This window comes from Pogona vitticeps, chromosome 12 (assembly GCF_051106095.1).
Source record: "Pogona vitticeps strain Pit_001003342236 chromosome 12, PviZW2.1, whole genome shotgun sequence".
Lineage (NCBI taxonomy): Eukaryota > Metazoa > Chordata > Lepidosauria > Squamata > Agamidae > Pogona > Pogona vitticeps.
Window position 1 is genome coordinate 8,302,497 of NC_135794.1, and position 115,208 is coordinate 8,417,704.

The 115,208-nt window shown below is 47.3% G+C and overlaps 3 protein-coding genes and 1 long non-coding RNA gene across 5 annotated transcripts; 2 read left to right on the forward strand and 2 right to left on the reverse strand.

Annotated features, from left to right (window-relative positions):
• The first annotated feature begins 11,370 nt into the window (after nt 1-11,370).
• On the forward strand, nt 11,371-33,486 carry LOXL1 (lysyl oxidase like 1). Its single transcript, XM_020815122.3, has 7 exons — nt 11,371-13,012; nt 22,164-22,272; nt 23,123-23,260; nt 23,747-23,903; nt 25,478-25,573; nt 27,157-27,272; nt 33,286-33,486. The coding sequence occupies exons 1-7, from the start codon at nt 11,812-11,814 to the stop codon at nt 33,290-33,292; spliced, it is 1,824 nt and encodes a 607-aa protein (XP_020670781.3). The 5' UTR covers nt 11,371-11,811; the 3' UTR covers nt 33,293-33,486.
• A 15,218-nt stretch (nt 33,487-48,704) lies between these two features.
• On the reverse strand, nt 48,705-52,679 carry LOC144584595 (uncharacterized). Its single transcript, XR_013538957.1, has 2 exons — nt 52,510-52,679; nt 48,705-52,003 (listed from the first exon to the last, which is right to left on the reverse strand). It is a non-coding gene; the product is annotated as an uncharacterized LOC144584595 (long non-coding RNA).
• A 6,551-nt stretch (nt 52,680-59,230) lies between these two features.
• On the reverse strand, nt 59,231-86,669 carry LOC140702440 (maestro heat-like repeat-containing protein family member 2B). The gene is made up of 31 exons (XM_078381047.1): nt 86,648-86,669; nt 86,189-86,325; nt 82,458-82,545; nt 79,665-79,772; nt 79,009-79,107; nt 78,488-78,549; nt 77,568-77,708; nt 76,942-77,034; nt 75,849-75,971; nt 75,205-75,309; nt 74,825-74,963; nt 74,210-74,250; nt 72,931-73,066; nt 71,798-71,844; nt 71,203-71,310; nt 70,666-70,785; nt 70,092-70,217; nt 69,210-69,362; nt 68,430-68,456; nt 67,317-67,445; nt 66,778-66,857; nt 66,245-66,380; nt 65,844-65,939; nt 64,977-65,078; nt 63,789-63,912; nt 62,331-62,440; nt 61,719-61,871; nt 60,928-61,082; nt 60,502-60,664; nt 60,095-60,285; nt 59,231-59,794 (listed from the first exon to the last, which is right to left on the reverse strand). The coding sequence occupies exons 1-31, from the start codon at nt 86,667-86,669 to the stop codon at nt 59,653-59,655; spliced, it is 3,456 nt and encodes a 1,151-aa protein (XP_078237173.1). The 3' UTR covers nt 59,231-59,652.
• A 3,646-nt stretch (nt 86,670-90,315) lies between these two features.
• On the forward strand, nt 90,316-110,664 carry LOC144584597 (methionyl-tRNA formyltransferase, mitochondrial-like). Of its 2 annotated transcripts, XR_013538959.1 has the most exons (13): nt 90,316-90,504; nt 92,014-92,226; nt 94,561-94,683; nt 95,624-95,726; nt 95,970-96,045; nt 97,066-97,157; nt 98,177-98,258; nt 98,788-98,870; nt 99,285-99,515; nt 102,779-102,891; nt 103,114-103,235; nt 105,525-105,665; nt 107,111-110,664. XR_013538959.1 is itself a non-coding variant. In XM_078380968.1 (9 exons), the coding sequence occupies exons 1-9, from the start codon at nt 90,338-90,340 to the stop codon at nt 99,492-99,494; spliced, it is 1,149 nt and encodes a 382-aa protein (XP_078237094.1). In that variant the 5' UTR covers nt 90,316-90,337; the 3' UTR covers nt 99,495-100,132. The 2 variants fall into 2 exon arrangements, 1 of the variants encoding a protein (XP_078237094.1); XM_078380968.1 differs by lacking the exons at nt 102,779-102,891; nt 103,114-103,235; nt 105,525-105,665; nt 107,111-110,664 and having other exon boundaries at nt 99,285-100,132.
• Nucleotides 110,665-115,208: the final 4,544 nt, after the last annotated feature.

Below are 115,208 nucleotides of genomic sequence, written 5' to 3' on the forward strand. Positions count from 1 at the left end.
TTCACCATCTCCTGGCTCTATAACAATACAATTTCCACCTTGCACTCTAATACATACAAAAACCTCATAAGCTTGGGGGTTTCAACCTTTGATCCTCCAGATGTCTGGGGCTTCAACTTCCAGAAACCCCAGCCAACATCGCCAATAGTAAAGCATTTGGGAAACAGAAGTCCAAAGGCTCTTATCCTTTTTACCGCAGGTGTGCAGCTGTGACAGTGTGGCTTAAGTCTAGCCATGGAATGGGTTCATGGCCTAGAAGAGATTCAAACCAGGAATTTCCTGATCCATGTCTAAGCCTTATCTCTACTGTGCTGCACCCACTCCCTTTAAATATATCAGTGAGGGCAGAATACATTTTTCTTCTGATTTGGACAGCAATTTCATCCTGCAATGGGGGATGGGGGTGTCAATTCTGAAAGAGTTCTGCATTGGGGGATTTCCCCCATGCATGCAGAAATCTTCCATTTGTCGGTGTGTGGTCTCCCTTTGCTTCCCAAAGCAATTGGCAGATTTCCACCTGGATTTACTATGAGACAGAATACGACAATAACACCCCATCAAAAAGCTCTTTCTTTGTTCCCACAACTTCTTCTGATAGCTCACAGCATGCCAGCAGACTTTGCTCAAGGGTCTACGAGACATTTGACTTTGTTGCTCGTTTAATATCGAAGTTATCCATCATCACAACTGTGACAATAAAGGGATAACGTGAGAGCTGGTCCTATCACTAGGTCGGCTGCAGCCATCACCTCCAGGGGTGCAACGAGGGAGGCCATGTGCTACTTCCCACCCATCCTTGCAGAGCCCGTGCCTTTCCAGAGAGCTGCACTGCTTCCCGCTGCTCTCCAGAGGCAAATGTCGGCTTCAGCAAACACCACTGCCCTGCTGCCCAAGGAAGAAGGAAGCCACAGCTATGGTGGCAGAGGCAGAGAGAGATATACGTGCCTCGCATTACGATGTTAATTCGTTCCAGCAAAATCACTGTAGAACGAAAACATTGTAAAGCGATTTTTAAAAGCCCATAGAAACTCACCGTCCAGTGAAGATCTTCCATACCACGGCCATTTTCGCTGCCGGTGCAGCGAGGAATCCGCCCCAGAAAACAGCGGGCGGCCATTTTTTTTGCCTGGCGGCCATTTTGAACCCGCCGATCAGCTGTGCGAAAATCGTCGTTTTGCGATGATCGGTTAGCAAAGCAGGGAACCGATCATCGCAAACCGAAAAAAAAACCCATAGGAAACATTGTTTTGCGATCGCTTTTGTGATCGCAAACACTTCGTCGTTATGCGATTTTGACATAAAACAAAGTGCTTGTCTTGCGAGGCACCACTGTATATTTATCCATGGGTGCCACTCTTCTGCCATCTTGATAGGGCGACTCATGTCTCTTTCTACTTTCAACATCTTGCTGGCCTCAAAGAGTCCTCGGACCAGGCACTGTGGGAAGGATCGCTTCGAAAATGACTGGCACCCGCCATTTTCCACAGTGCCTGGCCCAATGCCCCCAAGAAAAAGACTCCTATAAAATTCAGCCTCTGGAGATGTGACTGGGTGGTTTCCTGTCATAACCTTCTTTGCTTCATCACCATCATTATCATTGTCATTGATGATGTTGTCGTCGTCCTCTACTGGGAGACAGCTTGCTTCCCTCCCCGTTGCTGCCACTCCCACCAGAGCATTATCCTCTTCCTTTTCAGGCAGATAGTGGCATCACCACCAGCATACTCACCTCCCCTTGGTAGTGGTACATTTTTGAGCGGGTGGGCACTGCCACAGCCCTTTCCCCTTCTTCCCCTTCTGGCGGCAGGCATTCTGTGGCCGCAGTGCTTGCCGAGCATGGCCTATTGCTCAGACTTTGGGTGAAAAAGCATAAGGGAACGTTGGCACCTACAGAGGAGCAGAGTCCTCGTTTTTGCGTAATGTGTGACGGAAGGGCTTGAAAAAGTTCCTTTCTCCCATATTTTCTTTCTCCTGTTTTGGATTATACCTGCCAGAATCCCTGAGCCAGAGGGCCACCAGGAATGGTTTGAGCTGGTAACTGACCACCATGAGAAGGAGAAATTAGGGACAGAGAAAGAACACAAAACCAGTGTACATTTACTGGGTACAGAACCCTGTAATTGCAATGAGAGCTACTGGAATCTCAAGGAATCACTGTGCTTGTTTATTTGTTTGTGTGTATGTGTTTAGTCAACCTTTTACCCTGATTCTGGGTGTTTTCCAAAATTCCCTTCCTGCCTGTTTTCACAAGGCATTGGCACAGATGCATATTTTTTTTTACTTATATACCGCCCCATAACGCTACAAGCACTCTCCAGGCAGTTTACAATTTTAATTATACAGTTCTGTCCTTTCTTCCAACCCTTTGCCTGCCCTGTGTTTGAAACACCACAAAGAGTTGCTACTTCAGTTGTCATCTTCCTGGCTGAGATCAACAGAGTTAACCCACTTTCTCCATGTGGACAGCAACATGTCAGAAGAAAAGAGGTTCTTGCACATGTGTAGACACTCCACGCAGGCAAGGACCTGTATTTTCAGTGATTTTTCACTTGCATGGAAAACCTATATGTGCAGGAGTTTTTCCTCTTCATCCTTTTCAGACACATCCCTGTTCAGGAGGAAGTGACAATGGAGTGAAAAGAGTTGCACTTTAAGTGTGTTGATGATGGCTGGCTAGACCATAAGTTTAAGGACCCATCTCTGTGACAGCAGAAGGACCTGTCACCTGGTCTCAGGTCTTGGACCTTAAATATCGGTAACATGAGATTTTCAGACATTGTGGACTACATCTCCCAAACATCTGCAGGAATTTCCCCAGACACACTACTGGCACTTTTAATCCAGAGGTCACAACCCTGAAAGGTGTTCTCAAGTTCTTAAGGTAATGAATTCAGACTCTGCCAGCGATTTTTGTCATGCGAATACAGGAACTTGAGTAGGTGGGGCTAATCAGTATGGGAGCTACAATGGATTATGGGTCTGGTGGATTTTTGGGGGGGGGTTTAGGAGCTTGCTGGTCAGAACATTAAAGAGTGACTCTCAAACCCATACTTTTTGCAGCTTCCACAAAGCTTACTCTTGCCCACCCATTCCCCCTTGCCCACAGGACATACCGTATTTTTCGCACCATAAGACGCACTTTTTCCCCACAAAACAGGGGGGTGGAAAGTCTGTGCGTCTTATGGAGCGAAGAAAACAGATTACATTTTCCTGTTTTCTTCTCCTAAAAAATTGATGCGTCTTAAGGAAAGGTACGTCTTATGGAGCGAAAAATACGGTAAATGGCTGCCGGAGTCTGGATTCATTTGCTGAAGAACCACAAAATACCTGCCAGTTCTTGGATTTCTTGATTAAAGCCCCAAGAAGTCTGGCCAGGATGGGTGGAGTGGGGGGCAGATCCTGCCAATTTGTGGCCTGTAGTCCACACATTTGGAAAATCCCATGCCTAAATTTCAGGATGCGGCTGATGTGGTAACCCTTGTTGCAAGAGGACCAGGCTGGATCCGATCCATAAATCCCACTTTAAACAAATGGTTAAGGCAATTTGAAGGCCAGTTGCTAGAAAGGCCTGAGAGAAAAGTGTATTATTTTCTGGAAAAAACAAAGGTCGTTATCTCAGCCTCCGGACCTTGTTTTGGGGCAACAGTGCCAGGAGTTGGGGGCAGGGGGAGAATAAGGATAGCAAAGAGGAAGCGTGGAAGGGACTGGCTGGAGCCTATGAGTTTATCCAAGATTTTATTTCTGGCGAGGGCTGCCTGTTCATGACATCAGCTCTGGTATTTCCAATCCCTGAGGGAAAAGGGAGGTGTGGGGAACTAGAAAGAGTATGTGCATGTGTGTGTGTGTGTGTGAGAGAGAGAGAGAGAGAGAGAAAGAAAGAGAGAGAGAGAGAGAGAATAAACAGGAAAATAACATGTGATGGTACAGTTTTTTACAAGGTCCTAAAAACTGTACTATTGTTTAAACAAAAGGATTTGACCACCAGCTGCCTTCCTGTGGCAGAACGGGGCCACGAAGAGACGGGTGGCCCAACCAGATTTGCCCGGCAGTGCTTGATTTGGCCTCCAAGCATCTCCCTTTCCTCTTTGCCTGAGCTGGCGCTGTTCCTCCAGCATTTGAGCTGAGAATTGGAAGCAGCAGGGGGAAAATAAATTAAAACACAGCCCGAGTTTAAAGATACAAAATCCTCTTGCAACTTCTCCCCCCCCTTCCTTTCAACAGCCCGACTCCCTACGCCGTAAAAGAACAAAAACTTCCACTAGCTCTTCCATGCAAAATTTTGGGAGAAGAAAATAATTCTTGGCCTTCTCTCGTATACCCTCCAATGGTTTCACAGATGCAGTGACCACACCGGTGGAAGGGTTCAAAAAAAAATGTAACTTCCCATTTTGGTTTTTAATACAGATCATTCTGGCAGCCCCAGGTTGGCCATGACTCTGGTCTACTTGTATAGAACACACAGCTATATATTCCTGTTCTGCATCAACTTCAAAGTCAGGGAGATGATTGCTCATTTAGTTAAGAACACATTTGAAAGAGATAGTCTTCCTACAATGTACTACCATTGTTGGAGGCACTTGCGTGCAACTCATCTTATCCTGAGAAAGATGCATATTGGAAGAGAATGAGAGGGAGGAGGGAGATAGACCTCTGTGAAGATCCCTACACTAGCCTTTACCAGGAGCAGGACTAGAACTATGGTAGGTGAGGAAAGGACACCTATCCTGACTTTCCTTCAGTCTAGACCAGTGGTTCCCAACCTTGAGTCTTCAGATGTTCTTGGACTATAACTCCCAGAAATCCTGGCCAGCATTGCTAGTGTCGAAGGCAACTGGGAGTTTTAGCCCAAGAACATCTGGGGACCCAAGATAAGGAGCCATTGGTATAGAGTGGTATTCTTAGAGATGCTGTTGTGATTTCCGTATTTCACATATTTCTTCCTTGTCCATCTCTGGAGATGATGCAGGGGACGTTTTGCTTTTGAGACATGAAGAAGCAGCCGTGGCTCCAGCATCTTAGCTAGAATTAAGCTTCCTACCACCTTTCTGACCTCAGTGTATCTCTCTGATAAAATTAGCGTTCCCATTGTCTTGTAAAAATAAGTGTACATATGATTTGTTTCTAAAAGGGAAAACATGTTGTCCTAGACATTCTGAATCCACAAGTTCCCATAACAGCTGCTTGGTGTTACTTGCTGGGTTAACATCCGACACTTCTCAAACCTACTGTAGAAGCTACAGTGAGTGGGTCAGTGGGCTGTTGACTGGGCTGTGCCTTAATTTCCCTGCACACAGACAGGGCCAGTAGAAGGCCTGGGACTGCAAAGGAAGACAAAGAGGAGAAAGTAGAAATTGTAAGCTCTCATCCCCACCCTGTGGTGCCACTTCCATTGAGAGAAAATCTGATGAAAAATTGAGATGAAAAACATATAGAAGTATAGAGCTGGATGAGTCCACAAAGATCATCTAGTCTACTGGTTCTCAGTCTTGGATTCTCTAGATGTTTCGGACTCCAGTTCCCAGCTATCCCTGTTAGATATCCTGGCTGGGAGAGTCGGACGGTTTATCTCCAAAACATTTAGAAGACCAATGGCTTAGATCTGGTTCAACTTTCTACTGGAGCAGGAAATTTGTGGTTACAACATTCTTGGTTGTTTATTTCAGGTCCTGCCTTCTAGAACAGGAGATTAAATCTTCCTTGCATTCATTTGCAACAGCCCTTCTTATTTCTGATTATGGCTGTTGTGATATCAGTTAATATTTTTTCCTAGTTCTCCCTAGCCAGCTCCTTTAACTTTTCCTCATTAGCCATGGTCTTCAAGCCAGGTGCCATCTTGGTTGCCCCCAGAAGACCTATTCCTAGTGGTCAATATCCTTTTTAAGCAGCAGTGCCCAGAACAGGGCATATATATTTCTGAGAAGGGGAGTGTTACTTTTTTTTTTTAATGATGGCACCCAGAATACCCCAAAGAGGATCGGAAGTCCAGAAACGTGAGTCTTCCCATCTCTGTCTCCAGCTGGCGCTCTATCACAAGAAAGAAAGAAAAGTGGTATTAGAGATGGTGTCTCTTAGGGTTGTTGTGGGCCAAACGATGACACACTCTTTGAGTGGCCTGTGGCACTTTTTCAAACAGACCTGCTTGAACACACCCATTTTCATTTTAGGAATAGAGATTTCAGGAATAGAGATGGACATGAACCAAACTACGAATGAGGGGCAGGAGAGGGGAAACATGGATCCCATTTCTGAACTTTTTTCTGCGCGGTGCTCCATTTTGAGTAGACAAAAAGAATACTACCCCCATCGCCTTCCTTCATGGTCCTGCTACTGATAGATGTGTGCATGCACAGAGTGTACAGGCCCAGCTCCTGACGAGGAAGCCAGGCTGCTGTTTCTAAAGGTGGCAGTGGAGGAGGACAAAGAGGAGAAGGTAGCAGGACCAGGTAGAGATGCAATGGGGGCAGTGGGTAGGGGGCAGAGGCGTTAGGTTCCCCTCCCCTAAGAACAAACCAGGAAAAATGAACCATGAATTGGTTCATTTTTCTGGGTTTCAGGGGTGGTTGACGGCTCATGGGCAGCCACGATCCGCAAACTACCCCGATTTATCATTTTTCCAGTTCATGCCCATCTCTGCTCAGGAACAGTTTCCAACAAGGAGATATTCCACTCTCATGCAAGCCAGCACATTCCTTTACCCTGAATCCAGCATCGGCACAAAAAGGTCTTTGGCATCATTATTGAGTGATGCCTCAAAAAGGCCAGAGCTTGGAAATGTTAATTTCTGGAGGATTCTGGGAATTGGAGTACCAAAAAAGGTGGGGGTTGGAAGGGGGAAAAATAATTATAACTTCCAGGCTCTAGATGTAGCAAGTATAATGGAAAAAGGCCTGCTTACCCAGAGCACCATAGCCTCAAAAGATGAAACAGAGGGAGAGGTTAAAAGAAAAAAACACAGTCCTAGGAGGACAGACAGAATTCAAACATTCCCTGTAGAAACACTGGGTTCTTGGTGAGTGGAAGAAATTAGCTGATGGAATTGAACTTTTCTGGAAAGATCAAAGATTCAAGACCCCTCTCTCAGGAAAGGGGTGGGCAGGCACGAAATGACGCTCATAGCAATAAAGTTCAGGAACTTTTGGTTCAGCGCCAAAACTCATAGAAGCACAGTCAATAAACAAGCCAGCTATGTCGATTCCTCCAATCCCCTTCAGGCTACTGTAACATTCACTGGGGCTCAACCCGTTCCCCGACCACTGGCTGATCTCCTTCATTTCCTCCCTCCCTAAGGTGCAATCCTCGAATACCATTCCATGAACAAACCACACACCTGGTTGTAATATTTCTTCTCTATATGATCAGGCAAGTTCCAGCCAGAGGCGCTCGTAGACTCATTGAAGAATAGTGTTGAAAGGGGCCTATAAGGCCATTGAGTCCAACCCCCAGCTTAGTGCAAGAATCCACATCAAAGCAGATCTGGCAGAGGACAGTCCCGTTTTCTCTTGAATGCCTCCAGCGTTGGAGTGCTTTCTCCCTCCGGAGATAACTGATTCCATTGTCGTACTGCTCCAACAGTTAACAAGTTTTTCCAGATATTCAGCCTAAATCTGGCTTCCTATAACTTGAGCCCATTATTATGTGTCCTGCACTTTGCAGGGATTGAAAACAGATCCTGCCTCTCCTCTGGATGACTACCTTTCAGGTATCCAGAAAGTGTTATCCTACCTCCCCTCAGTTTTTTTTCTCAAGGCTAAGCATGCCCAGTTCTTTCGGTCTTTCCTCATAAGGCTTGGTTTCCAGCCCCCAATCATCCTTGTTGCCCTCCTCTGAACTTGCTCCGGTTTGTTGACATCCTTCTTAAAGTGTGGCGTCCAGAACTGGACATACGTAATACTAAAGGTGAGGCCTAACCAGTGCTGGATAGAGGGGGGCTAGCACCTCGCAGGATTTGGAGAATGTGCTTCTGTTAATGCATCCTTTAAAAATTGCTCTTTTTTTTGCAGCCATAGGGAAGAATAAGCACTAAGTGCTACTACATGAAAAGCTGGGATAAAATTGAGAATGGAAGAGAGGTTGTTCTACAGCTCCCAGAATCCTCCAGCCATCATAGGTAGTCATGATATTGGTTAGACGTCTCTCGCAATTGTAGTTAAAGATAAAAGCAACACAGAAGCTCTGGAAAAAGTGAGTGACCATGGCGGTTTCGATTTAAGATGGATAAAGATTCTCTGCGGTTGTCCAAAAGTAACCAGTGGAGGAGTGGAAACTGCTTACAACCCTGGTCTAAACTTTAGAGGAACTATCCAAGGTCCTGAACTTGTAAAGTTTGGACTAATACCCAGGCCAGATTCACTGTTCCTGTGACATCAGAGCTGGCACTTTCTCTTTAGTTGAACTCCCACCTCTGGGATCCCCAGGGGAAAACAAGAGTCTCAGGAGGAGCTGAGAGTACATTACTATCAGCAGCAAAAGCAGGAAGGGGGAAAAAATCCATTTTCTCCAACTGCCTGTGTTTATTGTTTAACAACATCCCATGTGTTTCAGAAGATATGGTTTCCTACAGGAGGGGTGGCTGATAAGGACTGTATGTGCTTGCTCAACATTGGGGGGAATGCACAGAATCCTTATCAGTTGGACCAATAGAGGATGCTCGTACTTTCTGAAACGTGTTGGGCATCACTAAACAGAGCAGCTCTAACATTTCAAGAATGCATGTGCATTGTTGTAGGTTTTTTTACACCCCATCTTTCTGTGTGTGTGTGTGTGTGTGTGTGTCTCCTGTTTTCTGCTAATTGGCTTCAGCATCTCCCATCCTTGCTGTGCTTCTGTTTCGCTCTAAAAACGATTTGGAATTATGCTCCGTAATCTATGCCACAATATCAGCCTCGTGGGGACCACCAATAGCTTCATAACATTTAGTTTATTGATCCTTATGCTTGGCATGGTTATGATTCCATGTTGACTCAGAGTCTCCAAGCCTTTGAGATAAAGCCAATGAATTGCAGTAAAAACCCAGTTTTCACTCGGGTGATAAACCTGTATCTGGATTATATATGAGGGTTTATGCATGTGAAGACTCTTCTGTCTCCTTGTGTTCCCATGCAAGTGCCCTCAGATTTTATCCAGATCCGTCAACTGAGTGAGTAGGGCTTTTATGTCCACATAGGCATCTGCACATAGAAATCTAGTATGTCAGGACATAGAAATCTAGCATCTCTTCTCTCTGACATGCTAATTTTCCATGGGGATGAGGTTCACGATAGGTGCCCTCCTCTTCTTCCATCCCAGCCTGAGCCCATTACTGGTCCAAAGTGGCCTAAGTCCCAGCCTGCAGTCCAAAGTGGAGCACACTGGGTCTTCTCTGGGGGCAGTGTACAAGGTATGGCTAGTATGGCTGTTCAACTCAGGTTCACATATACAATCTCAACAGAAGTCAGTGCTTAAATGGGGAAGAAGTGAATAGCAAGCCCAAAGCAAAGCAAAGTGTGCTGCTTATACATTGCCCAATAGTGCTTAAAGCGCTCTCTGGGTGGTTTACAGTTTAATTATGGAAACTACATATTGCCGACCCTCCCACACAGGCAAGCTGGGCGCTCAGTTTACCAACCTCAGAAGGCTGGAAGTTTGATTCAGCCTCGACCAGCTAGCTGAGTCCATCAGGATCGAATCCGGTTGTGAGCAGAGTCTTAATTGCAATTCTGCAATTTAACCACTGCACCACAAGGCAAAGAGGGCCAGGGGCAGCATTGAGCACCAGTGCAATCAAGCTATTAGCATATGTCCACACCTCATGAGGGGACCCATGTGCAAGAACCTACTCTTCCACAGCAAACGGCTTATTCGTCTTCATCCTGCTGGGACCCAGAAGGATTGAACAAGCAAATGAGCAAGCCACTGTGGTGGTAGAAAGCAGGGGTAACAGCTTTTCCCTGCCTGCTCAAAAAGTCCTCCACTCCACAAGCCAGGAGAGATGCTAAGGAAGAGGGACAACAGCAGCTGGTGACACTGCTGGCAAGGAGTAAGCGATAGAGTAGAAAGGGACCCATGGGGGGTGGGGAACACTTGATTTATCAAAGCAACAAACAATACCCAGCCCTGAAGGGAGGAATCCACAATGCGGGGACTTGGGCATGTCATTGAGTGGCCCCCCATCTCTTCCACACACACACACCTCTATTCAGCAGTGGTTAGGCCTCATCTTGAGTACTGTGTCCAGTTCTGGACACTGCACTTCAAGCAGGATGCCAACAAACTGGAGTAAGTTCAGAGGAGGGCAATAAGGATGATTGGGGGACTGGAGACCAAGCCCTGTGAGGAAAGACTGAAAGAATTGGGCATGTTTAGCCTGGAGAAAAGACTGAGGGGAGATCTGATAGCACTTTTCAAAGACTTGAAAGGTCATCATCCAATCATCCCAGAGTGCAGGACACATAGTAATACATACAGAAGAGGGGCATGATCTGTTCTCGATCATCCCAGAGTGCAGGACACATGATAATGGGCTCAAGCTACAAGAAGGTAGATTTCTAAACTGTTAGAGCAGTAAACAGTGGAGCCAATTACCTCGACAGGTGGTGAGTGTTCCAATGCTGGAGGCATTCAAGAGAAAAAAATGAACAACCATCTGTCAGGACTGCTTTGATTTGGATTCCTGCCTTGAGCAGGAAGTTGGACTCAGTGACCTCATAGGCCCTTTCCAACTCCATTGTTCTATGAGTCTATGAACCTGAGTCCATCATTTGAGCCTTGGTCCAAAGTGGATAAGAAGCAAACATACAATGGAATGCATTAACTCTGATGCTCTTCCATTTCTCCACCAACAGCCCAACAACCCCACAGTAGTTGAATGCCGAATCGGAAAGAAACAGAATATTCCATGGATGGAAAAGCTACTCAGTTCTGATTTCTCTGAGTTGTATGAACTGGATGTTTAAACCACTGACCACAAGAGTGTTTCTTTTTTTAAAAAAATAGTACAGTATAAAAACATTGAAAATCGTATGTAAAGTTGCATCGCTTCCTCTTTCGAAATGTTTTAGGACGCTTTGTTAAATTTTAAAATCACGTTTTCAGGCAAAATCCAAAGGAATGATGAGGAGAAGGATGGTAATAGTAGTAGTAGTAATTTAAAAAATGAAAATGAAAGAAGATTTCACTCTGTATCGTTTGATTCAAATAATGTAGTCAAAGAAAGAAAGAAAGAAAGAAAGAAAGAAAGAAAGAAAGAAAGAAAGAAAGAAAGAAAGAAAGAAAGAAAGAAAGAAAGAAAGAAGCAAAGCACACACGGACGAACTGGAGCTGTAAAATGGTTGGCTTTTAGGACCCTGCATACCGAAAGCTCCTGAAGAGCCCTGAAACTTCCCAACATTTTTCAGAGCCTCTTGCTTATTCATTCAGATCAGGAGCAAAGCAAAATCGTCCAGCCAACAGGGAAAGAGCAAGTAGGATAAACTAACATTCCCTGCAACAGGCATAGCAGAAATGTGAAAGGGGGGGGATCAAAAACACAAAGCTAGCCAGGGAAAAACTTTCCAGGTCCTTTGGAGTTCTCCAGAACCAAATTCTTCATTGATTCTTTTCCTTCACCCGCTCAACATGCAACGTGCAAAAGACCTCCGGAGCAACTTCAAAGAAGACAGGAATGGACAGAGTTGAGGTTGATCCACCTAAGGAAGAAGAGAACGCCTGGGAGAAAGGGGAACCAGAATCTGCATCGGTGCTGGTGGTGGTGGTTCTTCTCGAGCCTGTTTTCCTCAATTTTGTCCTCCCCCAAAACACCCCTCGCGGTTCACCCCATTGATCTTGGCAATCATCATGACTGCTCATGGCTTCTTGCTGGACTTGTGGGCTTTGATGGGCTTCGGTGTCTTCCTGCTGGTTCGTGGTCAGCACCCCCAAGGCGGCAACGCCGACAGTGGACGCTGGAGGCAGATGATCCAATGGGAGAACAATGGCCGACTCTACAGCCTCTTGAACTCAGGCTCGGAGTACGTCCCTCCCAGCCAGGTGAGGGCAGACAGCAGCGCCCGGGTCATGCTGGCTGATGCCGCCAGTGCCACCCAACAAGGCCGACGGGTCACAGGGAATACTCGCCGACAAGCCCCCACCTTGCCAGTCAGGGCGGGATCGGATACCGTACGAGGACAGACACGCCACCCCTTTGGCTTTGGACAAGTACCAGATAACTGGAGAGATGGGCCTACGGGAGACAGCAACTCCCAACGTCCCCGGTCACCCACCACGGCCCGTCAACGCCAGCTTGGCTCTGCCTCTTCGGCTTCCTCTTTTTCACACGCCTCTTTTGGACAACTCTATCCACAGGCTTCGCACCCTCAGCCGCCTTTCGTCAATCAGTACGAGACCTACGACGCTCAGGTCCCCCGGGCGTACGACGAAAGCTACACCTATTACCGCACCGCTGGAGGGGGTGCAGTGGCTGCAGCCGCAGCCAGTGCGGGGGTCATATACCCTTTCCAGCCCCGGGTGAGATACGAAGAATATACAGAGGATCAGAGCCCTTACAGAGCTCAAGGATACTACCCTGCCCAGGAGAGACCCTACATCCCGGTGGCTCAACAGCTTCCATCTTCTGATGGCTTAGACCGAAGGTACTCACACAGTCTCTACCACGACACTGGAACTAGCTATGACCAAAGTGTGCAGGACCCATATGCCTCTGCCCCAAACCAACCCTCCGTTGGCCAAGGGGTTCCAGTTGCAGACAACTTGCACATCAATCCTGGATCTCCTACAAATACAGGTGCCAGGTATGGGAACGAACCATGGGCGGGGCAATACCCGCCTTTCGGGGATGTGCCCGCGGAGCCCTACATCCCCCCTCGCAATGTGGAGCCTCAGCCGCCTTTCCGGCCCTTAGACCCCCATGGGGTTCCTCGGCCCGAACCCTACCTTCCCATCCGGAACGAACCTCCCCAAGCGATTCCAGACAGCCAAGGTGTTAACCAAGCCCGGGTGAGCGTGGGCAGCATCTACAGACCCAATCAGAATGGACGGGGTGAGTCACTGACAGGCCCCCTACTAGCTGATGAGAGGGGAGTTAAGGAGGAAAAGGTGCCCTGCATCGTGGGAGGGCTCACAGCAGAGAGGTTGTGCGTGGCTATAGCGCCTACCTCTGGACGTTCTGCTGATCGTAACCTCTCAGCAGTTCTTGCCAAGCTGATTTTAGGGCCTAAGGGCATTGTTTCAGAAAAACTTCTGAAACTGAAATTATATTGGGGGGAAAAGGAACCTACGGGCTAATTTCTCATTTTTGTTGTGTTTGTTCGTATGGCGTATGTTGTCATTGCACATTGAGAAGGCACGGGTCCATCCTTCAAACTGTGGTTTAGAAGATCAGAAAATGAGCTATATGGTCAGTCCCATTTCCCAGTCCCCTCCTCACATCTGGTGTGGGGTTTCCCTTTCAACTTCCTTCTTAGCACTACTCACATTTTACCAAAACATCTGGATTGGGCAACTACGGTCTGTGCCTGCTGTCTAATGTAGAATAAGAGGTCAATAGCCAGGCCAGCATCTGTTCCACAGGCGAATGTGGACTTAGAGGTTCATATTGTCTATCAGAGGTTGCGTGTAAAGATATGAAGACTGGGGTAGCCATCTCAGAACTCATTGTTAAATGCTCCTTGCCATCTTCAGTGCATTGTCCCCATGCAATCTGCAGTAGCTCCATCCTCCACTTTAGACCTTGACTAAGGAAGTGTCCTCCAGATGTTCTGGAGTATATCAGTATGTGGGCAATGGTCAAGAGATTATGGGAGTTGTAGTCTAAAATTTCTAGTTTGCATCTTTGTGCCCAGTCTCTCTCTCTCTGTGTGTGTGTGCATATATGTGTGAGCAGACAGACAGACAGACAGACAGACAGACAGACAGACAGACAGACAGACAGACAGACAGACAGATGCTGTCCTAAGGTTACTGGGGGTACATGAGGTGGAAGTGAATATTTTTGCCTCCAACAAAGGCCGAAACAGAATCTAAACTGAATAGAGACCAGCCACAGCAAAAAATGGGCAACACAGCTTATAGAGGAAGTGGCACAAAGGACCTACCTAGGAAGAAAGATAATATGTGCCACTTGGTAGCTTGCGGAGAGATGGGTAATAACGAAGTCCTTAAACCTGATACAGATGTGTAAAATTAGACATGCTGTAGAAAGAGTGGAGAGGGGAGAATCCATCACACCTCAACGGAACGTGACACATGGAACAGGCCAGAGAGCTAATATAATTTCAAAGCACAAAACGCAGTTCTCTCGTAAAGGCCAAAACTATGTGTATGTTACAGAGTTATAAGACTTTGCTACCTTGTTAAATACTTTCTCTACCCTACAAAATCCTTTTATTTGTATTTTTGGGAGATGCTTAGAATTCCTCGCTAGAGAGCTCTCACCCACTTCCCTGAACAACCGCAAAAAAAATTCCAAGCACCTCAACGAAGCCAAGATCCCAAGATTCCTTGGCAGTTAAAGTGGCTTCAAACCGCTGTAACCGTGTAGTGTAGACCCACTCTGTGTACCGACATTGGCATTTGATGGACTTCCTCCTCCCAGACGCCTGTGCCTCTTGGATTAGATGGTGCCATGGTGAAAAGGCACTCCTTGGGATTACGGGAAATCCCCCTGGTTTCAAAAAAAAATGTCAAAGTCCAGGCTTCTTCTTGAGAGTACATCCAAGCCGAATGAAAAGCCCGTTTTATGAGCTTGACCTCATGTCTTCCTAGGCTGGTCCGAAAGGCTCAGGTTGAGAAGCCAAAGGGATCTACAAGAGTAAATATCTTTTTCAGCTGTTATCAGACATAATGTCAGCTTCTCTAAAAATACAGCCAAACTCCTTCTCAGAATTCAGGAGCATGATTTTTCCCTCCCTGTTTTAGCTCACCTCTGGATAGGGACCGTGGGGTTGAGGAAACCTCATAAAGGGGAATCCCACTATAGACTTTAATCAATTTAGAATATACCGAAACTGCAGACAGAAGCCTCTGAAATGCAAACATTCTTCTGGGTGGCAATCGGGGTAGACAGAAGGCCTTGAAGAAATCTCTTAGTCCTGAAGCTATCTGAAGAAAACGTAGCTTTTAGGGTTGCCTGATTAGGTATCCTTTGATTTGTGTTCCTGCATGAAGCAGGGGGTTGGACTTGATAGCCTTACAGGCCCCTCTCCAACTTCACTCTTCTGCAATTCCCCAGCTGGTACTAAAACTCACCAACTTGGTGTTTGTCTAGTTGAAGTGCACCCACTTGCTGGTTCTCTTTCTCTAGTTGCCACCCTTTGATCCTGGTCCACACCGGACAGCTTGTGTATTGTGTGACTCATGAGTCCCCAAGAGATCTTCCCCTTCCTATTCCTTGGCTGCCCCACCTCTGTGACATCACAAAGGCCTGCCCTCGAGTTCTTGGCTCTGAAATCTTAGGCAATCTGATGCAGCTAAACTGATGACCTTAATAGTCCTGCTGTGATAATAACCATGATTCTGGGCAATAAATACTCCATGGGTGATGGGGATGTTTAGGATCTGCAAGCCCCAGCCCTCGTCTCTCTGCATCTATCAGCAGCTCTATATGGAGATTTGGGACAGGCAATCTGGGTGTGCAGATTTAGAATTTTTATGCACCATATGCGTGTTGCTTAGCTGGATAGTTCAGTAGGGAATTGAACAGCAGTTAGCTATTTGGCTGCAGAACCAGTATGGGTGTTCAATTCCCCACTGTGCCTCCCAGGAGGAGAGCCAGCCTGGGTGGCCTTGGGCAAGCTACACAATCCCAGGATTCCCCCCCCCCCCCAGAAAAAGGTACTGGTAAACCATTTCTTGAGTACTTAGAAAAACCCCAGAAAGGGTTGCCATAAATTGAAATCAACTTGGCAGCACATAATAGAAGCACCCAACGTGGTACAGTGGGTAGAGTGAAGGACCAGGACTCCAGAGACCTGGGTTCAAATTCCTGCTTGGCCATGAAAACCCATGGGGGAGGATGGACCTTATAACCCACTCTTTGAATACCTCACCTTGAAAACCCTATTATATGCAACATGATAGCGCATAACCGTGCATGCATGCATTGCAAAGATCCAGAGTTTAGTGTGTTGCAGGAAAAGCCTGCAACTGTACAACTCATACATGTGAAGGATGTATGTGGACAGCCTCTTCGGTGAGTGGAGAGTGGGATGAGAGGGTGGCATAGTGGCTCAAAAAATCAATCACATTGCCTAGGTATGGATTATTGCTAAAAACAATCATCTGCACAATTCTAATTGGGTATTTTAATGTTTATATCGGCTCTGAAGAAACTCTGATCGACAGGACAAAGTCCCTCCACCCCGCAACTTTCTTGTCCTTCTTCCTTTGCCATTCAATTTCCCTCTTTTATTGTGCTTACCAAGCTGGCTTCAGGAGAGCTGAGCTCTTGCAAAGGCCTCTCAATTGATCCAACAAGCCAGTTCTTGCAAAGTTCACCTTGCTTCTGTAAATTGGGAATAAATCCCCTTTTTAAGGAGGGGATTGCTTAGACAAAACTAATCAGTGTAAAAAACTAAGGGCATGGGTTAGGGTCAAAACCTCATAACTTAAAATGCCGATGAGGCCTATATTGGTAGCTTAATATTTGAAAAGAGAACACCATCTTATAAGCTATGCCTGACCACTGACCAACTGCTTCATTCAGTTTAGGGCTGGCGTTTCCCCCTCCTGCGCTGCCTCCACATGTCTCTGATTAGATTTATTTTCATTTTATTTCCCGTACATGTATGGCAGTCACTTAGCAACAACTAAGATCCGCATATTTGTCTTGGGTTCCCACCGGGTTTTGATTCACCGTGTGGGCGTTGGGAGCAGCGTCTCCCCTCCTCCCCTCCTGCTTTCCATTTCCGAGATTGTATGAATCGCAGACGCTGGGACACTGAAGCAAGAAAATCTGACCTTTCTCTTCCTCTCCCCCTTTCCTCTGCAGCCAATTTCCGTCTGGCACTTCCTTGGATTTCTGCAAAGAGGTTAACACAGGGGTCTTCCTGACCCCATGTGGCCTGCCTCGGAGTGGGGGGGGGGAGTGAAAGAATGCATCTTGGCTGCTTTTCCACCTATGTAATCCATTTCTGGCTTATCGGAAATTCCCCGGGCAGCTCCAATTACTTTACATCCTTCTCCTATAAATGATGTTTGCATAGTGTTGCTAATACAGAAGAGATGCCTCGACCGCTTAAGAAGAAGCTGTGCTCAACATACCCAAATCTAATCAAGATTAAGAATGTAGAAATCCACCTTAGAACGAGGCAAACCCTTGATTTGTTTAGTTCAGCAGTGTCCACGATGACGGACAGGGTCTCTCCCAAGTTTTCAAGTGCGATTCTTTCCTCGCACGAGCTGGTGATCTTGAGGACCAAAGATGGGGCCCTCCATGTGCAAAGAACATGCCCCATGACTAATCGCTGGGTAGCATAAGAAAGGAAAATGATGACAAATCTCGACAGCATCTTAAAAAGCAGAGACATCTCCTTGCCAACAAAAGTATGCATAATCAAAGCTATGGTTTTTCCTGTAGTGATGTATGAAATTGAGAGCTGGACCATAAAGAAAGCCGACCGCCGAAGAATGGATGCTTTTGAATTGTGGTGCTGGAGGAGACTCTTGAGAGTCCCCTGGACTGCAAGGAGATCAAACCTATCCATTCTAAAGGAAATCAACCCTGAGTGCTCACTGGAAGGACAGATCCTGAAGCTGAGGCTCCAATACTTTGGCCATCTCATGAGAAGACTCCCTGGAAAAGACCTTGATGCTTGGAAAGTGTGAAGGCAGGAGGAGAAGGGGACGACAGAGGACGAGATGGATGGACAGTGTCCTTGAAGTGACCAACATGAATTTGACCAAACTCTGGGAGGCAGTGGAAGACAGGAGAGCCTGGGGTGCTCTGGTCCATGGGGTCACGAAGAGTTGGACATGACTAAACGACTAAACAACAACAAGCATAAGAAGTGGTTGGTGCCCCAGTGTCATTTGATTGTCTCTCAGATCTGCTTTGATTTCTAGTCGTGCCTTGAGCAGGGGGTTGGACTCGATGGCCTTATAGGCTCCTTTCAACTCAATGATTCTATGATTTATTCAGGACTGGTGGATACAGAAAGAACTTAGGAGGCTGCCACATACAGAGTCCAAACAACTCCCAGGGTTCTCAACCTTTGGTCCTCCAGATGGGGTGGCCTTCAGCTCCCAGTTCTCCCGGGCAGCATAGCCAAAAGCTGAGGAATCTAAAAGACTTTTGCAGTAGGGTGCAAACCATGATTGCACTGTGCAGGGGGTGGCTTCATTGGGAGCAATCTCCCTTCTGTCCCTACAAGAATCACTCCACCCCGGTTCTAGAGAAGAGCAGAAGCCTGCCACTGGACCAGAAAAGTTCCGCTTGGATTCAGAGCAGGGTCAGGTTAGTTCATTATATCCTGTGTGTCATACGACTGGAAGGAAATAACTCACAACAGAACATTTCACAAATGGTCTGAAATGCAAGTGATTTCTCCATCTACAGTGGTGCCTCGCTTAATGATTGTCCCGCATTACGATGAATCCGCATTATGACGATCTTTTTGCGATCACAATTGCGATCGCAAAATGATGGTCTAAATCAGTGGTTCTTAACGTGGGCGATAATGCCCCCCAGGGGGCGATTTCATTTTTCAGGGGGGCAGTTGAATGAAAAGGGGCAGCGTGGGGGTGCTGGAGCAGAAGGGGGGCGGTAGGGGGGCGCTGGAGCAAGCCAAACCTGTGAAGATGGCTGCAGCCTTTTTACAGTGTGCATGAATATATTCCTCCAATTTTAGTTTAGTTTCAGACTTTTTGTCTTGAAATTTTTAGTTCCTGCATTTGTTTTTATGCCCTTTTTATATTTCTTTTTGCGTCTTAAAATTCACTTGCAACTAAATCATTACATGTTACTTTTTGGGGGGGCATTTCATATTCTTGGAATTTAATTTTGTTTTCAGGGGTCATTGGATTTAAGTGTCTTAAATAAATAAATAAATAAATAAATAAATAAATAAATAAGATATCATCACCGTGGGGAGGGGGGCGATGATAACTTTCTCAATGGCTCAAGGGGGCATTTCTTTCAAAAAGGTTAAGAACCACCGGTCTAAATGGGGGAATTTCGCTTTGTGATGATCGGTTCCATGCTTCGGGAACCAATTCTTCGCAAAACAATGTTTTTCTAACAGCTGATCGCGGTTTAAAAATGTCCGCCGGGTAATTAAAATGGCTCCCCGCTGTGTTTAGGGATGGATTCCTCACTGTACAGGCAGCGAAAATGGCCTCCGTATGGAGGATTTTCGCTGGATGGTGAGTTTTTTACCCCATTGGAACGCATTGAATGGGTTTCAATGCGTTTCAATGGGTTTTTTTATTTCGCTTTACCATGTTTTCGCTTAACAGCGATTTTCCTGGAATGGATTGTCGTCGTTAAGTGAGGCACCACTGTAATTGCACCCACAAGTCACCAATCGGCTCTCACAGATCGGCAAACATTCTCCGAGAGTTCAGACTGAAGTCTTCACTAGTACTCAGCTTGGCCGGAGACTGAACTCAGTCGGGACCTTTGACGTGCAAAGCCTTATTGGTTCAACCAAGGAATTGTAGCCCTGCCCACTCATGGCCCTAGCTGTGTGTCCATTTTAGGTGGAGTCTTGGCCCCCAAAGCAAGCGTGGTGTCATAGATAGCAGTTTCCTGCTCCAAAGATCCATGGAAGGCTACAATGGATGTGGCCAGAAATCTGGTTCCACCAGGAGGGGTCCGAGAGGGGCCCTGGGGCCACAGAGGCTGCATAAACTCCACCCACCTATACAGGGCTGCTGCTGAGTGGTAAGTTCCACTGAGTTCAATGGGAACTATTCCAGGTAAGTATGTACAGAATTTAAGCCTTTGAGGGCTGTTTCAAGACAGGCTTCCGTCACCCAATGAGTCAGAAGGTCTTTTGCGGTTCTACTGCATTTTCCCCTTAATGGATTTCCGGAGGGAAAAACAACAAAAATACAGGAAGACAGGTGAGACCAAAGGATGACGGTTGTATAAAGAGGAGATGAAATTCAGGGAGTCCGAATTTCATTGTGAAACATCAGCATTGGGGTAAGAAGAATCAAGACAGCATGCACTGGAGGAGCCCCTGTGCCAAGATTTGCCGGAAGGGGGTGTGCTTCAAACCCAAGGAAGAGCTATTTATTATTATTTTTTTACTGATCCAATAAAAGGTATCACCTACTCTTGCATTTGCTGGGAAAGGAGGATATTTCGATGACCGAGACATTCGCAGTGTGCTGAAAAGCTCAGTGGTTTAGGCATCTTGGTTCGGAGCAAGAGTTTGGATGTTTGATTCCTCCTTGACGGGGGGGGGGCTGGACCCCGTGATCCATAAGGGTCCCTTCCCGCTCTGCAGTTCTGATATCATCATTATTACTAGGTCTCCCAACGTTTCTTAGAAGCAACTGGGATTTTTATATAATAAATGATGACCAACCCCTTTTGGCCCCTGGTGTATGAAATCACTGCATCAGAAAGACACCCCCCCTTCCTCCTAAATGTCTCGAAAAAATCAACTTCTTGGAGAGTGAGAGATGGACAAAGGGATCTTAGGTTTCACATGCTAATTTTTTTTAAGAAGTTGGTCAATTTAGAAAGAAAGAGAGAGAAAAGGCAGGCAAGCAAGCAAGAAAATGTCCCGCCCCCCCCTGCATCACCCCCTACTCTGAACAAGGGGAGAATCCCTGATGGGATTACATCAGCAGCAATGACCAAGGGAGGAGAGGGGGGTGGTCAGAAAAGAAAAAACAAAGTGGTGATGTGATTCCTCCCAGGAGAACAGCCTGAGAAACAAGGAGGCATTGTTCTCCTCTCTGTCTTGGAAAAACAAACAAAGGGCCAGCGGTGTTCTCACTCAAATTTGCAAGTGGGGATTTCTTTGTGGGGTGGCTTAAGGAGTCGGGGTCGGAGGGATTTTAGCCTTGTGGAGTGTGTGCTTCCTTCTTAATCAGAAAGCCCATGATCCTGGGAAGCATTTTAAATTCAAAGAGAGCACAGGCTCAGGATTGAAGTGACGTTGGATCTGCATGGAGGCCTCCCCGATAACCTAGGACTGGGTCAGAAAGACAGGTCCCCTTTTCAAGTTGTCCTCAGGTGGAAAGATCTCCCTCATTTTTGTGATTTCATTCTCGGACAAGGTGACGAAGGGCAGGACCGGACGGAAGAAAGGATGGCATCACATTGGGCTGGAAAGGGAGCCATCTCCCTTAAAGCGACTCCTCTCTGTCTGTAGAGAAATTGCTCCAGTCCAGGTGCAAAAAAAAAGGTGGCCAGACCCAAAAAAGTCCAGCTTGGAGAAAGAACAGGGTCAGGCTGGTTCATGAGCTCCTGTGCGTTGTGTGTTTGTTGGAAAACAGCTTGTGCTGGACTGTGCCACAAACAGTCCAAAGCCAGAGACATTTCCCCATCTGATCACATCCTGAGTTTTCATATCTTAAGGGACCTCATCGGCGCTGTTATTAATGCAAGGATGTTTCTGTGCTAAACTGTTGTCACCAAAGATGGGCACGAACCAAGGGCTCGATGGTTCGTGCCGGTTCGCTTATTAGCCTCACAGGTGCTCGGCACTTCAAAGCCTTGCCTCCCACAGTAGGTGCCCGCTCAGAGGCAGTGCCTAGAAGTGGGGCAGGCCAAGCCAGTGTGCTGTCTCTGAGCGGGTGCCCACAGGGGGAGGCAAGGAGTTTAGAATGTTAGCTTCAAGACCAATTAACAATAATTAATAATTATTTACAGTTATAACTCTAAGACCCCAAAAGTAGTTTGTGGGCATCCCAATAATTATTTTTAAAAGTAACTCTGAAGGAGGTATAGTTTAATATTAGGAAGACTTTCCTGATAATAACAGCAGTCCAACAGAGGGAAGCCTCATCTCAGAAAGAGGTGGACTCCCCCCTTTTTGGGGGGGGGAGTTTTATAAAAGAGGTCTGATGGCTCTCAGTCAGAGATGTTTGAGTTGTGGATCTCCAGCCTTGGCAGAGTGTTGGACTAGAGGACTCCAGCAGGGATCCTAACAAATCCACCGTTTTATCTTTCTTCCATTCTATGACTCTGCATCTTCCATTGCTGAGCTTTGACCAATGAGTGTGACTCTTTTCAGGCCTTCCAGACCTCGTTCCTGATCCAAACTACGTCCAGGCATCCACTTACGTCCAAAGGGCTCACCTCTACTCCCTCCGTTGTGCTGCTGAAGAGAAATGTCTTGCAAGGTAACATTTCCTTATTTACCTTCCACCACTCAGAGTCCTCCTGTCCATGGAAGTCTCTCTGTTTTTGACCCGACCTCTCCTTAAAGCTACATCTTGTTAGCTTGGCCCTCTTTCTCATTTACCATGTTTAGAACTGTAATTCCACAGGGATCCCTCAAGCCCCCTGTTACAGCAGCTCCACTGGCTGCCGATCTGTTTCCAAGCACAATTCAAAGGGCTAGTTCTAACCTATAAAACCCTAGGCAGTGTGGGTCCAAGCTATCTCAAGAACTGAGTCTCCCTTTATGGACCTTGCTTGGGTGTTAAGATCATCAGGAGAGGCCTTCCTCTCAGTCCTGCAACCTTCACAGGTGTGTTCAGTGGAGACACGGGACAAAGGCGAGGTAAAAGTATTTTAAATAAATACAGTCCGTCCAATGCTTCTCAATGAGAGAGAAAAAAATTCACCAAAAATTAACGACGCCTCAGAACAACACCAAATTAAGTTTGCTTACATTTCACAAGCTGGGCTATCGATGCCAAGCATTTAAAACAGGTTTCAAACAGTTTAAGGCACTTTTAAATGAGTGAAAAGAGACATCGTTATGAGTGAAAAGAGACATCGTTGTGCGAAAATTCCCCATAGGAAACATCGTTGTGTGAGGTGGCATATTTTTCAGAAAAAGCCATCGTTGTGTGAATTCATCGTTGTGTGAGGCACTCGTTGTGTGAGGCATCACTGTAAATGCATTTCTACAGGAGTCAGCTTGGAGGTTGGCCATTCTACTTGGGACGACAGGTTTGTACGTAACACTGGCTCTTTTGAAAGCAACTTTGGCATCTTGGCAACCTGGTCTTCTCTTTTTTCCAGCACTGCCTACACCTCTGAAGCAACAGACTATGATGTCCGGGTACTTTTGCGTTTCCCCCAGCGTGTGAAGAACCAGGGCACCGCGGATTTTCTACCCAACCGGGCACGTCACACCTGGGAGTGGCACAGCTGCCACCAGTGAGTAGGGAGAGAGGTGTACACGGGACCCCCAGGACACCAGGAGTTGGGTCTAGGAAGGCATAAAATTTCGGTCGGGTTCCGTAGTGTGCGTCCCACAGTTTTACACACTCACAAAGAGGCACGTGCAGTACTGGCCTCAGTGTTTGGGAGGGCGCTTCTCCTTGTATCTGTCATGTCTTCTTCATTCAGGGACAGAAGAATTGGTGTGTGTGGCACAGTGGTTAGCGTGTTGGTTAAGGACTTCAGAGATCCCGGTTCTAGTTTCCACTCAGCCGCGAAACTTCTGCGCATTTCAAAGCAGGGCTCTGAAAAGTTCCATTTTTGAAAAATTGCTTCTGATAGAATCCCCCCCAACCAGTGGCCGCACTGGGAGGCAATTTGTAGTAAAAAAAAACAAACAAACAAAACCCCAAGCTTTCCCAAGTTCTTTTCCTAATGCAGGCCTGGGGTGTGTCCCTGATCCTCTGTGTTCCACCTCCCCAGGCATTACCACAGCATGGATGAATTCAGCCATTATGACCTGCTGGATGCCTCTACGGGCAAGAAAGTGGCCGAGGGCCACAAAGCAAGCTTCTGCTTGGAAGACACCACCTGTGACTTTGGGAACCTGAAGCGCTACGCCTGCACATCGCACACACAGGTGAAAAGAGGGACCCGTTCTGCTTTGGGGCATCCAAAAAAACCCTGTGTCAATCACTGGGGTATAGGCCAGCCGTTCTTTATTGGGATGTGACGAACACTTGCAAAATACCTACTTCTCCTCAGTTTAGGATGTCTTGACACATGACAAGGACACCTGAACATGGAATTCCCAAGCCTCGTAAGATTCCTTGCCTTTAGGCAAGAGCAAGACAAGGAGCACTCGCTTTTTTGTGTCAGGGTTTGGCACAGACTGTTTCCCTGCAAAATTAGCATTCTTTCTCTTGGAGAAGCAAAACAGAAACACACACAGTAAACACGGAACAACTGGCTGTCTATATTTTTTTAAAAAAAGATACAAACAACCCATCCAATGCTCCCAGAACTTAAAAGCCTGCTCGACAAGGCAGCAACTGCTGCTGTTCTGAGCAATTTGCATTATTCACACACATACACAAAATCTTTCTCATCAGTACAAAAACCCTCTAATGGAGACAGAGAGGGAACAACTTGGCCTCCTGCAGGCTAGGAAAGAATTCTGCAGTTTCTTCTTGGAGGTGAGAATGAAACAAGTGAGGATTTATAGTCCTAGATCTTATTACTAGGTCCAAACACAGTCGATCTATCGAACCATCTTTTTCAGTGGTGGGTCACCAATTGTGAAAATTGCATTGATTTAATAGGTGTGCTCCAGCTGGGATTACCCACTGGATTTAGATCCTGTTTTTCAGAGCTAAACTCACCTTTTTTCATTGGAGCCAGATCTTGCAGGAGCAAAGCCCTGGGACCCTGAAGAAGCAATGGAGGAGGGTGCCACGCCCCCCCACCCCAAACTTCCTTGTTACCTCTGTGTTTAGCCCCAGTCCCACCAGAGTCAGGGGGTGATTTTCTCAGCAACACGTTACGAGCTGCCTTTCTTAGACAGCAACGTATTATTGCAGAGGGTGCTTGTATTGAATAGGCAGTTAAGTCCCGTTAGCTTTACAAAGGATCTGCTCCCAATGGAGACAAACATTGTCAGAACTGGTTTGTTGCTATGGATCAACACAGGTATCTGCGCTTGAAGAACTCTCTTTGGGGCCTAGCATTGGGAATTATCGTGATGGATGTCTTCAACATCACAATTTTCTACAAACCACTGGCCAAACATATGTGCTGTAAGATCCCGGTTCAGCCTTCCAGAGTTGAAGCCTTTAAGTTTTATTTAGCTTCACCCACAGCTCACATTTTGGCCCTCATGTTTGTTTGTTTGTTTGTTTGTTTGTTTGTTTGTTTAACTTATATGCCGCCCACTCTACCCAAAGGTCTCTGGGCGCCTTACAACAATATCTCTTTACCTACCTTGGGTCGAGGAATCTTCCATCAGTGGATGATTCCAAAGAGATTGAATTGGGAAATATTTTCCCGACTTCAGCTCCCAGAATCCCCCATGCAGTATGTCCTATGACCATGTTCACTGGAGAATGCTGGGTGTTGTAGTCCCCCCCCAAAAAAGGCAACAAGCCCAGCTTCTGCTAGGACAAAGTCACAAGTGGTATCTTCCAAGCTTCAGCTGTGCTTTTCCTTATTTTTCAGGGGTTGAGTCCTGGTTGTTATGATACTTACAATGCAGACATCGATTGCCAGTGGATTGATATCACTGATGTACAGCCTGGGAACTATATCCTAAAGGTAAGTTCCAAACTTAGAGAAGTTCCTCTTTTTTTGGACTACAAGAATCCACACAAAACTGCCAGCTGTCTGGAGAGTTGTCGTCCAGAAAAGTAACTTTTGCCTAGCTTTGGGAAAGTTGTCCTTCTTCTCTGCATTTCTAAATGTCAGAGGGCTGGAATTAATGCTGGCGGGACAAGAAAAGCCATTTCTGTGTTCTTTCGAGTACTCTCCAACGGTGCCAGAAACGTTTGTAGGATCTGTTCTGCTTGTGTTTGGCATTTGAAATGTTTTGCTGCCAAAATGTACTTCTCCAAACCCCTTTGTATATTAGTTTGCATTCTTTGTGGACGGAAGGAAAATGTTGCAGACAGAAGGAACACAATAGACCCATGTCTGTAAAAAGGGCCAGCCGGGAAAAGGGAAGACGCCCCCCATTCTCTCCCATCCCTTCTAAAGGAGCCAAAAGAAACAGCCACTGGCTTATCCTTGAGCAGTGATGATGAGACTGAATCTCTTCCCATAGAGGGAAGAATCCTTAGGTCCTAGGGCTGGATCTGAACCTTTAGGCTTTTCCTTCCACCCCCCTGTTTGGTTTAGAACTGTGTGGGTTTGTGTTCTCAGACTACAGTTCCCAGAATCCCCCACACTGGATGGAGGGGTGGTCCAAAATCACAACATCCCCCTGAAACACAGCACTCCCTGAAATAGAAATTGTCTGTCGGGTTAAAACAGGTTCTGACTCTTTGACTTCAAAGCATTCTTCCCTGATGTGGCTCTTTCCAAATGTTTGGATCTTCCGTTCTCATGCTCTTCCACCACCTCTGGAATTGTTGTCAGTCCCTGGCCAGAAAGTGTTGAAGAGTTTTGAGTTTTTTGGTTAAATTCCTTTAGCTGCACAGTAGATGTGCAGAGATTCTCAGAGCGGAAGAGCTTCGATTTCACCGTAATCGTCCACCTCTTTTCTCATTAACTGGCATTTGCCATCTCAATAACTCACTCTGAGACATTAGTAAGAGAAAGAATAAAAATGCTTCTTTCACTACAGTTGAACGGATAACAGGAAGCTAACTGACAAACATGGCTGCTCTCAGCAATGGACCTCAACGGACTCTAAAAAAGGGGAAATGCACACAGAACAGAGAGGCGGGTCTCTCTCTGAATCTAGAGGCAGGAAAGGAACCATTAGTTAGTGCTGGATAGACTGACAGTCCCCCACCCAGAAATGTCCCTCCCAGCCAAATCTATTAAAGGCAGCATGCAAGGTTGTAAAAACTCCAACAGAAAAAACTTCCTCGCCCTTACTTTCCCACCCCGGAGATCAGCAGAAGAGTTTTGTGGTGGCAGAGCAGGCTGTGAGGAGGAGCCTCCAAAGGAGGGGAAGACTTTGAAGGTACTAGCCCCTCACACAACCCAAATATCCCCCCTCTGCTCTTGCCATGGTCACTTCATGTTGCCTATTCTTGGTACCCACCTTACAACACTTCCACTTCCTTTCTCCATATTTATTTATTTTTGGTACGTTATTTCTGCTACAGGTGACAGGAGACTGACCAGTTTTGAACCTCCGAAGCTAATTGACTTGTGCTGTTTTATCACCCTAGGTTCAGGTGAACCCCAAATATATTGTGATGGAGTCAGACTTCACTAACAATGTGGTGAGGTGCAACGTTCACTACACTGGGCGCTACGTGGCCACGACGAACTGCAAAATCTCCCAGTAAGGGTTTGCGTGCATGGATCCCTTTCACGCTTTTCTAGAGCTGAGCTGAAAGTTATTTCCCTGCCCATTCGCACAATGCTTTGAGTTCGGGTGGGAGCTGCAGATTGTGATACAGCTGAGCTTGGGAAAAGCTACTCTCTTAGACTAAATCTCCCAGAATCCCCCAAAAGGTAACTTTTCCAAGGTCTGTGATGGAATGGAGTGGAACACGAGAACCCTCCTTTCATCAAGAATCGGAAGGACAGTCATGTAGGAGGAAAAACGCTTTTCTCTGCTGCCCAACAAGAAAAGTCAGAATGGCTTAGATTGCAAGAGAGTGAATCTCAGGTAAACACTGAGGGAAGCTTAGTGACCATCAGAACAGTTTGATGAACACCCTGTTACTTAGAGGGGTGTCCTTAATAGAGTTTTTGAACCCCATTGGGGGTTGTCCTAGTTCTGGGTCTCTTCTACTGGGCAAAGTGCATCTTGTAAGCCTCATGCACCCCACTGCGATAGCATTTTCACACACCTCAGGGTAACACCAGGCACCACCATGCTCACCAGCATCCACAAAATGTTTCTATGGCTTTTTCAATCATGGAGGCCTCAAGGAATAGCCAATTTGCCATTATAATCCCGTTGCAGAGTTTTGAATGTTAGTTAAAAAACCTCTAACTGTGCAGCAGAAGTGCAGAGACTTACAGAGTAGGATTTGCTCCAAGTCTCCCCAGAATAGATCACCCTTTATTGTCTCGACAAACCATCTCAGCAGCTCACTCTGAGACCTTGGTAAGAGAAAGAATAAAACGTTTCCATTTACTCACAGTTGAACAGATCAAAAACAGCATACTGTACAAAAATCACTGCTTACAGTAACAGGCCTCGCCCAACTCACAGCCTGCTTCCAGCAGACCTCTGTAGATTACATTCTAACTGCACACAAACTGCATAATTGCTAGCAGACTTTTTAAAAAGAGGCATGGCGGTCTTCAAAATCAGAGACAGGAAAGGAACAACGGTTGCTGCTAGACTGATGGACAGTCACCCCATCCCTAAAAGATCCCTTCCAGCCAAACCCACCAGAGGCAAAACATGTGAGGCTGAAATAACTCCAACCCATCCTACTTCCAGGCTTCCTCAGTGCAACTGGTGGGACCACTGAGAGAAACAAGAGGCTTGACTACCTAGCCGGTTACTTCTTCTACTTAAGCCCCACTACCATGAACAGAGCAAATCTGCCAGGGCAGGTGCTAGAGCGAGAAGAGCAAATGGCAATTTGAACAGCCCCCCTCTGTCTGTCGTTTCGCTTGTGACCACAAGCTGCAGCTTTGATCTCGCCTTCCGCCCGCCGGCCCCCCAACCCGGCCTCTCTGCCTGTTTTTCCTTCCCGGAGTTGACCCAGAGCAAGCCTTCATGCCTCTTAACCACAGGGAACGGGACGGCCAGGATAAACAGCTGCCTTTCCATAAGTGCCCTGCAACCGTTGTTGATCTTGACAAAGGAACCGAGAGGGGAAGGAGAGAGGAAGGGAGTGTTTTCCCCTAAAATTATATAGATGTATCAATGATTTTTTAAAATCGGATTTAAAATGCATTTCTGTCCTTGTGCTCCAGCTAGGGTTTTGAATGGAAAAGCAGGCAGATATCCATGGCTGATTGAGAGACGGGAAGGTGCTGACTCTTTTAATACAGATCTCCTTGTTGGGCAAAAGATGGAACCATCAATGGCCAAGATGCCGACGGTGGCTTCTGCCATTTAGAAAGCAAAATGAACAGACATGAGCTGGATCCAGAAACCCACCTGGTCAGCACCCGCAATTGGATGGCTCTTATGGAGCAAGCACACCGGAGAAGACCAGCTTCTCCGATCTAAACACATGGTCTCTGCAACAAAATGTTCCCATGCAGAGTTCTTCTGTCTGGAAAGAGCCAGCTATGCTCCCCTTCCCTTCCACCTGCATTTTTCTCTCCCTCTCCCCTTCTCATTGAGTCCTCATTCCACAGCGACCTCAACTGGTTCCCAGCTGGCATCATCAGGACTCATGGTCTTAGGTAAAGGTAAAGGTTCCCCTTGACAATTTTTGTCCAGTCGCGTTCGACTCTAGGGGGCGGTGCTCATCCCCGTTTCCAAGCCACAGAGCCAGTGTTTGTCCGAAGACAATCTTCCGTGGTCACATGGCCAGTGCGACTTAGACACGGAACGCTGTTACCTTCCCACCGAGGTGGTCCCTATTGATCTACTTGCATTTGCATGCTTTTGAACCGCTAGGTTGGCAGGAGCTGGGACAAGCGACGGGCGCTCACTCCGTCACGTGGATTCGATCTTACGACTGCTTGGTCTTCTGACCCTGCAGCACAGGCTTCTGCGGTTTAGCCCGCAGCGCCACCATGTCCCTTTCTCATGGGCTTAACATAAGACTATTTATGTCTTGTGTTTTTACAGCACTGGTCCACCAACAAGCCAGAGCAGAGGAGGCAGTTTAGCATAGGGGAGGCCTAGTGGATACATGCATTTTGGCCTACATTTCACGTGGAGCAAAACGGGGAGGATAGCATCAGCAGCATTGCTCCTGAGATGTCTCCTTGCATAAGGCCTGAGGAAAAAAGACCCAGTAGGGATAAGCCCAGTAGGGATAATTAGGAATGAACAGACAACAGTCCACATAGACATCACCAGATGGCTAACACAGAAATCAGATAAACTATAATTGGAAGCAAGAGGTAAAGAAGTTGTATTCTGTCTGCCAAAACAAGACCAGAAGCAGATTGTGGTATTGATCATGAACAGCTACTATCAAACACTAAAGTAAAGCTGAAGAAGAGCACTAAAAGAATTCTAGTGCCGAAATATAATTTAAACAACATTCCTGATGAATCTAAAGTCCACACAAATAACGTATTTGCATCACTAAATTCAGTTGACCATGGACTAGAAGAACTGTGGATTAGAACTACAGAAATTATTAGGGAAGGATGCAAAAAGATAACTCCTGTAGTAAAAAAGGAAAGAAAAACCTAGATGGATGATGCAAGAAACATTTAATATTGCTATGGATAAGAGAGAAGCCAAAGTAAAATGTTACAGAAATGGAGTCAGAATCCTGAACGCAGCTTTTAAGCAACAGTCACAAAAAGACACAAAAAGAACTATTGTAATGTCCAGTGAAAATAAATAGAAGAGAACAACAAAAGAGGAAAAACAGGAGATCTCTCACCAAAGATCCAAAAAATCAAAGGGGAATTTAAGCCTAGATTAGGAGAACTGAAAGACCAACAGGAAAGCATACTATATGACCAGAAAAATAAGGAAAAGGTGGAAAGAGTGTACTGAAACCTTATTCAGAAGAGACAAAAGAATGACAAATTCTTTTGAAGAAGAATCCTATGATGAAGAACCTGCAATTCTAGAAAGTAAAGTGAAAGCTGCTTTGAAAGCAGTGGGAAGAAATAAATCACCAGGGTTAGATGGGATACTGATAAAAATATTCTAAGCCACAGGGTCTAAATCTATCAAAATCCTAAAAAGAGTATGTCAACAAATATGGAAAATGAACAATGGAACACAGACTGGAAATTTTCAGTCTATATCCCAGTCCCCAAGAAAGGAGATGCCAAGGAGTACAATAACTATAACACCACGGCTCTAATTTCTCATGTAAACAAAGTGATGCTTATGGTGTTGCAACAAAGGCTTTTAACTTATATGAAGCAACAAATGCCTAATACTCAAGCTGGATTCTGAAAAGGAAAAGGCATATTACAAATACTTGCTGACTACTGAAGTGCACTAAAGAATTTCAGGAGATCTACCTATGTTTTATATTCTACAGCAAAGCCTTGGATTGTGTTGACCATGAGAAGCTATGGATTGTTCTGAAAGAAACAGGTGTGGCTGAGCACTTTATTGTCCTGGTGTGTAACCTGTATTGTGGATAAGAAACTACTGCTAGGACAGAATATGGAGAGACATAATGCTTTTCTATAGCCTAAAGTGTCATACAAGGGTGCATTTTATCTGCCTATCCATTCAGTCTATATGCAGAACATATTGTACAGAAAGCTATATTAACTTAGATGGAGGCATGAACATTGGTGGAAAAAACATCAGTAATTAAAGATATGCAGATGACACCATATTACTGGCAAAAAGTGGCAGCGACTTGATAAAACTGTTAGCAAAAGTGAAAGAAGAAAGTGTCAAAGCAGGACTACAGTTGAACACTAACATAAAATCATGATTACAGAAGAACTACATAATTTTAATGTTGACAATGAATGCATTAAAATCGTCTCATGAATTAGCCTGAAATATCCAGGAATTAGACACTACAGACCTAGGAATCCTACAAGTAATAGCACCCACATTTAAATTGGCTCAGCACTGGCAGGCGGGGGGGGGGCTAAAACAGGCTGGTGGCTCCCATGTCAGACAGGAGATGAATCTGTTCCAAATTTTAGCCTGAACTTTAAAAAGAGCTGTCCATGGTGCTGAACCTACTTCAGGGATAGGGTGAAGGTTCTTTAATAGCTCTAGTGAAGTTCAGACTAAAACCTGGAGCAGAGTCACTGTCCTATTGTCCCTGGAACCACCAGCCTCCATGGTACATTTGGGGCTCTTTCTTTGGTCTAAGCCTTTAACCCATATGTAAGACTAAAGCTCACAAGCTAGTGGTAACCTGCCCTGCCATTTTCATCACAGCCATATTCTCTCTACTAAATTGCCCCTGACTTTTCTGACTGCGCTAAGAGCCAGACTGACCTAAGATCCAGCGCATGGCTGGCCAACCTAGGAGGGTTTCATTTCTCCTTCCCCCTAAGTTTGTCAGAGGACACACCCAACCCCTCCCAAGAAAAGCAGAAATGACCAGGAAATAGCTTCCTTTAAAAAAAAAAAAAGTAAGAAAACAGAGTTGCAAGAACAAGTTGCGAAGGAGCCCACCTTGTTTTAGGGAAGAATAATGCTCTTTGGAAGGTTCCCAAGAAGTTTTGCCATAGAAGAAATATTAGTGGGGCCCTAGAAGACACACAAAAAAGGTCTTGGGGAGACATGATGCTCAACTGTGCATTAGGGTTTCAGACTTTGTTGAAACATCAGTTTGTGTCCTTAGTAAATAATGAAGCTCCCTGTGTAATCCTGGGCTAGTTACTCTCTCTCTACCTGACCTACTTCTCAGGGTTGTTTTAAAGATTAAAATGAGCACCATATATACTACCTCGAACTGTAATCAACAATAAATAAGAGTCCCACTGTATTTAGTCAAAGGGCCACCACCCAGTTTCCTTCAGGTAATCTGAAGTTATTCCAGATCAACAAAGTTCTTCATTGCACATGGACCTATGTACAGGGTTTTCAGCTGAACTTGAAAAGCTATTTATCAGATGCCAGTATGGCGTGTGTATCATCAGACAGACAGACAGACACAAAATCCCAAACCAGAGGCCAATGTGGAATGAAAATGCACATAATATCCCCATTTCAAGCTGCCTTTAAAAAAAAAAAACCATTGCAGACTTACATAGCATAGCAGCCGGTGAAACCACGAGTAAGCCCATTATAGTAGCCAGATAAGTCAATACATTTAAACTCACTACATTTGGCCCAAGACATATTGGTTCCTGGACAAAAAAATAAGATGGTGCCCGCTCCCATTCCATATAGGAAAAGCCTCCTGAACTGGCATAGCTGCTGAATCTTTCTTTTTCATGATGGGAGAACCAGCTTACCAAAGATGATGGTAGCAGCCTAGCCTAGCTGATACAAGGCATACAGCTTAGCCCACCATTTATGGCTTCTGGCACCTGAAGAATCTATTTGACTCTGCCTAATAGTCAGACTGGCCATGGAAATATTGCAGAGCAGAGCAAACCATGATAGAATGGGAAACCATGATAGAATGGGAAACCATGATAGAATGGGAAACTATGATAGAATGGGAAACCATGATAGAATGGGAAAACAAAAACCTGCTTGCCCTTGATACCTCTAAGAGCTCAACCTTAGATTTAATCCCCTTCTTTTCTTTCTACAGGTCTTGATCCCAACCAAGATGGAATAAGGCTCCCTTCCCGCAAATCCAAACATCTCTCAAGCAGGTGGCCCCCAAAGAGGAAATGGCTTGACGTAGGCCAGCATCTACAGGAGATGGAAACTGTTCCATTGCTTTGTGTTGAGTTAAAATGAGAGTTGTCACTTCAAATACTTTTATAAATATATTGTTTTTAAACTCAAATTTTCTTCAGAAGTTAAGACTGTGGATCATTTCAGGGGTGGGTGGTGGGCTGCATCTGGGTGTTCTTTGCAGAGGGCATGCAACACGACTCTTCCTCTGTATTGCCAGGCAGCATCAGCATCTTCAGAGGACATTGTAAATGTTCTCACATCCCTGTTCTCCAAGCGACGAGAAGCTCCAAGGTTTGGCTTCCTTCTTGACATTTTATAGTGGGTCATCTTTCTCTGCCAGTTACCACATTCCCTTACAGGTACTGTATTTTTCCATGTATAAGACTATAATTTTGTCTAAAATCTTTAGACTAAAAATTAAGGGTTGTCTTATACATGGAAGTAAGCTGAGGAGAGAAAAAAAACAAGTGGAGGGGAAAGCAGGGATCAAAGTGATCCTGCAGGGCTTTGATCCCTTTCCCCCTACACTTGCTAAGCCCCACTTAGATTTCTTAATTTTGGGTTAGAAAAGTGGGGAGGGTGTCTTATTCATGGGGGCATCTTATACACAGAAAAATATGGTAATTGTCAAAGGTGGCCAGCTGGTGGGGCCAAAGGCAGAAGCTGACAGACCCAGAAAGTGTCTACCTCTTTCTCTCTCATTCTTTCTGCTTCCATATTTTTCTTTCTCTTCTTATTTCTTCCCACACAGTGAATTGGGGGGGGTCACCCTGTGACTTTGTGGTTGAGTAGAGGCTGGTGCTCTACTGGGAGTCTGTCCTTTCCCAGCCTAACGTACAGACTCCAGCGCAGTTCCTCCCTTGCACCAATTACAAGATGTAACACACACACAGCTGGGAAGAGATGTGTCAGGGCTCTGCCAGACCATCACATACGCCTTCTGTTCTTCAAACCACACACTGCTCCTGTAATTGGACACTAATCCTCCAAAATAAAGAGCAGCCAGCTTTCCAAGCTGGGGGGCCTGGGAAGAACGGCTCAGGGCAGAGACTGTCAAGAATGATCAGAATGTGAGGGCCGATTCAGCACATTTCTTCCAGAGTTAACCCTTCCCTGGAATGGCAAGTTGCATTCCCATCGTTAGTGCAACACCATTGATGTGCATGAATAAAATCTCTCATGAGTTGGGCTTTCAAAACGGGACAATTCAGACCAGGAGTGCTTAACTTCTGGCCCATGGGGTCTGCGGGGGAAGTTTTGTGCCTGGGCTTCAGAGGTTCCACGGACCAGACACAAAAATAGATACCCCTCCCTTCAATTTCTTTCCCATTACTTTGAAAACCATCCCTGGCCAGACATTTACAAGAGCTATAGTCACTGTTGTGAATGCTGGTTTTCGAGCAGAGTTCAAGAGCTAGGTGTTTCAGATGTGGCTGGTCTACAAGACCCATCATCCTTCTCCACTGGCTATGACAGTTATGGCTGCTGGGAGTTGCAGTTCAGGAATTCAGGGCGTGCTTTTCTGTTTCTTTGGATTCTAACTCCCAGAATTCTCCAAGAACCCACCAAGTAAAATTCAGGGAGTTTCTGCACCCAGACACACACCTGCAAACGCCTACATTTTGCTCACCCACCTCCAAGTTTGCATGTTCTTCTCTGGACTTGCTTCGTGATCTTAATGGGGGGGAGGGAGAGAGAGCTGTTTCCCGAGAATTATAGTTCTTTGGAAGGTGCCCTCTATAGAGTCTAAGGATCAGCAAGACTACAACTCCCAGGAAGCACAAACAGGGGGAAGACATGCAGCCTCAGAGGTAGGCCCTTCTCCAGGTAAGCAAAGTGTAGGTGTCTTTATATGTACGTTGGTGGGCTGAAACTGCCAGAATTCTGCCTGGGGAATTGTGCAGGAATTCTGGGAGTTGGAGTCCAAAAAAAAATCTCTCAAAGAGTGAACCCCTATCAATTACACCTGAAAGGCCCCTTGTGCCTCATCACTGCACATGGACCATTCATGGGGAAGACCAGCGGAAGAGAGAGTCCTATCTGTTGATTCTGTCCATGTTCTTCTCTACGGCACCTGGTTGGGCACTTTGGCCCCCATCAAATTGTGCCAGAGAAGTCTTTGGTTTTATCCAACCACGCTACTGTTAAGTCTGCAAAATTTCCATACTTTTATCGCATAGATCAATTTATTAACACATATTTATTTCTCAAGTGTCTTTCTACAAATCACACTGGAAGCAAAATCCCTATGCAGACATTTAACATCAGGTAGATGACCTACAGTGGTGCCTTGCTTAACGAGGATAATCCGTTCCAGCGAAATTGCTGTAGAGCAAAATCCTCATTAAGCGAAATAAAAAATCCCATTGAAACGCATTGAAAACCCATTCAGTGCCTTCCAATGGGCTGAATAACTCACCATCCAGCGAAGATCCTCCATAGGGGCAGCCATTTTTGGTGCCTGTAAAGCGAGGAATCCGTCCAAAAACACAGCGGGGAGCCATTTTACACAGCGGGTGGCCATTTTGAAGCAGCCGATCAGCTGTTTTAAAAATGTTGTCTAGCGAAGAATCTGTTCCCAAAGCAGGGAACCGATCGCTGGGAAGTGAATTTTCACAAAAGCAATCGCAAAACAGTCATCGTATAGCAGTTTCGTCATTTAACAAGGTAATCATTAAGCGAGACACCATTGTATCTACCTGATGACTCCCTGGAAAAGACCCTGATGTGCAAAGGCATGAGTAGAGGAAAAGGAAAGTGCAAAGGCATGAGAAGAAGGGAACGACAGAGGATGAGATGGTTGGACAGTGTCATCGAAGCAACCAACATGAATTTGACACAACTCCGGGAGGCAGTGGAAGACAGGAGGGCCTGGCGTGCTCTGGTCCATGCAGTCATGAAGAATCGGACACGACTTAATGACTAAACAACAACAACAACAGATGATCCACATGTAGAGTGGAAAACTCTCACCCTCTCCTTTTATCACCAGTTTTGTTGTTGGCCTTCTGATTTTCCAGAGGCCCAGCTCTTATGGGGAACAGACACTTTCCCTCTTCAGACTCATTGCACTCCATGTGGGAAGGTAGACTAGTGTGCGCCTCTCTGAGAGTGACCCACTCCATCTGGTTTGAACCCTCTAAATACGCCTAAAATTCCCCAAAGTAGAATGTAGCTCCTTCTTCAGGATGCTACTCACTTTGTCCCGTTATACCTTCTACCGATTTAGGCATTCCAGAAAGGGCTCATCTGAAAGTTTCCATTTCTGCTCTGAGCTGGGAGGAAAGCTCCGTGGTTTAGGTCTCTGCCTGTGGATCTAGAGGTTGGGAGTTTGGTTCCTCGCTCTGCTTCCAGGGAGAAGAGCCAGCCTGGGTGGCCTTGGGCAAACTGCAATCTCAGGATGATCCCAGAAGAAGGGAAGGACAAACCACTTCTGAGTACTCTCTACCTAGGAAAGCCTGAAATGTGTCACCATAAGTCAGAATGGATTTAACGTGTGATTGTGATTTTAAAAAACCATCAGGCACAGTCAATCAAAATTATAGAAACATTGACTGGTATTATATAACAGATACAAGTTTTAAGCCAAAACCTATCTGTTAAATGTCAGCGCAGTATTTATGCTGTTCCTTATATTACTATTGTGTGTTTTTTTTAGCTCTGATGGCATTATTTCTGAAATCTGCAGCTGCTTATAGTACTGTGTGAAATTTCTTCATATTGTTCCCGAGGCCCCAATGACTACAGGCACCAATGAAGTGTGTTTCTTCCAGAGGCAAGATGTTTCGATTGCCAGGTCTCTGTACTTTGTTAGTTTTTCCTATTCTTTATTTTCAGCTCTGGCATCCCCTGGAATTGCAATGTCAATGATCCAGACATTTCTTTGTTCTATTTCTACCATGTCTGGTGTGTTATGTTCAAGGTGTCTATCAGTTTGAATATGGAAATCCCACAATATCTTGATGTTGTCATTTTCTGACACCTTTTCTACCTGATGTTCCCATGGGTTTTTGGGGGCAGGAAAGTTGTATTTTTTGCATAATGAGCAGTGCACTAACTTTGCCACTCTATCATCTCTAATTTTGTAATCTGTTTGTGCAATATTTGTACATTCGCAGATGAGGTGTGACACAGTTTCATCTTTTTCTTGGCAGAGTCTACATTTACTGTTAACGCTAATTGGATCTTAGCTTTCATCACATTGGTTTGGAGTGCTTGTTCTTCTGCAGCAAAAATCAAACCTTATGTTTCTTTCCTAAGCTTCAACCATGCTCATGCTGAATTATGATAGTGCTTTCAATCAATATTTCTCAGGTGTGCGTGTAGTGGTTTATTGTTCGAGCTGTTCAATTTGTTTTCAAATTGTTGTTTCTTATACTGAGTCTTTGTTCCTGTTTTCAAAATATTCTCCCTTTTCACCGTCTTCAGTAATTTTTTTTCTACGTACAGAAATAATCGTTTAGGCTTCTTTTTTCCTCCTCTACTACCTGCTGTATTTGCAGTAATCCACAGCCAATGATTATGATGGTGGGGGTGGTAGTGGTGGTGATGATGACGATGATTCCTGTTCTTGGGAAAGTCTTTTTTAAAAAAGAAACCAGAATGTCCCTGCATTCCCAGCCTTGGATTCTAGATTGAATTTGGATTATATCTTACAACATGCCAGTTGGGAATGATGGGAGTTTGTGGCAGGGATGACAAGTCTTTGAGTCTGAGTCTTTGGTCTCAAGTCAGAGTCCCTATTGAAAACAAGCTTTTTCCCCCAGGAAAAAAGGGAGAGGGTGGGTAGATTCTGAGTCGCAAGTCAAGTCAGAGTCATTGGGGGGAAAACTGAGTCAAGTCTGAGTCGGCATTGACTGAAGTCCAATTTGACAGCAAGTCCCTGAACCAGAGTCTCCATCCTTGGTTTGTAGCCTCTTACCTCCAGAAGGCACCATGTTGGTGAAAGGCTAACGTGGATGCTCTTTCTATCAGAGGAGTGCCCCGTGTAAGGTAAAAACAGGACACCCTCCTTCCAAAGCCCAGCACATCCAGAAGGCAGGCTGCTTCTTTGCTGCCTCCTAATTCAGAGCAGAAAGAACAATCATCAGCTGCAATTCCCATTACTGGAAGATGAAAAGGTATTTTTGAAGCCGCAGGGGGAAAGTTGGAGGTGAAGAAGGGGGCTGGGATTATGAAGGAATTGCCACAGCAGCTCAAGCGGTTAGAGGCAGATCAAAGTGTTTGCGAAGCACCTTTGGCAAGTGCCAAGAAACTCTCCTCTCTCCGGAGCCTCAAAAGCAGCAGGTGTGGGCCCTTGGGCAGCTTGGGGGAAGGAGGAAGTGGGGTGTTTTCCTGAAAATATGAAACCACATACTGATTCCAAGCAGTTTATGCTGCAGAGGAATCGCACCCGGGGGCTGCCTTTAGCATTTGCCTCTGAGCACCGTAGGGAATGCTGATGGCCTGCAGCTTCCAACCTTCCTGATCGTGGGCTACAGTACCAAGGGCTGGTTCTTAACGTGGGCAATAATGCCCCCCAGGGGGCGATTTCATTTTTCAGGGGGGCGGTAGAACGAAAAAGGGCGGCGTGGGGGCGCTGGAGTAGAAGGGGGCGGTAGGGGGCGCTGGAGCAAGCCAAACCTGTGAAGATGGCTGCAGCCTTTTTTCAGTGTGCATGAATATATATTTTCCTCCAATTTTAATTTAGTTTCAGACTTTTTGTCTTGAGATTTTTAGTTTCTGCATTTGTTTTTACACCCTTTTTATATTTCTTTTTGCGTCTTAAAATTCACTTGCAACTAAATCATTAAATGTTACTTTTTGGGGGGACATTTCATTTTCTTGGAATTTAATTTTGTTTTCAGGGGTCATTGGATTTAAGTGTCATAAATAAATAAATAAATAAATAAATAAATAAATAAACAAACAAACAAACAAACAAACAAACAAACAAACAAACAAGATATCATCACCGCGGGGAGGGGGGGCGATGATAACTTCCTCAATGGCTCAAGGGGGCGTTTCTTTCAAAAAGGTTAAGAACCACTGGGCTAGTGGACATGACAGTCTCCTTTATACAGCCACCTGAAAACTGTGGAAGCTGGCTGAAGCTCTCAGTGAGTTAGGTATCGAACTGTTGAGCCAGAGGTTGGGAGTTCAATTCCCCCACTGTGCATTCCAGAAAACCTTCTCTAGTGGAAAAACGCTCCCGAGTATCCTCTACCTGGAAAACTCTGAAGAGCGTCACCATAAATCAGAATCAGCTTGACAGCGCATGATGATAATGATGGTGACGACTGTATTTCATCTTAGCTTTGCAGAGCTGGAAGGACGATTGAGTCCGACTCTTGTTAAGGAGGCCCAGCGGGGAATCAAACTCCCACTCTCTGGCTCCACAGTCAGATCCCTAAACCACTAAGCTTGTTCCCTTTAACAGAACCTGTCCCCCTTGGGTCAGTATTCTCTGATCTATCAGGCAGCAACTTTCCAGAGTCTTGGGGCCAGATCAGAAGACCCAGCTAGTAGATCATTTGATGAAATAAGCCCCAAGCACCATCTCTTAGCAGAGCAGTCAGAAAGCAAATGAAGCCAGTGTTTAAAGTCTGGCGACCAATCCGAAAGCAAACGAGTCAGCAAGAGACAGGGGAGCTGAAAAGCTTGTGGGTTCAGCATCAGAGAGTTTCTACTCTTAAGAAGTCGCGGCTTCTTATAACAACCTGTCTGTAGTGCCTAGTTTGGCCAGAATGTGGGAATGTTTTTCGTTTCGTTCTTGGAATCTAACTCCCAGAATTTCTCAGACATTGTGGTTCATGGTTTCTGAGAATGCGGCTCAAGATATTTCCTTTTCCACGATGCAGAAATGCTTTCCTGGCACCTCCTAATCTGAGATCCAATCTAATATGAATGATGTCTCACTATTCAGTCTGTATTGCCGGTTGGGCGAAATCCGGAATGGAACCTAACTGATTAAAGCCAAGCTGAATCAAGTCAGAAGTGGGTCTGATTTGGTCCCAATGCAATTTCCATCAGATCCAGCTTGGTCTCAAACGGTTTGGGTGATTTAGCATTGTGAAAGCTGTAAGGCAGATTGTCTCTCTTTTGCCCAACCGGACCATATAAAGAAATACCCCCTTAGTGTGATGGGGATGGGGAGAGAAAGAGCGAGAGTCTTAAGGACTTGGATCCTTGACTCTCTAGTTTGCAATTACGAAGTTCTCACCCATTTTGCAGTTTCATAAGGGACAGATGGACATTATCTGGGGTAAAGGGGGGAAATTGGAGTATCAACTCTAGATGGGCTGTGATATTCCAGGTCTGCTGATTGAGAAACATCAGGAAAGTGAAGGCTTCTCAGTGACTAGGTGGTCAGCCTACAAGACTGAAATAAAAAATGTTTTAAGTACATATACTAGAGCTTAGAAGTAACTCATAAGTAACTCATTATTGGCCAACAATCCCTTTTTGCAGTAACACACAGCTAAACGACCTTAGAACTACAGTATAACTTATTGTGGGACATTCCATTCCTTTTGCAAAATTTCCTAGATGGTTTTAGTTACCTTCACAGTTACACCAGCTGTGTGACCTCATTACTTTGTGCCTTATACTACCGTTCAACAGGTTGCGAGATTCCGATGTCTAAAAATAACTCTTAAGTTATTCTGAATACCGGGGTGGGGGGAATAAAACATTGCTTTTAAATGTTCTGACTACATTTGGTGGTCTGGAGACAGCATCTTTCCGTAATCCAGACACTCTGCAAACACGAACACACAAGCCTAGGTGGAAAGCATCTGGCCCTATTTAATTTCTTGCATTTATGTCTTGCCAGTTCTATGACAAGCTTTCTGGCTGTGGGCCTGCTCTGTGAAGCACAGCCAGGAAGAGGTGCTAGCAGGCTGCTGTTCTTTCCTTGCGTCTACCTCTAGGAGAAACAGACTTTGCTCCTAATTTACGCAGAAACCAAGAACCATAGCACAGGTGGAAACTCCCTAAACTTCTCCCTTATGCTGACATGTTGTCATGCTGTCTGTAGTATGGAGACTTCTAGCTCTTTCTTTTTTTTGTTCCACTGTAGGAACCTATACAAAGAGGACCACGCTATACTATCAAATGCAAAATAATTATGACATCATAACAAAAAAATCAACTGATACATTATTACAAAAGATGATGATGATGAATCATATAAGGTGACTGGATAGGTCATTGAGTTAGGCTGCAGGACTAGAGGCTGGGAGTTTGATTCCTTACCAAGCATTCCAGAAGAGCCAGCCTGGGTGGCCTTGGGCAAGCTGCACTGTCCCAGGGCATCCCCCGGAAGAAGGGAGTGGTCCACCACTTCTGAGTATTCTCTACCTGGAGAACCCTTAAAAAAGAGTCTCTGCAAGTCAGAATTGACTGATGGCACATTATTATTGTTGTTGTTGTTGATAACGATGATATGTGTCATGCTTGTGCTACTTTAACACACTAGCAGGAAGAGCTGGTGGGTTTATAACTCTAGTATGCACTGGACCACGTGGAGCATGGCAGGGAGTTGGGCACCATCATTACAACTGGTGAACAATAGTGTAGGTTGTTGTGGGTTTTTCGGGCTCTTCGGCCGTGTTCTGAAGGTTGTTCTTCCTGACGTCTTGCCAATCTCTGTGGCCGGCATCTTCAGAGGACTGGAGTAGGAACTCTGTCCATGCTCTGTCGCTGTTTGTTGGATTGTTGATTATTTATAGCTGTGGGAACAGCTTTTGTCTTTTTTCAGGATATAGGGTGATCAGTGTGTTTTTGTTGTGATAAGGGGGGAGAGATTATCTGTCACTGTGATTGATGGGTGTCGTGAGCTGGTCTTTTTTGTGCAACAATCCCTGGTCCCTGAAAAACGCCCCATATGTCAAATATGCAATAAGCTGAGTTGGGTAGGATAACACCACCACCCCCAGCAAGAATAGTAGCAGCTAGTGCTGCTGGAGCTGGCTGGATAGTTCAGTGAGTTATGTATCTGACTGAGGAGTGTATGGTTAGGAGTTCAATTCCCCACTGTGCTTCCCAAGAAAAGATAAAACCTGTGCCATTCTGGGCAAGCTACACAGTCCCAGAGTGTCCCCCAAAACGAGAGACTAAGAAACCACTTCCGAGGACTCTCTACCTTCCAGCTTTTGAAATTCAGAGAGAGCCCTGCCTGTCTATTGCATGGTTTAGTCCTTACTTTCATCAGTTGATGGCAGTTGTTTGCTGTTGACGATCTATTCAGTTGGTTGCTAGTATATATACAGTAAGGAAAGCAGTATACACATCTAATTTCAAACAACCGTAAGTAAATAAACATTTTTACTCTTTCTCTTACAAAATGTCTCAGAGTTATTTAAGTATCAGTTAATGAGAAAGGAGTGAACCCTGGGGTACTTGTAGCTTTTCTCTGTGGATCTCTGCAGTTCTAATGTTTAGTAAAAATATAATTTATTAGAAATTCAAAACTCTACAACTCAAAAGGGATCTGTACACACTTCCCAGGGGAGGACATTCCCAAAGAAACACCAGCTCCAGTTGCCTTGAACCTTTGCCAGGTGTGGCACAGAAAAATGGAGAGCCTCCCCATAATAGGGGTGGGAAATACATGATGCCCTAAGTCTTGCTAGGCTTCAGCTTCCATCAGTTCTGTTGTTGTTGTTGTTGTTGTTGTTGTTGTTGTTGTTGTTGTTGTTGTTGTTGTTGTTGTTGTTGTTGTTGTTGTTGTTGTTGTTGTTGTTGTTGTTGTTATGGGCTATTAAGTCATCTCCAAACGATGGCAACCCTAGGAATGAGTTATCTCTAAAATGTCCTGTCCTCAACAACCCTACTCAACTCTTGCAAAACACAACAACAACAACAACAACAACAACGACAATAACATAAATAAATAAATAAATAAATAAATAAATAAATAAATAAATAAATAAATAAATAAATGGTGCGGCTAAAAATATTGTAAATAAATAAATAAATAAATAAATAAATAAATAAATAAATAAATAAATAAATAAATAAATAAATAATGATAAGAGATGACGGGTGTTGCAGTCCAGTGACATCTGGAGGGACCACAAATTCCCCCTCTCTGGTCTAGAAAGAGATTGTTCTTCTCATTGGGTTAAGAGATGCACAAAAATCCCACAAACACAACTACTGTCCACGTTTTGCACTAGCGGTTTATAGGCAGCATGTGCTCTGTATTACCACCACTAAGTGGCAGTACAGTATAGGACAAGCCCCAACAAGAACTTAACTTTGATAGAAGGTGGACAACACATTCTGATCTTACCTAGAACTGGGGAGTATTATGGAGCAAATGGGTTGCTTAAGGCAAGAAGACCTTGTCTTTTGTGAAACAGGTTTCTGATGGTGCCGAAAAACTGGACGAGGGAAATGCAGGCAGATCGCCACTCCGTAGAGAGAGATCCAGAGAAGACAGTTTTTTGTTAAACCTGTAGTTCCTCACTGTCTCCTCACCGTCTCCAAGCCCTCAATTGCTGGACTTGCGGCCGTGGGCCCCTCCTCAGCTTGGCAGGCATCCTCATCTATGTCGTTGGCTGAAGCCGCCACCGCCACCGCCTCCTCTTCCTCTTCCTCACTGCTGGAGCCCCCTTTCTCAAACGTCCCTTCTATTGGCATGCCCGAACCTCTCCGGGTGCATCCTGGAGCTGCGTCCTTCCAGTCCCAATGGTTGGAGGTGTTTTGAGGTGGGACATCCACCTGCAGGGAGACGGGCTGATGCCCGGGAGCTTCTGGCAGTCTCCCACAATGCCATCCCTGCAAGAGGGTTGAAAACAAGACCATTGTATGGAAGAAGTTGGCGGGCCCCCTGGAAGCTCCTGAACAGACTCCAAAGTGTGGGCGGCATATAAGTTAAATAAATAAATAAATAAATAAATAAATAAATAAATAAATAAATAAATAAATAAATGACTAACTAACTAACTAACTAACTAACTAACTAACTAACTAACTAAAATGAAGTTGGAAGACCCAAGGTGGGAACAATCAAGTCTGATTGGGGCTACCTGGATAGCGGGCCATTTTTCTTGACAGTGGAGAAATTCAGTCCATGAACTCCACGTGTGCATACAATTCATTCCCCAACACGTGTACAAAGGAAGAGCTGGCAAATGGCTGAGATAATGCTACTGAAGTAGCCCACGTCTGGTTAAAAAGGGTCTAATTATCTTATCATTTCAATTTGTTTTAATTTTACTGTATTTCATATAAATTCATAATTTTGAATCGTTCAACTCTCTGACATGAATAAAGAAAGAAAAAAGAAAGGAGTTATGTTTGCATGTTGCCCCAAATCACTTGCTACAGATTAACATGACCTTTAATTCATTCCTTTCAAGCTGTGACCTATTCAACCAATTCTTGTGATGATCTTTTCATAGAATCGTACAACAACGGTGTTGGAAGGGACCTCCTAGGCCATCGGGTCCAACCTCTAGCTCATGGCAGAAACCCAGGTCCAAGCAGATCTGACAGACAGTTCTCCAAATTAGAGATTTTTTTAAAAAAATTATTATTATTTTGGCCAGAAGTGTTCAACTTTGATTGCTTTATCTTGGCTAGATGCTAGATCTTCTTTTGTACATGTGGTGGGGCATACATTGTATGTACAGAAGGGCTGCATGGACTGAATTTCTCTACAGTCACAGAAAATGTGTCCTGTCTCCAGGTAGCATTGTTTTACTAGATTATGCTTTGATCTTTCCACTTCGCTTTGACATAGGAGCCTCCCCCAAAGTGTGGGAAAGCATTGTGAGTACTCATGGGTGTCCTCTGGGCACCGGTGGGCAGGTGGCCGATCCTTCACTTCCGAAAGCATGAAGTTGACTTGCCAAGGCATGAAACTGAGCCTTGATTGCCTGCCTTCCATCTCAAGCAGAGGAGGGGCTTCTAGCTCCCCTGCTACAACAGCTGGACTGGCGACGTGTCTGTTTCCAGGCCCAATTCAAAGTGCTGCTGATGGCCTACAGTCGGAAGCCCTTTACCGTCTGGGTTCAGGCTCCCTGGTGGACCGTCTCTCTCCTGATGACCCGTCACAGATCCTACCTTGTTGTTGTTCTTCTTCTGCCTCTCTCCTGATCAGGAGACACAAGGCAGCTCACCATGTTAGAAAAGTAGATTTAAAAACGTTTAATGCAAATTAAAAAGCAATTAAACTTTCTGTTCATAAAAATACAGTTGAGTAATTAAAAGTGAGCAAATATGAAAAATGATCAGAACTTTTAAAAGGCATTGGGGACTTAAATGTGATGGTTAGAAGTTCGCCCTTCTCTTGGCCCCACTTGGCATCCGAGGCGTCTTTGACAGGGACGTAGAGAGAGGGGCTTCCCTCCGGTTGCGAGATGCTCTCCCTTGGCACGGAGGTGGGCCACCTCCCTTTTCTCCTTTCAGCAACACTGAAAGACCTGCCTCCTTAGGTAGGCTTTTAATATCTAAGATTCAGTGGATGCTCCAGGATGCTGGACATGCATTCGTTTTAAGCGGGGTTTGAAAGTTAAAAAATGCCTTTTGTTATTACATAATGAACAAATTGCTTTTTAATTATTCCTGTATGCTTCACTTTTTAAAACATTGTCATCCATGGTGTATTTAGGCTGACCAGGTGTTTTAATGGGTACGGGGCACCTCGGGTGCCCTCACCAGGAGAAGGCTGACCAAGAAATGGGACGAAGCAAGCAATCCGTCGAGGACTCTCCAAAAAAGGAACCTCTCCTCTCCGGCAGCAGCTTGAGCGACGTGGCAGAGGAGGCCAAAGGAAAGGAGCGCCCTCTTCTCCTTCGGGCCTTGTACCCATCTGCCCTCGGCTTCAGTCTTGCCCATCTCGGGCACAGAGCCCCCAACCAATTCTAGAGGAAGCGTTCAGCCTTGGAGGAGAATTCTCTCCTCGAACGGAAGGCAACCTTCTTCAATCTGGCCCCCCTCTCCCTATCTCTGACCCCCAGACATGCTGGCTGAGGCCCGGGAGAGTTGTCATCCCGGACGCCCAGAAGGCCTTGACTTGGCAAAGCTTGTTCTCCAAGGAGATCGAGAGAGCAGACGGGGGCCTTGTGATTTCGTCCCAGGGTCTGAACTCAGCCAGGGCTCTTTCAGATCAGCAAACTCTACGTATTTAATCCCTAAGGTGGTGGAATTCAGTAATCCACGCAGGACAGAATCCCTCTTTCACACAAAGCTAACAAAAAACAAGACTGCATTCAAATTTGTGAAAACTTCTGTATCACATTTTAATAAAGAAGAATCAAAAGTATAGCGGTTTTACAAGGTGGGAAACTTGAATACATTCTCTATAATAACGTACAGATTGACATGAAAAATGATACGGACGTCTTCATCTTATCCTTCTTGACGGGTAGTTTATTGTTTCAGAGAGATACTGTATGTTGAGGCTCCACCCTGTAGATGTCTTCTTGTGCAAAACAAGGACTGCTCGCGAGACGTCTTCTTCTTCTTCTCCACTGAGGACAGAGGGTACTTTTTTTTTCATCTTCAAGCTGTGTTTAGAGGCTTTAAGCTGGAGGTCTCTTGCTAGGAGTTACAGGCTCTTGTGGGATGTCTTCTTCATTCCTGTCGCGCAGAGGGTTTTCTGGTTTGGGGTTTCCTGGCTGCAATTTGTAACCTCACCCAAAAAGATTTCCTTTGGTCTTCCAGAAACTTTTCAGGTGTTTACAATCCCTTTGATCAGTTGTCCATCATATTCTGGTTCTGATTAACTCCCAACCCCATTTGTTAACATCTGAACAGAAAACATCAAAGATTTGGTGAAGAGTCGGCAATTTTTTTGTTAGGTTTTTAGGTCCAACGTATCACCTCTTCCTCAGATCCTTTTCAAAGTAGACCCAAAGGGTTTTGTGAAGTCTGCAGATTTGTCCACCGCTGGACCTTTGGATTGATTTCTAAGGCACCCATAGAACCCAATGCATGATGGAACTAATGCTTTCAGGAAAGCTTTGTCAAATACGCAGCCCTACTTCTGGGCAGAAAAGGGAGCGATTTCATGTCAGCTCTCAGGTCTCTTTTCCTGTAGAGAAATCAATATTTCCAGGAGAAAAGTACAAAGGGACTCGGAAGGGGACTAATCTGGTCTAATTTGGGATCATAAGAGAAAAGGTCCTGGCGAAACCACCCTTTCCACTTTTCTTTTTCATTGATATGATTATTAGTCTTTTCTTCTTTATAAAGTTTACAAATGGACTAGATTTCTAAATCTTGAGTGACATGGTTGTTGTGGGTTTTGCGGGCTCTCTGGACATGTTCTGAAGGTTGTTATTCCTGACCTTTCGCCAGTCTCTGTGGCCGGCATCTTCAGAGGACTGGAGTAGGAACTCTGTCATTGCTCAAAAGAGCATGGGAAGTGGGGGGGGAGGAAAGGGGGAGGAAAGGAGTTTAGATAAGGATGGGAAAGGAAAGGGGGAGGAAAGGAGTTTAGATAAGAATGGGCAAGGAAAGGGGGAGGAAAAGAGTTTAGATAAGGATTCGAAAGGAAAGGGGGAGGAAATGAGTTTAGACAGGGTTGGAAAAAGGAAAGGGGGAGGAAAGGAGTTTAGATAAGGATGGGAAAGGAAAGGGCGAGGAAAGGAGATTAGATTAGGGATGGGAAAGGAAAGGGGGAGGAAAGGAGATTAGTTAGGGAAGGGAAAGGAAAGGAAAGGAGGAGGAAAGGAGATTAGTTAGGGATGGGAAAGGAAAGGAAAGGGGGAGGAAAGGAGATTAGTTAGGGAAGGGAAAGGAAAGGAAAGGGGGAGGAAAGGAGATTAGTTAGGGATGGGAAAGGAAAGAGGGAGGAAAGGAGATTAGTTAGGGATGGGAAAGGAAAGAGGGAGGAAAGGAGATTAGTTAGGGAAGGGAAAGGAAAGGAAAGGAAAGGGGGAGGAAAGGAGATTAGTTAGGGATGGGAAAGGAAAGAGGGAGGAAAGGAGATTAGTTAGGGATGGGAAAGGAAAGAGGGAGGAAAGGAGATTAGTTAGGGATGGGAAAGGAAAGAGGGAGGAAAGGAGATTAGTTAGGGAAGGGAAAGGAAAGGAAAGGGGGAGGAAAGGAGATTAGTTAGGGATGGGAAAGGAAAGAGGGAGGAAAGGAGATTAGTTAGGGATGGGAAAGGAAAGAGGGAGGAAAGGAGATTAGTTAGGGATGGGAAAGGAAAGGAAAGGGGGAAGAAAGGAGATTAGTTAGGGAAGGGAAAGGAAAGAGGGAGGAAAGGAGATTAGTTAGGGAAGGGAAAGGAAAGGAAAGGGGGAGGAAAGGAGATTAGTTAGGGATGGGAAAGGAAAGAGGGAGGAAAGGAGATTAGTTAGGGATGGGAAAGGAAAGGAAAGGGGGAGGAAAGGAGATTAGTTAGGGAAGGGAAAGGAAAGAGGGAGGAAAGGAGATTAGTTAGGGAAGGGAAAGGAAAGGAAAGGAAAGGGGGAGGAAAGGAAATTAGTTAGGGATGGGAAAGGAAAGGGGGAGGAAAGGAGATTAGTTAGGGATGGGAAAGGAAAGAGGGAGGAAAGGAGATTAGTTAGGGAAGGGAAAGGAAAGGAAAGGGGGAGGAAAGGAGATTAGTTAGGGATGGGAAAGGAAAGAGGGAGGAAAGGAGATTAGTTAGGGAAGGGAAAGGAAAGGAAAGGGGGAGGAAAGGAGATTAGTTAGGGATAGGAAAGGAAAGGAAAGGGGGAGGAAAGGAGATTAGTTAGGGAAGGGAAAGGAAAGGAAAGGAAAGGGGGAGGAAAGGAAATTAGTTAGGGATGGGAAAGGAAAGGGGGAGGAAAGGAGATTAGTTAGGGATGGGAAAGGAAAGAGGGAGGAAAGGAGATTAGTTAGGGAAGGGAAAGGAAAGGAAAGGGGGAGGAAAGGAGATTAGTTAGGGATGGGAAAGGAAAGAGGGAGGAAAGGAGATTAGTTAGGGAAGGGAAAGGAAAGGAAAGGGGGAGGAAAGGAGATTAGTTAGGGATAGGAAAGGAAAGGAAAGGGGGAGGAAAGGAGATTAGTTAGGGAAGGGAAAGGAAAGGAAAGGGGGAGGAAAGGAGATTAGTTAGGGATGGGAAAGGAAAGAGGGAGGAAAGGAGATTAATTAGGGATGGGAAAGGAAAGAGGGAGGAAAGGAGATTAGTTAGGGACGGGGAATTAAAGGAAAGGGGGAGGAAAGGAGATTAGTTAGGGATGGGAAAGGAAAGAGGGAGGAAAGGAGATTAGTTAGGGAAGGGAAAGGAAAGGAAAGGGGGAGGAAAGGAGATTAGTTAGGGATGGGAAAGGAAAGAGGGAGGAAAGGAGATTAGTTAGGGATGGGAAAGGAAAGAGGGAGGAAAGGAGATTAGTTAGGGAAGGGAAAGGAAAGGAAAGGGGGAGGAAAGGAGATTAGTTAGGGATGGGAAAGGAAAGAGGGAGGAAAGGAGATTAGTTATGGATGGGAAAGGAAAGAGGGAGGAAAGGGGATTAGTTAGGGAAGGGAAAGGAAAGGAAAGGGGGAGGAAAGGAGATTAGTTAGGGATGGGAAAGGAAAGAGGGAGGAAAGGAGATTAGTTAGGGATGGGAAAGGAAAGAGGGAGGAAAGGAGATTAGTTAGGGATGGGAAAGGAAAGGGGGAGGAAAGGAGATTAGTTAGGGATGGGAAAGGAAAGAGGGAGGAAAGGAGATTAGTTAGGGATGGGAAAGGAAAGAGGGAGGAAAGGAGATTAGTTATGGATGGGAAAGGAAAGAGGGAGGAAAGGGGATTAGTTAGGGAAGGGAAAGGAAAGGAAAGGGGGAGGAAAGGAGATTAGTTAGGGATGGGAAAGGAAAGGGGGAGGAAAGGAGATTAGTTAGGGAAGGGAAAGGAAAAAGGGAGGAAAGGAGATTAGTTAATGATGGGAAAGGAAAGGGGGAGGAAAGGAGATTAGTTAGGGATGGGAAAGGAAAGAGGGAGGAAAGGAGATTAGTTATGGATGGGAAAGGAAAGAGGGAGGAAAGGAGATTAGTTAGGGATGGGAAAGGAAAGAGGGAGGAAAGGAGATTAGTTAGGGAAGGGAAAGGAAAGGAAAGGGGGAGGAAAGGAGATTAGTTAGGGATGGGAAAGGAAAGAGGAAGGAAAGGAGATTAGTTAGGGATGGGAAAGGAAAGAGGGAGGAAAGGAGATTAGTTAGGGAAGAGAAAGGAAAGGAAAGGGGGAGGAAAGGAGATTAGTTAGGGATGGGAAAGGAAAGAGGGAGGAAAGGAGATTAGTTAGGGATGGGAAAGGAAAGAGGGAGGAAAGGAGATTAGTTAGGGATGGGAAAGGAAAGAGGGAGGAAAGGAGATTAGTTACGGATGGGAAAGGAAAGAGGGAGGAAAGGAGATTAGTTAGGGATGGGAAAGGAAAGAGGGAGGAAAGGAGATTAGTTAGGGAAGGGAAAGGAAAGGAAAGGGGGAGGAAAGGAGATTAGTTAGGGATGGGAAAGGAAAGAGGGAGGAAAGGAGATTAGTTAGGGATGGGAAAGGAAAGAGGGAGGAAAGGAGATTAGTTAGGGAAGAGAAAGGAAAGGAAAGGGGGAGGAAAGGAGATTAGTTAGGGATGGGAAAGGAAAGAGGGAGGAAAGGAGATTAGTTAGGGATGGGAAAGGAAAGAGGGAGGAAAGGAGATTAGTTAGGGATGGGAAAGGAAAGAGGGAGGAAAGGAGATTAGTTAGGGATGGGAAAGGAAAGGGGGAGGAAAGGAGATTAGTTAGGGAAGGGAAAGGAAAGAGGGAGGAAAGGAGATTAGTTAGGGATGGGAAAGGAAAGAGGGAGGAAAGGAGATTAGTTAGGGATGGGAAAGGAAAGGGGGAGGAAAGGAGATTAGTTAGGGATGGGAAAGGAAAGAGGGAGGAAAGGAGATTAGTTAGGGAAGGGAAAGGAAAGGAAAGGGGGAGGAAAGGAGATTAGTTAGGGATGGGAAAGGAAAGGGGGAGGAAAGGAGTTTAGATAGGGATTGGAAAGGAAAGGGGGAGGAAAGGAGATTAGTTAGGAATGGGAAAGGAAAGACGGATGAAATGAGTTTAGATAGGGATGGGAAAGGAAAGGGGGAGGAAAGGAGTTTAGATAAGGATTCGAAAGGAAAGGGGGAGGAAAGGAGTTTAGGTAGGGATGGGAAAGGAAAGGTTTAGGAAAGGAATTTAGATAGGGATGGGAAAAACCCACAACAACCATCTATATATATTTTTTGTACCAAATTGGAAACCTCTGATTTTTGTCTGGGTTTATTTGATCAGTGTGACCAGAAAGTTTAATCCCCCTCCGTTTGTCTTCATCTTATTATTATGGTTTTTTTAACCTATGGTTGTGCATCTCCTTTGCTTTGGCATTTTTTCTTCAATGATCTAAATAATTTTTCAACAAAAGAACATTCAGGAAGAAGAGCTGCCTTCAATCCCTGACGAATTCCAGTTCCTCAGAGAAGATCAGCGGTGGACCAAACCTGCAGAATTCATTCGTTACCTGACCTTCTCTAGGCCAGAGGAGGATCTGAGAAATGGCGAGGAGTTGGTACCCTCAAACCTGAACCTCTCCCTTCTTTTCTCAACGTCGAATCCGTCGGCCTGTTCCTCCAGTCCCACGAGTCAGTTCTTGGATCTCGTCCGATGGTTGGCGAATGCCCGGCTGTAGAAGTTCTCTTTCATGGGGTGAAGCCTTTGCTCTCGATGGATGGCCTGGAAGAAGAAAAGAGCAAGAAAGGAATGGAAAGTCTGCGGAGAGGCCCTGGAGGGTCCTAATGATGTTTCCAAGGAACGTTTGAGCTCACTTCCCCCCTTTGTCAATGAAGCACATTAACCCTTCTTTCTAAGGATCTAGCGGTGTGATCACACGAGGAAGAAGGTCTCCATTCAGGCTTCCTGTAGAGTAACCCGGTGCCCTCACTTTCCCGGCTCCAGTCCAACCCCGATGCGTTTCCAAGGTGTGCCTTTCGGGAGGAGCTCAGAGAAAAACGGTTGTAACAAAGGAGAAATTACCTTCTCCTCTTGTGCTGCTGTTGAACCCTCCCCGCTACCTCCACCTCCCCTCAAGTTGCTCCTTCCTCCACCGCCACCGCCGCGGCCAGAGTTGGTTATTCGGCCTTCTCTCCCACAACACCTGGGTGGAGTACTTCAGGAACGCCATGTAAAACCAACCCTGGCTTTTAAAACTATAGAAAACCGTTTTAGAACCACATACGTACACTTAGTGCCGGCCAAAACCAAGTAGCCGCCGGTACCACGTGGCTGAATTCTGAGTGGTGCGGCTTCCACGCGTGGCGTCGTCCTGAAGCTCTGCCCTCTTTCGATGGACGTGGTCCTCTAGAGCTTCCGCTGCTGATTGCAGGGTTGTGCTCGCGTCCCCCTGCAATGGGGCGAGTTCTGAAACAAGAGGTGGGCAAAGCATCCACGGGTCAACCCTGCATTAGGCGGCCAAAGCGGGAGCTCAACGCTTGGGCTTCCTCCAGACCCTCCGGAATCCAATGTCTGGTCAATGGAGGGTCAAACCTGTATTTTGTGGTGGGGCCTCCTTCTGGAAGCGAAAGGAATCTTCATCTTCCCTCCCTTTCTTCCCCCCAACGACCCACCCATTCTTTCAGCAAGGAGAGAGCACTGAGGTGGGCAACGAGACCCGATGGCCCCCATCGCTCCCGTGCCTTACCGGTCAGAAGACGCTGCAGCGTTCTTTCTTCTAGCGCTGTGACTGGGGTGCTCTGGAGGAGGGCTCCTAAGGGAAAGGCATGAAGGGAGCAGAGGGTCAGGTGGCCTTTCCCGAGGCCGGGTTCTGGGGAGGATTTGGACCGAAAGGAAGCGCCCCTCCCACTATTCTCCCTTTGCCCACAGAAGCTGCTAGATGGGATTCCTTGGAAGTCGAGAGAGGGCTCGACCCTTCCCGATGGTGGGAATCCGCTTGAGGCTGCTTCCGACACCCTCACTGAGCAGGGGTTGCAGCACGAATTCCATATAAAAAGGAAAACACAAGTTGGAGAGGGGTTAATGAGGGAGAAGAGGAAGCTGGTAAGACCCGAAGCGTGACAGAATTGACCCCCTGGAGAGCACATGCATTTCTGAGGGAAAACTTCCATAGAGTTTCCAAAAGAAGTGAAGAGGAGGGAGACTGGGGTAGAGGTAGCTGGGCAACATTTGAGCCCGGTCGGTCGGCACTTCTTGGAGGTTTTGAGACCCTCGTAGGTGTCTCTTCCCTTCCTCCGGCCTCCCTGACTTCTGGGATTTGTGGAAGGGCCCTTGAGATCCTTCAAGAGACCATCTTCTCCCTCAGAACTGCTGCCCAGCCCGGTGGTTCAGACCTCTCTTTGGGATTCCCCGCTGGGCCGCTCAGAGGATTGTCCGGTTACCTGAGATCTCCACAGCTCTCCTTTGGAGCTCTTCCTGCCTGCTCTGGAAGTAGGGCACAAGGTCTCTCTGGAGGCCCATGCTCAGGTGGGGGCCCTCTTGGACCTAAAGAGGGAGGTAAAAATCACTTCAGTTCATTGTGCCGCCCAAATCCATGGTCCAAAGAACACCATGATACTCCTGAGGGTGACGGCAAGGATTTTATTCAAGTCTTGGGCCGATACCTCACAATGCTGTGTTGCCTTTTTTTGAAAGAGACACTTTTTGGGTTTTGTTTTTTTTTCCTGATTACTACTGTACATGTCAGTAAAACCGATCCATCCCTTTTTCCAGCTTACGAGAACGGCCAGATTCCTTACAGGGGTTCTGTCCTGTTTGTTCCTCACTTGCCACATCCAATCGACAAGTTCTCCGTCTGCACCTCCGTGGTGGAACCGGAGGCACGACCGGGCGTGTGGGTGCAACGGGCCCTGGCACCTGGTCTCCTCGTCGCAGGGAGGATGGAAAGCCAGGCTTCCGGAGTCCTAGTCCACCGCTCTGTCCACTACATACACCACCCTGGGTTCTCTGTGGGGGACGAGGGAGTGTGTCCTCTCGTCCCTGCGTGGCCGAAGGAGCTGGATTCGGTTCCTGCCAACCTTCCAGAGAAGGCTGTCAAGGGGTAGCTTTGGAACCAGATCAGAACCAGATTTTTTTCTTCATTGGGGAGTTTTAGTAGGAGACTTGTGTCATGCTTTTCAAACACTGCAACCCTTTATGATTAGATTTCAACTTTGTTTTTGTTTTTTAAATAATTATAAAAGCCCCCTTGGAACCTTTCGGAAAGATGTGGCCAATACATTAGCTAGCAATGACAGTCTACTTAGGCTTGGTTAATTCAAACTCCTGTCCCTCCCCCGCCTTCTCACTCCCGGTCCAAAAGCCTCTCTTCCCCCCCCCTTCTCTCTTGCTCACTAGCTGTTGGCAGAGGGCGTTTATGTTGCCGCTCTCGGTGGTCTGGTGCAGCTGCTGAAGGTGTCTTTTGGTCACAAAGGGCAGACACTGCAAAAAGGCCATTTTGCATGCCTAAAAAAGGAGAGGAAAAGACAGAGAATGGACTTTCAAATTTCGGATGTACGCATCATACGAAGATAAGGCATGCACCATACACACATAAAGCATCCATAATGCCAGCAGGTAGATTTACAAGTTTTCCCCCAAAATCAGGCCAGCTTGAGTGCTGCTCATCTTTATCTAGCCCAAGATCACATCGAGTCCCATTTCAGAAAAGTCTGTTTGAAGCCGTCTTTGTCCAATTTATGTATTTGAAAAGACCTCTTGATACAAAGTGGGTTCTTAAGGAGGAAAGGCCTTTTCAGACCATATCACCTCAGCTGACCCCTGGATGTCTGACCAGGTTGGAGGCAGCCTAACTTCCCGGATGGGCCTCCTGTCCTTGAGGTGCTGGTCAGGGAGAAGCCTGGTCTCCCAGACCCACCAGCCCAGCCTTCCGACAAGGTCGGATGTACAGCAGGGACCCCCCTCGAAGAGAGGGCCTTCCAGGTGTCTTGGCCCAAAGTGGCTGAGACTTTCTTGCTGAAACTCAGCCCCCGGATTAGAACAGAAATCTCTGTCATCCGGCTCAAATCTATTTCAGAGTGTGGAAAAGCTTCTTTACGGGAGGAAGAGATGCAACATTTTCTCTTTTTTTGGCATGACAGCTTCCAGACCCCCCTCTCTCCCTTACTCCCCTACAATCCAGTCCAAAACAGCCATGTTTCCGTGCTCTGCTCGCTTGGTGCCCCAACTCCCACACTGTGGGTTTCTCTATTTCCCTGAGCTCCATGGGGACATCCCCAGGCGCCATCGTCTCCTGTGCAAGGAGCAGAACCAAGCGCCGAAGAAAGGCTGGCTGAGCATTCTGCAGTTGAGCAGAGGGGAGGACGGAGGCCCAGCCAAGGGGTCATCGGGTCCCGTGGGATCCTGGGACTGTTGCGTAGAGAAAACCCCCAGCATCCTCTTTCGGGGAGGTTGCTGGCACTCGGAAGCTGTCTCCCAACCAGGTCTCTCTGGGCCACGGACGGGACGTTCGAAACAGGGTTGGGGACTTTGATCAGAAGTCATTTTGTCTTAAGAAGAGAAAACACCTTGAACATTCTCAACATCCTATGTAACATCTACTTTAAAAATACATTTTGCAGGAAAACAGAGAACTATACATATGTAACCAGCGCCTTAAAGCTCCAGTCCTACCTCTGAGATGTTGGGGTTTGGGTCGCCCTGATAGATGAGCAAGAGTGCCAAGTTTTCTTTCACTAGATTGGCGAAGAAGGTCTTGTACCCCTGCTTGGCCCGGGTGGCCAAGGCACCGAAGAGATGGAACGCTGCAGCACGGATAGCATCGTCCTCCTAAAACCGGGGAAAGACAACACTTCATCTTCATGGACAGCAAAGCCACTCTTTGGCAAGAGATCCAAAAGGCACCGCAATGTTTTGGCGAAGAGGAGGAAGGCCCCGGTATCTGCCTGGACAGACCTCCCCTTCTCGGCGCCTCGCTCACTCGCTTGCGGCGCTCACCAAAGGAGGGCTTGCCTTTTCCTAGTGGAAACCTAGGGCGACCAGCATCCCTGGGAGGCTCCTTAGGAGCAGGTGAAGGTTTCTCCCCTCTTAGTGGAGGCCCTGGCTAAGGGGATGGGTCGCCCTGAAGGCTGAGTTCTTCCCTCACGGGATGGAAGAGAGATTATGAAGAAGGAAGTTTCCAAGGGCCTGAGAGGAGGAGGAGGAGGAGGAGGAGGAGGAGGCAGGCTCCCCTGGTGCCATCACAGGGAACCACTCCACCCACGTGGGTCAGTTCAGACTGGCAGCCCTTTTGTCAACGTGGACAGGCAAACCCTCTCCTGAGCAGGGCTTGTAAAGCGGTGGGTATCTGGAGGGGGAAGGCCCTCGTCCGCTGATGGCATGGCTGGCCAGTCTCCAGATTTCTGGCCTAGCCCTCCCTGGAGATCCCTGGGATGGAACTTGGGCTCTGGGTGATGGTCTCTGTCTCCGACAGATACTTCAAGCCCCTAAGAATTCCCTCAGTCATCCTGACACGGGCCCTCGTGGGACCGTAGGATTAGGATCCCTCGATGGCCGAGGAGCAGGCGTGGAGGGAGGAGAGCAGCCGAGTTTGTCCAAGTCTGTTTGAAAATAACAGAAGATCTGACACTCGAGACGGGTTCTCGGCCTCTTCTCGGTGGGATCTACCGAGGATCTTGTTTCCCACCCGTGACCAGAGAAGCCTCTCTTGTGGTGAGGATCATCAGCTCAGAAACCGTCTCTGGGCGGACAGTGGGCAAAGCTAGAACATCAGCCACGCCTGGGAAGGGGAGAACTCGGCTCTCCTGAGTCAGGGAGGGAAAGGGGGGTGGGCCCTTGGAGGGGGGGGGGACGGCCATCCGCTTACCTCAGAGAGGTACTTGCTGGCCCTCCAGCAGAGATCGCGGAAGAGGAAGGCCACTTTCCCCATCCTCAGGCACGGCACAACGAGTGCCAGTGCCTCCAGAGCTTCGTCAACCACCACGCTGTCCCGGAGGTGGTTGAAGAGAAGGATGAGAAGGTCCTTCTTCAGTCCTTTCACCTGGAAGGAGGAGACAAGACCAGGACCCTCTCTCAGCCCCTCGTCCTTCCCCAGAGCCCGCTGGCCAGAGGAGGTGGCGGGTCGGAGCCCAGGCCTTCTTCCCTAGCGGGCGACCCGCACCTCCCAGGGGCTTCCCTTCCGCAAAAAAGCTCGCTTTCTGCTCTCCCAGAAGGTAGTCCCAAAACGGGTGGGTTGAAAGGACAAGGAAGGCGATGAGGAATCCAGGCGAGGAGGATCATCCTGATCAGAAGAGGTGTCTGAGGAAAGGCCCGGCTGCCTTGTCTGCTTTGGGGATTGGCACCGTGTCGCTGAAGACGGGCGTGGGCACCACGCAGAACCCGGTGAGTGGACTGCGCGGGTTCTAAGGGAGCGAGGGACCCTCGGTGGCACCTCTGGGGCCGCGCTTCGTCCTCGTCTCCCCGGGAATAGGACTACGAAGTGCCCGTCTCTCTACTCGGCAGGAAAGGAGAGCCGGACAGGCTTCAGCTTTTGAGTACACAGAGGATGGGGGGGAAGAGGTCATGGTTGACCTGACTTGGTGCCGGAGGTTCCCACGACCACCAGCCCTTGTAAGGCTGGACCACCACTGGGTCCACCTGAGATTGGTCTTTGGCCCTCCGTGGATCCACCGAGGTGGACTGGAATCCAGGAAAGGGCACCAAACCCCCTTCTTCTCCAAAGTGCCCTGAATGTGGATTTTTTTCAGTTTCTGGCGTCTCTGGATTGGTCCCTGCTTTTATCCCCAGCGAGGAGGGAATGGGGAGGGTGTGTCTTGAACCCATTACCAGCCCACGCCTTTTGAAACAAGGGCCGCTCCAGGGGGGGAAGGGCTGACCTGGTCCGGTGCCACCAGGAGAAGGCGACCAAGGCTGCGCAGGGCCATGCGGCGGATCCCGGCGTGCTGGTCTTCCACGTTCCGGATCAGGGTCGGAACGAAGGCCCTGAGTGCGGCCCATCGGGTAAAGCTGGGCTCCTGAATCACCTGCAAGAATTCGAGACGTTCGTTACGCCCTGCGTCCCTGGGCCCTTCGGCCTCCGGAGCTCAGCCTTCTGACCCTGCCAGAATCAAGGGACTCGGAGTTTCAAAGAGGGACGTAAATCTGGCCTCATTTGTGTGTGCAAGAAAGGACAGTTTCTTCCTCCTCGTTCCATGCGGTGCCATATATTTCTTGCCCGTTTCATCTAGGGCAAGTCCAATGTTCTCAGCTGAGGGAGGAGACCTCTGCCTTCCACAAGGATCTGCTTAGCTCCGTGGGCAAGTACAGAACCAGAAAACAGCCCCAGATCCCCCCCCCAGTGCCCCAACCCCTGGCTCTCACCTCTGTGAAGAGAGCGGTTCCTGCGAGCCGCAGCTTTTCTGAGCTGGCATCCATCCAGGGGAGGACGTCCTGGATGACCTGGTCTTTCAGCAAGCCGTTCTCCAGCAAGCACCTGGGAGAGAGGATGAACAAGGGAACCGTCAAGGAGAAGACCAGCTTCCACAACTGCTGCCCAGGGAAGGAGCCGGGCCAATTGGACTTGAGGCAGGGAGAGGTTGCCCTCCGTGGGAGGAGTTGTGGGTGCAGGTCGCCCTGGAATGCAGGAAGGGTGGCCGGATGCGTGCATGAAAAGCGCCCCACAAGTGCGAGAATGGGAGGGAGAAAACAGATTTGGGCAGACATAGAGGCAGGGAGACTGGTAGAGCTGAACAGCAGGAGATGAAGAACTGTAACCCTCCATATTTATGAGCCAGAGCGTGAGCAGACCTGGAGAACCCAAAGGAACACAAAATCTATTGACTTCAATTAAACTCGTTCTTCCTCCTCGCTACACCTCTCACCTGAGCACAAGTACCAACAGAATGAAAAAGAGGAGCAGAAGCTGAAAGCCAATGAACAAAGAACTAGCTTGCTTGCTTGCTTCCCTTCCCTTCCCTTCCCTTCCCTTCCCTTCTCCTTCCCTTCCCTTCCCTTCCCTTCCCTTCCCTTCCCTTCCCTTCCCTTCCCTTCCCTTCTCCTTCCCTCCCTCTCTCCCTCCCTCCAGGTTTCGATTTCCCAACAGAGGGAGAAGGAGGGGAGGTGGGGAGCACCTTGGATGGGATGAGCTTCTGGGGGTGCCACCACCCCTGCCTTTCTGTCATCAGGGGAGCAGGAGGGGAAATGGCAGGACTCCGTTTCCCACAGGGGACTAGGGATGCTTCTTGGGAAGCCCCTACGCCAGACGTGGGGCAACCCCACTCTCCCTCCTTTGCTTCTCATGATCCAGTGTGGCCGATGATCCAGGCTGGAGGCCATTCTACAGCCACCTGGACGACCAGCCATCGCAGGGAAAGAAAACCTGTGTCTCCTGGGCTCCACCTCCCAGAATCTCACCAGCCCTGGAGCCCTTTCCTCTCCTTCGGCTATTCGTAAGTCACTTACTTGGTCAACTGGCAAAGGCCCTCAGGGTGGGTCCGAGGATCCCCGAGGAAGGCCCAGAAGTCTGCCGTCTTGATCTCCTCCTGGGATGCAATTGGTGTCCCCTTCACGACCAGAGCCTTCAGGGTGTCCACAGAGAGGCTGCAGAAGGAAAGGACCCAGAGAGGGCCTCAGAATCGCCCCCCCCCCCTCCGAAGAAGAAGAAGAAGCGGGGAAATTCCAGGAGCAGGGCTGGCAAAGACCTCAACGCGGCCGGGAGAGGATGCCGCCTTCGGCCCAGAAGGGGACTCGGGCAGAGGTTCGTGGGATGGGGCCATTCCTTGCTGCACGTAAGACGTGGGCACACTTCCCCCATGCAGAAAGACCGCCTCCGCCCCTCCCAAAAAATCCTCCCCTCAGGCTTGCAGGTTTCCCAAGCCTGCCCAAGGGAGGGGACGTTACCTGCAAGGGTTCCCGGGCGTCAGGTGCTGCTCCCTCAGGAACAGCCTGCGGCGACCCTCACACGGGGGCATCTTCTGCCCCAGGGTTTGGCTGACCTGCCACAGGAGGGTGAACAGGAGCGCCGGGAACACCTTCTGGAGATCCACCTCAGAGGGCAGTCCTGAGAGGACCTCAAAGATCGCACAGGTGGCCTGAAGAGGGGAGGAAGAGGAAAGGAACGGGGGGTGGGGGGGGGAGAAGAGAGACCAGGTGTTACTGGGGGTCTCAGATCCTCCCCTCCTCCCCAAGGCAAGGGTTCTGGCCTCCTTGGAGCCACCCATTTCAGCGGCTCTCAGAGCAGAACAGCCGAGACGGTTTTCCCAACGTGGTCTCAAAGGATGGGCCATCCCGTGTCCCTTGGAGCGTACTTTGAGCGGTTCTTCCTCCGCATAGTCCTGGCTTTCATCAATGCTAGAGCTGGTTGTTGATCCGAGGATGGAGGGCTGGTTCACACACGACGTCAGCTTGGCCAGGACTCGCACAGCCAGGGATGGGTCTCGATCGAAAGACCTCCACAGCTTGCCAGTCTCGCTATAAGGAGAGAAGGTGGGAGTTGCAGAGATGGCCTGAGCCTGGACTTGGCCTTCAGAAGAAGCCCCTGGTGGGTCTGCACCGCCCGGCAGTGAGAAACCAATTTCTCACAGGGCAAGGAGAAACCTTGTGTGGGGTCTCCCACCAGGACTGCATCCGTCCTTTCGATCTAAGCGCCCCAGTTAAGGGACCGGGGCCTGACCGAGAAGAAAGAAGCCTCTTCCTCCAAGGACAGAAAGCCGTCTTTTCCCTCCAGCACCCACCTGTCCAAGGGGAGGCTTCGGCGGAGGAGGTGGCCCAAGACTGTGTCCAGGTGGGAGCGGGCCATGATGCAGACCGCCTCCAGCAGGACCTCCTCCATGCCTCCCTGAGTGATGATCGGCAGGTGGCTGCAGAAAGTATCGAGGAGCTCGGGCACCTGAAAGGAGCAAGACGGGGATCGCTGGCTCAGATTTGCTCTAGTAAAGCTAATCCTCTGGATTATTTCATCATAAAAGCAATGTTTCAGTGAAGAATGGTTTTATTTCTTTATTATTCTATTTAGCAATCAGAAGGACAAGATTACTCTTCCCCCCCCTGAAAGGACACCGTTCTCATTTGAGCAAGTCTTAGCTTGGCTGAAGTGACTTGGAACGGAAGCCCATCTATTGGGGCCTCCAGTGAGCTCACGACCACAGCAGCGCCCCCTTGCCCCTGCCCCCCCCCGGGTTGAGGTGACAGCCCACGTGGTTTATAGAGCTGGGCCCACGTCTGGATGTGGCCAGAAAGGTCGTCTCAAGACCCCTTTGTCCAGATGAAAGCCCAACCTATAGAAAACAACGGGGATGAATAGGAGACGAAAAGGGCCTTTTTTGGACTACAGCACCCAGAATCCCCCACCCGAGGGGGCCATGGCTCTGCTGGCTGAGAAATTCTGGATTCTGCAGAATGTCAGAAGTTTACAAAAGGAACTTCAGCATCCTTTGGGCAAAGCTGAAAAGATGCAGGTGGAGATCTCTTTCTGACTTCTGCATCTCCTGCCTAGAGAAAAGGAGGGTTTCTGGCAAATGGCTACCTTGCTCTTCATGGCCTCCCCGTGGTTTTGGAGGTTGGCGAGCAACCAGGAACCAGCAGCCCTGGCATAGCTGGGGATCCCTGACACGAGGTCTTCCAGGATGGCTTCGGTGAAGTCCAACAGCTGATCCTTCGCGAGATGGATGCTGACCACCTGCCAAAAAAAGAAAGGACAAGCTTTTTCTATAGCTCAGACCTTCTCCTTCACCAGTGAGATTTCCTGCCAGACCAAGGATGAGCAGCTCTATGCTTTTCCAAAGAGTCCTGCCCAAGGATTTTGCCCAGGGATTGCAAGAATTCTCTGCATCTTGCTCTTTCTTCCAAAACAAGGTGGCCTTGGCACTTCCCCGTGGACTCCAGCAGGTTCCCCTAGAGAACCGGAAAGGCCCCAATGTGGGCTTGGAGTTGGACAAGGACTGGAGCCTCTCCGCGAGGACACAGGACGGCTCAGGCCACCCGGATTTCATACCCAGGCACCTCCTCTCAGAGATGAAGGCAATCTCAATGAGCCTGGCCATTGACTCGGCTCGCTGAGAAAACAGGACTCCAACCGATTCGGGAGGTGGATGTGACCCAGGCGCTCGGGAGATTCCCACCCGATCAAGGGAATCACCTTAGCCAGTCTGGCCCAAGCCCCAGACAGATCAGTGGGGACTTCTGCCTGGAGATCACAGAGGGCAGACGTCATCTCTTTTTCTTCCGCCTCCGTGATTCTCGATCCGCCTGGAAAGAAAAGAGGGTGAATCATGTTATAAAGCCTGTGCTCTCGTTTAGATAAAGAAATGGACTGCTTTAGAAACTGACAGAAGATAGAAATCAGAAGGACATGATTTAAATCTAGGATGGCACCACCTTCCTAGGGTATCAAAAAGCAAAAGACGATAAACCATTGAAGAACCATCTGATAAGGAAAGCTTTAAACTGGGTATGGACCAAGATCCGGGAAGAAAAGGACCAGAAAGTTCCTGAATGGGTCTCACCCACAGAAGCATTCACACAACCCACATTAATGGGGAAAAAGAAACTCTATTGAGATTTAGAGGTTTGTTAAAAGCGGCCTTAAGTGTGAGAGTAAGGGAAGAACTAGAAGAACAAGGCACAATACTTGATTGGTGGGCAAAAACACAAAGAGACTCAAGATGTACAAGCGATAAAGCAGTCGTTTTTTGTAAGGAAAACCGCATAAGTTACTTCTTCTGAATGTAAGGGAAAAACGGATTAAAATGTGGTATCGTTATCTACCAGAATTCAAAACGCAAGATGAAATAGTTAAACAATGTATGACAAATCGGGCCCAAAATGTGGGCCACAATATTAACTGAAAGTCAGGGTCACAAATCTGGGAAAGGAATGTTGACTAAAGAAAGGAACAAACAGAGAAGTAGACCAGGAAAAAAAAAATCGCTGACTTGCTAGTTCGGGTTGGTTCGGGGTCGTCTAAACTGGAGGACTCAAAGTTTTCGGAATCAACTGATTTTGCCCGATTTAACCAACTTCCTACTCCATGTCACCCCACCCCAGCCTGCCCCTTCCCTTCCCACTGTCCGCCACTGCTTCCCTGCCTTGTCCGGCCACCTCTCTCTTTCCTTTGGTGTTGGACTCCTAAAGTCATGAATTGGTGACACATAAAACGTCACTGGAAAGAACCAAAAAGGGCTCAAAGTGGAATTCACACCCACAGGGTCCCTCATTGTTAAAACTAACATGGGTCAACCTGGGATTCTTGGTGTCCTCTAATGGCTAAACCAAATGGTTTGAAGGTCATCCTCGTCATTTTCTAAGCCCTGATTTGCAGGCTTGGGGATGAAGCCACCTCGAACGGGCAGCGTTTTTCACCCTTGGGATCTGACGCCTTGAAGGAGCACCTTCTGCCTCCCCTGAGGATAATCCCCTTGTCCGTTTGTAAGTGGGGTCCATCTCAGCTGGAAAGAGGTTTCCCGGGGTCCTACATCCATCCAGGTTCACCTCCAGACAGAGTCACTCCAAGAACGCTAGCGGTCACAGAGTGAAGGCACCCATTGATTGGCCTTGAAGCCCTTGATCCCATCTCCCTCCACACACGCATTCTCACCTTGAATATGAATCAGGCAGCCTATGCACTTGGCTGCCCATTGCCGGCATGCGATGGAGTTCTCCAGGATGTAAGGGGCTAGGAAGGATACCGCAAAACCGTAACCTTTGAAATTCTCTCCGTCCTACCAAGAAGAGAATAAAACCGATTGAAATGGCCTTGGAAGGCCTGAGGATTTGCAGAACCAACCTCTCCTCCAAGATCTGCAGCAGAAGGGATTCTCGGAGGCCTGAAACAGACCTTACAGAGAGCCTAGTCATTGACGCGAATCGCATGTTCATCTTGCCAAGAGGCGAAGGAGGTGGCCTTCCTGTGTTTGCGAAAGCCAACTTCCAAGGGAACCCTCCTTGCCTTTGGAAGGCCAGTCCCCAAACCGAGCAAGCTCGTCTGCATCGTCCCAGAGGGGAGAGGAGCTCTGGATCAGGCCTGCCCACAGCCCTTGGGGCCGCCTTCTTGTCCAGGCTTGGGACACATCAGGCTGGCATAGGTGGGAAGAGAAGGGAGAAGCGGGGAGGAAAGCCACAGCCAGCCCGGGTCCAAGGTGAGCCCACCTGGCTGTACAGCCCCTGCTGTGGGAGGTGCTACCGGGAGGGGAGTGAGTGTCAATCGAGGAGAAGACAGTCCTAGTGGAGACCCAGGGCGGTCGCCAGACTCTCGTCTCCTCTGAGACGTCTGTTCTGCAAAGTCACTTCTGCTCTTTGGTGCTGATTGAGAAGGAAACCATTCATTGCTCGTTTCTTGGACACCATCAATGATTTCCTTCACTCCGAAAATGCACACCCACCCCACCCCAAGACCAAAGGCATGAAGCCTGATGGGCGTCGGATGGAAGGGAACCAGATGGACATGCATATCACCACATCGGCAGAGCAGAAATGGCCTCTACCCATCGAAAGAAAGGCATTCCATTCTATAGACACACTCAAGCTGAGTTCTCTCATGCTTGTCCCATCTGATCCGATGGCCGAGCCCACGCAGGAGAAGATGAAATCCTTACTCTAGAGAAGCCCCCGGGCTGGGAAAGGCTGGTCTAAAGTCATGGAGCCCAAGTCCAAAGACACCAAGGAGAGGGAGAGTTTTGCCTCTTTCCGGGGAGCCTTTCTGAATATCGGGACTCTTCCCACAGAGTCTTCTGGTCGGCCAGCAAGAGGAGGAGGAGGAGGCGGGAGGAAGAGGAGGAGGACTCACCGGAAGACGAAAGCTGGCCTGGAAGGGAGCCAGAACCTGGAAGCTGGCCTGCAGGGCCCTCTCTCGGCTCCCCTCACACTCCAGGAACCAGGGCTCGATCGGCTGGAGGCCAAGCAAGAACACAGACCCGTTTATGAGACCTGTCTGAGGGGCAAACCTTTCTCATTTTACAAACCTATCCTGCTTTTCCTTGAGATATCCCTCAGCCGGATGGGAGCCACGTAGCCCATCTGGCTGCGAAACACAGCTGATCATTCATGGCCCGGTGGGTGAAATGTGGAAACGGTGAGAGAGAGGGAAGGCTCCCCCTCCCCCCCGATCTACATGTTGTGGATCATCCCTCATCACTCTTGAGGAAAGCTTTCGTGTCTGAGAGATCAGTCTGGGCGATGCAGACTGGCTGGGACAGGTGGAGAGGAGGGCCACGAGGGTGATCCGGGGACCGAAAACCAAGCCCTGTGAGGAAAGACGGAAGAAACTGGGCATGGTTAACCTCGAGGAAAGAAGGCCGAGAGGTGGTCACACCGAGGAGGGGCAGGAGGGGTTCTCAGTCATGCCAAAGCGCATCAGCACGTAAGGGGATGATGGACTCAAGGGACAGGAAACCAGATTCCTGTTGAACGATGGAACCAAGGAGCCGGCCGAGCGCTCCGACACTGGAGGCCCTCCAGAGAAAGTTGGACAACTGCGTGTCAGATCTAGTTTGATCCTATATAAATACTGAAATGATCTGATGGGGACAATTCGGACAATATGGTAATTACAGATTATCCTCAATGTATAGTTTGACCATGAAATTGGCAAAGTTTCTGCAATACTGAATGTAAATGGCCAATCCAGGGGATTTCCTTTTGGGTTTATGCTTACCTGGAACATGACATCAATCCTCTCTGAGGTTGGCTCTTCTGTAACGAGGACCTCGAAGAGTTTCCCCCTGGCCTCAACGGATCTGGTGTACATGAGCTGAAAGGACAACCCAGGGAGTGAGGCCCGAGAGCTACACCGTTCCCCTGACGCCATGGGCTCCTCATAAACCAGGGGGTGGGCAAAGCGAGGCCCAGCAAAGAGTGGAAACAAACAGACATTGACCGCACAACGACATTAGGATGTTTAAGAGGCCTTGGCGGTTAAAAAAAAAAAAAAAGCAAAGCGACGTTTCAGCCTTCTATCCTCTTCTATATTGCATCCTCCTATGCAATAGGATGTTTCGGGAAAGCTCCCATCAGAGGTTAAAAAGGAAGACCTAGAAGAAAACCTGCCTGACATACCTCGATGTTGGACGCATCCTGTTCATCATATGCTATCCTTTTAAGACGCTCCAGGGGAGGGAGGAGAAAGAGACTCTTGATGACTCCGTCCAGCATTTCCCGGAGAGCTTCCACTGGCAGGCGCGGCTTGAGGTGGCTAGCAGAAGGAAGGTAGATTGAGAATCCAGACAGAGGTTTACAAAGGTCCCAGGCAGAAAGGCAGCCCAAATCTCAGGCTGGCTCTTTCTCATTCTGATCTACATGTGAGAGCATCGTGACAAGAAATCAGACTGCCTCTGCCTCTGTATAATCATTGGCGAGTGGGCAGGGCAAGGACAGCAGCTTTGGAGGACTGTGTCTCTGGAGGGAAACCCTGTGGCCTTGAAGCCAGCTGGCAGGCTCACTTCCCTGCCCGTCTCGTGCCCGTCAACCAAACGCACTGACAGGGGAGCCCCCCTGTCACATCGAAGAGCCGCCCCCGCCCCACACCAGTTGCTCCCTGAGGGAGGCCTCCCTAGCCCAGCTGGCCTCTCCGTTGCCTATCGATAACTTACCTCAGGGAGACTAAGGCCGAGATGGTTGCTGGGAGAAGGGAGCTTCTCAGGTTTTCGAGGCGCTCCGTCCCAAGAAAGGCCTGAAGACCCCCGTGGTGGTGGTGGTGGTGGAAGGAGCAAAAAGGAAGGAAAAACAAGAAGGAGGGGGAGGAGAGATGAGGGTTTCATCCACTCAACAGAGGATACGACCAAAATGCTTTCTAAAATCGCCCGGAAGGGGGTTGGAGGTGCTTTCCTGAGGGGGAGTCCCGTCTTTTCCACGGACAGCCATTCCCCGAGGTGTTGGGGCAACAACCGTTCTGAGCAGAGCTGCCGGCTGGACGCTTTGCTCCCAAGGAGACCCCTCCCCAAAGAGCGGGTGGGGCTCTCGTGGTGGAAGCCCTCCAAGAAGGGTCTCCCTCATGGAGCTTCCAAAAGTCTCCTTTGTGCCATGAGGAAGACCCCCCCCCGGGTCTGAAGAGACGCCCCCTCCCTCTTCTGGGCTTTCTGGGAACCCCACCGGACCCTTCGGGTGTCCCACCCCCCCCCACGTTGCTTACCAACAAAGCCTCCAAGAGCTCTTTTTTGCAGCCCAGCTGGAAGTTCCCGTCCTGGGCTTCAGAGATGGCTTTGCAGATGCTGGCGACGCTCTCGCAGAAGATCAGCTTCAGGTGGGTGTCCTGTCTTGCCTAAAAGAAACCAATTGTCATCATCCTCCTCCTTTGGTACTGGTACCAAATGTATGTCTACAATCTGCTTGTTTAACTTCCCTCAGCAGGGAGATCATGAACTTGGGGGCAGCCCCTGAGAAGGCTTCCTCTTGCCTCCCCACCAGATTCGCCTCGAACGGTGGTGAGTCTCTCTCAGAAAAGATCAAACCCGAGAGAAGGATGTGGTTCAAAGAGCCTCGCCCAAAGTCAGGTAGGATTTCGTTCAAAACTCTGCGAAACCACCAGCCACAGAAATTGCAGTGAGCAGACACGAATTCCACGGGGGTGGGAAGGAACCCCTTTTAAGGAATTCTGTCGGCCTATCAAGCTGATTTCTCTCGGGTCCCTCCACCTCAAGAAAGAAGCCTCCTCAAAGGGTTTGTCGTGTGAGGATCCTTTCGCAGCCCTGCCGCCTTCTGAGAGCCAGCATGCTATAGCCGGTTGAGTTTGGAACGGGGCTCAGATCGCGGCCTGGCCCTGGGAAGTCGCGAGCGGGAGTCAACCCTGGAGGCCTTCAAGAGCCAACTGGACAACCCTCGCTCGGATCTGCTTGGATTCGGATTCCTGCCTCGAGCAGAGGGTTGGACTCGATGGCCTCCCAACTCCAGGATTCCAGGATTCCAGGGTGAGCTTGGTGTGAACGTCTCCCACCCTCTGGAAGCGGAAAGAGGGCTGCCACCCAGAAGCGACTGGACAGGGCAACAACAATAGCAAGCCCTCCCCCCCCCCCCGTTCATGCCGTCTGGCGGCATCTCTCTAGGATTCCTCAAGTGGGGGGAGGAGTTGATCATCCTCCTCCTCATCATCATCATCATCATCATAGTAGGACAAGAGCTTCCACTAGGGGAAATGCCACATATGAATAGGGGCCCTAGCAGGGGCCCTCCATCCTGCTTCCACTTCAAGGGGAAAAATTCGGACACGGAGGTGCCCGATCACACCCTCAGATCTGCGACAGCTTACCTGGCTCTCAATTTTGACTCCCAGGACCTGAAAAATAAAATGGAGAAACTGACCTCTTTGCACAAGCCTAGAAAGGCAGCTGGCCTTTTTTAAATTTATTGTTTAAAATGTTAAGGACACAGGCCTTGGGCCAGGGGATAAACGGCTTTGCTATGCAAATGGCGCAGAATCATCAGAGGGGTTTCCCCCTCAATGGTCTGGATTTTTCTTGAACGGTTCTGAATGGAAAAAGCCCAAAACTGAATGCTTCTTGGCAGATGTCACCTCTTCCTTGCTAGGAAGGAGGGAAGTGAGATTTCGGGATTGAGACAGGCATTTAAGAGACAGATCAATTCTCTCTCTCTCTCTCATTCTTTCTTTCTCATTGTTTTGACTCCCAGAAAGAGATTTCCTCAGAGCCAGATGCCTAGACAATCCAAGATGAGCACTGAAAGTGGCCACTCATGAAACAAAACCTACAAAATGCAGGGGATGAAGGTGAGGGAAGTCAGCTACTATGGCAACCAGACATCTTTTACCACTTGAGGAGCACCACTTCTGAATAGGAGCTAAGCGTCTCATCTGCTTCAGTTCTCAGTGAGGCAAGAAAAGGCTAATGGCAGCACCCTGAGACACACAAGCTGCAATGTGGGACCTGAATTTTAGGGCAGGTCACTTTGGCTGGTTTCTGGAGTACAGTGAACTCCCTCTCTTCCATTCCCACCCCTCCCCACAGCGACCTGCTCCCTCCGTGCCCTATTTCAGCAGAATCCAACCCTCCGACCCCCTTCTACTTCTTACCTGGAAGCTCATCCTGTAAAGGTCAAGGACTTTCTTCAGGATCTCTGCCTCCCCACTCTTCAACAGGAACTCTTTGGGGGCCCGGATGGCAACCCGGGCATAGGCCAGAATCAGGGTCTTAATGAGGTGCCCTCGCCTGCCAGTCTTGTAATCCTAAGTAGGCAACAGAAAGGGGTGTTTTGGCAAGGTGGCAACTGCTACCTTATCATCTGTTTGTCTGTCTGTCTCTCTCTGCCCGTTTCCCTCTTCTGTCCCTTCTTTGATCGCCATGGCAGCAGGATTGATTTGGTTTTATCAAATTACTTATGTCCTGTGATCTGGGGGTGAGTGGGGGAAGGCGGACTGACTTTCCACCATTAAAAATGCTTCAGGATTGTATGCTTAACTTCAGTTTTTGGGTGTTGGAAACAATCCAGCACTCCACCTGTCTCATCTGCAGAAGCCCAGGGGCTGAAATCCTGTTGAGCAGCTCCGCAGGCACAATGATTCTGTGCACAAATCGACCGCAGAAGATGCCGCTTGGTGACAGGCTTCTCTTGGCAATTTTGGGGTTCTGCACCCTGAAATTGCCATCAAGCAGCAGCAATGGGCTCATAATGAGCAGGGATTTGCCACCAATGATGATGATGTCATCCCCAGGTGCAGGTGGAGCTGCCCAACAGGAATTCAGCCACGGAATGCACTGCTGAGTCGTATGTCAACACTTAGGTAAATCCCATCAGTTGAGCACACCTCCTCATTCTGCAGCCAGCGATCCCATGGAATGTGAAGATGAATAGCTGGCATCAGAGGAGGCTCAGGCTCCAGTTTTAGATCCTGTTGAATCCAGGGTGGCTTACTTTAAAGTTGGCATCGACCTGCTGGCCCCGTCCACTGGCTTACCGTATGGTGGGTGAGGAGGGCAGACAACCCCATCTTGAGATCCATGCCAGCACAGCAGTCATCCAAGGTGGCCAGGGTCAGATCTAAATGGTCCATCGCAGCAAAGGAAAGGATTTCGGCAACTTTCTGTAAGGGGGGGTGGGGGGAGAGGGGACCGAGAGAGAGAGAAAGATTGGAGAAGGGATGCTTCTGTGAGAAATGACTCGACCAGAGAAGCCGCTTGTGATTCGGTGGAGAAGGATCTCCATGTTTGCCCCTGCCCAGTTTCTGAGACTTGATCTGTGAGCCATTATAGAAACTGGATTAGATCTCCCCGTTTGGAAGGGAGAGAAGACCACCCCTAGCACACCGTCATGTTCCTGACTCTGTGGCATCCTAGCACAGCCGGGTGCTCTTCACTTCCTTGCAATGTAGTGGAGGGTTTCAACTTAAGAGAGGTAGAAAAACCTTCTTGGTTGAAGAGCAGGGCGTCCATCTATTAAGAAGCCGCCACTGCCCCCACCCCCCAAAGGACAAAAGAGACGCCAGGTGGGTACAGAACTCTGAAGGCTGCCCTGACTCGCTAGAGACTCACCTCTTTCTCGGCTGCTTCCAAATAATTGGCGTTCTCAATCAAACGCTCCAGCCAGTGCAGGACGTACGTGCGGTCTGCGCAGCAGGCCAGTGACAAGCCCAGGACTTGATAGAGGACGCTCTGAAAGAGAAGGAGGGGTAGACCGGGGGGGAGGTTTCAGTCGAACAATCGGACACCTGTCTAGATCTTTGGGTCGGCGGTCCTTCACTGGAGGCCGTCCAGCAGAGGCTGGACAACTCCGGCCGAAATCCGGTTGCTTGGTGTGGAAAGTGGCCCTCAAGAAGGCCCACTGAAGCAACAGAATCCTGAGGGAGGTGTTGACCCATCCCACCCCCGCCCATTCAAGGGGCCTCCACCAGGGCGACTTCCTAGGCGAAGCAACAGGATTTCCGCCACTAAGTTCTGCAGCAGCTGCTTTGGAAGAATGTTGGCTGAGAGGGATTGAGGTCTCCCCCAGGTTGCAGCAGCTTTCCACGCTCGGGGGAGAAGCTGAGGGGCCACAGGACTGCAGTTTTTACGAGAAACGGGGGAACGAACCTTTTCAAGGGACCCGTCCGCATAGCTGCCCATCTGATCTTCCAGGGCTAAGATCAGGTTCTTGGTCCACCTGTCGTCCTCCATGGTCTTCAGGGACCTCCTCAGGAACTAAGGAGGAGAGCATGAATGAATCCAGACATTTGGTTCACGAGGGCCTCGGCGTCTGCTCCTAAGACTCCACTCCTGCCCTTTCCCCTGCCCAAATGCCTTAAAAATGTCCTTGGAAAATCACTTCTTAAAGGAATGGAGACTATGACTTCCCACCGGAGCTGAGGGGAAAAGGAGCTAAGCACTCTCTTCACCTAGTCTAAAGCCAATAGGCTGCCAAACTGGAGAGCCAAAATGGACCAGCTTGGTCTCTGAGTCAAACACTGAGGGAGGACGGTTCTCCGCTGTGTCCTACATCATCTACACCTGTCTGCCCTTCTTCCCATTTGCTACCCAGGGCATCTGACTTCACAGGCTCTTCCTTTTTGCCCCTCAGGCTAATGGACCAGAGTCCAGGAGAACCCCCCCCCGCCCCCAGCCTGCTCTGTCGAAGACATCCCTCTTCTCCCTCCAGCCAGTTCCTGGTCGAGGACGAGCAGAACCTCACCTGCAGAAGCTTCTGCTGCCACTCAGGTTGGCTTCCTCTACTGCTTTCTGGAAGGAAAAGAGGACATCGTTGTACCAACTCAATTGGGACGGGTGTGGGTGGGTGTGGGTGTGGTGTAGAGTTTGGGACCGTATTTTTCAAGAGTAGTACTTGAGCCATGACTTCTTGAAATGGAATCTGTTGGTCATCCCTCACTGTTTAAAGAGGAACGTCCTACTAACGTACTCTTACAAATAGGCAAAAACCTCCCTCTTAGAGACCCCCAGGCAGGATTTTGAAAGGCAGCTCTAAATATAATTGGCTACATGTGAAAAAAGGAGGCAAAAGTGATGCTGTTTACCAATTGTGGCGCTATTTCACAAGAATAACATTTCCTTACTATCCCTCAAACTAGCCAAGGATGGTCAACATCATCACTTGGAACACATGACTTTCACACTCTAGGTGTGTCATGCACAAGGGGTAGACATTTTTCACAATCTTTCAAGTACCAAATGGTAGGAAAATCAGTCCTGTTTTTATTGTCTGTGCCCTGTTTTTGTGTGTACCCTAGTAGTAAAAATCGTGATCTTTACATATAGATTCAATATATAGAGAGAGCATTACAATGTTTCGACATCACCAAAATGACTAAAGTTCTCTGACATGTTAATAGAATCCATGTAAAAATACAAACAGAAAATGAATGTATGTTACAAAAGTAACATAACTATTTCCTTACTGTTTCCTTTATGAATTTGAAAACTGCTCAGAGACTTTAAGCCACCCATGCCTGCCAGAACCTATATAGAGGTCCACCTGCTTCGTGTACGTCCCTGGAAGGTGGGGGGGGCTGTCTAGGGAAGCACTTCAGAACTGGGGCAAAAGGTCTGAAAAGGCAAACCTATTTTTGGATTGCTAGGTGCTCCTGAATTTGTCCAGGAAAAAATCCAAAATCAGGTGAACGGATAAAACGAATGTCAGGAACTTTAGAAAAATGGAAGCAAGATCAAGGGGCCTTCTGGAAGACAGCGCTATTCCTCGGATAGCTTGCAAAGTGAAGCGCAGCACTTTTAAGATTTTGAGAGGGGCCGGGGGGGCGGGAAAGCATTTCACCATGAATCCTCCTGTCAGGCACCCATCGGGCGACCTACCTGCCTGGCAATACCCCCAAAGCGCTGGGATTTGCTGCGCCCACAGATGAACGATGGCCTCGTGGATGTCAGCTCGCAGGGCGTGCAGAAGCTGGAGGGCCCAGAAGCCTCTTTGGCTCCCGGAGGAGGACAATACCTGTTGGCAGGAGAGGAGACATGAGAAAGGAGGGCCCCCGAAGGAGAAGCCAGGACTCACCCGTCCATCTCTAACTGCCAGCGGCTCAGATTCAGGAGCAGTTTCTCTCCTGGAAATAGGCAGGCAATCGCCCTCCCGAGAGGAGGGGGGTCCCAGTGGCCCGTTGGCGCCTTCTCTGCTCGGTCCATTTTCTATACGGGGGGGGGGTCCTGTGCTGGGCAACATCCCGGCCTTGAAGAGGATGCTCAAAGCAAGGCTGCTCCCTGAAGCCTCGGAGGGCATCCTCTCGTCAGGCTCTGGTGGCAACGAGGCCACCCTTCGTGCCATCGCCTGGTTAGTCTGATTTATGAACTGCGGTACGGATGGTTTTGATGTCCTTGGTTTATATGAGATGCGTTGCTTTTAGATGATGTTCTATTTATTGTCCTTAATTATTATTATTTTTTACATAAACCGCCCAGAGTAGTGCCTAGCATTACGCAGGTACTATCCTAACTTATGCTTTCCTTAGGATTCTGGGTCTCTCCGCTGGATTTGGACGGGAGAGCCCTTCCACTAGATGACACCATCCCACAGAAAACTGCCCCCCAAAAAAGCAAAGTGGGTGGTTTCCTCACTGAGAGACCAGAACAAGACCGGGACGTCTTCTCTAGTTCCCTCTCGTGGCCCCTTCGGTTGTTGCGTTTTCAGTTTTTTACACAAGCGGGGCAGCTGGTTGGCCCCAGCAGGGCTGAGGGCTGCATTTTGCCTCTCCCTGGGTTGTCATGAAGCCAGCTAACAATATTGCAGCTCAAGGAACTTTCCGATCCTTCAGGGAGTTCCTTTCTTCCTACATTTCTCGTTAGCCCACCTTTAACTAATTTTCTGCAATGAAGAAGGCAACGACATCTCCTTTCAAAGGGGGGGAGGGGGAGCACTTTGCTACGGGATGGCCAGAAGGGTCTCCCACTCAGCTCCCCAGCCAGCGTACTGGGCCGAAGAGGTTTCTGCAATACCTCTCTTTTGGAATCCCTGCACCGAGAAGCCACCACACACTCTGGGAAATGGGAGGTCAAGGAACTGAGAGGACCTTTCACCTCCATACTCTCCTCCCACCCACCCCCCAAGACAAAAACGTAGATGCTTTTTCTAAGCATTGCTCACCAGAAGCCGTCCGAAGACTTCTTGCGGACTTGGGAGCTTTACTAAAAGGAGAAGAACAGGGGTCGAGGGGGGGGGAGGACGTTAGTGATGGGAACCCTGGAATCATGGAAAGGTTTCCCACGATTCCTCATCTCCTTCCCAGGTCTAGTCACTAGGATCCTTCCAGCAACAGACTGGGCTCCTTCGGAAAGCCACAAAAGGACATGGAGGTCTGGGGGGGGGGGCGGAGGTGGGCCTGCTCCTTTCTGGAGCGCCCCGGACTCCCCTTGGCCTGAGCTTTCACTGAGAAATAGGAAGATTCCCCTTCCCTCCGGGCTCAAGGAACGGCGAGCCTCCTTCAAGCCCAGAGGCCCTGCCTTGCATCTTATCACATTGATCTCTGGCCCCTCTGGGGGTGCTCTGGCCTGGGTTTTCCTGGGACATATGTCTGACATTGGCCCCTGGAAGGCTCCCCACCCACCCGAGACCTCTTCAGCGAGGCATGACCTCTCCAAAGGAGAGAGGGATCCATTCCTTCCCATGGGAAGAGAGGTGAGTGCCAATCCCACCCAGCCATGCACAGTTCAAGCCCAGGGGACTGCCTTTGGTACCCAACCAACCCACTGACCAACTGACCTCCTCTGCAGGATCCCAGGAAGAGGAGGGATCCTTCCGGCCGAAGGAGGGCCAACTCCTTCAGGCATCTGCAGAGCGGGGTCAGAGCTGGCGTGTATTCCGGAGGAAGCAAGAAGGATAACAGCTTCGGCCACAGAGCCTGCCAAGAGGAGAGAGGAGACCATCAGAGAATCAGAGCCCAGCCTCGGTCTGGGGTCGCTCGGCATCACAGATTGGGGCCAGGCTGGCGTTCTCTTCCCCGAGTGTCGTAGGACTGCTGGGACATAAAGCGCCCCCCAGGCTAAAATGCCAGCTCTCTCCCCGCCTGACCTCATCCCGAGTAGGAAGAGGGGTGAAACTCCTCCAGTCTTCTGAAGAGCAAATGCACCCAAGCCACTCACTTTAAACATCCCGGTGGCCGAAGTGTTGACGTGCTCCAGGACCTCGATGGATAAGTCCTGGACATTGGCTTCCCTTGGCATCAGGCCTCTGGCACTGTCTCTGACCTGCCGTACACAGACACACAAGAACCACAGAAACAGCAAGGTCAGGAAACGAGAACCGTCTCCAGAGAAAAGGCCCCCCCCTCCCAAAAAGCGCCCCTTCACCCACGGGGAGTGACACAAGCACAAAGCTTGCGCACCTCGGAAGCGTTTGAGCCAGACGGTGGTGGCAGCACCCGGAGGAGGTGCCCCTGTGCCAAGGTGCAACCCAGCCAAGGCTGGAACGAAAAGGAGGGACTCGGACACACAAACGCACACACAGATGGGAGGGCCTCTTCCCCACCCAGCCGATTCCAAGAGGGGATCGACTGCACACCCACCCCTGCACAACGTTTCCAACCAGTGCACTCCTGATGATGGAGGGATGATGGGACGCCTACTAGAGCCCAGAGCTTGGGAAACGTCTTTTGGAATGGCAGAAGGCAGGCGCTCACGAGACAGGCAGGCCCAGAGAGGCCTCCCGATGGCCTTGGAAGGGGTCCCCGAGTCGCCTCGTCCCTGCCAGAGGAAGGATCTCTCGGGGCTCTTTCGCGCTGACTTACCCCTTGACTGGTACGAACGGCGACCTGACGGAAGAGGTAGGTGACCATCTCCCATTCCAGACATCCCTCGACCTTCGGGGAGCTCAGGAGCTCCTTCAGGAAGAACAGGGTCGCTTCCCTCGCCTGGCAAAAAAAGGGAGGAAAGTCATCTCGTCGGTTGCCTCCCCGAGCCTGCCTCCCGTGCTGAAGAAACCCCATTTGAGGCGGGATCTGGAAGCCCCTAAAAGCGCCTTGGGAGGAGAGCTCCTGGTCCCACCGGCCATTCCTTCTGCAAGACCAGAGCCTGCTTCCTGCCAGGGAACGTTTCTGAGGACTGGAACCTCCTTCTCTCGGCCTTTACTCTCTCTGTTGAGCAGACTCAGGTCGTGCAGATGTCTCCTGGCTGTGGCTCCTGTTTGGACTCCCTGGCAATTTCACTGGGGCCCCGGAAGGGATTTGTTATTGCCAGAGTTTGGACAATTATTATTATTTTTTTTTGGTATGCTTTTCTTTTTCCTCCCTCCCTCCCTCCCTCCTCTTTCCTTTGGATTACAGAGCTAACATCACACAGCCAGAATGGTCTTTTTTACTATAGTCCAAAAAGAGTACATTTCTTTTTGATTGGGCATGGAAACCACTTTCCATCTGGACTGCATGGTTTCCTCTGAATCCCCTCAATGTTTGGGCCTCACACTTTGTCTGTGTCGGGTTGCAAGACTTTGCTTTTACTCCTGGCTTGGAAAGCCAGAGAGACCTTTCTGCCTTGCACCCACGTCTCTAGGCCCTCGTCTTCATCTCAGCTCATGACGTTCTCCTTGTGGCGATGGGATCCACCCTTCCTCTCCATGACGTGAAAGAGGCTGGAGAGATCTCCAGATCACCAGAAGGGAGAGCAGCAAAGCTCTTGGGGAGTGGGATGATTTTCAGGCTGCTCTGGGATGGGGTGAAAACTGTTCCACATCCCTGTGTCAGCTGGAGGATTCTGGGCAGTGTCGCGTAGTGATGCCACTCTTATGATATCTTTCTAGCGCACCCCCTGGGCACGTGGAGATCAACCAACGGGGGCTTCCGTTTTGGGTGGGAGGGATCACCATCAGAGCCTTCTCTAACTTACCTTGCTGAACGTGGACTTCTCAAGAGTCCAGAAGACCTTCTTGAGGTTTGGGGGATGACAGTCCACGCAGCCCTCCAGGAACAGATAAAGTCCCTAAAAAGAAAACACGGGCGGTGGGGGGGGGGAAGAGAAGTCAGTGTCTGTTTGGTGGTGTGCCTTTTCTCAGCCAGGCAAATTGAGCCCCCGGGGCTGAAGAGCAGCAGGACCGCTTCCTGGGCAGGACAGTGGTCAAGGCCCTGGAGAAGCCTGCGAGGGGGCCCTTCCTATTCTCCCAGAGCTCAGAAAGGCTTTCAGGAGGGGGGGGTTGGACTACAATCTTTTGACTCTCCCACCCAGCAACAGTGGTGCTCTTTACGGTGCCCCGTGCGCAACCCTTGCGCTCAGGGCCTGTTAACGTCTTCCTAGGTCTGGAGCCGTTTCACTGCCCCTTCACCCCCCAAAAAATCCTGGCGTCTCCACTCTCCTCTGTAGGGCTGCCTCTGGCAGCTTAAGGGATGGCCTGGCTTTGGTGATCCAGGACAAGCCCAAGCAGGGAGACCCTGGCGAGCACCTCTCTGCCATCATCCTCCTGAGCGTGCCCGTCTCCAAAGAATGTCTTCCCGCCTCCCCCATGACTATCCATTTACTTTGGCCATGAGGGGAGCATCCACCATCCTGCTCTCCTTGATGACATCCGGGAACTTCCTTAGTATTTCGTCCTGCTGTGGCTGGTACCGAACGAGAACGGCCAACATTGGCCACCGAGCCTTCAAAGCCGCCTCGCTCACCTGCAAGAGAAAGAAATGCAAAGAACCTCCTTAGGGTTCGGCCCCTCAATCAATGCAGGGAAACGGATCCATCCCCAGAGGAGAAGGAATCTCATCCCAAGCCAGGAGAAGCTTGGCTGGCCTTCGTCAGAGGTGAAACCAATGCTGACCGTAAGATCCCGGCACTCTGGACAGACAGGATTCTTCCCAGCTGTGCAGTCACCGGGCAAAGCAGCCCATCATCCGGACGCTTCACGATGACCAACACAGGAGCAAAAGAGGGGCTGTGTATCTTTTTCATTCTTTTTTTGCAAGGCATCACTGGGAGGGGAGAATCAAGGTTGCCCTCCCTCCGCCCAATGGAAGAGCAATCTTTGCATTGCAGCTCCTTCCCCAGCAACTATTCCGAGTGAGGGCACTACGTCTCGCCTTCCCTCCCGATTGGCTTTGAGTCAGAGGGAAGGCGCTGCTCCCCCTTCCTTGGCCCTTCCTGACCAGAGCCAAGGCAAGGGAAGCGCTTTCGTGTCAGAGACACGAGCCTCTTCCTGTGCAGGGAGCAGCGAGAACGAAAAAAGACTCCCCTCTCCCAGGCTGGCACGACTCCTTCTACCTGATGCAACCGGGAACTCACCCAAATTGAAATAAAAATGAGTTTGCTTACATTTCTGTCCTCCTCCTGCTGCCAGTATCCACTCAGCCGCTGGTAGATGGACAGGAGGGGACGGCAAAAGCTGGACTCCGCCTCCCGAGGGTAGTGGCACAGCCTCCAGTTCTTATAATAGTGGGCGACGGAGACACACATTTTCTCCACAGCTGTGAAAGAAGAGGACGAAGGTGAAAGCCTGACCCCTGAGGACCTTCCCTGGGGTCAGAGACATGGAGCTTCTAGCAGGCGGACAGGGTTTGACCCTTAGGGGAAATGGACCGGATCCTTCCCCATTGCTCCTTTCCCAAACCCGCTTGGCTTTCTTTTGCAGAAGCCTCGCTCGACCTGCTCTACTTGCCCCTTGCACCTCGTGTGTTGCTTTTGGTCTCCTCCCCTTCTAACACTTGGGGTTAAACTGAACAATCCATTTCTCTGCCCTTGAAGAAAGCCGTTTGTCTCTTCAAAAGCTGGAGCAAGTCTCAGGAAAGTCACCGGGAAACGCAAGACGGGAAGAAGACGGGAAGATGGGATGGTGGGGAATATGCCAATGACCTAGGCACAGAAGTCTGTACTTTAAGGAGAAGAGGGGCTCCGTCTAGAAAGGCCGTCAGACGGATAGGAATGGGGAGGACTCTTAGGCCAACTCCCGAGGAAGAGATCCGCTTTCCCACTCACCAGAACAGATGGCCACCTTCTCTCGGCTTCCCAGGTCAAGGATCAGGATGACCTGAAGGTAAAGGAAGCTGGTAATGATGTAGGGCACGGTCCGGAGAGCTGCAAAAGGAGAAAAAGACCCACACCATGATCTACTCATTCATTTCCATCAAGATGTGATGGGGAAGAAATCAAACAGGGTAGTGAAGCCCAGCAGGAAGCTTAAGAGGCACAACCCAAACACTCCTTCGAGGGAAGGCAACGGGCATTCTGAGGAGGAGGATCACGCTGTAGCCGCTTTCTGCTACAGCTCAGTGTCAACATCACTCCGGGGCAAGCTTGGGCGAGTCTTTTTTGAGACCCAAGGTAGAAGCAGGGAAAACAGCAAGGCGAGGGGGTCCGGCAGAAAAGACACCACCCTCTACCAGGGATTCAAGAACAAACAAGGAACACTGGGGAAAGGGTGGGCTTTCCTGCAATTAGTCGGACATTGTGCAGTTGGGGAAAAGGGGGTCCCTTCCCACTTCTAATTTTAATGGAGGTCTCATGAATTTGGCACCTTTGGTCCAGCTTCTTCAGTTCACTAGTCCTCCCCCAATCCCCCTCCCCGCAAGCCATCTGGGAAAGGAGGACATCAAAACCCACAACCATGGAAGAAAAACTCGAGAGGTGCAGACCGTAGCGAGAGCTGAAGTTCTCCAGGGTCTTCAGCAGCATGGGGTGGGGCGGCGTGTCCACCTCCTTTAAGATGTTCTGGAGGTATCCCATGACCTCATGGAAGTGGCCTTTGGCCAAAGACAGAAGGAGGTTGCTGGCTCTCTTGCTGCGTTCCTCCGGAGCTCCCTAAACAAGCAGATCAGGTTGAGGCATCATTACTTCCTTCTTTATCCCCTTGCAAACTTGAAATGGGGGATGGGCTTTCGGGGAACCAATGAATCCAGAGGTCAGGAATGTTTTGGCTGTCCGTGGCCAGAATCTCCCATCCAGCCGGGCTGGTAACGAGGGCGACTGGGGGTTTCTCAGAACTGTCATCTTCAGAAAAAGATACTAACTTTCCTAAACTCTGGATTGATTCCATGATCCGACCCTGGCTAGAAGTGCTGGTCAAATGGCCCAGCGTGCACAATCCTTCCGGCCGACAGCGACCAAACCCAACCCTGCCCCCCAAAGCCAATATTTTAACTAAACTATCTTTTGTCTTACACCACTGACTAAATATTACTAGTAAGCACCAAAACAAATCTGTTCCCCAGGCTTGCCCTCATCCGTTTCCTATCGTCCGGTACCCCCCCACCCCCATTGCTGAAAGAGTAAAAAAGCACGCATACATATATGTATAATCCCCATTATTAGTCCTAAAATAATGTAATCTTATGCCCCATGTATATCGTGCATAGATGTTTTTGCCCCATGCATATCATCATAGACATAATGCTCTGAATCGTACTAATTACATGTCACTACATAAAGTACAGTAAATTCCCCACCCAATGGATAACAAGCATGCAAATACCTGCTTAATCTTACATAATCCTTGCCCTACCATCAAATATTCTATATTGTACCCCTCCCGAGAGATCAGCAATCCTTGCATGAAAGGTTTATCATGTCCAGGTTCAGACTCTTATATCGAGGTTGCATCACAACTGTATTTTCCAAGACCTGTGGTTGTTAAGTCAGGCACATTATGTCCAACTCCGCCCACTCTTATCCTTCCAAGACCACCCGTGGTTGATGAGTATGCTACATCTCACCCATGACCCCACATTCCTTGGCCCCTTCGGCATTTAGTACAGTGGTGCCTCGCTTAGTGATGTTAATTCATTCCTAAAAATTTGTTGCTAAGTGAAAACATCGCTAAGTGAAACACGGTTTCCCACTGAAATGCATTGAAAACCGGATAATCCATTCCAATGGGAACAAATTGCCATCCTTAAGCAAAAATCGCCATAGGAAACATCGCTAAGTGAAACACGGTTCCCCAATTGAAATGCATTGAAACCTATTCAATGCATCTCAATGGGGGGGGGAACAACAACAAATTAAAAAAGAGTCAGAACATAGTCAAATTTGTTTAACAAAGGGCTTATTAAGTGCACTTTATTGTTTGAAACATTTTAAACAGTAAACTTTAACTTAAAAACATTTTAAAAACAGCAAACATGAGGCTGTTTAAACCATCGTTATGCTAATCAGGTGACCCAAAATTTAATCATTATGCGAATCATGGTCCCAACCATCGCTAAGCAAAAATCGCCCATAGGGACCATCGTTAAATGAAGCGCAAAAAGGCTCAGAAAAAGTCATCACTAAGCAATTTCATCGTCAAATTGAGCAGTTTCCTAAGTGAGGCCTCACTGCATTTGTTATCTATTTTCAACTCTCTGTACATTTCAAGTGCCCAAACATTACAGTGCACCTAGTCCATATTATCAAGGTGTTTACTCTGCTAGATATCCCATGTATTACAATCTTTAAATGCTCATATGACATAAAACGTCTAAAAAACCATCAGTTTCACAAAAAATACCAAGAACAACAAACATTTTGTTAAACATTCGTTGCAAACGACCCCTACCCTGTATTTTCGAGTAACAGGACACCCAACCCGAGCCAACTCTAACACAACAAGCAATATAGCCCCACCCCCAAGAAAAAAAGACAGACCCCCCAGCTGAGTACAACATAGAAATTCCACTGTAGCCAGAGTCTAATATACAAGCCAACTCACCCCACACCCCAGTTAAATCTAAATAATTTCCCCACCCATGCAACGTACTGACACTCCTCCAGCAGATCTTTCGAGAAGACATCAAGGCCCTTTTCCAACACTGCCTAACAACCACCTACTTTCAGTAGGATAACAAGTTCTATGAACAGACAGATGAAGTGGCCATGGGGAGCCCCCTCAGCCCAGTTATAGCAAACTCCTACAGTGGTACCTCGACTTACAAACTTAATCCGTATTGGAACGACATTCGTACGTCAAAAAGTTCGTAACTCGAAGTACCATTTCCCATTGAAATGCATGGGAACGGAATTAATCCATTCCAGCATTTGAAAAGGCAAAAAAGCAGGGGGAAAGGGCTGGAAAATTGAATTTCCAGGCCTTTCTCCCTGCCTTTTTGGCTTCAGAGGTCTCAAAGGGCTTCCTCCGATCTCGGGGGGAAAGCCTTTTGAGAACAAGGTCAAGGCTCTGTTTCCAAATCAATGCCTTTTTTTTTTTTTTTTTTTTTTTTTTTTTTTTTGCCTACGGGGCTGTTCATAAATGGCTCCCTGCAAAAAGGCAAGGAGAAAGCGCTGGAAATTCGAATTTCCAGCCCTTTCTCCATGCATTTTTGCCTTCGGAGCTCTCAAAGGGCTTTCGGCCCAACATCGGAGGAAGCCCTTTGAGAGCTCTGGAGGCGCAGATCGTGGCGGCAGGGACCCCCAGGGAGGTCTCCCATGGTGGCGGGCAAGCCCTGGGATACCTCCCTCGTGGTCCCCGCCGCCGCGATCGGCAGCTTCGGAACTCTCAAAGGGCTTCCCCCCGACATCGGAGAGAGCCGTGTGAGAGCTCTGAAGGCAAAAAGGCAGGGAGAAAGGGCAGGAAATTCGAAGTTCCAGCCCTTTCTCCCTGCCTTTTTGCAGGAAGCCATTTACAAACGGCTCCGTTAGCAAAAAAAAAAAAAGGCATTGACTTGCGAACAGAGCCTTGACCTTGTTCCTAGGTCGAGCTCTGTTCGCAAGTCGATGCCAATTTTTGCCAACGGAGCTGTTCGTAAATCGAAAAATCCGTTATCTAGGGACGTTCAGAAGTTGAGGGTTGACCGTACATGGAACATTTCGAAAAAAAGGCCCTGGCTTCGGCACCCTTCACACCCACAGTCTGGTTCCGATACGTGGATGACACCTTCGCAATTTGGAACCACGGTGAAGAAAAACTGGAAGAATTTCGAAACCATCTTAACAGCATGCACCCAATTATACAATTCACCATGGAAAAAGAAACAGAGGGCCAGCTCCCTTTCTTAGATGTCGTGGTCATACGCAAAACTGGCCTCCTATTGGGACACAAGGTCTACAGAAAACCCACACACAGAGACCGGTACCTACACAAACACTCCAACCACCACCCACGACAAAAAAGAGGCATAATCAAAACTCTGGTAGACCGTGCAAATGGGAACTGTGAAGCTCCATTTCTCAGCACCGAACTCAACCATCTGAATTGGGCCCTACAGGCGAATGGCTATTCCAAGAATGAAACCAAGAAAACAACACCAAACTGAAGAGGAAAAACAGGCACCCACAAATAAAGTATTTCTGCCTTACATCAAAGGGGTAATGGACCGCATGGGGAAACTTTTGAAAAAACACAGCCTACAAACAATATTCAGACCCACCACAAATATTACAGTCAGCAAAGGACAAAAGGAAGCCCCTCACCACTGCAGGAATATACCGGATACCTTGCAGTTGTGGACAGGTATACAGTGGTGCATCGCAAGACAGGCGCTCCGTTTAACGACAAATCCACATTACGACGAGGTTTTTGCGATCACAACAGCGATCGCAAAACAACATTTTAATGTGGGAATTTCGCTGCGTGATGATCGGTTCCCTGTTTTGGGAACCGATTTCCGCTTCCCAACGATCAGCTGATCGTCGGGTTTTCAAAATGGCCGTCGGATGCTCAGAATGGCTCCCTGCTGTGTTTAGGAGCCATTTTTCGCTGCACAGACACCTGAAAATGGCCGCCCCTATGGAGGATCTTCGCTGGACAGTGAGTTCTTAGCCAATTGGAACGCATTAAACAGGTTTTAATGTGTTTCAATGGCTTTTTTATTTTCGCTTAACGACATTTTCGTTCTACAGCGATTTTGCTGGAACGAATTAACGTAATGCGAGGCACCACTGTATATTGGAACCACAAAACACAGCTTTCACACCAGAATCAAACAACATGAGAGACACTGCAAACTAAAACAACCGGAAAAAATCAGCAGTAGCTGAACATTCCCTAAAACAAACTGGGCATGAAATTCTATTTCAAAACACTGGACTACTGGACAACCCCAGCAAGCTTTATGTTAGACTGCACAGGGAAGCCACTGAAATCCATAAGCACCAGCAGAGCTTCAACAAAGAAGAGGAAAGTCGATAAAACTTAATAAGGCTTGGCTCCCAGCACTGGAAAATACAGCCTGCAAAAGGTCAACCAACTCTACCCAGCCACGAGAGCCAGGGGTCATTGCACAAAAAAAGACCAGCTAAAGATACCCATCAATCACAGTGACAGATAATCTCTCCCTCTTATCATAACAATACATCCACAACAAAACCACGCTGATCACCATCATCAACCTATCTCCTGAAAAGGACAAAAAGCTGTTCCCACAGCTATAAATGCTCAACTATCCAGCAAACAGCAACAGAGCATGGACTGAGTTCCTACTCCAGTCCTCTGAAGATGCCAGCCACAGAGTCTAGAGAAACGTCAGGAACAACAATCTTCAAAACACGGTCAAAGAGCCTGAAAAACCCACTACAACCACATATAGATATCGTTTCCTCTTCTTTTCACTTTAAAATACTGATTTTTCTTGATTGCAAAAGCATTGACACTCTGATGTATAACTGGATTGATAAGGATGCAGGAAAAGAATCTACAAATTTATTTTTTCTTAAATAACTATATTAAGATATATTGTTAGCAACTTTGGACTTTCATCTATATAGGTAATAGATAAGAATATATAATTCTTAAACTTGAAATGTTTCATGTTAAATATAATAATAGAAAATGCTTAGTGAAAGATAAATATAGGTGTAAGATTATACTTCAGATAATGTATGTATGTTAATTATTATAAATCAGGAAAGTGTTTACTAAACTTAATAGTTGAAGCATTGATACAAAATATACTTACACATACACACATACATACACATACACACACACACATATTAAAAAACTTTTATTACATCACAAACAGACATAAAAAACAAACAAAAACCTATATGCGGGAAGGTGTTTTCCATACAATCATATCCAATATATAGTCTGACTACATAAACCATATTGCCCTACTAAGATATTTAAACCATATTATAGATACACACACACATATTAAAAACTTTTCTTACATCACAAACAGACATAAAAAACAAACAAAAACCTATATGCGGGAAGGTGTTTTCCATACAATCATATCCAATATATAGTCTGACTACATAAACCATATTGCCCTACTAAGATATTTAAACCATATTATATACTGTATACACACACACATATTAAAAACTTTTATTACATCACAAACAGACATACAAAATAAACAAAAACATATATGCGGGAAGGTGTTTTCCATACAATCATATCCAATATATAGTCTGACTACATAAACCATATTGCCCTATTAAGATATTTAAACCATATTATATTCTCCGTTTTAGAATATAATATGGTTTAAATATCTTGGTAGGGAAATATGGTTTATGTAGTCAGACTACATATTGGATACAGTGGTGCCTCGAATTCCGACGTTAATTCGTTCCAGCGAAATCGCTGCAAAACGAAAACGTCGCTATGCGATATTAAAAAGCCCATAGAAACGCATTAAAACGCGATTAATGCGTTCCTATGGGCTTAAAACTCACCGGTCAGCGAAGTTCCTCCATAACGCGGCCATTTTTGGTGGCTGTAGAGCAAGGAATCCATCCCAGAAAACAGCGGGCGGCCATTTTCTTTACTCAGCAGCCATTTTGATACTGCCAATCAGCTATTTAAAAATCACCGCTTTGCGATGATCGGTGCCCGAAGCAGGGAACCGATCATCGCAAAGTGAAATTCCCCCATAGGGAACATCACAAAGCAATCTCTTTTGCAACTGCAAAAAATGTGTTGCAAAGTGATTTCATCGCTAATCAGAGCGATCGCTATGCGAGGCACCACTGTATGATTGTATGGAAAACACTCCCGCACATATATATATGTTTTTGTTTGTTTTGTGTGTCTGTTTGTGATGTCATAAAAGTTATTTAAAAAAAAAAAGTTAGATCCTGCCTTTCAGACTGTCCCCTCCTATCAGACCTGCCCTCTGGAACGATGGAAAGATTGATAAAAGCCATTGCCGAGATGCCCTCCTCTGCAGCTCCAAAGACTCCGAAGACAACTTTCCAAACAAATTGCTGTTGATTGTGAAAAATTGCCTCTTACCTCTTTCAGCATCTCTTCGGTCAACAGAGGGACCAGCAGCTTCGTCTTGCTCTCTCCAGCTGCGCGGAGGAGATCTTGGGCAGCCACATCAGCATCTTCCAGGCCCTGCAGCTGGATGCTAACCTGATGCTGAAGCTCTGAAAGGGAGAACATGGGATCGGTGGTTACCAATAAGAGAGTTGTAAGCCGCCCAGAGACCTCTGGGTAGTGTGGGCGGCATATAAATTGAATAAATAAATCAATAAATAAATAAATAAATAAATAAATAAATAAATAAATAAATAAATAAATAAGAGGCGCAAGGAACAGAGTCTGGCAAATCTGTCCTAAGATGGTGGGCTTGGAAGGGCTGATGAGACCATCCAATCCAACCCCCTGCTGGACCTGGAAGCCAAGCCCTGGGAGGATAGACTGAAAGAACCCCCTCCCTCCCGCCCTCCTTCCGCCCCCCCCACGTACCTTTTTTTAAGTGGCCCTCCATATTGGACCACTTTGGCCCCAGAGGGGCCCTGGCTGCCAGATGGATAGGATGTATCAATAATTAAGCTAATAATAATAATGATAATGATACTGATAATAATAATGATAATAATAATAATGATAATAATAATAATGATAATAATATTGATAATAATATTGATAATAATAATAATCAGAATAATAGTAATCAGAATAATAATAATAATAATCAGAATAATAATGATAATGATAAGAATAAGAATAACAATAATTTGAGTGAACTAAGCAAAAAAAATGGCTCTTTGCTCAGGACCGCATTCACTCTGAGGGAAAATTTTGAGGGGGGGACAGAGGGCTTGTCTTTCCTCTATGACATGTCTTGATGACCCGAGCTGGCCAAGGGGGGCAAGGCTGCTGGCCTGCAGGCTGCTTTCATCATCCTTAAAACCATTATGATCTGGCCTGTTTACTGCCCCCTGTTTACCACAACATCCCATCCCAGGAAGCCCTCTGGGACGCGTGAGGAAAGCCCAAGCGGCTTTTGCCTCTCAGGGAACCAGACCCGGGAGGCCAAGTCGGCTTCCATCGTTCCAGGATGTCCTCTCAGCAGAAGAGGCTGCCCGGCCCTTTCCTGACTTATATGTGGGTCTGAGGTCTGCTCCTGGTCCTCTAAATAAAACCCACGGTGGTCCCAGCCAAGCATTTCTAGTCCTTCTCTAAGGGTCTGACTCCTCTGGAGAACTGAACAATTCAGCATGGCTGGGGTTTGATTCACAACCCGTCTTGCGTCTCAAACCGCCATCGGTGCTCACATGGGGAATCTGGTTTGGTTCAAGCTTTCACACTCTTCATCCTTCCTGCAACACAAGGAGCCTTCCCGTGCCCAGCTCCATCTCTTCCTCTGGTCCTGCCTCTTGGCCGCTACTCCTTCCTGGGCCTGCCTCTGCCGATTCTTTCCTGGCTGGCAGCCCCTAGGGCTCTCCGACTCCAGGGCGAAGGGGATATGGGGGGGGAGGTGCACCCAAGAACCCAGGAGAAGGTTGCTTCCCTGGGGACGCCCAGGCAGCAGAGGGAGAACTCCAACAGATGAGTCCCAGAAATCCCCTAAATGGAGCACAACGCGGATACGTGTGGCCAGAAAAGAGTCCCAGGGCAGGGTGGGGGGTGGGTGCTGGAGGGTGGGGGAAGCGTTGCAAGTGTCCCCCTGATATGGTTCTAGAGGAGCCAGGGAGGGGGTACGTGCCCAAAAGAAACACGCCAGGTCTTGTTTGCAGACAAGCGGGGTATAACTTCCCAGGTTCAGCCCAGGAGCCTGTCCGAGGATCCTCCCCCCCAGTCAAACCTGAGACAACTATATTTCTGAACAAGCTTTTTATAGAAAAAGAACATGATGGAAAGGTCCTTCCTCGTTTCAGAATACAAAATATCAAAGGTCTGAACAGTCGTTTTGCAAAGCACACCACGATTCACAACTGAGAAAGAACCCCGATAGAATCACACACACCCCAATCCGTTACTTCTCTTCCTTGCTCTCAAGTAAGGCGTGCAGGACTGACCTCATCTCTGGGGACATTAACTAGTTTAAACTAAATTGAAACCCGATGTCACCAGAAAAGCATCATCCCTGCCTGGGTTACTTGAAAAGAAGGGAAAGGGGGAATAGATGGGTGGCGGGACTGATTTGGGAGTTCACCATTGTCACGTTCCCCCGTGGCCCCTGGTTGTTCCACCAAGCGAAGGGCTCGCACTATGTGTCGTTCAGCTCCCACTGGCTGATGACATCAACACTGTTTATCTTTCAGAACCAAACAGACATTGTTTATTGTTACAGATGATGACAGTACAAGCAGAGTTGTTAACTCTTAACCAAACATCCTCCATTCTCCTCCTCCTCCTCCTCCTCAACCACCACTCTCCCTCACCCAGATTCCAGCATCATCAAAACTCTAATCTCTCCCTCTCTTCCTCCTGCAGAGACTCTGGTGACTCCACCTCTAGAACACTCTCATTGGTCCATGCAGATATATCTCATTAATATTCATTATCTGGGCGGATGCCACTACCATTCATGCTGGTTGCAATGCTTGCCCAGAAAGCTTGGAGGGTCTCATCCGGCCAAGGGGACACATGCCTTAGTGACCTGCTGGCTAGAGGAGGGGTCCCCAACCTTTTCCACCCCATGGACTTTGGAACTCCCTCCCACTTGAGGCTAGGCAGGCCCCATCTTTGCTGTCCTCCTAGATGCAAGCCAAGGCCTTTCTCTTCACTCAAGCTTTTCCTCCCTCGCTGGTTTCTCGAGTGGGATTTTAAAACGGATGTTTGTGCCCTTCTCTTTTCAATGTCTTTTCCAGGCGACTTTTGTTGACCTTGTAGTGTGTGCTCTTTCATCCTTTTTAGCCTTTGTAGACCTTTTGGTTTTAGTTTTAAATATTATGTTTTAATGATATGAGCCACCTTGGGTGCTTTTGAAGGAGAAGAGCATGGTAAAATATTTTAAAGAAAATCAAATAACAACAGAGGTCTACATGCCAGCTTGAAAAAGGAGACGGTCCCAGTGACAGAGGGGGGGAAAAGCCACTTTGGGAGCAGAAAAGTCTGGACCAATTGCAAGCAGGTTTTGTATCATGTGGTCAGTCAAAGACTTGACATTTCACCCCTTTTAAAAGCAGTGCAAATCCCGCAGCATTTGACCATGTCACCTACCTATGGTGCTATTAATGCATCCTGGCGCTAGCCTTCTTCCCCATTTTCATGACACGCATGGACAGCCTGCGATCGAACATAACAGAGATATTTTCATATATACTAGTGTTACCCAGGGGATCTCCCACTGGAGCTTTGGCCATTCGTCATATTATTTTGTTCCAAAATACAGAATTGGGTCTTGATCTGTTATCAAGGGAAAAAAAGAGAAAAAATTCACAATCCTCAGAACAGGATGTGATGGTCCGAAGGAGAATGGGATTTGTAGACAGAGAAAATGGAGACTGTTATTTTCAAAGTGACATGATTTTAAAGTCTTGGAATGTGCTAGGCCGTGAGACTGTTTTTCAGATCCACTGACTGTCCTCTAAAGCCCACCGTGGTCCCAGCCAACCCACAGCTTGATCTTTCTGTGGCCGAGGGACACGTTGTGCACCTCCTCAGAGGTCTGAAACTGTGGAGGCTCAAACAATGAGGCTCAAGAGCTGGAATCAGGCAGTCACTCCTATTTTTCCTGTCTCTTGAGCTCCACTGTGCCTTCAAAAAAAACTAGCAAAGACAGACAGACAAACACAGAATATTTACTTATTTTATTTATTTAAAAGGTTTTCACCGCCCTTTCCTCCTAAGAAAGGGACCAAGGCGCCTTACATCATTAAAACAGAGTATTAAAGCTAAAAACAGGGAAGCTCTCCCGGTTGCATTCCTGCCTGCAAGGCACTCGGGTGTCAACACAGCAAGGGCTGTGGGGAGAGAATGTAGCGCAAGGAGGCCTGGAACTCGGCCAGCGGTCGGCAGCCATGGACACGGTTGCCATGGTTTCTAGATGACGCTTCGGCCAGGACGTCGTTTGGCTCCAGGCCCTGCCCACGCCGCCTGCTCTCCCCGCCCGCAACTGTGCCTTCGGAATCGGGCGAGCGCGCTGGACGTCATTGCCGCGCGACGCGAACGCCTGAGGAGGAGGAGGAGGAGGCGGGCGGAGGGGCGATGAGGGGCTGGTTGTGGCGGGTCGGGCGGGACGGCTGGAGGCGGGCTCACGGGACGGCGGCGGCCGGGGAGCTGCCCAGGAGGCGAGCAGGGCCGCCCTGGAGGGTCCTTTTCTTCGGCACCGACGACTTCTCCGTGGAGACCCTCCGCGCCCTCCAGGCCGCTCGGTGTGTCCTGTGGCCCAGGGGTAGAAAGGGGAAGAGGGGGGTGGGTGGGTGGGGGTCAGAGGTCAAGCGGAAGTTGGGTTGAAGGGTGGCTGAGCGGGGGGGGGGAAGGCAGGGGGAGAAAGCCCCGGGAATTGGACCGGCTTCTCGGAGAGCCCGGAATGCCCTGCGTGGGCTGGGCGAGGGTCGTGGGCAGCAGGCGGGTTCCCATCCATCCCTGCTGTGGAACCGAGGGGCTCAGGGGCTGGAGGTTCCCCCGGGGGCTGCAAGGCTTCGTGGGCCGGACCAGGACCCAGCAGGCTTGGCTTCAGATCCCTCCAGGGCCATTAAAACTCACGGGGGGGGGGGAGCGTCATTCCTAAAATCCCTCCTTCGGTATCTCCCTTCCCTGGAAAGCCCTTCTAGAGTCGCTCTGCACTGGTTCCATCTTGACAGCCTCAGCAGGGACTTTTCCCCGAGACCCTCAGGATCTATTTATTTATTTATCTAATTCCTACACTGGCATGAGAAAAACCTCCAAGCGGCTTCTCTCCCTCTCTGTATGTATGACGGAAAACAGTTTTAAAAGCCATCTGAAATAGCAAATGAGAAGCACTTCTACAGCAAATGTAAAAATTGTGCAAAGAACTTAATAATTGTATTCTCAAAGGCTTTCACAGCCAGGATCCGATGGTTCTCTTAGGCTTTTCGGGTTGTTTGGCTGTGTTCTTAAGGTTTTTCTTCCTGACATTTCACCATTGTCTGTGGCCGGCGTCTTCAGAGGACAGGAGTAGGAACTCTTGTTTGTGCTCTGGGCTTAATAATTACTGGACAAAGTATGCGATCAAGTGCACATACTTTGTCCAGTAATGGAGGCTCTTGAAGGACTAAAGGCTTGTAGTGTGTAATTTAACCATATGGCAATAAGTCTGCAGAAAGCCATCATAGATGATTTACAAGATACAGAATAATGGGAATCCAGAGTGATTGGGAGTAGAAGTATGAATAAAAAGACTAGTTCAGCAGCAGAGCATATCCTTTGTGCACAAATGACAGGCTCACTCCTTGTAATCTCTGGTGACTTCTTTGTGACCAAGACTTTAAGAGATGTGAGGCAAGTTTAAGCAGACCTTTCAGTGTGAGAGCCTCATTCTGTTTCAAAAGCAATCTCAGGGTGTTTTTATTTTGATGGTGGGTGGCGTCAAAGGATCAACCAGCATTTGAACTTACTATATCTTTAACAAAGCCTTAGAGGTTCAACCTTTTTTAGAACTGAGGAAGAAGAGCACTGTGCAAAGGTTGGGAAATCACCAAACATTGATCTTACAGGGAAAGGACATAAGGAGAGACAACCAGTTTTAGCCCCAGGAGTTAAATTTTCCCTCCCCTAGAGGAGACAGTACTGGCTTAGATGAGCAGATATCTGACTTGGTATAAAGAAGTTTTCTTGTGGGGTTCAAATCTTGGCATGGTGGTAACTTAGCAGTGTCAAATCTTCCATTTGACCTCTTTTTTTAAAATGTCCTGTTGCAGGGAGCCCAGACCGAATGCTCTTGTAGACCATCTGGAGGTGGTGACTGTACAGCCCCAGCTGCCAAAGGGACTGCCTGTCAAGAACTATGCAGAGCAGTCTCAACTCCCTGTCCACTTCTGGCCAGATGTTGCCTCGTGCGAGCACTTTGACGTCGGTGTGGTGGCATCATTTGGCCATCTTCTCCATGAGGACCTCATCTTGAAGTTCCCATAGTAAGACTGTGGTCTTGGAGCATGCTCAGTGTGATCTACATAATTCAGAGTATTTGGCTAATATATAAGTGGAAGGTCTCTGACCACTGGGGAGGGATGCTGCGTGGGATGAAGTTACTGGTGCCTGAAGTAGAGCCTGCTAGAACTATTCCCTGAAGTATTCAACTTATTATTAATCTCTCACAAGGTGAACAAAATGGGGGATCTTTATTACTGTGTTAAATCATTTCTATCTTACAATTTCAGTTTTATGTAACAATTTTAAAAAAATTCAGATTGTTTTCTTGTTCCACTTTCCTTATCCTTCAGTTCTCTGCTTCTCTACTGTCTACAGTTTATAAGGTTAATTGTCAGAATGCCAGCCTTGGGGGGGGGGGGGAATTATTTTCAAATCAAATTGATTTAAATCACAATTAAAACATTTTAAAGTGGATTTTTTTAAAAAAAATACAGTAAATAATAAAAAAAACCCACAATGTTTTAAATATAAAGCATGATTTAAATTGTGATTTAAGTCAAATGCACCCCCCTGATGGCAACATACATTTGTACATAAAGTGGAAAAGGGACCATAATTGAGCAGTATATATTTGCAACAACTTTACTGAATGTTAAGATGCCTATTTAAAAAGGGGTTGGCCTATCTGGAAAAAAACCAACTTGGCGGCTGATGATATTAACAACTATCGTCCAGTTGCCAATATCCCCTTTATTGGCAAGCTGATAGAGAGAGTGGTGGCCAACCAACTTCATGCTCTCCTGGAGGAGACTGATGCCCTTGATCCATTCCAGTCTGTGTTCAGGCCGCATCATGGCACGGAGACAACATTGGTCACCCTGCAAGATGACCTCTTGAGGGAGGCCAATAGGGGCAAAGTGTCCTTGCTGGTTCTCCTCGACCCCTCAGTGGCCTTTGATACCACTGATACCACCTTTGATACCCCAGGTACCCTCCTGGGGAGGCTCTCGGGGTTGGGGGTTGATGCTCAGGCTTTGCCCTGGCTCAGATCCTTCCTGGAGGACCGTCCTCAGAGTTCAGCTTGCGGAGATGTCCGCTCCGTTGACTCTCCGTTGTGGAGTCCCGCAGGGGTCGGTCATCTTCCCAATGCTATTTAATATCGACATGAGGCCGCTGGGGGATGTCATCAGGAGTTTTGGAGCTTTGTGTCACCAATACGCAGATGACACCCAGCTCTATCTCCCCTTCCATCCTTCTGCAGTGGATGCTGTCCCGTCCCTTGAGTGCTGCCTGGATGCGGTGCCGGGATGGATGAGGGAAAACAGACTGAGACTGAACCCGGAGAAGATGGATATCCTGTGGGTGGGGGCCTCTGTTGTCTGTTGTCTGGGTGCCTCCTTATCTTTTTTTTTGGGGGGGGGACACTGTTTCCATGAACGATGAGGTTCATAGCTTGGGCATGATTTTGGACCCATCGCTATCAGTGACATCTCAAATAGTGTCTGTGGTCCGGTCAGCTTATTTCCACCTAAAGCTGATCACCCAGCTACGTCCTTACCTTGACACCAGGTCCCTCACCACGCTGGTCCATGTGCTGGTAATCTCGAGATTAGACTATTGTAATGTCCTCTATGTGGGGCTGCCCTTGGAACTGCTACAGAGACTGCAACGGGTCCAGAATGCGGTGTTGAGACTTCTGAGTGGGGTTAGAAAATATCAACGTATATCCCCCACCCTGGCCGCCTTACACTGGCTACCTGTTCGCTTCCGTACCAGTTTCAAGGGGATGCTACTAACCTATAAGGCCCTAAATGGTTTGGAACCTCAATATCTGGCTGAGCGCCTCCTTCCGGTTAGGTCTGCCCATCCTATAAGATCATTGCAGGCAGGGCGGCTGAGAGGCCTGACCCCGAGAGAGGCCTGGAAAACAACCACCGGAAATCTGGCCTTTTTAACGGAACCTCCGCAACTGTGGAACTCTCTTCCGCCCGCAGTCCGCCTTCCCCCTTCACTGGGCACATTCAGAAAGCTACTAAGAACCTGACTATTTAGACAGGCCTTCCCTGAACTAACTATACTCTGATACAATCATGTCCAATAATATAACTTTTATCATACTGCCATGTTGCATGTTTTTATTTCTCTACACTTTTAATTGTGTTTATTGTATTATAAGTTTTGTATTGTGTATTAATTTTGCTATTTTGTTACTCTGCTGTTTTTTTCTTATTTGTTGTAAACTGCCCAGAGTGGCCTTGGCTGCCAGATGGGTGGTATATAAATCAAATAAATAAATTGGTCACTATGTGCTTATGCATATTATAGAATTAGTATTCTCTTCTGATTTTCAAATTTCTTCTAAATTTCTGATTCAGTGGCGTATTGAATGTCCATCCCAGCTGTCTTCCGAGATGGCGTGGGCCCGCACCAATCATCCACACGGTACTCCATGGTGATACAGTTACTGGGGTGACAATAATGCAGATTAGGCCAAAGAGGTATAAATGCTATTTTATTTAATGGAATAACATGTCAAAACCTATTTTTTTATCAACTCTGAAAATTTTGTGGGTGCTGAGTGATCTTCCCATCTGTTAAAACTACATTGTGCCATTACAAATGCTTTTCTCTTTTTTATGTATTCAAAGGTTAGGATTATGCAGCTTGATTCTATATTTTTGTGTTGTCTAGAGCTTATTAAAAAAGTACAGACAATGGCTACTTAATAATAAGTACTAAGAACTTAGTTTGTTATTGTCAGTGTTTTTGGAGCCAAAGTGACAGAATAAGGAGAGCCCCAAGAATGCAAAACATTTTTCAGAAATGACAAGTGGAAGCAGGGTCAAAAAGAACTTGTTTAGGAGGTATATCCTACAGTGGGCATTGAATTAAGAGTAGGGGCGGGAGAATGAGAGGAGAGGTTCAAATGGCATTGGTCGTCTGGAACCTAAAGCAAAACTTTCACACTACAAAAATGTTGTAGCAGGTTTCATGTGATCTCTTAAAACCATTGGGCAGTATGTTTTATGTAGAGATGTAGAAGTATGTAGAGATATTCAGCCAAAACTGCCTTAGTTCATGTTTGTTCTGGTATCTCTGTACTGCAGTTTTTAAATAGATTATTTATTTATTTATTTATTTATTTATTTATTTATTTATTTATTTATCTGATACGCCACCCACTCTAACCAAAGTAGAGTAGTATATCTACTATATAGATTTTATAGAATAGTGGCACTTAAAGCAGCTCTGACTGACGGCGGCCTTGTAAGATCAAACACTGAAGGCTTGTTTCTTGCAGGGATGTGTATCAATAATTTTCTGACAGCTTCTTGTCCTCCCATTGATTTACAAACTCTCATGAGCTCTTACTCTTTGTTTAAAAACCATAACTCCAAGATAAAAGTAAAAACGTAATGCTATGTGTTATGTCCATAGGTTTGATGTAGGTCCCATAATTAAACAGGAAACCGTTCCAGTTCCACCCAACTGTACGGCAAAAGAATTGGAGTCAGTGTTATCCAAACTGGGTGCAGACATGGTAAGTTAACATGGCCCTTCTTCAAAGTGGGTTTTGCAACAAGAAATGGTAGTGAAGGTTTTATGTATCAGTGAACCAAACAAGAAGAACTTCATCATCCAATGGATGAAGCATTAATTTTTAGACAGATGAAACAATAAAAATGGAGAAACGTGCTTCCCTGGTTTAGAAATTTGAATAAATATGATCACATTGGTTGGAGTCTATCTTTTGTAATATATGCTTTGGATTTTGTTTTCTCAGCTCATTGCTGTTCTAGAACACTTAGCCGAAAGTTTAAGGAACAAGAGAGAGCAGCCAAAGGAAGGAACAACAGCTGGTATGTTTGGAGTATTTCTTGAGTGAAGTCAGTATTGCCTAATACAGGGGTCCCCAAGACCCGGGCCACAGGCCAGTCCCGGTCCGTGGCCTTGGAAGGAACGGGCCGCTGGGACAGATGAGTGGCGAGCAGGAGGTGAGCGGTGAGCGAAGCTCCGCCTCCTGTCAGCGCGCTCCTATCAGGTTCTGAGCTGCTGCTGATCTAACAGGAGGTGGAGCTTCGCTCCCCTCCTGTTGCTGCAAGATCTGCTGGGCCTGTGGCATTAGAGTCTAATGTAGAAGTCTGCACTCCTATTAGATTTTAAGCTGCTGCTGATCTAACAGGAGGTGGAGCTTCAATTGCATCTCACCTCCTGCTCACCACTCATCTTGTCCTGGTATAATACATGTAATGGGCTTGATTCAAAGCTGTTTTCCAGCAACCTACTGCATAACAAATACCCTCCCCCAGACCTTGGGAGAATGGTCTTCAACTAAACCTGTCCCTGGTGTCAGAAAGGCTGGAAATCACTGGTATAATAGACTGGTTCAATTCCCTTCTTAATTTACTATTATTTTATTAGTTAGGGTTCTTCTACAAGGTGTTTGAAATAAGTCAATCAGTTTTTCACCAGGAATCTTTTCTCCCCCCCCCCTCTCATTTAGGAAAGTTAGGAGCAGCAGCTGATTCTTCTAATGAATCACCGTAGAGCATCAGGATTTGTGGGTGGGTGGCAGTGGTGGGATTCAGCAGGCCAACAAACGGTTCTGCAGAACCAATAATACATGAGCTACCGGTTCTGTAGAACTAGCGCGAACCTGCTGAATCCCACCATTGGTGGGTTGGGAGCCCAAGAGGTGAGTATGGTGGCATTCTTTTAAGATGAGGAAGGATTATGACATTACCGTACACTGTAGTAAATTAATACTAGTGATGCAATTATCTGAATGGTGGGTTTATTTAGAAGAGATGTCCAAATATTTAAAGAGCTAAGGTGTAAAATGAGCTCTGTTGACTCCTGCATTTGCTTTTATCTTAAAGCTCCTAAAGTTACTGCTGCTATGAGCTGCATTCAATGGGAAGAGCAGGCCCCTGAGCAAATACTAAGGATGCACCATGCCTTGGGAACATTGGTAAGAACAGTCTTGCAAATCGGTTTACAAAAATTACTCACTTCCAACTTTTACTTTGCTGTGCCTTCAAAAGAACACAGAGCAACATTCCGCCTAGAGTGGTCCATCGGTCCAGATAGGTGGGGTATAAATCAAATAAATCATAATAATAACATTCAAGAAAAGCAACAAAAAGTACTACTATAGTAGCATAGTTGAAGCTTCTGGTCCACCCTCAAATAGAAAGTGACCAAAAACCAAACATAAATTGTGTGCCTTTTCCCCAACATAACTTTGTAGAGCTTGGCAGGTGAAATATGTGTTATTTTTGTTAGCTTTAGATTTCGCTTCATGTATTAAACATTCCAGTGACACACTCCTCTTTCTTGGTGCTGATACATTTAATTGCAGGCCAGAGAAGGTGGTGGTGGATAAAGCCAGTTATTGAGTAAAGTGCTATGCAAATTATTGGTGGTTTTGCGGCCCTAGACTAACAAGACTGCTCTGCTCCTATGCCTGGAGACCTCCTCCAGGCTGAGCGGACATCCTGTTGATCTTACACATGCCATGCCTCTGCTGAAACACCATCAGGGGAAAGGAGGAATTAGTTCTTTTCTCTACTGGTAACTGAGCATGGCACCTTCCCAGAGGAAGCAGCCTTGGTCTGTCAAGAGCACATGCTTTGCATGCAGTTGTCCCACGTTAAGTCCTTGGTAGGCCTGGGGAACTGAATGTCTAAACTCCCTAGAGAACCATTTCCAGTCATTGCAACTCTGGGCCAGGTGGAGTCGTGGTCTGGCTCAATGTAAGACAGTTCCTTAGAATTCCTGTAAAGAAGCATGTAACTCTGAATTTCTCCCATGTAAGTCAGGCAAAAAACAAAAGAGAAATAAAACGTAAGAAAACTCTTGTGGCACCTTAAAGACTAACTGCTATATTTCAGTGTAAGCTTTCATGGACAACACCACTTCCTGAGACACAAGATGCCTTGTGTTAATATATGCTGTGCCTAGATATTTTATTGTGCTGTATCTTTTCAGATGCCCCTGCGAACACTGTGGATGGGCAGTGTGGTAAAGCTCCTGGATTTTGCAAAAGTGGAGACATTGCCTGATTTTATTGGTTCGTAAATGAATCATTTAATATTCCCATTTGTAAAACGCTGGGGAATAAAGGTTAAATGACATTGCACGGCATTCTATGAAGTAGAGCTTATATTTCTTTTGTTGCCCATTATTTGTTTCCTGCAAGTGTTTTTACTACTGTTTCGTCTTCCAGCCTGGCTGTATGTCCCCTTCTGAAAGTACTGCTTTGGATCTATAAAGCCTTTAGTAACCAAAAGCTAAGCCACTCCCCTTACATAGGAAAGTGGTAGTTGTGCTATAGTGCATTGTGACATTTAAGGTCAGCGAAAAGCACTGTGCATGTATTCATCCCAGAAACAAATTTGGAGAGCATGAGGTGTGTTAAGATTTATTAGCTAATCCAGCTGAGTTATAAAAGTCTCTTCTTGAACCTTACCGAGGCCAGAGCTTAAGGAGCACTGGGAAGCACAGTTAAGGTCTGTTACGTTGATGAGATTATAGGAGATTGAATTTAATAATCACTTGTTGTGGGAAAGCAATGAGTAGAACATGTGTTTTCCGTCCAGATAGGTTAAGACCTGAAAATGAGATTCTCCCAGGTTCAGTGTTTTACAATAAGAAGTCAGAAACATTAATGATCCACTGCAAGGTATGTTCCTAAGTGTGGTATTCCATTCTTTAAAATCCCCCTTTCCCTGTTGGGGTAGTGGTCTAGTCCCAATTTGTTAAAATGAAGGAATGGTTTCAAATGTAACTTTATGCTCAACTTGCTTGCTCATGTCGTCTTTACCCTGGCTTCAAAATGCACACTATGGTGGATGCTAATTCCTTTCTGGAACCTCTGCCTCCTCCTTCTCCCAGACAAAGTTCTGCAATTAAATCAGGCCCTGCCCCCCCATGTTCTCCAAGCTGACTCCTGTAGCCGAAGAAAGATGGCATTACAAAGCCTTGAAAGCCGAGAGGGACAGCATGCTTAGCCTCTAGCTGTGGGCAGTGACCCTGTAGACTTGCAGGAAGTGCTCTGGCCTTTCCCAGTCTCACTTTGCCTATTTCCCTTTTCTAGGAAGGCTGGGTTGGAGCAAAGACCGTGATCCTTAAGAAGAAGCTGACAGCTGTTGAATTCTACAATGGATATTTGCATCCCTGGTTTCAGCAGAATTCCAAAATGCCTCTCAGAGAGTGCAGGTTTCAGACACTCAAGATGGCCAGAACAAAAAACAGTTCCAAAAGCAGAGTGTTGCGTCCACACAAGGCACAGCAGCAATTGACTTGAATTACTGTCCGGAAGAATCAGGTGATGATTCCAGATGATATGGCTGGAAGCCCCTCGGCATTGTTTCAAATCCGTCCTTAAGTGAAGGGTTCCTTTTGAACACTTGAACAGATTTTTTAATTTTGGATTTTTCAGTGCAGCCAGAAAAGGATTTCCTGGAATCCATACCCTCTGTTATGAGTATATTCTGAGGTTCTTTTCTAAACTGCAGCTTTGTGATCCAAAAGAAGAATGCAGAATTTAGTAACAGCCATTTTGAAAAATACTGCAAGAGAACAATGTCCCACTTTCTATATTGGACAACATAAATACCCGTTTGAATGAAATTGGTGGTGTATCGTCTAGAAATGGAAAGCTTCTGTGGTGTATAGATGTGCCAGTCCTTAACATTTGTCACACTCTTCAATTGCCAAGCAGAGTAAGGCCCTAGTCACACGAGGGAAAAGTTTTCCAGTTCTTCCAATACTTTCCATACCTCTGTTGTGCTGTGGTTTGTATCCCAGGACTACTGTCCGAAAAACTTTTATCAGTACCAGTTAATTTCCTCCTGTTTTATTTTATGCCGTGGCATCTTAGAGGGAGACTTGTTTCTGCTATAATGATTTATCAATAAATTATGTTTATTCATATAAAAATAATTTATTTTTATTGACTCGCACTCGGGCATCTTAGAGGGAGATTTGTTTCTGAGAGAGAGCAGTATATACAGTGTTGCCTCGCTTAACGATGTTAATTGGTTCCAAAAAAACCATTGCTATGGGAAAACATCGTTAAGCGAAACACCATTTCCCATAGGAATGCATTGAAAATCGGTTAATCCGTTCCAATGGGAACAGATTACCGTCCTTAAGCAAAAATCGCCATAGGAAACATCGCTAAGTGGAACAATGTTTCCCCCAACGGAAAGCCATTCAAAAGCGTTGCAGCCGGCTGCAATGCTTTTGAATGGCTTTCCGATCTCCTTTTTCGCTCATTTTTAAGTGTCTTAAAATGTTTGAAACCTGTTTTAAATGCTTGGATTCGGTAGTGCACCTTGTGAAACATGTGCAAACTTATTTTGGCTTTGTTCTGAGTCTTCGTTAGTTTTTGGTGATTTTTGTTTTTCCCCTTTAAATCCATTGAACTGTCCCATTCAAACATTTTAAGACACTTAAAAATGAGCGAAAACGAACATTGTTAAGTGAAAATCCTCCACAGAGAACATCGTTAAACGATGCGGAAAATTCCTCCAAGAAATACATTGTTAAGTGAATTCTTTGAGGCACCACTGTATATAAAATAATTTATTGATATACAGTATCAGTATAGCAATGCAAGTCTCCCTCTAAGAAGCCCGAGTGTGCTTGACTCCACCAACCCCTCCGTGGACACACACCTATCGTTTCCAGCCCCTTTTGTTCTAGTTGTGGAATGTCACCCCAGGGAGGTGTGTGGAAATTAGAGAGAATGTTGATCAGGAAAGAGTTTCTGTTTAGGAAAATGTCCCTCTTTTGCACTGGCTGCTCCTGCAGAAATGCATTGCACACAGTGGATTTGGGATGTCCGCACAGTAGTACTGGTCATCATCTCCTCCCCCGGTGACATTTGCATAGCAACATTTCAGTGTATCTTCCCACAGGGGGAAAAAATTATTACAGTGGTGCCTCGCATGACGTTAATTCGTTCCGCAAAAATCGGTGTCGAACGAAAACGTCATGCGATTTTAAAAAGCCCATAGAAACACATCAAAACCCAATTAATGTGTTCCTGTGGGCTTAAAACTCACCGTCCAGCGAAGATTCTCCATAGCGCGACCATTTTCTCTGTCTGTGCAGCGAGGAATCTGTGCCAGAAAACAGCAGGCGACCATGTTTTCCACCCTTGGCCATTTTGAAGCTGCCGATCAGCTGGCCGAAAATCATCGCTTTGCGATAATCGGTTACCGAAATGGAACTGATCATCGCAAAGCAAAATTCCCCCATAGGGAACATCGTTTTGCGATCGCAAAATCTTCAACATAATGCGAATTCTTCGTCAAACGGAGTGCTCGTAAAGCGAGGCACCACTGTACTTGCCAGTAATGTAATGGCAGCAGCCCTCCAGGGACATACTTTTGCCAATGTATTGATGTATCGGACATGGAGGTTTTAGAAATAATGTGCACACTTCACGGATGTTCCAGGCAGTGCATATTTGGTTTCCACAAAATAATAAAACGGAAGCAATTACTTCACTAGAAGGTCATTGCCCCCTTTAAGATTGTGGACTACAAGTTCCACCACTGGCTGTGCTGTCTAAGGCTCATGGGATGTGCAGTCCAGCAGTAGCTGGAGGACTGCAAGTTGGTCCATTCTTGGCTTAGATGGAACGGGGTTGCAGAGTCAGCAAAACACACTCTGCATTTAAGCGCCTATCCTGGGCCTTCCACATATTTTTTTAATTATAGATTTTTAAGGACATACTCTGCATAGCTCAGATGCAATCCCCATTGGCGATGGCTTTCAAGGTAGAGCTTTTCCCTCACCTGTTCCCTGATTCTTGGAGGTGGTGTGAAGCTGGGGTATTGTGTCCCGTGCATTCATTCTGCAGGTGAGGGATAGACCCTCCAGTTCTGTTTGTACGAACAGCCTTCATGCAGGTAGAGCCCTTGCAATGTATGAGTTCTTTCCACATGCCACAAGGAGGGCCAGCAGATAGTTCATCTTTACAAGCTACTGGGTGCATTGTCCCCAGTGAACCAGCAGGTGGCACTGCTTGCTTCTGGACTTGACAAAAATATGCGTGGGTAAACAGGTAATATAAACATGGCAAAACAACAACACCCACCTGATTAGAGTAAAGCAAGTAAAGCAGAATTGGGCTACAGTGGTGCCTCGCTAGACAGTTACCCCGCGTGACCATTTTTTCGCTAGACATTGACTTTTTGCGATCGCTATAGGGAGTTGCTGCCCAAGACCTCTGGAGCGCCCCAACCTTCCCATAAACCGGGAGCACGTTTGACCTGTCAAGGAAGCACAGCCTGACCTTCGGGTCCACACAAACGGGCAACAAGCAGCACATTCCCAAACCCTATTTATTCAGAGCTGAGTCCTTGTGTAGAATGATTTCCTTCGCAGCTCTTTACATCAACTGCTTTTGCTGGTTGCGGAGTCTTAATTCACAATACACAGACAGAGGCAAGAGAGACTGGAGTTTTCCAGCAGCTTATTGGAGGGTTGGCTTGTGGAGTGATTGCTACAATATGAACTTCCTCCCTTCCATCCATAATTTTTATCTGCTTCAATTTGACTTTCCAACTTGTGTAGGTAAATAATCTGCCTGACCTCCAGAGGATGGTATGCGGCGGAAAAGCAACATTTGTGGTTAGAAAAGATACCCAAAAGGAGAACAGTTAAACTATGGAGATTGCTGCCAAGAGGTAAGGTAACGTTTCCCCTTGACCTTTAGTCCAGCCGTGTCCGACTCTAGAGGGCAGTGCTCATCCCCATTTCCAAGCCATAGGACCAGCGTTTGTCCGTAGACAGTTTCCATGCTCACATGGCCAGTGCAACTAGACACGGAACACCGTTTCCTTCCCACCAAGGTGGTCCCTATTTATCTACTCGCATTTTTACATGCTTTTGAACTGCTTGGTTGGCAGGAGCTGGGACAAGCGATGGGAGCTCCCTCCGTTGTGTGGATTCAATCTCATGACAGCTGGTCTTCTGACCTTGCAGCACAAAGGCTTCTGCGGCTTAACCTGCAGCGCCACAACACCAAGAGGTATATGATCATAAATCTGGAGAGTTTTAAAAGAGGACTGAATAAATTCATGGAGATTTTCCTTCAGCAGTGGGGCAATATTGCTGTGTATATCAGGTGCTGAGGAATACATGTGGGACTACTCTCTGGGGGGTTTACAGCTTAGACGCACAGCTCACATATTGCCCACGCAGTGACCTGTGGAGACGGTTACTCAGTTTATTGATCTCAGAAGGATGATCCGTAGGGATCACAACAGCAAATGGGATTGGTACGGCTCAGCCTGTAGACAAAGACAGGGTCTGTGATTTGAAGGTGATTTGTGTAGGGCTTCATGGGCTAATCTTACGGATCCCTGATTTCAGACCTCAGTGGTACAATAGAGCAAGGGTTCTGTGATGTTTAGGGGCTCTCTGTGTACACCAAGGAGGAATATGAGGCATATGTGGTTTGAAGCAAGTGCCAAGTAAAACCATGGTGGATTGATGAGGATCTGTGATCCCCCCCCCAGCCATGCTTTAGAGACATAGCAGGGCAGTACAGTTTGGGTGAATCATTTTTGCAGGAGAGTTGGTAGGCACAGATGAAGTTGATGATGTTACATTGGTTTTGAGAAGAACCGGCCTCTGATCCGTGTGTTTCTGCCATGGTAGTGCCGTGCAGCCGTGGGCTTGGTACAAAGGGAATCGTTGTTCTTCAGAGAGCAAGGAGACAGAGAGACATCAGGTAAACTCCATGTGGGCATGAAGCTCTCCATTCTTCTTCATGGTCCCTGTGAATCACACGCATGGGCTTTTCTGCACATCCATGGAACCTTGGAATCCCGAAGCTTCCATGGAACGCAAGATGGGAGCAGCCTTCCCCCTCCCTCCGAGTAGAACACCGTGCCCAACGGTCACTCTCCTCACTTCTTTTCAGCCATTGGTGACTGAAGTTGGTGTTTCCTAGCAGCTCCTACTTACTTCAGTCTTCAGATTCCCAACCTTCCCATTTTCCTGTGAGTCCAACCCTTCTGATTTTTCCTAATCCTTGGAGAGTCCCAAAGAAGAAAAAAGAGAAAAAGGAGAGTTATTTTTTTGTTCCCAGTTCCTTAAACATTTTCCTTCCAAATTCATGGCATCCAAGGAGCCCCCATTCAAAAGATGCTTGGACTGTTCAGCTAAAATGGCCATCAGCGATGGCCATTCGCGCTGCTTGTATTGTCTGGGTGAAGCCCACCAGCCCTGGATCTGTCGTCATTGTCGAAAATTCACTAAAATCGAATTGAAGGACCGGAAATGTGACCTTAGAATCTACCTGATGGAGAAAGCACTACAGCCTCCAGATTTGCCCTCCTCACCGCCAACCCCCAGACCACTGATTTTGGGGTGTAAAACAATCTCGAAAAAAGTAAGCATGGAAAAGGCAGTTCCTGAACCGATGAAGCAGTTAGAAGAGGACAGGAGTTCTAAAGAGTCAGAAGATCTGGCAGTTCAGTCAGACAGACCTTCAATTTTGATGCTTATCCCTCAACCAGCTAAGCGAAAAACACCAGCTTCTGGAAGAACATCCAAGCGGCCTGCGTGCTCGGTATTCATCCGTCTGATCCATCTAAAGCCATATTGTCTGTGATCATGATGAGAATCCTTAAGCCTTCAGGCCACAAGTGGACCCCAAAGGCTGTTTTTGCAGCCCTTGGAGCACCCTTCCTCAGAAAAACATCCCTCCCCCCCCAGGGAACGGGGGGGATTCAGGTTTCTGATTGCAGAAATGGGGTTAGTTTGGTGCCAATTTTTATTTCTCTTTTCCCTGTTGACTAATTATTATCTAGCATTGAATATCCACAGTGTAAATGGCAATTGATTTTATGAGATAAGGGAAGATAGCTGCTCACTCCAAAGAATGAAATGGGCAGGTTGGAAGTTTATTGTATTTACCCTTTAACTGGCTTTTCTCCTACCCTAGAGCCAGGTGGGAAAGAGGGGGCCCCATAGAAAAAAAGGAAAAGAAGTCTCCCAAAGTCAGGGGTGAGCATGGAAATGGAGTCTCTCCTCCTCGGCAATCAGACAAGCAGTCTGTGGAAGACGTTCAGAGAAACTCAACTTAGATTTTTTTGTATGCTAAGACTTTTGGCAAAGCAGCTGAAGTTTGGCTAGAAGGCATTCTTTTTGCTTCACTGGCTGCCTTCCAATTTTAAAAGCAGTATCATTGTTTTTAATTTAATGCTTTTCGTTGATTGGCTTTGTCCTCCTTGGGTTCTTTCCGAGGAAAGGAGGGATGAGAAATGATTGATATGAATTGATGGGTTGGATGTCCCTCTCTTCTCTCTAGGTGGATGGAGAGGATCAAAGCCCTGCGAGAAAGAAGCAGAAGACAAAGAAAGATGAGGAAGGCAAAGAAAAGGGGACTGCGAGTAAAAAGGGGAAGGAAGGAGAGAAAGAGAGAAAGAAAACAAAGGGCAAAAGAGAGAAGGTACACAAGATACCTGCTGCACAGAACTGGACAGGATCTGTCCCTTTCTTCCTGCTTACACCAGCAGAGGCCATTTTGGCTGCCCTCACATGATTCACTTGCATATGGGTTAACAACTGGGGTGTCTGCATGCGTTGGTGGTCTGTTTATCACCATTGGAGCACCATAGGTAGACCTTCCCTTCCTCCTTGCTGCCATCTCCAAAACAGGGCACCTTCAAGGATGCTGTTCACATGTTCTGCTGTTTTATATTTTGTTTATATTATTGTGCATATCTGCTTGCACAGATCAGCAAAAGTGCTGTCCGTATGAACATGTGCCTCTGCACCATGGCAACCTCTGCTCTGTATCCTTTATACAGAACTAAATGTCTTCCATCTATTTACGTTTTGCTTTTCTCATTTAAGCCTGTTTGCATGACTTCTCTCAGTTTGCATGGTTTTATTCTGGCTTTGCCAGTCTCTGGGGAAGCTGGGTGGCAATATTAGATAATGCACCAAAGTCTCTCTGAAAATCGTAGGCAGGGAGTCGGGAGGTACCTTTGGATATTTGTGTCCAAGTTTATTGAACTGGATGGAAAGAAGCTCCACAAACTCTATAAGATGGCTCACAAGAGGCGGCTGCAGGATCAGGAGGTGAGGTTCAAAACGGAGACGTCTGTCTCTTTCAAATCTTGGGGACAGAAACTTGACCCTGAACAGCAGAAGAGAGGTTGAACTAAATAAATAGGGGAGGCAAAAAAGAATGTACCCTATAAAGAGAAGGAGAGAGGTGAGTCTTCTAGCCACATTCTTAGAAGCTGGGGTGTATTTGGAAGAAGCTCGCTTCATTCAGTACAGCTCCTGCTCTTTTACTGGAAGAACTTTTAAAAAGATATTTAATTGCTCATGAAGTCCAGGAATCAGCGTTTCTTGACTCCAGGGCTGGACATCCAGCTGAATGCAGTCACTCTGTCCTGAAGCTTGCTGGGTGACCTTCACCTAATTATCTCCTCAGATTAACGTACCTCCCAGGATAGTTTGTGAGGGTAACTTGGTGATGATGTGCATTCAGACTACAGTACTCTGAAAATTTTTGGTGGTTTTTTTGAAAGAAAGATGGGATAGACATACAATAAGTCTCATATAAACGGGGCAACTAAATGTATGCCTCCACCCCATTAACTAGGAGAAGAAAGATGGGCATGTGAGGGGAGACGGAATCGAAATGTAAAAATGGCAGGCCATGAAAATGGCCTACACAGAACTTCCTCATCAACACATGGTTAGGAGATCACAAGGGTATCCTAGCTTAGATAGGAAAGAGCGTATCTCCCTGTCCAGAGACCCATTTGTGGTGTGAAGCCCTCTCATAGTTCGCTCAGGTGGGTCAGTGAGCACAAAGCTTTTTGAGACCATTCCTGTTGCTCCTAATATCCCCCTTTTCTCCATCTTCTTTTCCCTCAGCAAGAACAGAGGAAAAAGAAGGCCGCGGGGGATGAAGACCACTTGGAGCCTTCTGAGTCCACAGAGGAGTCTACAGTGTCTCAGGTCCCTCATGGCTCTCCTCCTGAGAAGCTCCACCTGTCTCCACCTCATCCTCACCAGGGGCACAACAAACCAACGGGACACTCAGTGTCACCCAACCATTCTCAGCCGTGAAGCTTGGTGAAGCAGAAGCCGCTGAGCACGACTGGTCTCATTTTTCTTTGACGTACGACAGTGAAGCCCTGCCATTTGTTTTTCTTCTCAAGGACTCTTGTTTGGGTCTAATGGTTGCTGATTTCTATAGTTGACCCTAGCCCTTGAAATCCCTTATCGGCACTAAGTAGCATACTTATAACCACATCTGAATGTCTTGCCTCAGCAGAGTCTTTATTCTAAACTTTATATATATATACTTTATAGTTATAGTTGATATGTACCAAACACTAAAATATAATTGGGGGGTGGGATGGGGGTGGGTGGAGAGGGAAGCAACTTTCTGTTCTTTTAATCTTTGGAATAAAATGAAATTAAATCAACAACGGAGGAGGCCTCGTTTGACTCTCGGCCATTCTACCCGTGCCCTCCAGTGCCCTGAGGTTCCCCCCCACAACTCTCTTGATCCCCGATTCTAGAAAGGAACACCACTCTTAGCAACTGAGTGATTACAGCGCCTCAAAGGAAGAAAAAGGCCTTCCTGGGGAGGGCAGAACTGGGAGGAGGGTCTCCCCCCCAGGGCTGAAAAAGTCCTCCCCATAAGAGCCACCCACCTCACCTCCTTTGACAGCCCTGCCTAGAGAAGTTCGACTCTGATCTTCAGCAGGATGATGGTAGAGTGGCTTAGCAGTCAATGAGTTCCACCTGCTGTTAAGATACCTGTACTATCGTCAATCTATACCCAAGATTTCGGTCTGCTTTCGGTAATTTTTTTTCCATTTTGAAGTTCATTCCTGTCTGGACTGCCGACAACAAACGAGGGGTCAAGGTACTTTCTTTCCAAATGGAGTCAAGTTGGCTTGACGGTAGTTAAGGTTGGCTTCATAGCAGACACACTTCTCAGATTTGGTTTTATTATTATTATTATTATTTTGAATGTGAGAGCTCTCATTACTGAGTTCTTCTCTGCAGCTTACTCTCGCAAGGTTGTCCCAAGAGGTTTTATTGGCTGAAGGAAAAGACGAAAGGGTGCCTCCGCACGCAGACATACACGCCACAACAGCTGGCCAGACTGGTAGTTGAATTATTACCTCAGCTTGACTGAACCGTATCCTCTCCAACATCCTCCACCATGCCCGAGAGGAACACACTAGCTTAGATGTTGAGAACAGGCCACTTTGCACACACGGCCCTGTGGATAACACACCCAAGCAGACAAAGCAGCAAATCCAGAAGGACTGACTGACTGGTCCGCCTCTTTCAGTGGGAAGGAAATGCGACCATCTCCTCCATCGAGGGGTCACGGCTCCTCACTGTCTCCAAGCCCTCAGTTGCGGGACTTGCGGCCGTGGGCCTCTCCTCAGCTTGGCAGGCATCCTCGTCTTTGTCGTTGGCTGAAGCCGCCACCGCCACCGTATCCTCTTCCTCTTCCTCGCTGCTGGAGCCCCCTTTCTCAAACATCCCTGCTATTGGCATGCCCGTGCCTCTCCGGGGGCATCCTGGAGCTGCATCGTTCCAGCCCCAATAGTTGGGTGAGTGGCCGGTGCTGAGTGCTGAGGTGTTTTGAGGTGGGACATCCACCTGCAGGGAGACGGGCTGATGACCGGGAGCTTCTGGCAGTCTCCCACAATGCCATCCCTGCAAGAGGGTTGAAAACAAGACTTTTGTATGGAAGAAGTTAGCGGGGCCCCTGGAAGCTCCTGAACAGACTCCAAAGTGTGGGCGGCATATAAGTTAAATAAATAAATAAATAAATAAATATAAATAAATAAATAAATAAATAAATAAATAAATAAAATTAAGTTGGAATACCCAAGGTAGGAACAATCAAGTCAGATTGGGGCTACCTGGATAGCGGGCCATTTTTCTTGACAGTGGAGAAATTCAGTCCACGAAGCCCACATGTACATACAATTCATTCCCCAACACGTGTACAAAGGAAGAGCTGGCAAATGGCTAAGATAATGCGACTGAAGTAGCCCACGTCTGGTTAAAAAGGGTCTAATTATCTTATCATTTCAATTTGTTTTAATTTTACTGTATTTCATATAAATTCATAATTTTGAATCGTTCAACTCTCTGACATGAATAAAGAAAGAAAAAAGAAAGGAGTTATGTTTGCATGTTGCCCCAAATCACTTGCTACAGATTAACATGACCTTTAATTCATTCCTTTCAAGCGGTGACCTATTTACCCACTTCTTGTGATGATCTTTTCATAGAATCGTACAACAACGGTGTTGGAAGGGACCTCTTAGGCCATCGGGTCCAACCCACAGCTCAAGGCAGAAACCCAGGTCCAAGCAGATCTGACAGACAGTTCTCCAAATTAGAGATTTTTTAAAAAAATGATTATTATTTTGGCCAGAAGTGTTCAACTTAGATTGCTTTATCTTGGCTAGATGCTAGATCTTCTTTTGTACATGTGGTGGGGCATACATTGTATGCACAGAAGGGCTGCATGGACTGAATTTCTCTACAGTCACAGAAAATGTGTCCTGTCTCCAGGTAGCATCGTTTTACTAGATTATTCTTTGATCTTTCCACTTCGCTTTGACATAAGAGCCTCCCCCAAAGTGTGGGAAAGCATTGTGAGTACTCATGGGTGTCCTCTGGGCACCGGTGGGCAGGTGGCCGATCCTTCACTTCCGAAAGCATGAAGTTGACTAGCCAAGGCATGAAACTCAGCCTTGATTGCCTGCCTTCCATCTCAAGCAGAGGAGGGGCTTCTAGCTCCCCTGCTACAACAGCTGGACTGGCGACGTGCCTGTTCCCAGGCCCAATTCAAAGTGCTGGTGATGACCTACAGTCGGAAGCCCTTTACCGTCTGGGTTCAGGCTCCCTGGTGGACCGTCTCTCTCCTGATGACCCGTCACAGATCCTACCTTGTTGTTGTTGTTGTTCTGCCTCTCTCCTGATCAGGAGACACAAGGCAGCTCACCATGTTAGAAAAGTAGATTTGAAAACGTTTAATGCAAATTAAAAAGCAATTAAACTTTCTGTTCATAAAAATACAGTTGAGTAATTAAAAGTGAGCAAATATGAAAAATGATCAGAACTTTTAAAAGGCATTGGGGACTTAAATGTGATGGTTAGAAGTTCGCCCTTCTCTTGGCCCCACTTGGCATCCCAGGACTCTTTGACAGGGACGTAGAGAGAGGGGCTTCCCTCCGGTTGCGAGATGCCCTCCCTTGGCACGGAGGTGGGCCACCTCCCTTTTCTCCTTTCAGCAACACTGAAAGACCTGCCTCCTTAGGTAGGCTTTTAATATCTAGGATTGAGTGGATGCTCCAGGACGCTGGACATATGTTTGTTTTAAGCGGGGTTTGAAAGTTTAAAAATGCCTTTTGTTATTACATAATGAACGGATTGCTTTTTAATTATTCTTGTATGCTTCACTTTTTAAAACTTTGTCATCCATGGTGTATTTCGGCTGACCAGGTGTTTTAATGGGTACGGGGCACCTCGGGTGCCCTCACCAGGAGAAGGCTGACCAAGAAATGGGATGAAGCAAGCAATCCGTTGAGGACTCTCCAAAAAAGGAACCTCTCCTCTCCGGCAGCAGCTTGAGCGACGTGGCAGAGGAGGCCAAAGGAAAGGAGCGCCCTCTTCTCCTTCGGGCCTTGTACCCATCTGCCCTCGGCTTCAGTCTTGCCCATCTCGGGCACAGAGCCCCCAACCAATTCTAGAGGAAGCGTTCAGCCTTGGAGGAGAATTCTTTCCTCGAACGGAAGGCAACCTTCTTCAATCTGGCCCCCCTCTCCCTATCTCTGACCCCCAGACATGCTGGCTGAGGCCCGGGAGAGTTGTGATCCCGGACGCCCAGAAGGCCTTGGCTTGGCCAAGCTTGTTCTCCAAGGAGATCGAGAGAGCAGACGGGGGGCCTTGTGATTTCGTCCCAGGGTCTGATCTCAGCCAGGGCTCTTTCAGATCAGCAAACTCTACGTATTTAATCCCCAAGGTGATGGAATTCAGTAACCAACGCAGGACAGAATCCCTCTTTCACACAAAGCTAACAAAAAACAAGACTGCATTCAAATTTGTGAAAACTTCTGTATCACATTTTAATAAAGAAGAATCAAAAGTATAGCCGTTTTACAAGGTGGGAAACTTGAATACATTCTCTATAATAACGTACACATTGACATGAAAAATGATATGGACGTCTTAATCTTATCCTTCTTGACTGGTAGTTTATTGTTTCAGAGAGATGCTGTATGTTGAGGCTTCACCCTGTAGATCTCTTGTTGTGCAAAACGAGGACAGCTCGTGAGACGTCTTCTTCTTCTTCTCCACTGAGGACAGAGGGTACTTATTTTTTCATCTTCAAGCTGTCTTTAGAGGCTTTAAGCTGGAGGTCTCTTGCTAGGAGTTACAGGCTCTTGTGGGATGTCTTCTTCATTCCTGTCGTGCAGAGGGTTTTCTGCTTTGGCGTTTCCTGGCTGCAATTTGTAACCTCACCCAAAAAGATTTCCTTTGGTCTTCCAGAAACTTTTCAGGTGTTTACAATCCCTTTGATCAGTTGTCCATCATATTCTGGTTCTGCTTAACTCCCAACCCCATTTGTTAACATCTTAACAGAAAACAACAAAGATTTGGTGAAGAGTCGGCAATTTTTTTTTGTTAGGTTTTTAGGTCCAACGTATCACCTCTTCCTCAGATCCTTTTCAAAGTAGACCCAAAGAGTTTTGTGAAGTCTGCAGATTTGTCCACCGCTGGACCTTTGGATTGATTTCTAGGGCACCCATAGAAGCCAATGCATGATGGAACTAATGCTTTCAGGAAAGCTTTGTCAAATATGCAGCCCTACTTCTGGGCAGAAAAGGGAGCGATTTCATGTCAGCTCTCAGGTCTCTTTTCCTGTAGAGAAATCAATATTTCCAGGAGAAAAGTACAAAGGCACTCGGAGGGGGACTAATCTGGTCTACCTTGGGATCATAAGAGAAAAGCTCCTGGCGAAATCACCCTTTCCACTTTTCTTTTTCATTGATATGATTATTAGTCTTTTCTTCTTTATAAAGTTTACAAATGGATCAGATTTCTAAATCTTGAGTGACATGGTTGTTGTGGGTTTTGCGGACTCTCTGGACATGTTCTGAAGGTTGTTATTCCTGACCTTTCGCCAGTCTCTGTGGCCGGCATCTTCAGAGGACTGGAGTAGGAACTCTGTCATTGCTCAAAAGAACATGGGAAGTGGGGGGGGGAGGAAAGGGGGAGGAAAGGAGTTTAGACAGGGATGGGAAAGGAAAGGGGGAGGAAAGGAGATTAGATAAGGATGGGAAAGGAAAGGGGGACGAAAGGAGTTTAGACAGAGATGGGAAAGGAAAGGGGGAGGAAAAGAGTTTAGATAAGGATTCAAAAGGAAAGGGGGAGGAAAGGAGTTTAGATAAGGATGGGAAAGGAAAGGGGGAGGAAAGGAGTTTAGATAAGGATTCGAAAGGAAAGGGGGAGGAAAGGAGATTAGATTAGGGATGGGAAAGGAAAGAGGGAGGAAAGGAGATTAGTTAGGGAAGGGAAAGGAAAGGAAAGGGGGAGGAAAGGAGATTAGTTAGGGAAGGGAAAGGAAAGGAAAGGGGGAGGAAAGGAGATTAGTTAGGGAAGGGAAAGGAAAGGAAAGGGGGAAGAAAGGAGATTAGTTAGGGATGGGACAGGAAAGGGGGAGGAAAGGAGATTAGATTAGGGATGGGAAAGGAAAGGGGGAGGAAAGGAGATTAGTTAGGGAAGGGAAAGGAAAGGAAAGGGGGAGGAAAGGAGATTAGTTAGGGAAGGGAAAGGAAAGGAAAGGGGGAGGAAAGGAGATTAGTTAGGGATGGGAAAGGAAAGGGGGAGGAAAGGAGATTAGATTAGGGATGGGAAAGGAAAGGGGGAGGAAAGGAGATTAGATTAGGGATGGGAAAGGAAAGGGGGAGGAAAGGAGATTAGTTAGGGAAGGGAAAGGAAAGGAAAGGTGGAGGAAAGGAGATTAGTTAGGGAAGGGAAAGGAAAGGGGGAGGAAAGGAGATTAGATTAGGGATGGGAAAGGAAAGGGGGAGGAAAGGAGATTAGATTAGGGATGGGAAAGGAAAGGGGGAGGAAAGGAGATTAGTTAGGGAAGGGAAAGGAAAGGAAAGGTGGAGGAAAGGAGATTAGTTAGGGAAGGGAAAGGAAAGGAAAGGTGGAGGAAAGGAGATTAGTTAGGGAAGGGAAAGGAAAGGGGGAGGAAAGGAGATTAGTTAGGGAAGGGAAAGGAAAGGAAAGGTGGAGGAAAGGAGATTAGTTAGGGAAAGGAAAGGAAAGGTGGAGGAAAGGAGATTAGATTAGGGATGGGACAGGAAAGGGGGAGGAAAGGAGATTAGATTAGGGATGGGACAGGAAAGGGGGAGGAAAGGAGATTAGATTAGGGATGGGAAAGGAAAGGGGGAGGAAAGGAGATTAGTTAGGGAAGGGAAAGGAAAGGAAAGGTGGAGGAAAGGAGATTAGTTAGGGAAGGGAAAGGAAAGGAAAGGTGGAGGAAAGGAGATTAGTTAGGGAAGGGAAAGGAAAGGGGGAGGAAAGGAGATTAGTTAGGGATGGGAAAGGAAAGGGGGAGGAAAGGAGATTAGATTAGGGATGGGAAAGGAAAGGGGGAGGAAAGGAGATTAGTTAGGGAAGGGAAAGGAAAGGAAAGGGGGAGGAAAGGAGATTAGTTAGGGATGGGAAAGGAAAGGGGGAGGAAAGGAGATTAGATTAGGGAAGGGAAAGGAAAGGAAAGGGGGAGGAAAGGAGATTAGTTAGGGATGGGAAAGGAAAGAGGGAGGAAAGGAGATTAGTTAGGGATGGGAAAGGAAAGAGGGAGGAAAGGAGGTTAGGGAAGGGAAAGGAAAGGAAAGGGGGAGGAAAGGAGATTAGATAGGGAAGGGAAAGGAAAGGAAAGAGGGAGGAAAGGAGATTAGTTAGGGATGGGAAAGGAAAGGAAAGGGGGAGGAAAGGAGATTAGTTAGGGATGGGAAAGGAAAGAGGGAGGAAAGGAGATTAGTTAGGGATGGGAAAGGAAAGAGGGAGGAAAGGAGATTAGTTAGGGATGGGAAAGGAAAGAGGGAGGAAAGGAGATTAGTTAGGGATGGGAAAGGAAAGGGGGAGGAAAGGAGATTAGTTAGGGATGGGAAAGGAAAGAGGGAGGAAAGGAGATTAGTTAGGGAAGTGAAAGGAAAGGAAAGGGGGAGGAAAGGAGATTAGTTAGGGAAGGGAAAGGAAAGGGGGAGGAAAGGAGATTAGTTAGGGATGGGAAAGGAAAGGGGGAGGAAAGGAGATTAGTTAGGGATGGGAAAGGAAAGAGGGAGGAAAGGAGATTAGTTAGGGAAGGGAAAGGAAAGGGGGAGGAAAGGAGATTAGTTAGGGATGGGAAAGGAAAGGGGGAGGAAAGGAGATTAGTTAGGGATGGGAAAGGAAAGAGGGAGGAAAGGAGATTAGTTAGGGAAGTGAAAGGAAAGGAAAGGGGGAGGAAAGGAGATTAGTTAGGGAAGGGAAAGGAAAGGGGGAGGAAAGGAGATTAGTTAGGGATGGGAAAGGAAAGGGGGAGGAAAGGAGATTAGTTAGGGATGGGAAAGGAAAGGGGGAGGAAAGGAGATTAGTTAGGGATGGGAAAGGAAAGAGGGAGGAAAGGAGATTAGTTAGGGAAGTGAAAGGAAAGGAAAGGGGGAGGAAAGGAGATTAGTTAGGGAAGGGAAAGGAAAGGGGGAGGAAAGGAGATTAGTTAGGGATGGGAAAGGAAAGGGGGAGGAAAGGAGATTAGTTAGGGATGGGAAAGGAAAGGGGGAGGAAAGGAGATTAGTTAGGGAAGGGAAAGGAAAGGGGGAGGAAAGGAGATTAGTTAGGGATGGGAAAGGAAAGAGGGAGGAAAGGAGATTAGTTAGGGATGGGAAAGGAAAGAGGGAGGAAAGGAGATTAGTTAGGGATGGGAAAGGAA

Excerpts from the sequence above, each read along its gene's own strand:
- LOXL1 (XM_020815122.3), top strand. The coding sequence starts at position 11,812 with ATGACTGCTCATGGCTTCTTGCTGGACTTGTGGGCTTTGATGGGCTTC. Across the intron at positions 13,013-22,163 it reads ACCCAATCAGAATGGACGGG|GCCTTCCAGACCTCGTTCCT; the intron begins GTGAGTCACTGA and ends GACTCTTTTCAG. Across the intron at positions 22,273-23,122 it reads GAAGAGAAATGTCTTGCAAG|CACTGCCTACACCTCTGAAG; the intron begins GTAACATTTCCT and ends TCTTTTTTCCAG.
- LOC140702440 (XM_078381047.1), bottom strand. The coding sequence starts at position 86,669 with ATGGAGGGCCACTTAAAAAAAG. Across the intron at positions 75,972-76,941 it reads AGAAGTCCACGTTCAGCAAG|GCGAGGGAAGCGACCCTGTT; the intron begins GTAAGTTAGAGA and ends TTTTTTTGCCAG. Across the intron at positions 59,795-60,094 it reads ACGCCCGGGAACCCTTGCAG|CCTCTCTGTGGACACCCTGA; the intron begins GTAACGTCCCCT and ends TTCCTTCTGCAG.
- LOC144584597 (XM_078380968.1), top strand. The coding sequence starts at position 90,338 with ATGAGGGGCTGGTTGTGGCGGGTCGGGCGGGACGGCTGGAGGCGGGCT. Across the intron at positions 95,727-95,969 it reads CCAAACTGGGTGCAGACATG|CTCATTGCTGTTCTAGAACA; the intron begins GTAAGTTAACAT and ends TTGTTTTCTCAG. Across the intron at positions 96,046-97,065 it reads AAAGGAAGGAACAACAGCTG|CTCCTAAAGTTACTGCTGCT; the intron begins GTATGTTTGGAG and ends TTTATCTTAAAG.